The sequence below is a fragment of the Pelobates fuscus genome, chromosome 2 (genome assembly GCF_036172605.1).
Source record: "Pelobates fuscus isolate aPelFus1 chromosome 2, aPelFus1.pri, whole genome shotgun sequence".
NCBI classification, from domain to species: Eukaryota; Metazoa; Chordata; class Amphibia; order Anura; family Pelobatidae; genus Pelobates; species Pelobates fuscus.
Window position 1 is genome coordinate 25,677,622 of NC_086318.1, and position 144,179 is coordinate 25,821,800.

At 43.7% G+C, this 144,179-nt stretch overlaps 2 protein-coding genes across 2 annotated transcripts; one reads left to right on the forward strand and one right to left on the reverse strand.

Annotated features, from left to right (window-relative positions):
* The first annotated feature begins 11,318 nt into the window (after positions 1-11,318).
* LOC134586103 (squalene synthase-like) lies at positions 11,319-53,110 on the forward strand. The gene is made up of 8 exons (XM_063441613.1): positions 11,319-11,417; positions 24,055-24,152; positions 34,183-34,366; positions 37,748-37,876; positions 38,374-38,565; positions 39,983-40,159; positions 40,881-41,033; positions 52,922-53,110. The coding sequence occupies exons 1-8, from the start codon at positions 11,319-11,321 to the stop codon at positions 53,108-53,110; spliced, it is 1,221 nt and encodes a 406-aa protein (XP_063297683.1).
* Positions 53,111-85,949: 32,839 nt separating this feature from the next.
* Positions 85,950-98,123, reverse strand: CTSB (cathepsin B). Its single transcript, XM_063442030.1, has 10 exons — positions 98,016-98,123; positions 94,215-94,356; positions 92,847-92,932; positions 91,968-92,082; positions 91,754-91,872; positions 91,241-91,326; positions 90,538-90,684; positions 89,618-89,734; positions 89,279-89,407; positions 85,950-86,826 (listed from the first exon to the last, which is right to left on the reverse strand). Exons 2-10 carry the CDS (start codon positions 94,338-94,340, stop codon positions 86,750-86,752), a joined length of 1,002 nt encoding a protein of 333 aa, XP_063298100.1. The 5' UTR covers positions 94,341-94,356; positions 98,016-98,123; the 3' UTR covers positions 85,950-86,749.
* Between the last annotated feature and the right edge of the window lie 46,056 nt (positions 98,124-144,179).

A 144,179-nucleotide genomic window follows, 5' to 3' on the forward strand; every position in this document is an offset into this window, starting at 1 on the left:
ATTATGTCACTAATGCTCAAGGCCCCCACCGACATGAAAATGGGGTATAAATGCATATGACTGTATAATAAACTTTGAATTGGTTATAGAACACATCTCTTGTCTTCTTGACTGATTCCCGGGATCCTGTCTATCACAGAGGGTGTGGCTCTAGCAAAATATCCATCTAACTAAGAGAGTTTCGTGTATAGCTGAATTAACCCCAACAGGTTGATCGTAAGTGGGGTTCCGGCGGAGGAAGGATGCTTTGAGGCGTTGCATCGCCCTGTAGTGGAGCGGGCCCGGGAAGATGGCCTGGATGGATGCCGAGAGAAGGCCTACGATTCGAGCTAGGTTGCGTAGGGGAACTGATTGGCATCGGATCGTCTTGCGGATTTCCTTCCGAATTGCTGCGATCTTGGTCGTCAGTAGTCGGAGCGTGCTGGAGACCGAGTCGATTTCGAAACCCAGGAACTGTATGGTTTGGGACGGAGTTGTAGCGGATTTCTGATGGTTTATCGTAAACCCTAGGGATTCTAGGAGTTCCATGGCAAAACGTGTGTGTAGTCTGAGTCTTGACTTGACGGAGCAGAAGATTAGGAGGTCGTCCAGGTATATAATGCAGCGAATTCCTCTTGCGCGCAGATGAGTAACTACCGGCTTCAACAGTTTGGTGAAACACCATGGGGCCGAACTGAGGCCGAAAGGGAGGCAAGTGAATTGCCATGGTTGGTCGTTCCACAGGAAGCGGAGGAAGTATCTGCTGTCGATATGTACCGGTACTGACAGGTAGGCATCCTTGAGATCCAATCTTGTGAACCAGTCGCCGTCTTGTAGGAGGTCCCGTAAAAGGTGGATTCCCTCCATTTTGAAGTGGCGGTAGACCACGTGAGCGTTGAGTGTACGTAGGTTTATGACCGGTCTGAGGTCTCCTGTCTTCTTTTTCACTAAGAAAATGTTGCTGAAGAATCCTCCGGTGTCTGTGGCGGGTTCTATCGCCCCTTTGTTGTAGAGTTCCTGAAGTTCGGCTTGGATGAGCTTTGAGTCCTCTGTCGAACAGTTGATCGGTCGTGGTGGGGACTCTTGGTAAGGTGTACTGACAAAATCTATGATGTATCCCTGTACCGTCTGGAGTATCCAAGCGTCTGACGAAATGGTCGTCCAGTTCTGAAAGAAAAGAGAGAGACGACCTGCATGCAAAGTGGTCATAGGTAGATGATAGCTTACCTGGAGTGAATCGGGATCTGCCACGTCCTCGGGTACTGCGTCCTCTGTCTGAGCCTCTTGAGAAGGTGAAAGGCTGGCGGTATCCCGTTTCTGGGTAGAAGGGTTGCGGTCTTGAGGATCGGGGGCCTGATGGCCAGAAACGGCTGGCAGCACGGCCCCTGTGGCGGCCAGCCCGTCCAAAAACACCCCTAGTGGGGTATTGTCTGAAAACCCTCCTCATTGAGGTCTGGGCTTTACTCAACGAGGTGAAGACGTTGACGTGGCGATTCAATTCCTTTAGGAAAGGGTCTCCAAATAACTTGCCCTGTGCCAGAGGTCCGAGTTCCTTGGTGACCAAATCCACCAACTTCCCGTCTATTCGGAGAAGTGCTGCCTTACGCCTCTCAGATGAGAGGGCCACCTTTGCGTTTCCGAGGAAACAAAAACCGCGTTGAGCCCAGACGCGGATATCATGAGCCCATTCCCTGACCATGTCGGCATCGAATTGGTCTGCCCGTTGGAAAGCATCGTCTGCTAGGTACATGATGCGTGATAGGGGTCCGGAGGTATCTAAGAGTTTGTCTTGGACTCCTTTGAATCCCCTCTCCACCCCGCGGTGGGGGTTGTGACCGCCTCTACTCATGAAAGTAGTGATTACTTGGTCAAATTCAGGTGTCATGGCTACTTGATCTGGTAGGGAAGGGCGGGGGCATTCCGATCTCAGTCGGTTACGAACTACCTTGTCCATGGGTTTACGCATCCATAAGTGCATAAACTTAGCCAGGTGTTCTGGTGGTGTCCAGTCTGTCGAGCGGGGGTGTCTGATGTTACGTGGATCGAAGAGTGACTGGCCCATGGGGTCCAGGATAGCTTCATCCTGAGGCAGGGTGTTGTCCCCTGTCCATTGCCATTCTGCAGCGAGAGAGTCTGAATCCCCTGCATGAAAGGGTTTAGATCTTGAGTCCCAGGCGTCGTCGTCAGAATGGGACGCGTTAGCCTGCCATTCATCCAAGATGGCCATAGTGCCATCGATATCTTCTTCCTCCTCTGAGGATAGAACTTGGGTAGGAGCAGGGGCGACAGATGTTGTCGTTTTGCTCCGCTTGGTGGGTCTTTTGCCTTTGTTCAATTTGTGGTCTTTTTCCCCTTTCCAATGGCGTTTACTACCCCGGGTGTCGTCTTTAGACTGGGTTTCAGAGTCTTCAGACTCAGTGTCTTGGCGTGTGTGGCGTGGTTTGGAGCGTTCTGGTTGAGCGGCCATCATGTGTGATAGGGCCTTTTCCATAGACGCGGCCACTGCTGCATTAACCATGGATTGAAAATCCACTGGGGTAGTTTGTGAGTCTTCCATAATGTTAGGAAAGGACTTGGCACTGGTAAGAGGGCAGTAAGGCAGGGGTCAACGGTAGGAGAGTATCCTACGGTAGTTATGGTACCAGCAGTACCAGATATAACCCCAGCAGGGTAGTATTGGGTTTTTAGTCTGGTCAGCACCCAGTATACAGAGATTACAACAGTAGAGCTCTGATAGGCAGTCTGGGCAGCACCCAGTATACAGAGATTACAATAGCAGAGCTCTGATAGGCAGCCTGGGCAGCACCCAGTATACAGAGGTTACGACAGCAGAGCTCTGATAGGCAGCCTGGGCAGCACCCAGTATACAGAGGTTACAACAGTAGAGCTCTGATAGGCAGCCTGGGCAGCACCCAGTATACAGAGATTACAATAGCAGAGCTCTGATAGGCAGTCTGGGCAGCACCCAGTATACAGAGGTTACAACAGTAGAGCTCTGATAGGCATTCACCTTTATGGGGTTTCACCCCAAGGAGCACAGGGTATTGAGCCCTATAGTGCACATATACCACAGGAGTAACAGAGACTGTCTGTGGGGACCCCTGCCTGGATGAGAGCAATGTGAGTTGATAGCAATCTGAAATAGTAATGGGATATGTATGAGCAACTGGATGTGACAACAGGCGGATTAACATAAACCTGAGCAGAAAAGGATATAAATATATATGCTTACCTTGGAGGATCCGAGTAGATGCAGATCTCAGCAACCGAGTGTGTGTGAGGCTCCAAAATGGCGGCCGCGGGTCTCGCGATTCGCAAGATCCAAGATGGCCGCCGTCACACTGAAAGTGTGGGAAAGTAGATCCGGCCGCCGGCCGGAGCGTTAAAACGCGCGGTTAGGCGGCCGGGAGTGGCGAGGGCTGTGTAGCCAAGGATTCCTTAGTGAAAGGGGACTGAAAAAAACGGCGAAAATGTCCGGAATAAAACGGAAAACCGGGAGGGATATCAGGGAGCCCAGAGTAAGAAGGGCGAAGGTAAATAAAGGAGCCCCAAGCAAATTTGGAAAAATTTAGAAAAAGAGGCAATAAGATATAAGCAAAGTGAGGCAATAAGAAATAAGAGTGAAAACAGAAAATAACAAGGTTAACAAAGTCAAATAAAATCAATAATGAATAAATATGAGGAGCTCAATATTCTGACCTGTCTGCTGATGGAGCAGTAAAGAAAGAGGCGGAGGAGCCTGTTCACTGGGAATACTATACCTCCTACTGTTTTTTGATTGGTTCTTGTTATCACTTTCTTTACTGCTATGGAGTTTTAGTAAAGAGAGATATGCAAAATACGAAGCCTCCTGTCATGTAATAAAATTATCATCTATTTAAGACTTTAATCTTTACTAATATCAGTTATATTTTAGAATACTTTTTTTAATATAACCTCTTTGCTATGTTAATTTTGTTTCAAATTGATGCAGGTCTAAAACCGTTATTTTGTTGTTAAGCCACGCATTTTCTTTTTTAATCCACCTTTTTGCATTTGATGTGCTTAGTAGATAGCTCCCTTATTTGTTGTTCTTAAAAATAGCAATCCTACCTGAAAGATCAAAGTATTAAGAAAAATATGTACACTATAAATGTCAATTTAAAGTTACTTTTAACCATAAGTCTCTAGTAAATCGCACAAAATTATTCAAATAAAAGCATGTATGAATTATTTTATTCTTTACGCTGGTTAACCCACACACTGATATATAAAAACTGATTGTGTTTTACAGTCTTTTTTTTTTTTAAACTGAGAGATCTGTATTGTTGGGCAGAGAATTTAGTTAACATATTTTTTAATAAAGCAATTACATTTAGCTATTCTACAAAAAAGTGTTTAGATTAGAGAATATGTTTAAGCTTGTAGTTCTATTTATTTAAAAAATAAAAAAAAAATATATATATATATATATATATATATATATATATATATTACATTTGCAAAACATAGACCAAAACACCCAGCTCAGTTGGAGATACATTCCATTCAAATATGTTTTTTTATTTTTCAACCATGATTCTGTGTACAGTCAATAACCCCCTTTCAAATTGTAAGAGAATATACAGTAAAAAACAGTGTAACAGGTAAGATACAAATTCATGTTTCTTATAAATCCTGTAAACTACAGAGGAAAATAAAGAGTCAAAACCAGTCCGTGTACACATGATATAACCAGTAACATTGTTATTTTCATATGCAGTTCTTCCATTCATATTCACAGTAAAGTGTCCTCCAATAATGATGTCCCCTTCTTTATAATATTCATTTTCAAATAAATATACTATGTTACGTTAAACGCATGGATTTTTTGGTTTCTGAATGTTAAATGCTCCAACATTGATATACAAGTTGATCAGCCTGAAAATGACTGGATGTTGCTCTGTCAGAGACACACTGTCCTTCTCGGTCCTGTGAAGCTGTGCTCCCTCTCTGTGTATCTGTGTTCAAGGCTCTCTCTATAACAAACTACGGAGTTGTAGCTTATATAATGATTCTTAGTCTATATATATACATTCAGATTTACACAAGTGAATATAATTCCCAAGCATCATAGAAATAAAAATCCATTGCACAAAAGGAACATTTACATATATATTTATTTATTTTTTTACTTTGGTTATTTAAAACGTTTTTCATTTTAAAATTGTGTTCTCAAGGACAGAATCCCAAGATATGTGTTTAGAAGACATTAACCATACAAAGGAGTCAGTTCTGAAAATGTCCAATGTTTATTAAACAGAACAAAGCTTAAAAGGCAAACACTATAACGGGGAGTTCTAGAGGGAGTTTCATTAATTACCAATCAAATATTGATATATATTAACTAACAGCATGGAAAGCAGCAAGCAGCATGGTAAGTTCATGTAACAAATCACAGCTATCAAACTTATCTAGGGGCATGTAAAAGGTGGGGTCTCTAATAAAGGGGGTGTAAAGATAGGGTTGTGTGCAGCGCTAAGTTAAGTGACATCCTTGCAATGTACAAGTTTGTTAATCTTATGAATCTTAACATGTATAGCTTAGAGGAGAAACGAGAAGGGGGAATATGATAGAAACATTTAAATACATAAAGGGAATCGACACAGTAAAGGAGGAGACTATATTTAAAAGAAGAAAAACTACCACAACAAGAGGACATAGTCTTAAATTAGAGGGGCAAAGGTTTAAAAATAATATCAGGAAGTATTACTTTACTGAGAGGGTAGTGGATGCATGGAATAGCCTTCCAGCTGAAGCGGTAGAGGTTAACACAGTAGAGGAGTTTAAGCATGCGTGGGATAGGCATAAGGCTATCCTAGCTATAAGATAAGTATTTAGAAAATCGGGCAGACTAGATGGGCCGAATGGTTCTTATCTGCCGTCACATTCTATGTTTCTATGTAAGCCAGTACGCTTTAGGGGTTCCCTTTAATTATTACTCTTTAATTTTTAATATGTATGAAGTTCCAAAAGGAGAGGAAGAACTATCTCTCCAGCACACCTGTGAGGTCCTGTACACCTACACACAGAGTGGACACGGTTAGTCCAGCTTCCATTAGTTCTTTGTCTATTCCACGAACCAAAGGCAAATATGTAAATCTAGTGTTGCTCCTAATTGCTTCCCAGGATATCGTAGCTGATAGGACTTATTTATATGGAGATTTGACTGTTGTCTTAAGAGCTAGGGATCCAAGACTCAATAGGAAACTATCCATTCCAAACAACTTTTGGCCTTTTGGATTTAGGATAGAGGAGCTGACTCAGTTCAACATAAAGATGGATTGGAGTCAACTGGACACCAAGCTCTTTTGCAGAGACTTTGCAGGCCTCAGGACACTAGTCTGTGCAATTTGTGCCTCAACTTCCTACACAGCCAAACTTTGTCCAAACACTTAAAAGGTTTCTCCCAACCTTTCCATCCCTAGCTCTTCTAACAGACCAGACAAAGTTATTAAGGATAAATTGTGCCATACAATTGTATTCCTGGTTAAATCCCAAATTTGTAACAACTTGAATGGAGGCACCTGTGTGTGGCAGAAATGCCTCTGCCACATGATTTTGCAGGGGCCTGCTGGCCAGCGTCTTGCCTCAGGACTATGGCCCCTGTGATGGTCCTTGGACAATGTACTTTTAAAATGCTCTGTTCGTGCCCTTTGACTGGTTCGGTATATGGGATTCACCGAACAGATGATGCTTATTGGGTTCGGATACCGAATGAACTACTGAACAGCCAGACCACCCAGTGTTGTTGTGTGCTGCTTGTTGACTCTTTTGAGCCCTATTAACACCTTAATTGCAACATTCTAATCGGTCAGCTGGGTGGTCGTCGTTCGTATGTGCAAACACGTGGCGGTGGCCATCTTTAGCCGCGAACACGTACAGCGGTGTTTGGACGTCGAGTGCATGGAACTATAATCGGACACTCGACAGTGCGAACACCACTGGGACTTCCATCTTTTTTTCCCTAACCTCTGCTCTATTTGGATTGTATCCCATAGCTGCTGCTGTTGTGGCTAGGAGCAAATTATGGTCAGGTCATACAACCAGGGGCGTATTAGCCGCGAGGCAAACAAGGCATTTGCCTTGGGCGGCATTTTCCAGGGGGCGGCAAAAAAAGCCGCCCCCAAATGCCCAAGGCAAATGTCTTGTTAGCCTTGCGGCTAACAGACATGCCGGCGGGCTGCTGGGCGATCGGGCGGCACTGCCTGCCTGCCTGCCTGCCTGGTTGGCGGGCGGGCGGGCGGGCGGGCGGGCGGCCGGCGAGGGAGCACTTCCCCTGAGCTGTCTGCTCAGCTCCCTCGCCAGCCGCAGAGTGAGGGTCGGAGGCGGAGCCGGAATATGACGTCATATTCCGGCTCCCAGCCTCACTCTGAGGCGCGCGAGGGAGCTGAGCAGCAGAAGTGCTCCCTCGCCGGCCGGCCGCCCGCCCGCCAGCCAGGCAGGCAGTGCCGCCCGATCGCCCAGCAGCCACTGGACCACCAGGGAAGAAGAGACTAGAGACACCCCCCTCCCCAGCATTCCCAAAGGTAAGGAGGCTGGGGGGGGGGGGGGGTTAATTAAAAAAAACGTGTTAAAAATAAATATAAAAAAAACGTGTTAAAAATAAATATAAAAAAAATGTGTTAAAAATAAATTTAAAAAAAAAATGTGTTAAAAATAAATTTAAAAAAAAAATGTGTTAAAAATAAATTTAAAAAAATGTGTTAATGTGGGTGGGTGTGTGTCTGTGTCTGTTAGTGTGTGTGTCTGTTAGTGTGTGTGTGTGTGTGTGTGTGTGTCTGTTAGTGTGTGTGTGTGTGTCAGTGTGTGTGTCTGTTAGTGTGTGTGTCTGTGTCTGTTAGTGTGTGTGTCTGTAAGTGTGTGTGTGTGTGTCTGACTGTGTGTATGTTAGTGAGTGTGTGTGTCTGTTAGTGTGTGTGTCTGTTAGTGTTTCTGTGTGTGTCTGTGTCTGTTAGTGGTTGTGTCTGTTAGTGTGTGTGTCTGTGTCTGACTGTGTGTGTATGTTAGTGAGTGTGTGTGTCTGCTAGTGAGTGAGTGTGTGTCTGTTAGTGTGTGTCTGTTAGTGAGTGTGTTTGTCTGTTACTGAGTGTGAGTGTTTCTGTTAGTGTGTGTGTGTTTCTGTTAGCTAGTGTATGCGTATCTGTCAGTGAATGTGTGTGTGTGTATTTAGTATGCGGGGCGGGGGGAAAGGTTGGGTGGGGGTGGCGCGGGAGGAGGGGGGTGCGGGGGGAGGGGGGGCGCCTGAGTTTTGTCCTGCCTAGGGCAGCACAAAACCAGGATACACCACTGCATACAACTAAATGTTTTTCATACAACCAGGCTACTTGTCACACAATAAACAAAAGTTGCTCATTGTCACTGACCATAATGAGATTCCTAAGGAGAATAACTTGGCTAACTACTTGTAATCAGTTTTTCTTGCTGTGTATACATGTTCCTGGTATACAAAATGTTGCGGCTCAATTTCAATTTCCTGCATTTTACAAAACTCTCCCTACTGCCTCACGACTACAGCAGCCCCTCTGTTTCAGGACTTGACCATGGATTAAATGACCCTTCAACTCACTGCCGTGAACTAACACAACTGACACTCTCCGATAATACAAGGTGTTCATAGGGCATTCCAATTATTCAACAGGTTTACCATTGAATATTAAATATCCGATACATTTTCTATGGAATCTTTGGTGGCTTTTGCCTCCTTTTGCCACCTTATATTAATACTCTCATACAATACCATAAATATATTACTCACAGGCATACATCATATGCTCAATCTATGACCCAACAAACAAATGTTTTGATCTTCATACCAGATAAAAAACATCCTCAAAGGTATCCAAAAATTGAGCACAACTCATCCACCAAAAAGACTTTCCATTGACTGCCATTGGTTTCAGTCCCTATCTGATTGGTAACACTCTGCTCCATTCAAACCTCATACTAACCAGGTCGTAAAAATTTCATTTTATGGCTTTATTAGACCAACAAAATGTCGCCACGATAAATTCTACTAACACTTATCTTTGTCTTAAACAGTCACGTATTACTATACATCCTGATTTTTACTCCTTACCCCACACAAAAACAAGCCAGATGGGTCAAACAATTGACATACCCTATGCATAACAAATGGTGCCCGGTAAAAATATTTGATAATTATCTACTCTCTCTCACACTGGATTCACTCTGCTCCACAGCTCTGTCACTGGATCAGGGTGCAGCTGGCAGCTCACTCTGGATTCACTCAGCTCCACAGCTAGGCCTCACACACCTTCACTGCAGCAGCATTATTATTATTATCATTATGGTATTTATATAGCGCTATCAAATTCTGCATTGCTTTACAATGGGTGGACGGACAGACATGTAGTTGTAACCAGACAAGTTGGACACACAGGAACAGAGGGGTTGAGGGCCCTGCTCAATGAGCTTACATGCTAGAGGGAGTGGGGTAAATGTCCTTCTCCCCCTGTGTCTCACACTGTTCTGGAGAGTTCAAGCTCAGGGATCCCCCTATTGGCTGAATTGTTCACGTGACCCCTGCCAGCAGGAAAAATGTGAGGGGATCCATATGTAAACAGGTGGTTGACTGCATTATGGCATCAAGAAGGATTTCTTCCCTTTTTTTGTACGTTGGGGGATACACTAAGCTGTGAGTGTCTGGTTTGTTAATTAGAACTAATATTTATTGATTTATTCATTTTGTGTTCTGTTTTTAATTTTGCTGCTGAACAGCTGGGGGAAAAAACAAGCAAACAAAAATATCCAGACAAATGTCATGCCATTTTTTTAATTCCTTATATCTAACAAAAAAATTATTCAATGTATCTGTGACGGTCTGAGCAGGTATCACCATCTTGCATTCCCTTTTTCCATAAAATAATAACGCCAATAATCCACAGGTTCCAATATTGCTAGTGTTGCATAATAACCCACACATGAGCCAAAGCTTAATGCTGGGACAAGACTGGTTTAATGGAAAAACAGGCATCCAATTTATACATCACATAACTCCTCCTCTGAGCCAGCGAGATAATTGAGCTTTGTGAACATACTAAACTCAATTATCTTCTGGTCAGAAAAAGTAAACATTTTCACAATTTGAAGAAATACCCCAAAAGTCACATCTCTGGGTAGCTTGACTCTGTGGGAGCAACATATCCAAATTTCAGCCAAATCCGTTTTGTAGTTCCCGAACGGCACCGCAGAGAGGTCTGCCACGAGGTTGAAGCCGAGAAACAGTTCCAGAGGAAATGTAGCAAGAGCTGGTCTCCGTTCATGAGTTTCTATACGAAAACCGCAAAAGGTGAAATATATCTGGTTCGTGAAGAATGCTCGTTCTCCCAATATAGAAAACTCCCAAACGCCGCTCGTCTAAAGTGCTGGGAAATATAACGTAGCAGAGTTCCATAGAGACCAGTGTTCATGCGAGTGCGTAGCCGAAAACAGTTCCAGGCACTCGACGACCAAGTCCAGCTGCCGCGTTCGGGAGACAAGATGGCCGCCACCCATTGTTCTCACCACGTGTATTCGTATGCACGAAATGGCGGCCACCTAGGAGCATTCAATTAGTCTGCGGTTTTCGTACTGATACATAGTGTTCTACGTTCTAATTAGTCACAGGTGTGGTCTTGGTTTCGGGAAACAAACAAATAAACGAATGTAACCACAAAAGAATGAATGACTGTGGAAAGTTAATAGCAGGGAGTGCAAATAGCCAAACGGTGATGGGGATTCCTTCACAGTATCCCACATGTCTGTGTTTTATAAAAGTGAACCTATTGTAATCATAAAACTGTAAAACGTTTGTGGAATTTAGAATAAAGTAATGTTATTAAATATGAGTTTTATGGAAATTTCTGTATTTTTCCATTCTTCGTAACATGTTTTCACACACAAGATGTAATGTCAAATAAACTGTATTTTGAGAGAACAAAATCTGCTGAAATAAACACAATGTATGTTTTGAAGATATTGTTAAGGATAGGACAGGCACTGAATGGGATAAACGTGCTGCATGTGATTATTCTGTATAAATGATGACAGACTATAACTAGCCAGAAGGCAGATGATAGATGCTTTGCCAGGATGGGAGCAGACAATAAGTGCTAGTGTGTCACCCCATCAACAGGTCCAACAAGTTCCATACTGAGCCTTTCAGTCACTTTATCAAGGTACATGCAGTGCTGGGTGGTGATTGGCTGCAGTGTCTGGGGGGGTGGGTTTTACTGGATAGAGGGTCTATATATACATGGTTACGGCTAAAATTGGTAATTCTCCCATTAGATACGTGATTCCCACTTCCAAAGGCTGCCATGGATATCCTCCGCTCACTGCGACATCCTGAGGAGCTATACAACCTTTTCAGGTTCAAGATGGGTGGCTGCCGGGCAGTGATGCCCAATCCAGACCAGGTTAGTCTGGGTCCCCTAAAAAACAGTGGGGATATGGTGAGTCTGGATCCCCCTACAAAACAGGGGGGGGTAATTCCAGGTCCCTATAAAATAGGGAGGTAGGATGAGTCTTGCTCCCCCTATAAAACATGAACAATGTAGTGAGTGTGAGTTCCCTATAAGACAGGGGGTGATTGAGTGAATCTGGTTCCCCTATAAAGTCTTGGCTAAGTCTTGGTCCCCCTATAAAACAGGGTGATGGGTAAGTCAGGGTCCCCTATACAACAGGGGGAAAGGGCTGTGTCTGGGTCCATCTAAAAAACTGAGGGATGGGGTGAGCCTGGGTCCCCTTTTAAAGGGGGTCTGAGTGTTGGTCCCTTACATAACAGGGGGATGGGGTGAGCCTGGGTCCTCCTATAAAACAAAGTAAATGAGGTGAGTCTGCATCTCCCTATATAACAGGAAGAAATGTGTGAGTCTGGGTCCCCCTCTAAACCAGGGGGATAAGTTGTGTCTGGGTCCTTTAGAAAACAGTATGGAATTGGTCACGTTTGAGCTTGAGTGAATGAGGTGAGTCCAGGTCCCCCTATAAAGTAGGTGTATGGATTGAGTCTACGTCCCTATTTAAAACAGGGGGATGGAGCAAGTCTGGTTCAACCTCATAAAACAGGAAAAAAAGGTCACAGTATAATATAGGGAGAATGTGATGAGTCAGGGTCCTCCTTTAAACAGGGGGAATGTGGTGGGTCTAGGTTCCCTTTTAAAACTGGTGGAATGGGGTGAGTGTGAACCCATCTATTAAACAGGGGCATGGGGTCAGTCTGCATTCCCCTATAAAACAAGGTGGATGTGGGGAGTCTTTGGGTCCTCCCAGCAGGTGTAGTAAAGTGAGTCTGGTTCCCAAGGAACAGGGGGACAATTTTACAGAGCGTATTGTGAGGTTCTGTCTCACAGCACAACTCTAAACTATATAATGCAATTGTTTTACTTTGGTATTATTGTATTCTAGTACAATATTATTCTAAATCTAATTTAGATTTGTAACCGCTGGCGGTTCCCTTATTTACCACTATAATGTCTTAAAGCATAGAACTTAGTAGGGCTAACCATACAGATATCTTAGCCATAATGTTATATAGTTAGTAAGAGATCCTCTATTTAACATATGTAAATAATTGAGAATACAATATAAAATAAGGATTGTCTTGGAAGCCATAGATTTTGTCTTTTAGATATTTATTATATAAAAATATAAATATAGACATATCAAATCCATTATAGCAGAGTTTATAAGATGAAATTAAATGCTTGCAAATACCATTAATAGGTTAACATACCCTTCTGAACATGTCATCATGTCAGCCTCTCAGTCATTTTAAGATGGAGCAGCGTCTGTCTCCAAGTCTCTCCTCTGTTTCTTAACATTTTAAAAGTACACCTATTTATACCTTAAGTGTCGTCATTTTAGAGTCACCATAGTTCATATATGAAAAAGTCCATAACTAAAAGCAAGTGCACACGTCATGGGAAACTCCCGGACCTGGGGAACTTCCATCAACTTGGGACAAGATGGCTTCCCAAAGTCTGAATAGCTTATCTGTTGTTTATACTAAGTCGTAAGTGCACAGTCGTGGGAGATTCCCGGATTTGGGGAAGTTCCATTAACTTGGGGTTACCACAGTATATTGTGTACTGAAAGAGTCGTAGTATAGCCTTGAAGCTTGTTTATGCATTATTGTTATTGTAATACGTCTGGGACAAAATGGCGCAAACATATTATGCACTGAGGTTATTGCTTAAAGAAACATCTATGAAAAACAATATGTTCCATTTCTAACACCTTGTCAGTTTGCAATATCTCTTAAAGACAAAGTACACAGTTTAAGAAATACAACATTTCATTCTAAAACTTGTAATATTTGCATTTGCCCATAACACCCTCTCCATTAAACTGTGGGCATTGTAGAGCATTTCTTCCTTAAATTAGTGAACCAAAGTTCTCCAACAGTCTTTAGGTTTTTTGTGCTCCCAGCATCTTTGATCATTGTTGTAACAGTAAAATATCCGTAGTGTGATCTTTTCCTGTAAAGGTGGTTGATTAAAATGAGCAAAGCTTTTGTCTAGGAAAGAATTGAAAAGAACACAAAGTTCCAGAGTAAGATATTCTTGGATGGATCCGGATACGAATTGTAATCCAAAGTTAAAAGTAGTAATTGTATTTGTAATCCAAAGTCTTTAAAGGTCTGTAGAAGTTTACATTCCTTAGATACATTGCTGGAGGTTGTGTTTGTAGAATACCCGGGTATTTGTTGTAGAGTATAGGTTGTAGAGTCCAGCTTTCCAAATATTTGGCTAGAATTGGTTGCAGATATTGAATCGGCATCATCTGTTATCACCGTGGTGATGGTGTTGGTATTTGTCTTTGTCTTTGCTTTTTTTGTTTAGTTTTTTCATGAAATATCTTTACACCGATTATGATGTGTATAGATTGGATACTCTCCGATATTCTTTTACGGAATAAATTAATTGACAGCATTTCCAAGACATTGTCTTAAGTGACATGGATCCCATTATAGTAAATGTTATGTTGATACAGCAATCGAAGTGGATTCTCAAGAACGCCTCTTTTTGCGGTAATAGAATCTTTGTAACATCTCAGTGATAGACATCTCAATGACATCAGGTGCTGTTGTGCTAAAAATGTTAACAGGTAAAATCTGTGGAAAAATCTTTACATTTGTTGTTATACTTTGTATAATAATGATAGATGAAATAGTAACATAGTTAATCTTTCTAGTGTTTTGTTTTAGAGATAAAACCATTGTATATGATTTAGAGATATAAGGATAATATGAAACAGTATTTACCGCCTTTGTTCACAATGGTATGTAAAATTACATTATCTTTAAATGATAAAAAATACTCTTTTGTTCAAAATGTCTCAATATATTTAGAATAGTTGATAATTGGAAATATGACATTATTCATCTTTCTTTGTCCTGTTAGGGAGAAGACAACTTATTCCATAAGTTATGGTTAGATAATATAATAACTACAGTTATTAGTGGCTTAAAATACCAGAAACACCCAAATATTGAATTTTATTTTTATTTTTTTTACCAAGATCTGACAGCCATTGTGGAAAGTCACGTTCGTAAGATTGGATGCTTAACAATGAGAATCTTAATTTTTTTCAATATATTTACCAGCGGCTGTTGGGTGTAACTTAAGATGATTTGGATTTTTTATTATTTCTAAAAGTGAGTTAAGAAAGCACTTAGATGCAATATTGAAGGTATTTATATTTTAACTCTACCTTTGTATAGGTGGCGTTATGTACCTTTAACCATCACAAACCGAATAACATTTTCTTGGTATTTGAAAAACCGATAAAATATTTAATTACGTGTATTTTAATATATATACATAGAGTGGTATGGATGTTGAATTTATATCTTTGACATCTTTTCACCAGTTTGCAATTGGTGACCTAAATGATCAATTTCCAAAATCATCATGTATATCACCTGGACGGGTTAATCCATAATACTCTTTGATTTCCATTGACTGGCCTTGGCTCTGGCAGAATGAATATTTTTATCATTATAAATAAACTTTATGATAGTTGAAGTAAAGTTTCTGCCTGTCTTTCAGTTAAGTTTTAACTGTTGAAGTACTTCACTTATATTAATTATACCACTCTGCAAACTTATACGGATAACGAGTAGTTTCTGATTTAATAAGAACAGTTCACATTTTCTTCAACTATTGCAGTTGTTATTGTAATCATATGATCTTTAACTATCATGATTCAATTATTCATCTGAATTATTAGCTGTTATGCTCTTATACTTTATCTAATATATTTGTTTGTAGGCCATACTGCAGCTGCATTTGGCATTTTAGCAATAATTTTCAATTGCGTTTCAGATATTCACAAAGTCTATCCACCTTTGTAATTAACACATTATGTGCTTATTTTATACCATTAGTTATAGTATCTGTATTATATTACACGTTGTCACTGACACATTTCTGATACAGGGAAAAAAGTAGCATGATTGCTTTAGTAATTATAATTTTTCTGTCCATGCACCACATTCCTGGAAGTCCGGAATATAGCAAAAATCCTTTGTCGTTTGATTCTATGGAGCCATTTAACGTTTTGATTGGTATAGTTATACCAAAAGAGCAAGGAGTACATCGGTAGATCACATCTGCAACAGAACCATTACAGATTCCTTGTTGTATCAATGTTTCTCTGTGTTTATGTTTACAGGAGTTCCTTGCTTTGCAGGTATGTACATAATATGTAGAGTTTAAGAAAAGCTGCAAATCGGGCTTTAGTACAAGTGTCCCATGATGTCAGGTTTCTGAAAGATTTTGCTGGCCTTTTATATTCCATTCTCTTTGCAGGGCATCTGCTCTTAGTAGGCCTGTGTTGTTATTATTTATTAATTGCATCGCGGTTTCTTTCGTTAATTGATATGTTTCTTCCGAATTCAAATTCATATGCCACCAAATGTCATTGTAAAGTTCATTGTTGCAGAATATTATTCCAGCATGGTTTTCACTCCAGTAGGAAATCTATATTCCTCTTCTTCTGCTCCTTCCTATTAACCACGTTTCCTGAGTTGTAGGCAACAATCTGTGTCTTGTACTGTGAGGCACTTTGATAGTCAATCAGGTTTTCTCAGTACCATGTTCCATCTTGAGAAACAGCTGGGTGTTGACAATTATCAGCCTTTATTTCTTTTTCCGGTCATCTTCTGTCTGGATAATAGCAATGTCCAGAATTAACATAGCACTTCTTTTCAGCATAAGAAGGCTGTTTGCGGTAGTCATTCAATGATAAACTATATTGCATAGTCTTTTCTTACATCACCTTCATAGGTGCATCCAAAGTCTTTCACAAGCATCCGTCCCGTCTTTTTCTGTTTTCAGCATGCTTTGCCATCATCGTTGAGTCCATTATTAGGATTTGTAATAGTCCAATCACATCTTTCTCATGTATAATCAGTTTTTGGAATAATCTCAATAGGTTCCTTGTGAAATACCAGTGTAGGTCACATTAGCAATCATTGCACTGTGAGCGGTGTCTCTCCTTTTGAGATAGTTCTTGGAGGCAGTCCTCACGATCAAAGAACTTGTATAATGTGCAGTCCAAGTCAGTTCAGGTGCTTCCTGCTTGTTAACATAATCCCAATGCAGTTTTTAAAACGACAGCTAGGGTTGATGTTATGATAATGCTGCAGATTGTAAGAAGGAGACACCATAACCAATTTTCTAGCATCCTTTTGCTTCCATCTTTGCATTTCTTTCTTACTGTATAAGATAATTCAGGTTCAGTCTGTTTTCTCCATAATGATGTTGATGATTCATTTTTCATACATTCCATGTTCACTGGAATCTGTCTGTTCATCCTTCTCCTTCACATTTGCAGGTTCAGATGTCAGATCATGATTCAGTCTGTTACGTGGCTATGATTCTAGTGGCTGTGTTCTGGTGGCATTTTTGTCATCCTCTGTTTGTTTTATCTTGTCATCTTTAACAGCATCCATTGTGTCAGTCAGTGGTTCTGTGAACGTCCTGTAAGTATTTAGCAGGTTGTAAAATATCAAAACTTACTGTTCTCGGTTGGCTCTGATTGTTCTCTGTAGTAAAAGTTCTCGGAGTCACCCTCTCCAGGACAAGCTGGCCAACAGTAAGAAAAAGTTGGTGGTGCAAGGTGAGGTGGGCTGAAAAAAAAATGCCCTAAATTTCTCTAATAGAACCAATGGTTCTAAGCTCTCCATGGTGCAGAAATATGATTGTCAGTGAAAAAACGTGTAACATTTCATATGGTGTCTCACCATTTGTATCATCAGGTATGTTGTGAATGCTCATCTGTACCATAGGAATAAATAGATACCACTGTGTGGGGCAAGCAACTGGTAACTTGGTTAATAATCATTTAACCTCAGCATTTTCCCAGACCACAACCCCACTACTTTGGGGGTGGTTGGGGCACTGAAATCCCAAAGTAACCCAAATGTGGTTGCCCAGTTTTAGGTTTCCTTTGCAGTAACTGCAGGACCACCATCCAAATGGATGGCCCTGGGATTATCAAATGCATACTAAGGAAGTGAGACTAGAAAACGTGGTATCAGAGGTGGCACTTCGCACAGGATATATCCAAGTAAACCTGGTACATGCATCAACACATACAAAAACATATTTATAACCATGAGATGTTGGCAAACTTCCAATGTATAGTAATTCAAAAAGTACGTTAGATATTAATATTTCAATAAACAGTACATCAGTAATGTGGCAATAAGCAAATGCTTATGATTACTAAACACATGAATTACAGTATTTCCCATATTGGGCCACCAATATTCCTTTTCAGGAGTCAGAAGTACATTACCTCTCTCTATAAGAGCTTGTCCTAGCCATGAAAAAGCTTTTGGGCAAGTCTATCTTTCCTCTATAGGAAGAACAACCAACATATTACCTTCAATGGTTATTATGTAATTAACCCCTCTAAACGATAGGAGTATTTATGTGGATACCAGGTGGATAAGGTCTGGATATCCTTGCAAGCATAAACTCTGCATCATGACTGAGAGATAGGGTATGCAATGTGATCCAGTGACCACAGACACATTGCATCAAAGTGCCTGTTGACGGCCAACTATATGAGGAGAGGGCCCATGCTTTGTTATAAGCATGTCCATACACGTATTACAATGCCAGGCTTTCAATTTGTTTCCACAAAGCAACATGCAGTTGTGGATATAAACACGCGACGTAGCGTAAGAAAAACTATTTGAACACCAGACTGAGACTCGAGATCAGTGGACCAAAATAGATAAATTAAATCCTATCAATTAATATACTTTCAATATACTTTCTCTAAATTTTCTCTAAAGTTTCTCTAAAACTTTATCCTCTGTATTAACTATGAAATATTAAAGTTAAAACAATAACATTTAAAAGCCAACTTTTAGTGTGCATAGGAATTACAAGGCCGTTCGTAGCGTGAGATAAAGAACAGCTTTTTTAAAATCCGAATAGTCTGTGAACACAAAATGACCTTGCACTGAATATTCACTTGCAGGGGAAAAAAACAAAACCTTTTTTCTTTTCTTTAGTAAATTAATTATTTAATTAAACATAGTTAGAAACTCCCTCAAAGTCCAGATGACTTTGCAAGAAACATGTCGTCTTTAAATACTGGGTAAGTCTATTAAACAGTGAAATAGTATTTTTACCCTGTATATTATGTCACAGCTATAATGTGCAGTATAACAAACTATGTTATAAGTGTTATGCAAACTGTTCATTAAAAGCCAGTGGTCTAGCGGGCCATAGAATATTTATTTATTTATTCTTTAAAGCTCTGACCTCAATCGGTAAAGCAATATTGTAATGGTGTCCATTGCAATCTGCTGTCTTACTTGCTGCTGTCAAAAATTCTGAATATGTTCAGAGATTTCTCGGGCAATAATAAATCCCCAACTTCTCATTTATGCTAAACCTGCCTGTTGTAAACGTATTCTGTATATTTCTTGACATAAGTACTTGTACTTAAATCTGTTTAACAAAACTGTTTATATTGTGGTAAAAATATATATATATTTATTATTATTTATTTATTTTTAACATTGCTTAATTTTTAAAGATACCTGCATATTTAATGAAATATCCTTTATATGTCTTTAAGGCATAAATATCTGCAAATTAAGTTTATATACAAAATGCATGTTCTGGATGTTCCCACAATACCTCTTCTATTATTATATTTTTTATTTTATTTTATTTTATTTTAAGTGTGAAATCTGATTCCTCTTAGGATGAGCACCCATCCTCAGCCCCCCAGTTTCAGAGGCCCCTTTGGAGGTGACCACAGAAAAGTATAGATTCTATAAAATAGATGTGAGGGGGCTTTGGACAGTAAAGTCACTTTAATTATACTTTTCATATAGCAGATATGTGATATGCAATGGGATTTACTATATCAGAGCATTATCACTTTAATTGACACTGCATTATTCTTTATGCATTATGATTTTTCTTTTTTTCTTAATTTTTAATGTCTGTTTAGAATATTGCTGGCTTTGCAATATCACATTAATTTTGCAGTATATATATTCACAATGCTCTTACAACATATTATTAAAATTAGCCTCCTTCAGTATTAGCACTATCTACCACTGGAATTAGTGTAAGATACACCAATATGTCGTGGAACTGAATCCTCATATATGAGATTTGAAACTGTATTTTTATTTCTACACTGTGCCCTAATCTGTATTTATATACACAATTGCGGCAGCATATAGCTTTTAAAGAAGCAATTATTGCACCCATCATGTGTGGTTGACTGTGGACTTTTTTAAAACCTATTCTTTATTTTTATTTTTTTATAAATCCGTTTCTGGCTCTGAGAGAGCAGGCTGCTGAATGCATGTAAATGCTCTTATTACCTGGTCTATGTACATTTATTTATAAACAACATTGGTGTATTTATTTTATTTTATTTTATGAAAACCTAGTTTATGAAATTTACTGAGATACATGTGTCTGATCTGATTACAGTCAGTAGTACAATATCATTGTTCTAATTTCCTTACTGCTAGCACTACAGGTACAGTGGGATAGTACCACTTATTTAAGTAAGCTTTCCCTTTTAAAATTGGTGGACTTTAATCCGTCCGCCATTGCAATAGACTAAAGACTGTACCTGAGTAAGCAAAGTCATTATGTGCAGGAATTGTGCACTTTAAATAGTAGAATACTTATGCTATTCTAGTGAATTGGGCTGGCTGCTTAACACATCATTTAGTATCTTTTGGTCACATTTAAAGCTGTAAATGTATTTAACATTTTATTTAAATAAGCCTTTAATAATTTCAGTTTAAAAGCTATCAGAGATCCTGTATAGTTACAATTTTATTTTGCCCTGATTTATTTTACATATATATTATTTTTAATCATTTTATAAATATTTATTTTTGCAGAGCATTTAGAGAAGCAAAGGGTGTATAACCACCTGTTGCCCTTTTTTTCTAGGAGGGTAGTATAATTTCAACTCTGTTAAGGAAAAAATATGAGCTAGTTATCATATATTATATAAAATATATGCTGCAGTGTACTGCATTGTACTGCACTGAATGTATTTAAAGCCATGTCTTTTCTCTTTATGGCTGTAAGTAATAATGTTGTTCATAATTTGGAATATAAACCAACAACTTCTCAATTCCTTGGAATGTTTACATGTCTCCTATCTCCGCAACCTTGGCTGGAAATTCCAGACTCCAAAAATAGTTATGCTGTTATAATTCCTGATTTTTAATGAACAGCTAGCGTAACTGTATGCTAATATGGAATATGGAAATTATCACTGTTTTATAAAACTTTTCTTATATAGTGGACATTAGAATCCAGAATGCAGTAATGCAATAATTAAAAATCCTGTCTGTCTGTCGCTTATGTGGCATGAATATTTTCATTAAGCCATAATGCAATTTTCTTTGCATTCTTGGAATTAGACTTCAAATTTCATCGCTCTCTGTCTTATCACTTTTCTGTTTACAACATTTTGCATTAATCTTTTTCCTGCGCATGCATACTACGCAGCTACAAAGAGAACATATCCCCCTGCCTGCAATCCACTGTCCTGGAACTAATGGGCCATGCTGTGCTGGTGTATTAGGCATATTAAGAAGTTTACCAACTATGTATATTTGCTCTCTTATGATATTAATTAAGATCCACAATATTTCAGCATTGTATGCTAATTACAATGTACCTGACACCTGAACTTAAAGTGCCTTGTACAAGTTCACATTAAAATCCTCTCTCCATGATGAAGATCTCTCTCTGAGTCTGGGCTACAAATAGCTCATTATATTCTTGATATTTCAAGACTTGTGCCATGACAAAGTATTGTGTCTTCTCTTACGTATAAGAGGTTACCTAGGTATTTATTATTTTATAGTTAAAGCTTCCAAGTACAAGTCCCTTCGTGGTCGCCAACTGTAACCGTTTGCGGTTCCCTTATTTACCACTATAATGTCTTAAAGCATAGAACTTAGTAGGGCTAACCATACAGATATCTTAGCCATAATGTTATATAGTTAGTAAGAGATCCTCTATTTAACATATGTAAATAATTGAGAATACAATATAAAATAAGGATTGTCTTGGAAGCCATAGATTTTGTCTTTTAGATATTTATTATATAAAAATATAAATATAGACATATCAAATCCATTATAGCAGAGTTTATAAGATGAAATTAAATGCTTGCAAATACCATTAATAGGTTAACATACCCTTCTGAACATGTCATCATGTCAGCCTCTCAGTCATTTTAAGATGGAGCAGCGTCTGTCTCCAAGTCTCTCCTCTGTTTCTTAACATTTTAAAAGTACACCTATTTATACCTTAAGTGTCGTCATTTTAGAGTCACCATAGTTCATATATGAAAAAGTCCATAACTAAAAGCAAGTGCACACGTCATGGGAAACTCCCGGACCTGGGGAACTTCCATCAACTTGGGACAAGATGGCTTCCCAAAGTCTGAATAGCTTATCTGTTGTTTATACTAAGTCGTAAGTGCACAGTCGTGGGAGATTCCCGGATTTGGGGAAGTTCCATTAACTTGGGGTTACCACAGTATATTGTGTACTGAAAGAGTCGTAGTATAGCCTTGAAGCTTGTTTATGCATTATTGTTATTGTAATTCGTCTGGGACAAAATGGCGCAAACATATTATGCACTGAGGTTATTGCTTAAAGAAACATCTATGAAAAACAATATGTTCCATTTCTAACACCTTGTCAGTTTGCAATATCTCTTAAAGACAAAGTACACAGTTTAAGAAATACAACATTTCATTCTAAAACTTGTAATATTTGCATTTGCCCATAACAGATTAAATTAAGAAAATTAATGGATGTTGCTGCTTTGGTCTCTGACTAGGCTATATATTTGCATTTGCCCCAAAGGGCCAAATGTAGTCAGCCCTCTCCTTGGTTCCCTCCTGCAGGGGGAGTGGGGCGAGCCGGGGATCCCACCTATTATTCTCAAGGTTCCACTTTTTTCATATTTACCTGTCCTCCTTATATAAAGTTCTCTTTAGGTGCACCATCACCAGTGATCACTTACTGGGATTCACCTCTAAGTGCTCACTGCAATCTTGACAATGTCATTGTTAGTCACTTCTAAATGTCACCCTGATGGTCATTGTATTGACAGATCATTGTTGTTTCCTACAAATGACAGATGTTGGCTCTTTATACATCAGAGGATCTTTCATAGGGTCTGTCAGTCTCTGTTTATTTACCAAAAAATGCCACTATCCATCATTGCTGCTCTTGGTAACTGATACAAAAGGACATAGATACACAGCAGGTGTAGTACACACACATACATACAGACACATACATTCATATACATACATACATACAGACACACATACATACTGACATACATACAGACACATATGAACTGACATGCATACATACACACACACACACATACACATACTGAAATACATACTGACATACATACATACATACACATACATACTGACATACATACAGACACATACGAACTGACATGCATACATACACACACACACACATACACATACTAACATACATACTGACATACATACATACACATACATACTGGCATACATACAGACACATATGAACTGACATGCATACATACACACACACACACACACACATACACATACTAACATACATACTGACATACATACAGACACATACATACTGACATACATACATACATACAGGCACATACATGCTGACACACATACATACATACATACATAATCAGGTTTTTTTCTCCACAAATGGCTGTAAGGAATAAATAAACTTGTCATAGAGTAGTATAGTCAAGAAACAACCAAAATATTGTATATATGAGAAGATATATTCACATCCTACTCACATTTATTAGAGCCTGTAAAAACTTATGAAGTGGTGATGTTTATCCAATTTCCGATCCGGCAGATGACTTCTCTCTAAATATATATAAATGAAAAGGCACCAGATTAAATGTAAGCATAACATTTATTAAACAAAAATATAGAAAGATCTTACATGGAAATATACAGTCTTCAGCTACAGAGTCCTGGTAAAACACAACGTGTTTCCACCTCTCAATGGGTCTTGATCAGGTGTAATAAAGTCTGACCGTTCTATTGGGAATTATATACCCCTCTGAATTACCTCGGAACTATTTACACATGGGATAAGAGCCCTCCCCTCTTTCCCATATATGATACATTCCGGATGTGCTTTCCGCCACCTCTGACACGGCGGACCTTCCGGCCAGGTCCATGGTATATCAATTCCACATAATGCTCACACATACAAACTGGTGGGGCGCTTTACAAACATCTACTAGGATTATTCTCTAAAGTGCCAACTGTGTGAAAGTAAAGCGAATTACAATTTTTGCGCATTCATTGCCTGGTGCACAGAATGACACAGCCCTCAAACTATAACCCCTTCAAAATATAGCATGGCTTTAATCTTGCGCTGCATATGACGGACGGCCCAATGGCACAGAAATTGTTTACTCTTCTGTTCCAGATCAGTATTAAATTTCATTCTGTTTCCCTTTACCGTGACAGAGCCCAATGAGCGAGAGCCTCCAGGCCTGTTATAGGTACCTGAATGAGACCAGTCGGAGCTTTTCTGCTGTGATACAATCTCTGGACGGTGAGCTAAGGTAAAAATATTTATCTTTTAATTTTCCAGCTTTCCCAGGAGTATTAATCAGGATTCATACAGCACTGGGAGGCTGCTACTTGAGGTTGTAGAGCACTGCATTAAGTGTTGGAAACCAACTTTTTTTTTGCTGTAAAATGAATGTAATTTGTTTTTGCCAAGATGACACCTTGGATGCCGTGTGCCCAGGGATGACATTCAGTTCAGTAACAATGAATGTATCTTGTTACACTGTCCTTTACATTGTTTGAAATCACTGATGATGATATATACTTGCATACCACTCATTTCCTTGAATCTTTTGAAACACCTTAGAAGACCTGCTCCCCGCCAAGCCTCACAAAGAACCTTAGCAAAAGAATGACATCACAAGATGATGCAAATAAATACTATTATATAAAATGGAACCTAGTAACATAAAATGCTTTTTCATAATCTGTATCACTGCTCAGTCCTGGTATTCGTAGGGTTAATTCTCATGCTCTCCACGTGTCTGGTCGGGTTGAATTCGGTGAATTCCATAGCTCGTGTTTTGATATTGTTGTCTTGGACATAAGCAGAGCTAAGCCTAGATCAATATGATCTTGACTTTTAGTTCCAGTAAATGGGATGAATAATAACAGTTCCGCATTACTGATTTCAATCATGCTTATTGTTTTATTGCTTTATTATGTAGGGACAGAAGCAGTATAGTTTTTGAAATACAGGTTTAGATTCCTAACACTATAGTGTTCCTTTAAAAGTATTGTTATGTTTTTTTAAATGAAAACTGTCATTCGTGCACAAATGCAATCACTGACATACATACATACATACACACATACTCACAATCAGTGACCCATGCACAGATAAATTCACTGACCCAAGCAAAGTGACACACACACTGACCCATGCAGACCCACGCACACACTGACACAATATATATCCTTTTTAAATCCTTTTTAAATCTGTTGTTTTCTTAATTAATAGTGTTTTTAGAATTTATCCCCTCACTACTGCCCCTTAACAGCTCCTATACTTATCCCCTTCATCAACCACAGCCTCACTACCCCTCTACACCCCATGTACCCCTGATCCATCTACAACTCCTATTACCCCCAGGTAACAACTACAGCCCCACTACAACTCCTATTACCCCAGGGCACCCACAACTACTGCTTGCACCCACTACAACACCTACACCCTGCATCCACCGCAGCCCCTACCCCCTTGTACCCACCACAACCCCTGCACCCACTACATCCCATACCCCCAGACACCCTCTAGATCCCCATACCCCCTGTACCCAATACAGCCCCTTCCACCCTGCACATACTACAGCCAATACCCTCCTTGCCCCCTCTACAGCCCCTAATATCCCATGCCCCCACTACAGCACCTTATACCCACTACAGCCTCTACACCCATTACAGTCCCTACCACTAGGCACCCTCTAGATCCCCATACCCCCTGCACCCACTACAGCCATTACCCCACTTGCCTCTTCTACAGCCCCTATTATTCCATACCCCCACTAAAGCACCCTGCACCCACTACAACTCCTACCCTCAGACGCCCTATAAATGCTCTATACCCCCTGCACCCACTACAGCCCCTGTACTTATTACATCCCCTTCACCCATTACAGCCCCTACCCCCTGCATCCATTACAGCCCCTACCCCCAAGCACCATCTAGATCCCTATACCCCTGCACCTGTATACCATCCCTGCACATACTACAACCAATACCCCCCTTTCCTCCTCTACAGCCCCTATTATCCCATGCTCCCACTACAGCCCCCTATACCTACTACTGCCCCTAACTCCAGGCACCCTCTTAATTCGTATACCCCTTGCACCCACTACAGCCCCTACCAACCTGCACATATTACAGCCAATACCTCCTTGCTACCTGTAAAGCCCCTATTTTCCCATTCCTATACTACATTCCCCTATACCCTCTGCACCCACTACAGCCTCTACCCTCTGCAGCCCATACTCCCTTACCCGTTAAAGTCATTATTAAACCCTTTCCCCCTCTACAGCCCCTCCCTAGACTCCACTACATCACCTACCGCTCTGCACCCAGGCACCCTCTAGATCCCCTATACCCCCTTGCACCCACTACAGCCCCTATTAACCCCTGCACCCACTACAGGTCCTTCCACCAGGCACCCTCTAGATCCCCTGCACCCACTACAGCCCATACCCACTCTACAGTCCCTATTAACCCCAGACCCATATACCCACTACAGCCTTAGTGGTGGTTATTATTATTGTATTAATTCACAATAACCCCTGCATTCAAGCACATTCACTCTCCATACAAATACACCGCTGCATATACAGACTGTGCACACACATGACCCAGCATTCATAAACATATATCCATATGGTCACGTACTCTGACCCTGCACACATACAAATTATTGATTCAATGCATCTCTATGAGGAGATGCTGATTGGCGCAGCATGGCATCTTGCTGCTCATGGGCAATTTCCTTCCAATGCTTTCCTATGGGAAAGTATTGGATTGTCTGAGATCTAATTCGATGAGCTCAGCCAAGGAGAACACCCAGGCTGCACCTTTTTAACGGGGAGAGAGGGGGGGGCTGGGACCTAAACGTCTATTTTTAAACCTATAGTGTCAGGAATACACGTTTCTGTTTTTTGACACTATAGTGTTCCTCGTAACGGTTAACACCTGATTTGTAATTTAAGACGCAAAATTTGGAGGCCTGCATACCCTTTTATACATATTGCCATGCTACGTAAACACACATAAAAATTACTACCCTATTTAAAAAAAAAAAGGAAATTTAACTATACTCTGAAAACTTACAGCAGAGCTCACAGTGAATATGCACACAGAAACATTCATTCACTTTATATGCACATACAATCAAATACACGGTACATCTACACCAACATTTATATTGGTCTACAGGGGGCCCAGGTCCTAATTTTGCCCAGGGGCCCTGACCACTGTCAGTCCGTCCCTGCAGACACATACACTGACACAAATACACACACTGACCCATGCAGACACATACACTGACACAAATACACACACTGACCCATGCAGACACATACACTGACACAAATACACACACTGACCCACAGGGCCGGACTGGGAATAAAAAGCAGCCCTGGAAAAATGTTATACCAGCCCCATCATAAATTGTGCCAGCTGGGACAGATATACAGTTACAATTATTTAACCAACAAGAAGGAGCGCACTCACAGGACTTAAAATAAACAAAAGAGCTGTTTTATTCTAATCAGATGTGCAACATCTTACTTCAACGTTTCATCCTTATAATTTTGAAAGGTCCAGTAATGGGAATGAAACATTGACTGAATGCTGCTGCACGTCTGATTTAAATAAATGGTATTTTGTTTAGTCCTCATTCCTATGAGCGCACTCTTCGTTGTATGTAGTTTGATACCAGGGAATGAAAGACTGAGAGAAAGGCAGGGTTATCCACTAAACTAATATTTCTGTGAATGAAAATTTCAATTGCTAAATAGTCAAGCTGTCACTATACCCAAGTTAAAATTTTGTTTCAAATCCGCTATTTTGGTTTAAATTATGAAATTTAGATTTTCACATTTTAAAATTAAAACTATTAGTAATAACCCTTTGGCAAATGTCAAACCCTTCATACATTATATATATATATGTGTGTGTGTGTGTGTGTGTAATTTCCAAGTGTATTATGCATGAAAATATTATATATTATAAACATAATAATTATTCAAATTATGCTTGCGATTTATATACATACACACACACACATATATATATATAGTGATATAATACCATTTGTGCATATGTATCTATGCAGAATACTTTCACAAATAACATAGATAAAGCAAAGCTATATATATATACACAAACATTGATCCATACTGACACATACATTGATCCATACTGACACTCACACATACATTGATCCATACTGACACTCACACAAACATTAATCCATACATTGACCCATACTGACACTCACACATACATTGATCCATACTGACACTCACACACAGTAATCCATACATTGATCCATACTGACACTCACACATACATTGATCCATACTGACACTCACACAAACATTGATCCATACATTGACCCATACTGACACTCACACATACATTGATCCAAACTGACACTCACACACAGTAATCCATACATTGATCCATACTGACACTCACACATACATTGATCCATACTGACACTCACACATACATTGATCCATACTGACACTCACACAAACATTGATCCATACATTGACCCATACTGACAGTCACACATACATTGATCCATACTGACACTCACACAAACATTGATCCATACATTGACCCATACTGACACTCACACAAACATTGATCCATACTGACACTCACACAAACATTGATCCATACTGACACTCACACATACATTGATCCATACATTGACCCATACTGACACTCACACAAACATTGATCCATACTGACACTCACACATACATTGATCCATACTGACACTCACACATACAGAATTCCATACTGACTCTCACATAATATCTTCAAAAACACCACCCACACACAATTACACACTCAAATATACACACACCCTATGAATCCTGGAAATGAACATTAAATACCTGGGTGCCACATCTCACTGAGCCCACCTTGCTCCGTGCTCACTCAGCTCCTGGCTGAGAAGCAGCCTGCCTGCAGCTCTGTCTGGCCCCACTCCTCTCCCTGCCTGCAGCTCTGTCTGGCCCCACTCCTCTCCCTGCCTGCAGCTCTGTCTGGCCCCACTCCTCTCCCTGCCTGCAGCTCTGTCTGGGCCCCAATCCTCTCCCTGCCTGCAGCTCTGTCTGGCCCCACTCCTCTCCCTGCCTGCAGCTCTGTCTGGCCCCACTCCTCTCCCTGCCTGCAGCTCTGTCTGGCCCCACTCCTCTCCCTGCCTGCCAGCACTTTACACACAGGAAGCAAAAGGCAGAGGACCCGCGTGGGCTGCCCTGCTCTGCCTGATTACCGGGTCACATGCTTCCTGTGTGTGAAGGCTGACAGGCAGGCACAGGACTGCCTCCCTCCCTGCTCCTTATCCTTCGCTCCCGAGCAGCATTGACACTTCACTTTGGAGTGCCTGCTGCTCACTGTGTGTACTGTGTGGGGAGAGGAAGGGCTGCTGCACTGTGCGGCCCCAAGTGCACCGGCCCACCGGGAAATTTCCCGGTATCCCGGTGGGCCAGTCCGGCCCTGCTGACCCATGCAGACACATACACTGACACAAATACACACACTGACCCATGCAGACACATACACTGACACAAATACACACACTGACCCATGCAGACACATACACTGACACAAATACACACACTGACCCATGACAGGATCCTTTTGTGTTTGAAGGTGACAGTCTCTATAGTCTTCCCTGCTTCAATCCCAGGAAACCAACCTTACCAGTAAATCTGTGAACCCTCTGATAACCCTTCAGAAGGATTGTGATGACTAAGCTGCCAGTGTAAGGCATACGGCTATTTTCACCAATCCAGTAATGATAAATGTGGTATTGAAAGGTATTGGAGCTGTGAGATTGTTCTCACTTTGACATGGCTCCTCATCAGCTGTTAAATATCAGGATAGATTCAGGGCCGGACTGGCCCACCGGGATACCGGGAAATTTCCCGGTGGGCCGTCGGCACCTGGGGCCGGGCAGACACCTGGGTCTGCTGGCGGCCGCTGGGGGAGGTCTGCTGGCGGCCGCTGGGGGAGGTCTGCTGGCGGCCGCTGGGGGAGGTCTGCTGGCGGCCGCTGGGGGAGGTCTGCTGGCGGCCGCTGGGGGAGGTCTGCTGGCGGCCGCATGTGAAGCTGTGCTGTGCTGGCTCTGCTCCCAGCGTGCAGCTGAATGAGACCGGGGCCGGAATATGACGTCATATTCCGGCCGCGGTCTCATTCAGCAGCGCGCGAAGGCGGGAGAGCAGAGCCAGCACAGCACAGCTTCACATGCGGCCGCCAGCAGACCTCCCCCAGCGGCCGCCAGCAGACCTCCCCCAGCGGCCGCCAGCAGACCTCCCCCAGCGGCCGCCAGACTCCAGCACAAGTCCCCCAGCGGCCGCCAGCACAGTCAGCAGTCTGCACTGCACGCTCCCCTGGCAGCCAGGTAGGAGTAATGTGTGTTATGTAAGTAATGTGTGTTAATGTGTCTGTCTGTCTGTTTGTCTGTGTCATGGTGTCTGTCTGTATGGTGTGTGTCTGTCTGTCATGGTGTGTGTATGTGTGTCTGTGTCATGGTGTCTGTCTGTATGGTGTGTGTGTGTGTCTGTCTGTATGGTGTGTGTGTGTGTGTGTCTGTCTGTATGGTGTGTGTGTGTGTCTGTCTGTCTGTATGGTGTGTGTGTGTGTGTGTGTCTGTCCGTCATAGTGTGTGTATGGTGTGTGTGTGTGTGTGTGTGTGTGTGTGTCTGCCTGTGTCATGGTGTGTGTGTCTGTCTGTCATGGGATGTGTGTCTGCACGTCATGGGGTGTGTGTCATGGTATATGTGTGTGTGTCGTGGTGTGTGTGTCTGTCTGTATGTTGTGTGCGTGTCTGTCTGTGTCATGGTGTGTGTGTGTCTGCCTGTGTCATGGTGTGTGTGTCTGTCTGTCTGTCATGGGATGTGTGTCTGCCCGTCATGGGGTGTGTGTCAGGGGATGTGTGTGTGTGTCATGGTGTGTGTGTGTCTGTCTGTGTCATGGTGTGTGTGTGTGTCTGTCTGTGTCATGGTGTGTGTGTGGTTCTGTCTGTGTCATGGTGTGTGTGTGTGTCTGTCCGTCATAGTGTGTGTATGGTGTGTGTGTCTGTCTGTATGTTGTGTGTGTGTGTGTGTCTGTCTGTGTCATGGTGTGTGTGTCTGTCTGTCATGGGATGTGTGTCTGGCCGTCATGGGGTGTGTGTCATGGTATATGTGTGTGTGTCATGGTGTGTGTGTCTGTCTGTGTCATGGTGTGTGTGTCATGGTATATGTGTGTTTTAAAAATAGTGTTTTTGCTCACCTTTTTTTCTCCCACGTAGCGTGCGGGTCTCCCCTCGACTGGCCCTGCCTCTATGACTAAGATCATCAAGCTTGATGATCTCAGCCAATCCAATGCTTTGCCATAGGATTGGCTGCAAAACACTACACCAATCAGCATCTCCTCATAGAGATGCATTGAATCAATGTATCTCTATGGGGAACGTTCAGCACCTCCAGAGTGTGGAGGCCCTGAATGTAGGTGCACTGACACAGGAAGCACCTCTAGTGACCGTCTGAGTGACTGTCACTAGCGGTGTCACTTTGAAGCAATGTAAACACTGCCTTTTCTCTGAAAAGTCAGTGTTTACGTTGAAAACCTGTAGAGACATGTTATAGATACCAGTACCACTAGATTAAACTGTGTGTGTGCGTCTATATCAATCATCTGTCATCTGGGGTGGTAAGATATAGCCTTACATATTACATACGGCAATATATGGCGCAATGACTTATGGGGCTGGCATAACATTTTTTTCCAGGGCTGCTTTGTATCCCCAGTCCGGCCCTGGATAGATTGTAATATCACAGAGCACATGCTTTTAAGTGCCTTCTGGAATACAGCTTTGGAATACACGCTGGTATTTCATGTGAATTCGTTTTTCCTCAGGGTGGATAAAATGTTTAGTTGTTAAGGTAAATATCACGTTATCCTATGCAAGGCTTTGTCAGTTTTGTTTGTCGTGCAGATAAATTGGGCCACTGATTTTTTAATTTTCTACTGCCTATAGTGATTGTCTCGGTTTGTTGTGAAATGTATGTAGCTGTAATTACTTACCTTTTACCAATTTCATATCAAAGCAATGGTCTCTCATACTGGGATATCAGCGATACACTGTCAGGAACGGAATAGATCCTCAGCAACTTATAACATAAAGGTCCAGTAGGAGCGATAGAAAGGGGAATTAATGGACTGTAGAGTGGTGGGATTAACATTTAGGGAATTAATAGGAAGTATTAGAATTTACCTAAACTACTGGCCAGATAAACTAATATTGTAAATTGGTAACGTAGCCGGGTCTGGTACACTGAAGGTAACTGTAGCGGACCCCAGGTAACCCTCACGGTTACCTCCGCTAATATCTTCCTTCAGTTGCTCAGGAACCACTTATAGTAATAAGAGACCCATTCCCCCCACCCATCAGTAACTGGACAAGATGCAGCTCTTGAGGTACGACACTGACAATGTTTTATTGGTACAGCTTAATTTTATGCACAGACCCCGCAGGCTGGAGGGGATTGGTTTACCGATAACCATCTCCCGCTCTGGGAGATACCAACAGTGCAGCAAGTACACTTCACATATATTGGGGAAACTTAGCGGGCTCCGTGCTCTGGGAAGGAAAAGGGGCACACATATAAAATATACGTCCCTTGATAGGTCCTAGCTATAATCCCTGTAAATAGCGGGGCTATCGGATGTACAGAGCCCGAGAAATTATCATATAAAATCTGGTGCTCGAGTCTTTGTACATCTCCGCAATTAGTTACACAGCATTGCTTGGTTTAGTCCGGTCAGGGGCCCGTTCATGGAGTCCCGGTGTGAAGACCCCGCAAGGGAAGCATCTCCTTTTGGGATACGAATTCTCCCCCTGGTTGGCGTTCTATACTAACGGGCTGCCACCCTGGGGAGCTCTTATTAATTACTTTCCTTGCAGTTTCGTGCTTTGTGTTGCAGGTGCGAGAGTTCTGATTGATTAGTGTGAATATTTTAATGGGGTACCGGGGTGGTCCTCATTCAGGAGACGAACAGGTTTGTATGAACACTCTCCAACGGGAAACAGGGCACAATACACAAAATGCAAAGAAATACATGGGGAAACACAGAGGAAACACATGATACAAGAGAAAAACAAATGAATAAGCAGTGGGCATGGTACTCAGTGACGGTGGTCCGTCACAGTAACAAAGTCATAATCAAGGCGAGCCGGGTCAATGAGCCAGGAAATCAGGAAGAATAATTAAAAGCACTTACCGTCTGTCTGTGAAATGCATTCTGAGTTAAACAGCATGCATCTGTAGATATAGACGTTTCAAGTTACAATATTATTTGGTAACACGCAATCTTTAATCAGTCTTCCTTCAGTCCTCAACTGACAGAGTGGCTCAATCATCTGGTGTCAGGAAGACTGGGGCAAAGTGCAGCACGAGTCCATGTTTAAATGTGCGGACTCTGCACATGTGTTTTATTTCAGGGCAATTTAAGCTGATACAGCAGCACTCAGTGTATGGGCAGCCCTGATTGGCTGATCTCCTTGTTAACCTGTACTCCTGACAGACATTGTAAGTGAAAGTTTGTATCAGTAGATATTTATTGTTACAGGACTCTGTTTACATTTCTGTACTTTTGTACAACCCGCTGTACCAGTCCATATGGGGGGCTTACAATGAACTCCTCCATTATCCAATCAATTCTTCATATAGCTAAAACTGTAGGAGCTTTGTGAATAACTGCTAGAGAGCAAATACATCTCAAAACGGCTGTTATCTGTAAATAGACATTCTTATAATAAGGATCATATGGTCTGTAATGCTTCACTTACTATCATTAAATCAACTTCTTCTTTCTATTTTCCTTTCCTTACGTTCCTGTACCTTAATGAGTTTACTCCCATACATGCCACTTGCTTTTATTCATATTTATTATCTTTTCTCAATACCTGGGTGCCTCCATTTTGTTCTCGTCTGTCCATGATGTCTGCAGATTGCCTTCTGTGTATTCATTTGACTGATGGATTGTGGGTAATGGGTTGAATATCCCGCACATTTCCAAGCATCAACAAACATCATGCTCTCCATGGCAAAAAAAAAGCAGTCCTTACTTTATCTTATGTATAACTAAAAAAAAAAAAAAAAAATATGGGAAATATCAAAAAGAAATAGAGGGACAGAATTTTCCCAGTTTAAAAGCAAAACCTGGGAAGTCACAGAGATGTTTAATATCCTTAGTCTTGTTATGGGTACAATTTTGCAGTTCATTTAAATGATGCGTTTTTATTCTCCCAAGAAACGCAGCTTGTATTTTCTACCTGGTTATGCGTTCCTTGGACACGGTGGAAGATGATATGACCATCAACTTGGAAACAAAGATCCTCATTTTACAGAATTTACACACCTACCTGTATGACCCCGAGTGGAAATTCACCGAGAGCAAATATAAGGACAGACAGGTGCTGGAGAACTTTCCAATGGTACGGACCTGCGGTGTGTTTAAATATGTCAAGTGACTCGGGATATGCACTGTACCAACATCACTGCAATGGTTAACTGTCTAGTCCTACTTATCCGTATATATGTACAGTATCTCACAAAAGTGAGTACACCCCTCACATTTTTGTAAACATTTTATTATATCTTTTCATGTGACAACACTGAAGAAATCACACTCTGCTACAATGTAAAGTAGTAAGTGTACAGCCTGTATAACAGTGTAAATTTGCTGTCCCCTCAAAATAACTCAACACACAGCCATTAATGTCTAAACCGTTGGCAACAAAAGTAAGTACACCCCTAAGTGGAAATGTCCAAATTGGGCCCAAAGTGTATATTTTGTGTGGCCACCATTATTTTCTAGCACTGCCTCAACCCTCATGGGCATGGAGTTCATTAGAGTTCCACAGGTTGCCACTGGAGTCCTCTTCCACTCCTCCATGACAACATCACGGAACTGGTGGATGTTAGAGGCCTTGTGCTCCCCCACCTGTTATACAGGCTGTACACTTACTACTTTACATTGTAGCAGAGTGTAATTTCTTCAGTGTTGTCACATGAAAAGATATAATAAAATATTTACAAAAATGTGAGGGGTGTACTCACTTTTGTGAGATACTGTATGACAGTTTAGAACTGTGCAAATGTGCAGAAATCATGGGAAAGTAATGGCCAGCACAGATACTCAGAATGATCGTCTCAGATATATGGAAGTGCAGTGTGCATTATTCCCTGCTTTCCCCTGCATATGTCATTGCAGTAAATGTTTTTCAGTTGTGTTTTATAGAGTAAAGGGAGAGGAACAGTCAGTATTGGAAAAGTGGACACAGTAAATGTTTGACCAACAAGGGACTTTTGATGATCTCTATGTCAGTCTGAGGCTTAAAACCTGATTATATTTTTTCTAATTAAATTTATAATAAAGGGTTACTCCAGCCACCATGACCACGTCTGCTTTTTGACATGGTCATGGTGGTAGGAGTCTGGATGTTTCAGCATGAGTAATTCTTAACTGTGTGCTGTTCCGGGCTGCCTAATGTCAATTCTGTGCATAAATTGCGTTTGTTGTCCGCATGCATGGCTGGCGACAGACGTAAATGCTAGTCTTCCCTCCCTCCTCACAATACCATTCTCAATTTATTTATTTATTTACATACCTGCCTTCCCTCCCTTTCCTTCTCCTTCCTTTGCTGGTTCAGAGCATGCGCATAAATTCTGAGCCAGTCAAATCCTCCAGTCAAGGATTCTCTATGGATCTTGGTGTGTCTCCCGTGATCAGATGGGGGTGCGCCAAGCAGCACTGGGAAGCTTTGTCTGATGCTGGATTAAGGTAAGTACAATTTTATTTACAAAAACTCTTTGAATTTTAAATTCACTTTGAATTCTCAATTTAGGAAATAACCCTATGTGCAGGCCCGGACTGGTCATCGAGCATACCGGCAAAAACCCGGTTGGCCTGTCGACCCATACAGGGCCGGCACTATATGAGCGCCAGCCCTGCTGTGTGCCTTCATGGCCGTTGAGGAGATCAAAGATCTCCACCACAAGCAGTTACATGCAATCGGCGGTGGGGAAGGGAGACAGGAGAGAGAGAACCTTGGGGAACTTTAGCCTTCAGCTCACGTGGGTTCCTCTCGTGAGGTTGAAGCATTGCCGCTGTTACAACCCCTCACACACACTGCACCCCTGCACTGATTATATTCCAGACACATACTAAAACCCTTACCCAACTCTGGATAATACACACACACACACACATACTAGAGGATATACACTCTGAATCCTACACACACACACACACTAGATCTTCTATACACACTCTGGGTCCTTCAAACACACACACACACTGCCCCACCTACACACACACTACATTCCTGACATACTTACTCTGGATCCCCTATACATACTAGATTCCTTGGAAGCAAACACTTACTACATTACCTAAACACACATTCTCTACAACCCCTACACACTACATCACTTATACACACACACTACAGCCCATATGCACATACTCGCTACATCCCCTATACACACAATGCCCTCAATACACACACACTCTCACTCTCTACAGCCCTTAGCCACACATATTACACCACAAACACAACACGACTGAAACCGATATACACAGGCTTCAAACACATGCACAATACGCTTTCCTGGCCCTTTTGTCTTCTGGTATCCCACTTATGGAGACACCAGATACAAGTTACAAGCAAACACAGCGCAAGCATGTTATTAAATGTGCTTGCACTGCGCAGAACAAATACAGGGCCTTTCTGATATTGTCTGTTTAACAGGTAAGTCCAAGTATGAATTTAGCCTTTTTCACATCTATTTTTGAAGTTGATCCAAAATATGGCAAAAAAAAAACTCAGTTTGAAGCACTTCCAATTTTGCAACAAACAAGGAAAAATTCCCTTTTGACCCCAGAATGGCAGTGGGATCTCTCCTTGGATCAAGAAGCTTTTATGCCACATATTAAAAATGATTGACACGAGTATTATGTTTTTGTAAGTATTCATACAGTTGCTATTTTAACATCTGTACATCTGATAAAACCACCTCTTCAGACAGAGAATTCCACATTTTTTTGTTCTTACTGTAAAAGATGTTTTCTTTTGTCTGACACTAAATCTCCATACGTTATAGGTCCAAATGAAGAATAAAATTAATAAGGTACAATACATCCTTCCAAGTTTTGTTTTTTTTGGGGGGGAGGGGGGTGTTGGGCTCCCCCACATTTGTGTAAGTTTCTATCTTCTCACAGCCTCTGGTACATAAAGGCATAAAGTCCATTTGTCAGTCTCCCTTCCACTTTGTAGCGGAGTGCTAGTCTCCCAAAATGGCTGCCGCCACGTGTTCGTTCATACAAGCAACGACCACCCAGCCATTCGTCAATTAAGCTGCGGTTAACCACAGTTTCTGGGAGGTTAACCAGCAGCACACTCCACATGCAGGGTGGTCGGTCATTCGTTAGTTTGTTCGCTTATTGTACAAAACTGTGAGAACCATTTCAGGGAATGAATTTTAACGAATGGCCCAGTGAAACGGGGAAACATAGGTAACAAGGCCAGGGTACTAAGTCTTGCATAGTTAGGGTTACTTTCTCACACAGGGGGTCAAGGAGAGGGGAAAACAAAGAAGATAAAAATGTACAAAGATGGAGATCTGGTTACATTAGATGTTTTCAGAGGTCTTAATTATTAAAATGAACTGAGGATGAAATGTAATGAAAAACAGAAATAAATATTAATATCGATTAAGAACAATTTACGCCAAATGATTTACTGTAAATCACCCTCTCTGTAAAATGGACCTGTGTTAAAGACTGTGCTGGATGTATTTTTTTCCATTTTCAGATCTCGTTGGAGTTTCGTAACTTAGTCACGGTTTACCAAGAGATCATTGTGGATATTTCCCATAAGATGGGAGTAGGTTTGGCAGAGTTTTTGGAAAAGGAAGTAGAGTCTCTAAAGGACTGGGAACAGGTAAGGGAATGTATATGCAGCCATTTACTACCTTATTCCTTGCATAATAATATATTCCATGGTTATTACACATACACTGATTTATTCTGGTGTCTGTTATATTTAATGACCATAAAAACACTGTTCTTTAAGTCGACTTGTCATCCGCCTTCGAGTACACAGATTGTGGTGATGAAATCATACATACTTAGCAGAGGATCACTTCCTCCTCCACCAAGATGGATATCCGCTTTGGATGGCTGTGAACATAGTTGCAATGCCTCTGACATCCCACGGTCCTTTGCATGTGGTCTTATGCTAGGGATTGTAGGTTGAAGTAGTCATCACTAAGGGTCAGATGGCCATTTCTGTAGTTTTTTACCTCTAGCTATTATGCCAAAAATGTAATTTGCATATGCATTTTAAATCTATGTACTTGCTAGTAACTTGACCAGCATAATGTAGTTTTATTTTTATTGTATGAAAAGCTAAGTATTCTTAATATTTTAACTCTTCAGTACTGCCACTATGCTGGTGGTTTGGTGGGAATTGCCTTGTCTCGTCTTTTCTCTGCATCAGAACTGGAAGATCCTATAGTTGGCCAGGACACACAGCTTGCAAATTCCATGACAATCTTCCTGCAGAAAACAAACATCATCCGTGACTATCTGGAAGACCAACTCAATGGCCAAAGGTTCTGGCCAAGAGAGGTCAGTGTTCTGCTGTGGCAGATCCACGAATGGAAAGCCACTGCAGTCTGCAGAATCGGGTTCTCTTTATTAAATAAAAAATAAATACAAACTTAGCATGGTGACAATGGGGAGAAAAACAGCAATGAAATGTCTTACACATTTTGGGCCCTCAAGCAGTTCCTCAGTGGTTTCTATGCAGCTAACTGCAGTCACGCAATATGATCTGATGGGACTTCCACACTATGAACAGAGCTATCAGATACATAACAAAATAACAAGGTGTCAGTGCTCAGAAAAAGATTCATTTTGGAAATATTGCATTTGTTGTCTGAGCACATCCCACAGTTGCTCAAATTGGACTGAGATCTTTGGAATTTGGAGCCTAATGCAACACCTTGAACTCGTTGTCATGTTATTCATACTATTCCTGAACAATTTTTGCAGTGTGGCAAGGTGCATTATCCTGCTGAAAGAGGCCATTGCCATTAGGGAACACCATTGCAATGAAGGGGTGTAGGTAGCAAGTGAAAAGTCAGTTCTCGAATTTCATGTAATGGAAGCAGGAAGAATGGGCAAGCAAAAAAGATCTGAGTGACTTTGACAAGCTCAAAATAGTGATGGCTATACAACTGGATCTAGAGCATCTCCAAAACAGGAGACAGAAGATCTACTGTAGCTCGAATTGCTAATAGAAAGGTGTCAGAACACATAGTGCATTGCAGTTTGCAGACAGGTCAGAGTGCCTAGGATAACTCCTGTCCACTGCCAAAAGCTTCTTCAATAGGGACATGAGCATCAGAACTGGGCCATGGAGCAATGGAAGAAGGTTAATTGGTTGGATGAATTGCTTTTTCTTTTAGATCAGGTGGATGGCTGTTGCATGTGCGTTGTTTACCTGGGGAAGAAATGACAGCTTGATGTACTGTGGGAAGAAGGCAGGTTGGTGAAGGCAGTGTTATGCTCAGGGCAATGTACTGCTGGGAAACCTTGGGTCCTGGCACTCATGTGGATGTTACTTTGACACTCCATGTACTTAGAAATTGTCACAGACCACGTACACTCCTTCATGGCAATGGTGTTCCGTCAGTGACCTCTTTTAGCAGGATAACGCACCCTGACACTGCAAAAAATGTTCAGGAATGGTTTTAAGAACCATAGGCCTCCAGTGTTGCCTTGGCCTTCAAATTCCCCAGATATTAATTTGATTGAGTATCTGTGGGATGTGCTGGAAAAACAAATCCGATCCATGGAGGCACCTCGTCCATGCCTTGACATATCAGAGCTGTTTGGGCAGTATGAAAGAGACCCACACTATAGGCAGGTGTTTTTAATGTTGTGGATGATCAGTGTATAATGCATCATTGTACTGATAAGTTATTACATTAAATCTTTGCCTCTGGAAAGATGAACACCAACAGTCTTTCCTTTACATCAGGTGTGGAGTAAGTACGGGAAGAAGCTCTCCGATTTGGCAAAGCCAGAAAACATTGTGCCAGCCTTGCAGTGTCTGAACGAACTCATTACCAATGCCTTGCAGCACGTTCCAGATGTGTTAACTTACCTGTCCCGTCTTAAGAGCCAGAGCATTTTCAAATTCTATGCCAGCTCTCTGGTGAGTCAGTAAAATCACACAGGGGCTGCAGGCATATGGTAATTGCCTCCACTTCCATAGACTGGGTATGGCTCAAAGGATCTTGTCAAGTGACCAATGGTAAACCATTGCTAACTCGACTAGAGCAGGATTGTGATTGCTGAAACTTTGAGTAATTAATGTGGGTTATTGGGCCCTTTTTACTGATAATGCTAAACATGCTATTGAAAAGAATCGTAAAACTGAAAATGTTATCATTTCAACATAGTTACCGTCTTGCCAGCAGCGTTAACTGGACAATAAATATCTGATATTAGGTTGTAATTTACCTAAATGTTTCAGGTTTTAAAAAGTGAACACAAACTGTTGCATTCAGTCTGTTTTGCGTGTGACCCTACTGATAATGGGAATGACCTCTTGTGCATTATGATGCACAGAAAGCAGCCATTGTGCATGCTGAGTGTAATGAGAATTTTAGTCTACTGCAGTTTAACCCCTTAAGGACCAAATTTCTGGAATAAAAGGGAATCATGACGTGTCAGGCACGTCATGTGTCCTTAAGGGGTTAAGAAAGATAGGAAGTCAGCCTTTGGTCTGCTGCAGTCTCAAAGTACGCCTCTTGTTAGCAGGTCCTAGCCTACAGCAGCCCTCCAGTAACTGCAATTATCTGACTTACCCGGTCAATAAACACCAGTGTTACATACAACCCTTCTCTAACCCTTCTTCCTAACCTCCACCTTAGGTAATGGCCATAGCTACCCTAGCTGCATGCTACAACAACCAGCAGGTGTTTAAAGGAGTTGTGAAAATCCGCAAGGGCCAGGCAGTGACTCTGATGATGAATACCATAAACATAGAAGCTGTGAAGGCCGCCATTTTCCAGTATGCAGAAGAGGTATGGGCATCTGCTTGTACCCTTTATATGTTCCTGAACAGCATGGACAGTGTTATAGATCTGATTTCCAAAAAAAAAAAAACAATCTCTTACTAGATGACATGGTTTTATGCCTTCAATTTGGCTGCCATGCATAATGGGATTGGATGGTGCATTGTGGGTATGCATGTGTGCTCTCTCCTTCTGCAATATGAAAACTGTAAACAAAGAAACTTCCAATCTGTTTTGATCAATAATCCTGGTAACATTTTTAAAGTGCACAATTGTCACTTGTTGTGTGTAAGGAACATCTGTTCTTACTGTTCTTACTGCTATGTCAAGCTAAATACAAAAACAGTTTCTCTAACAAAAAATAACACTCCCTGCCCTCCGCCCTCACCCCCATCCCCCTACTCCCAAAATGAAAAAGAACCTTATCAATGTTCCAGCACCAAGGTCATGTTATCCCTCACCCCAATCCCTCTCTTCTGATGCCACTCCTTCAATGCTTGACAGGGAAGGATGTCAGGGAGTTCGAGCTGAAGGGAGGACATGGGTGGCACGGGGGGTGAGGGGTGGCATAAAATGTCCAATATGCGCAGAACTGAGCTCTCTGCTTTTTGGCAAAGATCAAGTGTAGTAACTCACTTGTGTTTTGTCCACCTTGCTGGCTTAGGCTACCTATAGCTATGGGGGAGGATCGAACCTGAGCAATCTTTTGGGTGAGACCAAGAGTAGCATCAACAAGAAAGATTGATGTTTTGAAGACAGGCTCAGGTACCGAGTGTAGTGGTGTTGTGGAGACATTCTCAGGCACAGAGTGGAGTGGTATTATGGAGACAGGCTTGGAGACTATGGTGAGGCCTAATAGAATGCAGTTGTTGTTGGGGGATTCTATCTAAGAGGTGTGGAGCTGGACAATAGTGGTCTTGTGAGATGTCTTCCTGGAGCTACTGCTCACAGACATATTTGTAATATTGTTAAGCGAGCAACGCAGGAAATTGAATTGGATGTACTTGTCCATCTAGGGACAAATGACTTGGCTTGCAATGAAGTTTTTTGTGTTTCTTCCAATGATATACGGCAGGTTGCTTCCACACTGTCGTTTTCTGAAGTTCTGCCTGTGCATAAAACTCAGAACGACAGGCGGATGCGTATTAGGGACTTTAACTTGTGGCTTGGTGAATGGTGTCGGGAGCAAGGATTTGACTTCATTTCTCATGGTAGCTCTGTTTGGAATGGAAATAAACTGTACAAAAAAGATGGTTTGCATCTATCTCAAAAGGGAACAAATGTTCTCATTGAGCAGTTCAGAAGCTTTGCTATGATGTATTTAAACTAGGAAGGGGGGAAGGGGAAGGGAATCATGAATCCAATTGCCCCCAAAACAAGAACAGAAGAAGGTGCTTGTAGCAAGTGTGTTAAAAAATGATAAGCTTAGAGTCATGTCTACAAATGCTCGCAGTGTAAGGAATAAAATCCATGAACTTGTGGCAATAATGACAAGCGATAAAGTAGATTTAGTCGCTGTTACTGAGACATGGTATAATGAGAAAAATGACTGGGGCATAGCAATACCAGGGTACTCTTTATATAGAAAAGACAAGGATAGCATAAAATCTAGCCTAATAAAAGTTATTGAGGCGAACATAGAGTCCGTTTGGGTTACGTTCGAATTTGGTAATCTCACAGTAACTTGTGTAGCTGTCATTTATAGGCCCCAGGACAAATAGAAGAGTTAGATAATCTACTAGTTGTGGAAATACCTAAAATGACAATGAAGGGGGAAGTTATCATAATGGGTGACTTTAATCTTCCTTATGTGAACTGAAAAACCAAAATAGCTGCTTGTGCCAGGAGCACACACATTCTAAACACCCTACTGGTATTGTCTCTAAAAGAAGTCATTGAGGAGCCAACTTGTAAAGAGGCCATACTTGATTTAGTGTTAACAAATGGAGATTTGGTATCAGATATTACTGTAGGTAAAAGTTTAGGATCCAGTGATCATCAGTCAGTGTGGTTTAATATAAGAACAGTGACCTATAAGACTGGAGCAATTTAAATGGAGTCCAAGAGAAATTGGATTATTTAAAAGTTGCACTGCTGAAGGCAACAGAAGATTGCATTAGGCTTGTCAGTAAAAGCAAAACATTTAGGAAACCACTGTGGTCAAAATAGTAAAAAACAAAAAGTTAGCATTTAGTAATTATAAAAAAAAACAACCAAAGTGAGGAAGATAGACAGATTTATAAGATTAGGCAGAAAAAGGCTAAGCAAGTTATAAGAGCTTCCATATCACACACAGAAGAGAAAATATCACAGTCAGTAAAAAAAGGGACAAAATATTTTTTAGATACAAAAATGAAAAAAAAGGAAAGTAAAACAAGGATTAGTTATATTAAAAACAAAAGAAGGAAGGTATGTAGAAGAGGATAAAGGTCTAGCTGACTGCCTCACCAGCAGTATGGAACTATAATCGGCTACTCGACCTCGCGAACACCGCTGGACTTCCATGCCGTTCGTATAAAAATATCCATTCGTCAAAATAGAGCGGCAATCAGTAAAACAAACTCCACAAGCTTCCCATACCCAATTAACCAATACCTTCATGTATCTGTTTGACAGTTAATTCACAGGAACTCTCAAAAGAAGACCGGTAAAAGCATACAACTGCCTGGAACTGGTTTGGGGCTCGCGCCTCGTGGCTGACCAGTCCATACCTTCATTCGAATAGCTTTTCTATTCTAACGAATGGATCTAAACAGTATGTCATCACCCCAGAGGCATACAGATGGAAATTCCTGGAGCTCAAAAAGCAAGAAAAAGATTTGCATGCAGAATGGGCTCACCGCTTACACAGAGCTGCCATGGGATGGGTACAGGCTACACAAGCCACTACCCTGGAGGACCTGCTACAACTGGTCCTACTAGAACAATTCTTCAAGGGGCTGGCACCAGATGTGCAAGATTGGGTAAGGGACCGAAAACCCCTTACCCTACACGACACAGCCAAACTAGCCGACGAGCACTACGACGCAAGGCGATACCAGCGTCCACCTCCCTGCTTATTCTCCAGACCTGCAGCACCTCTTCCAGCTCCTGCGGCTTCGACTTTGCCACGACCAGGAGAGGCACCTCATCAATACCGTCAAGATATCCACCCGACCTGGCATACGGTGCCACACATGCAAGCAGTTGGGCCATGTGCAACGGGACTGCCCATGGAACCGAAAACCGCCATCAAAAAAGGAATTCCTGGCCATGGTGTGGGCCCTTAAAAAGCTACAGCCGTATTTGTATGGACAACCCTTTTCATTACTCACAGATCACAACCCGTTGGTGTGGCTAAATAGGGTATCCGGAGACAATGCCAGGCTGCTTCGCTGGAGTTTAGCGTTGCAGCCCTTTGACTTTACTATCCACTACCACCCTGGAAAGCAAAACAGCAATGCCAATGGGTTATCCAGATAAACTGAATTTGAAAAGTGATCTGTGGGTACTCCTCCGGACATCCCCAAGCCGATCCGTTGAGATCAGACTGTGTATGCCGGCTTGTGGTTCTGGGGGAGCATTATGGCAAAACTAGCCACTTCATTATCTAAAAGACGGGGTCTGTTTGTCTATTTTCCCTTCCCACGAACAGGATTAGGATATATTGTTCGTAAAACTAATAAAATACCGAATGGGAGACCACACAAGGGAGTCGTGTGTCTCAAATGAACAACTAGCAACATTGGGAAACCGCGGAACTCTAATGATTTAATGGGTGGCCACCGTTCGTATAACCGAACACGTGGTGGCGGTCATATTTGCTCGTGAACGCCCAGCGGTGTTTGGTTGTCGAGTGCATGGAACTACAATCGGCTACTCGACCTCGCGAACACCGCTTCCATGCCGTTGGTATAAAAATATCCATTCATCGAAATAGAGCGCCATTCGGTAAAACAAACCCTACAAACTTTCCATACCCAATTAACCAATACCTTCATGTATCTGTTTGACGGTTAATTCACAGGAACTCCCGAAAGAAGACCGGTAAAAGCATACAACTGCCTGGAACTGTTTTGTGGCTTGCGCCTCGTGGCTGACCGGTCCATAACTTCATTCAAATGACTTTTCTATTCTAACGAACGGATCTGAGCGGTATTTCGCCAGATTGTGCACTCAGATCCCAGCCATTCAATGAAGGGAAGTTCCGATGCATATTTCTTGAGTTATTTATTTTTGTGTTATATTGTATACTTTTCTGTACGGAGAGATAATGTAACTAAAGGTGTACTCTTACGCAATTATCTCTCCAGTACAGAAAAGCATGATGGGAGATATTATTGTCTACTAAGTTTTCCACAGAGTCCACCAGGGGAAAACCCCTGGAATGTCATTAAGGGAACCCCTTGCATGGGGATTTGTATAAAACCGGCTGTGGTGCAATAAAAGTTGACTCCCAAACTGTGTGTCGTCCAGATCTTGAGAAAAAGGGATTGTACTTATCACACTACTTGCCAGCGGAGATATCGTGGATAATACCTCTACTGCGCTACAGTAACGTATACCGGACCTTAGAATGGCCGGAATAACGTATAAGCACAAGGGTAGTCAAAGTCAGGCCGAGGTCAAGGAGTACAGAAATCAGGACAAGCGAGTAAGCCAAAGCCGGGTCAAGGAGTATAGAAAACAGAATAGTCACAAACAAAGCCAAGGTCAAAGTTAGAATAGAAATCACTGAATACAGAATAGCACTATTGGGACCAAAAATTAACCACAACAGGGCAAGGAACCTAACTCATGAAATCCCTTTATACTGTGGCTATAGCTGGTTAGGATGATAGCCACGCCCCCAAAATGTCATAATTCGGATGTTTTGGTGGTCTGTGACGTCATTTGCGTCATTATGTCGACGCACCTAAGCATAAAAAGGGGCGGGGCTACCGCGACCGGCACGAAAATGGCTGGAGCAGGATAGGGGAGAGCTGAAGAGGACCTGCAGCAACATGAGAAAGGTGAGTAACCTGGGAAACAAACCTGGAAGGAACCCTGACAGGTTGGTTGTCTGCATGTCAGATAAAAGTATAAAAATAAATAATAATAACTTCTAAAAATATATGGCAAAAAGGCAGGTAGTGAGGTAGCCAAAATACTTTATTTTAACAACAGCATAAAAACCGCTTAGGGCTTTCTCACGTGTTTTTTTTTACCATTTGAGAAAGCCCTAAGGGGAGAAACGCGTTGTGGTTTTTATGCTCTGCCTAAGAAGGTTTGCTTATCAGATTCTATATATATATTTTGTTAAAGGCTTGGATGCTTTTTTGCATAAACAGAATATCAAGGATATAATTGATATATATGTAAACAAGGGTGTTGATCCAAGAAAAGATGTGATCCCCATTATGGAGTCAAGAAGGAATTGTTTCTCCTTTTTATGGCATAATTGGAAATGGCCTTTTTCTGAAGCATAAAAATGGGCTTCATGGTTGAACTTGATGGACTTTAGTCTTTTTTCAACCTAAACAACTATGTAACTCTGTAAGATACATACACGTACTGTGATGTAATTCCAGTAAAATAAAAGTTTAACAGGCTAAGATTGCCACAAGGCATATGTATGTACATGTGTTTGTAGTATCAGTTAGTTAGTTACACGTAGCTAAGATACTGTCATCACTGTATGAGCACGTGCAGGAATGTAGGAACTGGAATTACGCGTCCCTCTCCTTTGTTTCAGATGAGCCACGTGATTAGACCGGATGGATGAGTTTAGACTCTATTCATTGAATAGGTTAAGGGTATGTGTGGGCGTAGTTAATTGTGGGAGGAGCTACAGTGCTATATAAGGAATGTACTCTATGTATTCTATGTTTTTGGTGACATTAGTCCCTCTGAGTCCCGATCGGTGAACCGAATAAAGAATCTCTTCCTTCCTGAAGAAACCTGTGTCCATCTCTCTGTGCTTGGCTTCCGTCAGTTTCTCCGGTATCAGTACACACATATAACCACACTGACACAAGCACAGAAACTGACACACAGATCCGCACTCTCACACTGACAAATACACACATAGATACACACACATAATTCTTATATTTTTAGCCAGCCTCCTCTTAATACATCATTTATATGCAGGAAGGTGGTTTTCCTGGGGTCCTGCTGCTGGCTGAAGTTGATTGGAGTGTGGGGCTGGCTTTAGATGGCTCTCTCCTTGTTCTACCCTGCTGTCTGTGCTTCCTCTCTGCCTCCCATGCTGTACTTTATATGTATCTGGGAGGAAGTGACAGGCTCTTACTTCCTTTCCAACATCTATGATATTACAGGCCATTGTCTGTTACATTGCCTGTTTAGCAATACCCATCGGGTGTTGTTAAGTGTATGGGCCACTCGATTGGACCCCAAGCGTGTGGGCCCTTGTGTGACAGGGTTCTCACCGAGACATCCAGACTTGAACCTGGGAACTTTGCAGTCCTGGGCCTGCATGCTCCCAACTCAGGTAAGATCCTGACATTATGTAACTGCACAGGTGGGAGTTCTTCCGCTGGTAGTAGGTACTCTTGCGGTGGAAGGAAACCCTAGCTTTGGCAGTCACTCCAGTTTACGCATCACCAATGCCTCAGTCTTAACCACGCCCAGCATGCTCAGAACAGAAAAAAAGATTGCAGCCAATGCAACAATAGCTACTTAAAACCACAGCAGTTTTGTTTATTTTCAAGCTATTCCAGTACTGTTCATCCTGGCTTGTCTGCAGCACTGGGGGCTGGACTTTGACAATTGCTGTGCTTCACCTGACGCCAATCAGACATCAGCAGGATATATAAACACAGCCTCGCCCTTTATCAAGTCTTTGATCCTGTTGTGTGTGTTACATTCCTGTGTTCCAGTCTATTGAATCTCAACTCTATATTGACCCCGGCTTCTGACATCATTTTTTTTTACCTCTGGCATCACTTGACTTAGGCTACTCTTGTTGATGCTGACCTCTGGCATCCTTTAACTTCGGATATCCCTTGACTATCCTGCTGTTTGTGTCCTTGCCTGTACTGCGACTTGGAACTTTATCCTGCACAGCCCCTGTGCACAGATTCACAGTTAAGGTGGTTTATTATCTGGTCATCTTGGACTGAGTCTATTTGCAAGGGTGAGCAATAGTGATGTCGCGAACATAACATTTTCGGTTCGCGAACGGCGAACGCGAACTTCCACAAATGTTCGCGAACGGGCAAACCGGGCGAACCGCCATAGACTTCAATGGGCAGGCGAATTTTAAAACTCACAGGGACTCTTTCTGTCCACAATAGTGATGGAAAAGTTGTTTCAAAGGGACTAACACCTGGACTGTGGCATGCCGGAGGGGGATCCATGGCATAACTCCCATGGAAAATTACATACCGTATATACTCGAGTATAAGCCGAGTTTTTTAGCACATTTTTTGTGCTAAAAAAACCCAACTCGGCTTATACTCGAGTCAATAGTCTGTATTATGGCAATTTGTATTGCCATAATACAGACTGGGGCTGTGGGGGCTGCAGAGAGCGTTACTTACCTGTCCTGCAGCTCCTGTCAGCTCTCTCCTCCTCCGCGCCGTCAGTTCAGCACCTCGGTCAGCTCCCAGTGTAAATCTCGCGAGAGCCGCGGCTCTCGCGAGACTTACAGTGGGAGCTGACAGAGGGAGCTGCACGGACGGCGCGGAGGAGGAGAGAGCTGACAGGAGCTGCAGGACAGGTAAGTACAGCTCTGCCAGCCCCCCTCTCCCCCCACTGAACTACCAATGCTGGACCACCAGGGAAGGAGAGCCATGTATCAAGCAGGGAGGGTGGACGAAAAAAAATAATTAGTAATAATCAAAAATAATAATTAAATAATAATACAATAATAATAATAATTCAATTAAATAAATAAAAATAATAAATAATAATAAAAAAAAATTAAAATAATAAAAAAAATAATAAAAAATTGCCCACCCCCCACCAAGGCTCTGCAACACACACACACACTGCATTCATACACACACACTGCACTCATACACACACACACACTGCATTCATACACACACACTGCACTCATACACACACACTGCACTCATACACACACACACTGCACTCATACACACACACTGCACTCATACACTCACACTGCATTCATATACACACGCTGCACTCATACACACGCTGCACTCAGACACACGCTGCACTCAGACACACGCTGCACTCAGACACACGCTGCACTCAGACACACGCTGCACTCATACACACACGCTGCACTCATACACATGCTGCACTCATACACACACGCTGCACTCATACACACACGCTGCACTCATACACACACGCTGCACTCATACACACACGCTGCACTCATACACTCACACTGCATTCATACACTCACACTGCATTCATACACTCACACTGCATTCATACACTCACACTGCACTCATACACACGCTGCACTCATACACACGCTGCACTCATACACACGCTGCATTCATACACTCACACTGCATTCATACACTCACACTGCATTCATACACACACACTGCATTCATTATACACACACTGCATTCATTATACACACACTGTAAATAAATATTCAATTAATATATTTTTTTCTAATTTTATTTAGAAATTTACCAGTAGCTGCTGCATTTCTCACCCTAGTCTTATACTCGAGTCAATAAGTTTTCCCAGTTTTTTTGGGTAAAATTAGGGGCATCGGCTTATATTCGGGTCGGCTTATACTCGAGTATATACGGTAGTTGATGCAGAGTCTGGTTTTAATCCATAAAGGGCATAAATTACCTAACATTCCTAAATTGTTTGGAATAGCCTGCTTTAAAACATCAGGTATGATGTTGTATCGATCAGGTAGTGTAAGGGTTACGCCCGCTTCACAGTGACAGACCAAACTCCCCGTTTAACGCACCGCAAACAACCACAAACAGTCCATTTGCACAACCGCAAACTCCCCATTTGCACAAGGTTGGATACCAAGCAAGCCATGTCCCGTTCCTTGTCCTCACTGATGTTATTGAAGGTCTCTTCCTCCACCCAGCCACGTACAACACAAGGGTCCCCGAAAGGATATAACAAGCCCCCTGGGACGCCTGCTGTGTTTGGTCTTCCACCTCCTCAAAGCCACCTTCCTCCTCTGACTCCTCTTCTTCAGACTCCTCTCTCTGCGTTATTATAAGGTGTGTTAAGTAGTACTATTTCTATCAGTTTAATCCCTGTTACGTCCCCTATCAGGGAACGTATATATAAGGCATCGATTTTAGGAAGCGGGAGATGGAAAAACATGCTTGGTCGGTCCTCCTACTTGAAATTTGGGGCACTACGCGTGCAATCTAATGTGCCACCAGATAGGAGTGGTGTGTTAAGTAGTACTATTCCTATCAGTTTAATTCCTGTTACGTCCCCTATCAGGGAACGTGTATATAAGGCATCGATTTTAGGAAGCGGGAGATGGAAAAACATGCTTGGTCGGTCCTCCTACTTCAATTTCCTTCCTACTTCAAATTTGGGGCACTGCGCGTGCAATCTAATGTGCCACCAGATAGGAGTGGTGTGTTAAGTAGTACTATTCCTATCAGTTTAATCCCTGTTACGTCCCCTATCAGGGGACGTGTATATAAGGTATCGATTTTAGGAAGCGGGAGATGTAAAAAGATGCTTGGTCGGTCCTCCTACTTCAAATTTGGGGCACTGCGCGTGCAATCTAATGTGCCACCAGATAGGAGTGGTGTGTTAAGTAGTCCCCCTCATCAGACCTTTTTTAGTCGAATGTATCGCCCACTGTCAGTCCCTTCGGGATCCATCCCTCATTCATCTTAATAAAGGTGAGGTAATCTAGACTTTTTTGACCTAGGCGACTTCTCTTCTCAGTGACAATACCTCCTGCTGCACTGAAGGTCCTTTCTGACAGGACACTTGAAGCGGGGCAGGCCAGAAGTTCTATCGCAAATTGGGATAGCTCAGGCCACAGGTCCAGCCTGCACACCCAGTAGTCAAGGGGTTCATCGCTCCTCAGAGTGTCGATATCTGCAGTTAAGGCAAGGTAGTCTGCTACCTGTCGGTCGAGTCGTTCTCTGAGGGTGGACCCCGACGGGCTGTGGCAATGCGTAGGACTTAAAAAGCTCCACATGTCCTCCATAAACAACACGTCTGTAAAGCGTCCTGTCCTTGCCGGCGTGGTCGTGGGAGGAGGAGGATTACTTTCACCTCTTCCCCTGTTAGATTCCCGTTGTGCTGTGACATCACCCTTATACGCTGTGTAAAGCATACTTTTTAATTGATTTTGTAACTGCTGCATCCTTTCCGACTTGCCGTAATCCGGTAACATTTCAGGCACTTTCTGCTTATACCGGGGGTCTAGTTGCGTGGACACCCAGTACAGGTAGTTCTCCTTCAGCCTTTTTATACGAGGGTCCTTCAACAGGCACGACAGCATGAAAGACCCCATTTGCACAAGGTTGGATGCCGAGCTACTTATGTCCTTTTCCTCGTCCTCAGTGATCTCTCTGAAGGTATGTTCTTCCCCCCAGCCACGTACAACACCACGGGTACCAGATAAGTGACAACGAGCACCCTGGGATGCCTGTTGTGGTTGGTCTTCCTCCTCCTCCTCAAAGCCACATTCCTCCTCTGACTCCTCTTCCTCACAATCCTCTTCCAGCGTTGCCGCAGGTCCAGCAAGCGATGCTGATAAGGCTATTTCTGGTGGTGACGGTGACCACAATTCTTCCTCTTCACGCTCATCTACGGCCTGATCCAGCACTCTTCGCAGGGCACGCTCCAGGAAGAAAACAAATGGTATGATGTCGCTGATGGTGCCTTTGGTGCGACTGACTAGGTTTGTCACCTCCTCAAAAGGACGCATGAGCCTACAGGCATTGCGCATGAGCGTCCAGTAACGTGGCAAAAAAATTCCCAGCTCCGCAGAGGCTGTCCTAGCACCCCGGTCATACAAATACTCGTTAACGGCTTTTTCTTGTTGGAGTAGGCGGTCGAACATTAGGAGTGTTGAATTCCAACGTGTCGGGCTGTCGCAAATCAAGCGCCTCACTGGCATGCTGTTTCGCCGCTGGATATCGGAAAAGTGCGCCATGGCCGTGTAGGAACGCCTGAAATGGCCACACACCTTCCTGGCCTGCTTAAGGACGTCCTGTAAGCCTGGGTACTTATGCACAAAGCGTTGTACGATCAGATTACACACATGTGCCATGCACGGCACATGTGTCAACTTGCCCAAATGCAATGCCGCCAACAAATTTCTTCCGTTGTCACAAACCACTTTGCCGATCTCCAGTTGGTGCAGAGTCAGCCACTGATCCACCTGTGCGTTCAGGGCGGACAGGAGTGCTGGTCTGGTGTGACTCTCTGCTTTCAGGCAAGTCAACCCCAAGACGGCGTGACACTGCCATATCCGGGATGTGGAACAGTACCTGGGGAGCTGGGGGGTGCCGTTGATGTGGAGCAAGACGCAGCAGCAGAAGAGGACTCAGCCGAGGAGGTTATGGAAGACAAAAAATATAAGTCAAATACTTAAACAGTGGTACTAACCACAATTTACTTAACCCTATCCTGGCAGAAACATGAGCCTCTGAAACCCCCAACGTTTCAGCACCTCCTGTCTGCCTTTCAATCTCTTTTTGTATTACATGTATATTGTTTTGGGCACGTGAGGGAGTGCTGTAGAGTATTGGCACCTAGTTATTGTTTATATTGTTTCTCCATACAGCAATGCTATAGTATTAATTTTTAGTATTCACATAATATACAAATACTGTATATAGTTCTGTATTCACACAATTTGGAGGGAGGGGGATTTTCACTTAGTGAACCTACCTAATTTTACAGTTTGTGTGTATTTAAGGTGACTAAGCTAATACTTTAACAACCTTTTGTTCCTGTCTTTTCTGTAGATCCGTCAGAAAATCCCGCCTGGAGACCCCTCATTAGAAGAGACCCAGCAGACAGTTCTTTCCATCCAGAACCTGTGCGTTCCCCATGGTTCCTCAGGGCTGAGTAACCGTTTATCCAGCATTTATTTACTCTATGGTATGATTTTGGCAGTATTTGGCTACCAGTACCTGAGCCATGTGTGGGTCTGAAGACGGTCACACAGGCTGGTAGATATATCACGTATTCTGTGACTTCGTTCCCTTTAAACTTTGCATTCCAGGTCTGTCTCATTCCGTATCAGTCTGCGCACTTGGATAAGGTTGCCACCTTTCTTGGAAAAAATTACCCCCTTGCTAATTTGCATTATGAATTATATGTGTGTGACATCACAGCATATGACATAAATATCTGTAAATCTCAAGGAGTGCAATAAGTGTCTAAAAATAGATTTGGAAAGGGGAAAATGCTGTAAATCACAAAAAAAAAGTAAACTACTTACACTCAATGGACCCAGCAGCCGGCTGTCTGTGTCACATCTCTGTCTACATAATCAACAATATATATACCACACGCCCCATTGCCACCTATAAACGCTCCCTCACCAAACATCTGCTTAATGCAGCCAAGTCTCTCATCCCACTTAAATGGCGCTCGACGGAGTCGCCGACAGTGGAACAGTGGATGACCAGGGTAGAAGATATATATAGTATGGAATCCCTTACGGCATCGCTACACGGAACAGGAGACAAATGCGCCATCACGTGGCTCCCCTGGTGTACCTTCATGGCCCAGAGGCAGAACATGGCCGCAGGGACGGCTACCGCCTAGACGTCAAGATCTGGGGAGACACCGTATTTTTCTTCCTCTTTTTCCTCCTTTCCCCCCCCCCCCTCCTTTTTTTTTTTTTTTTTTTTAAATTTATTTATTTTATTTTTTTTCTTCCCTCCTCTGTGGCCCCGCTCACCCACCCCGCTTCCCAGTCCCCCCCCCCCCCCCCACGATTGGAGGGATGGGAGCCCGGTGGAGCCGAGATGGAGATATGGAGCGAGAGGGGAGCTCATGACCTGAGCAGACGTGAAAATGTGATCCGTGCGGTGGGGACAGGGTGCACCCGGTGGGGACACCTGGGATGGACGACTGGGACGAGCGACAGTAACTTATCGGGTAATCGCCCTGGACCTAACACGCACATAGCCCTGTAGTGACACGCACCAGGGGACGGCCTTGACACGTCCCAGTCGTCACCCACATACACCTGACACCGCTCCTCACCTGTGGCACGCTCGGGCCGTGGCGAGATCTCTCATCATGGGTGCACTCTTGCCGGAACGGTCGGAGGAGCGGCATCCCCTCCCCCCCTCCCCCCCAAGAGGGGGGGGGGAGGGGAGGGGTTAGATCACGGGGAAGAACACTAGTCCTACACACAAGCTGCTCACTAATCACCTGAACGCAAAATCTACCCCTGCACACACGGCCTCGGTCACTACCACACATGAACGCATTACTCCACAGGGATGGCACTTTCTATGGAAGGGAGAGGGGGCATGGAGGGGGAGGGAGCTGAGGGGGGGAGTGGATAGGGGAGGGGAGTGGGAGGGAGAGGGGAGAGGTGGGGGTGGGAGGAGAGGGGAAGGAAAGACACTAACATAGGAGAACATAAAAGAAAAAAGAAAGAACCTAGGATAACGAACAGCTAAATAATCCCTCAACCGAGAGATCGGCCGAACTCAATATTAAGACATAGTACTGCGTTTTAGCTCCACATGTTTATTGCATTATATGATCTATGAGAGACTGGGGTTGATATGCAATGTACTAGACTACACCTGCTATGTATAATCTGTACTGTATCCCAATCTTCTTTCTGTACCCCATGCGATTCTGTACATCAATAAAAAATGATTGACAAAAAAAAAAAAAACAACAATATATATAAATACACTTGGGGTTTAGTCACTGAACACCAAATTGTAATGAATTACAATCAGAATTGTAGTGTCGGTTCAAATAGCCAAGCTGTGCCTATTCTAAATTGGAGAATTGTATCCAATCATAGAAACATAGAATGTGACGGCAGATAAGAACCATTCGGCCCATCTAGTCTGCCCAGTTTTCTAAATACTTCCATTAGTCCCTGGCATTATCTTATAGTTAGGATAGCCTTATGCCTATCCCACGCATGCTTAAACTCCTTTACTGTGTTAACCTCTACCACTTCAGCTGGAAGGCTATTCCATGCATCCACTACCCTCTCAGTAAAGTAATACTTCCTGATATTATTTTTAAACCTTTGTCCCTCTAATTTTAGACTATGTCCTCTTGTTGTTGTAGTTTTTCTTCTTTTAAATATAGTCTCATCCTTTACTGTGTTGATTCCCTTTATGTATTTAAATGTTTCTATCATATCCCCCCGTCTCGTCTTTCCACCAAGCTATACATGTTAAGATCCTTTAACCTTTCCTGGTAAGTTTTATCCTGCAATCCATTAACCAGTTTAGTAGCCCTTCTTTGAACTCTCTCTAAGGTATCAATATCCTTCTGAAGATATGGTCTCCAGTACTGTGTACAGTACTCCAAGTGAGGTCTCACCAGTGTTCTGTAAAATGGCATGAGCACTTCCCTCTTTCTACTGCTAATACCTCTCCCTATACAACCAAGCATTCTGCTAGCATTTCCTGCTGCTCTATTACATTGTCTGCCTACCTTTATGTCCTCAGAAATAATCACCCCTAAATCCCTTTCCTCAGATGTTGAGGTTAGGACTCTATCAAATATTCTGTACTCTGCCCTTGGGTTTTTATGTCCAAGATGCATTATCTTGCACTTATCCACATTAAATGTCAGTTGCCACAACTCTGACCATTTTTCTAGTTTACCTAAATCATTTGCCATTTGGCTTATCCCTCCTGGAACATCAACCCTGTTACATATCTTAGTATCATCCGCAAAAAGACACCTTACCATCAAGACCTTCTGCAATATCACTAATAAAAATATTAAAGAGAATGGGTCCAAGTACAGATCCCTGAGGTACCCCACTGGTGACAAGCCCAAGCTTCGAATATACTCCATTGACTACAACCCTCTGTTGCCTGTCACTCAGCCACTGCCTTACCCATTCAACAATATTGGAATCCAAACTCAAAGATTGCAGTTTATTGGTAAGCCTTCTATGTGCAACAGTGTCAAATCAATTATTTTTGTCTATAATTTTAATTTAATATTTCAATTCACTACATTTCATGCACATCTAATAAATAAACCTCTGTAGTTTATTCTCTAAACTAAATAGTCTACTGTAGAGAATTGGAAACCAAACTACAAAGTTAAGGCCAAAGTTGTCGATTTGGAAAAATTCTCCAGTTCTGCTATAGTTCCATTAAGATTATTTATGGCTTGAGTTTTGTCATTTTTTGTTTATGCTGCTATGTTGGGGCACATTTTATAAGACACACTACAGACACATAAAGCAATTCAGCTTACCGAAGTGCTTTATGTGACTGGATTATGTCATTTAAAAATAAAGTTTATAAAAATGCAGATTTCAAGCAAAATCTGCACTTTTACCACAGAAACTTGGAAACATAGAATCTGATGGCAGATAAGAACCATTCGGCCCATCTACTCTGCCCAATTTTGTAATTTTCTAAATACTCTCACAAGGGCCTGTGCAAGGCTTTTTTGGGTACACAGGCAAAGATGATTTTGGCGCTCCTCCCCCCCAAAAAAGCATCTTCACCTGTGTGCCTCTTAACCCCCCTTTTGTGTCTTATTCCCTCTTTCAAATGTATTACCCCCTTTAGTGTATCTTATGCCCTATTTTTCCACATTGTGTGTCTTACACCCTTGTGTATCTTTTACAACCCCCCCTTTGTGTGTCTTACTCCCCCCAGCCCCTTTGTGTGTCTCCTTCTTTCCCATTCCCTATGTGTCTTTTACTTTCCCTAGCTCCTTTGTGTGTTTCTCTTTCAACACAGCCAGTCTGTCTCCCCTCAGGCCCTCTGTGTCTCCTTTTCCTCTTCTCCAGCCCATGTGTGTCTTTCTACCCCCTCATGTCCCTTTGTGTGTCTTTCTCCTCACTCAGGCCCCACTGTGTGCCACTCTCCCCTCCATGTCCATAAGTGTTGCTCTCCCCTTCCTATCCGTTAGTTTCCTCTCCCCTCCCCTTCCTGTCCCTTAGTGTTCCTCTCACCTCCCTTCCTTGTCCCTTAGTGTTCATCTCCGCTCCCTCCCTGTCCCTTAGTGTTCCTCTCCCCTCCCCTTCCTGTCCCTTAGTGTTCATCTCCGCTCCCTCCCTGTCCCTTAGTGTTCCTCTCCCCTCCCCTTCCTGTCCCTTAGTGTTCCTCTCACCTCCCTTCCTTGTCCTTTAGTGTTCATCTCCGCTCCCTCCCCTGTCCCTTAGTGTTCCTCTCCCCTCCATGTCCATTAGTGTTCCTCTCCCCTCCCCTTCCTGTCCCTTAGTGTTCCTCTCACCTCCATGTCCCTTAGTGTTCCTCTCCCCTTCCTTCCTTGTCCCTTAGTGTTCCTCTCACCTCCCTCCCTTAATGTTCCTCCCCCCCACCTTATTTGTCCTCTTCACTGTAACTCTCCCCTCCCCTACATGTCCCTTTGTGTTCTTCTCCCCCCTCGCCTTTCCCTGTCTCTTAGTGGTCCCTCTCCCCATAGTGTTCCTCCCACCATCTCTTAGTGTTCCTCACCACTCCCTCCCCCCCCCCCCGCCCCCCCCATGGCAGGACCAATATTTTTTAGTTACAGCGGACGTAAGTTCGCTATATACTATCATAGCCCACGCAAAAGGCTGTGAGGCAACTAAATATTTTTTAACCAAATCTAAACTATATAAACAAGAACAGATGGATTTTATCATTGAGGGTATTTTATTGATCTTAACAAACAACTATTTATGGTTTAATTAGGAATTTTATCTTCAAATCTGTGGCACGGCGATGGGGACCCGGTTCACACCCAGTTATGCCAATTTATTTATGACAGATTGGGAACAGAGATTCTTTCACCAAGGGCATGACTGGGTGGGTAACCTGGTCACCTATCACCGTTACATAGATGATCTGTTTTTTATTTGGACTGGTCCAGAAGAACACCTCAGAGATTTTTTAAGTTATCTAAATCATAACGATTGGGGTATAACCCTCACAGCTAATTTCAGCCAAACCTTGGTTGATTTTCTGGACCTCAATATATTTATAGATAACAATCAGATATGTACAAAAACACATTTTAAGCCGTAGACGTAAATTGTTTTTATCCAATCTTCAAGCTGCCACTACCACCCTTGGTTAAATGGCATTCCTTGCTCTCAATTCCTCAGGGTAAAAAGAAATTGCACAAAAGAAGAGCACTTCATAGAACAGGCATCCAAACTTCAATGATAAGGGATACAATGAGGCAAGCATCAAATCCAGTTTGAGTCAAATTTTAAGTGTGGAAAGAAAGGACCTTTTAAAATATAAGAACAAAGATATAACTAAGGAAAATGAAGATGTACCAATTTTAAGTGACTTTAATCAAAAAAGTCATCTTTTAAAAAAAATTGTGCATAAACATTGGCCGATATTAAGACAGGACCCCACATTACACAATATCTTACCAGAAAAAAAACAAAAATGATCTTTAGGGGAGCACCAAGTTTAAAACAAAAATGAGTAAATAACCACATTAAAAAGAAACCTTGCAAGACTTTTTTAAATAACAGTACAGTTTTTTTCGGGTGTAAGAACACCAATAACACAAAAAGAATAAATTACATGCCATACTAAAAATGTTATATATTTATTAATATGCCCATGCGGACTCGCTTATGTGGGCTGCACAAAGAGAGCTCTCCACATAAGAGTGGAAGAAATTACTAGGAACATTAGAAAAGCATTTGATGGACACAGCGTATCTACACATTGTAAAACATACCACAACTGTGACCCAAGTGGCTTACATTTCATGGGCATTCAGAGAATTACTGGCAATTGGAGGGGAGAAGATGTGGCAAGAAAACTAGGCAGGGCCGAAATGGAATGGATTTCTAATCTAAACTCACTACAACCAGGGGGCCTCAATGCAGACTTCAAGTTATCACTTTCTATGAAACCTATACTATTTTTAAATTCCATTTTATAAATTCCTTTTATGAAAAAAAAATATTCTATAAAACCTCAATCGATGTAATACAGGAATATTAATTATCTATACTTGCCAATATTAACAACCAGCCTGATATTTTATCCATCTCTTTTTTTTATTTTATTTTTTTTGTGTGTGTCTTCCCTTCTCTTTCCCTTTTCCAAAATGGACGTTTTGAACCTCCCTGAGGGGAAGATCCATACACATCATTACAAAACCACCCGGAAGTGACCTCACTTCCAGCTGAACTATTCCATACATCATAGTAAGGGTAATTTGCCCATAGATCACAATGATTGGAGTACAATTATCACATGACCGGAACAGACTAATTGAGCACAGATATTCAATTTTTTAAAATGTAATTAAAATGTTTTAAATTTATAGTTGTATGAATATTTATTCAATCTATGTGCATACATGAATATGGATTATTATCTACACTTGGCATTATTAACAACCATATATTACATAGACAAGGAGCACAACCCCATGAGTATATGAAAAAAAGTTTATTACATGGGTCAAAATAATAGGCTCTCATACACAGTATCAATGCATAGAAAGGACAGTAAATGCCCAATACAATGTAATAGCAATAGATTCTTGAGTAGCATATAAGCAGACTACATAATACAGGCTCCCTTGATAAAGGCATTCTGCCGAAACGTTGGGGGTCCATTGGTTGACTCTTGTCCTTCTTCTCACTAGGTCTGGTATATTGTTATGTTTGTGGTTACTTTTGTGTGATTTATTTCTTTTTTGTGGGGTTTTCTGAACTTGGTATCTCATATAACCATTTAGTACTCGTATATGTAATTATTTATGTATTATGTAGTCTGCTTATATGCTACTCAAGAATCTATTGCTATTACATTGTATTGGGCCTTTACTGTCCTTTCTATGCATTGATATTGTGTATGAGAGCCTATTATTTTGACCCATGTAATGAACTTTTTTTCATATACTCATGGGGTTGTGCTTCTTGTCTATGTAATATATGTAATTCTTTTGGCCTTTTTGGAATACGGCCTTATACGAGTGAGCACCCAAGATTAGTTGTTATTTACTGTTCTTTATTTAGCTTATTAGAGTGTGCCTACCTGTTTTAATTGTGATTATTATTAACAACCAGCCTGATATTTTACCCATACCTTTTTTTTTTTTTTTTGTGTTTTCCCTTCTCTTTCCCTTTTCTAAAATGGACGTTTTGAACCTCCCTGAGGGGAAGATCCATACATGCCATCAGAAACCCCCCGGAAGTGACCTCACTTCCAGCGGAACAACTCCATTCAACACAGTAAGGGCAATTTGCCCACAGATCACAATGATTGGAGGACATTCATCACATGACCGGAATAGACTAATTGAGCACAGATATTTAAATGGAATCCTGGACCTGGAAGACATCACAGCCAACTGAAGAAGCTTTCACAGCGAAACGCGTTTTGGCATACAAGGACTGTACTACCATAGACTGATAAGTTCCTTTTTATTTAGCTTTTATGTATTTTTACTCACCTTTGATTTTATATTAATAAATAGTGGATTTTAGTACTATTTGGTAGTCTCTCCGACTCCAGGTTCCAGATTGGGGAGTGGCATAGGGGCTGTGGTGGGTACATAGGGGCTTAGGAAGATCCTGGGGTGAGTGTAGGGAGGAATGGTGGCTGAGATGAGTTCACGGGAACGGAGGTGGGTGCAAGGGGAGATGTGGTGTGTGGAGGAGGAGCTGAGGTGGGTACAAAGAGGGGCTGAGGAGTCCTCTTTTATGAAGTGATTTTAACTTATTATAAGCACAGACATACTGCTTGCCTTGAGATTCCTGTTTATCCAAGAAAGTGGGGTGCTACCTATAACAGCACAGCTGCGTTATTATAGAGCCTTACCCTCAGGCTCTGAAGATTGTGAGTGTGTCTACCTTTATTTATTTTGCATCTAGTATATTGCAAATACCATCTGCACTAGATTTGTTTTATGTTTTTTCTCTTTTATGTATCACTCCACATTGAGATTTATATTACCATACAGAGGGGTAAGCTAATATCTGCCTGTCTATTATTCAGCGCTCCACCCACTTATTATAGGGTTTATCCTGTTAATAATGTTTCTCTATGTATTTATGGTGAGGGAAGAAAGGTATCCCCTCACGGGTGTTTAAGAGCAGCTATTCACACGTTGATTTTGAAGCGCTATTTACTGTTTACACTGAGCTCACTTGTGAGTCACTTCTGTTAAATATCAACTGACACTACATGGGAATCCCACTTCTGCCATCAAGTTTGTGGGGCTTCTATTCTCAACCCGTTGAGACTTAATTGAGACGTAACCTTTGCTGAAGCTATTCTCCTTATTCAGATTTCATTGAACCACACCCTCAAGTGTTTGAGAAACAATAACTCAGACAGATACCAAGGTACGTTGGATCACTGCTTCAATTTATTACGTGTAAGCATACAGTTTATATATGCTAATGACTTATGCTTTCAACAGAAAGTTAAAAAAAACTTATTAACAATAAGAGTATACTCACAAAACTAAAGTTACATTATAATAGGTACATGACAATAACATGTTTACATTTTCCAGAGAAACGTTACTATAGAAATATTTAAAAAGAGTTTTAGTTTAATTTTACTTGGAAAGATAGCACAGAATGTTAACCCTTTCACGGACCATAATAAAATGTGCTGTTCATGCCTATGGCCTGCGGCCTGCTTTTGGCAAGTCAGTTACGATACAAATGGGTAATAACTCCAGCAGCAAGTGACTGACTACCAGAATGTTACCTTATGATTACACAACCTGGACTGGGATTAGTGATGGGTGGTAACGAGTTAGTGCCATGGGGCATTCTAATATCAGAACAATGAGACCTCTGTTGCTACATAGTGTTTCGAAACTCTCAGATTATAGTGTGAGTTCAGTTTGTATCCATCAGGGAGTGCAGTCAGTATGTGTCAGTGAGCATCTGTCTGATCCGGTCAGTAAAAGCATTGTGTGTGCCAGTAAGAGAGTATGGGGAATATAGTGAAAGTATAGTGTGACCCACACGCAGGGCCGGATTAAGAGCCCAGTGGGCCTGGTGCTGATAATTATGATGGGCCTAATTACAAAATCTTATTGACCAAAAACACTAAAACAGTCCTACCTCCTAAGCGTCATGTATCTGATGGAGATGATGCTGTAGGGAAACTCATAGGATGCAGCTATGAGAAAACACATACTTTGCTAATCTCATGCTTTCATCTTTCAAGTAAACCCATACCCCCTAACAGCAGTGTCCAGTAAAGCAAGAAGTCTATGGATGTGGTAAAAGGGTAGGCTACGGACACAAATCACATAACCAGAACGGCCGAAAGGGCGAACATACACAAAAAGGGGGAATGTCTGTTTCCCTATGTCTCCCAGTACCTTAGTGTTTGTGTCCTCATGTCTCCCAGTGTCCCCATGTCACTAGGGGACATTGAGAGACATTGGGACACTGGAAGACATGGGGACACAGATACTAGGGAACACTGGGAGACCTGGGAAATCTGAGACTCTTGGGGACACTGGGTGACAGACACGAGGGAACACGGGGAGACATGGGGCACTGAGACACTGTGATATATAGGGGACACTGGAGACTTGATAAAAACCTGGGTGCAGGTCAAAATGTTGCGGTGTCCAATAAACCTGCTTAAAGCTATCACAGTGAGTGCCTGAGATTTTTTTCTTTTATACTAGGGGACACAGAGACACTACGGGCACAGAGACACTACGGGCACAGAGAAACTATGGGCACTGAGAGACATGGGGCACTGAGACACTGATACATAGGGGACACTGATACATAGGGGACATTGGAGACTTGATAAAGACCTGGGTACAGGTCGAAACGTTGCGGTGTCCAATAAACCTGTCTAAATCTATCACAGTGAGTGCCTGAGATTTTTTCTTTTATACTAGGGGACACTGAGACACTAGGAGACATGGGGACACAGAGACATTGGGAGACTAGGGGACTTTGGGAGTCTAGGGAACACTGAGACACTAGGGACACTGGCACACTACAGACACTGAGAGACACCAGGGACACATGGGGATACTGAGATACTAGGGACACTGGCTGGGAGACATGGGGACACTGCCATGTCTCCGATGTCTCAAAGTCGCCCAGTGTCCCCATGTCTCCATGTGTCTCCATGCCTCTCAGTGTCCCCATGTCGCCAAGTGTCCCCTAGTGTTTGTATCCCCATGTCTCCCAGTGTCCCTTAGAGTCTGTGTCCTCATGTCTCCCAGTGTCCTGATGTCACTAGGACACTAGGGGACACTTAGAGACATGGGGACACTGGGAGACATGGGGCCACTGTGTCCCTAGTGTCTCAGGGTCATGGGCGTCCGAATAGGGGGGGTAAAGGGGGGTACTTGGACACCCCCCCCCGGATTTTTCAGTTTGTGCTGCAGGTAAGTGAGGGATGGGGGGTGGGGGAGACCGCATAGAGGAAGGTAAAGTAGAAGGAGCAGAAAGGTTCTGCAAGGGGCAGGAGGGGTCAGCAAGTAATAGAAAGGGGCAGCAAGAAGCAGGAAGGGGTCAAAAGGTTTGCAAGGAGCAGGAGGGTAAAGTAGAAGGAGCAGCAAGGAGCAGGAGGGGTCAGCAAGGAGCAGGAGGGGTCAGCAAGGAGCAGGAGGGGTCTGCAAGGAGCAAGAGGGGTCAGCAAGGAGTAGGAAGAGGCCGCAAGGAGTAGGAAGAGGCAGCAAGGAGTAGGAAGAGGCAGCAAGGAGTAGGAAGAGGCAGCAAGGAGCAGGAAGGGGCAGCAAGGAGCAGGAAGGGGCAGCAAGGAGTAGGAAGGGGCAGCAAGGAGTAGGAAGAGGCAGCAAGGAGTAGGAAGAGGGAGCAGGAAGGGTCTGCAAGGAGCAGGAAGGGTCTGCAAGGAGCAGGAAGGGGCAGCATGGAGTAGGAAGGGGCAGCATGGAGTAGGAAGGGGCAGCATGGAGTAGGAAGGGGCAGCATGGAGTAGGAAGGGGCAGCATGGAGCAGGAAGAGGCAGCAAGGAGCAGGAAGAGGCAGCAAGGAGCAGGAGGGGTCAGCAAGGAGTAGAAAGGGTCTGCAAGGGGCAGGAGGGGTCAGCAAGGAGTAGGAAGGGGCAGCAAGGAGAAAGAAGGGGCATAAAGGAGAAAGAAGGGGCAGAAAGGAGTAGGAAGGGTCTGCAAAAAGCAGGAAGGGTCTGCAAGGAGCAGGAAGGGGCAGCAAGGAGCAGGAAGGGGCAGGAAGAATCAGAAGGAACAGAAAGGATCAGCAAGGGGCTGCAAGAAGCTGGAAGGGGCAGAAAGAAGCAAGAAGGGCAGTAAGAAGCAGGAAGGGTCTGCAAGAAGCAGGAAGGGCCATCAAGGAGCAGGAAGAGCCATCAAGGAGCAGAACGGGATCAGAAAGAGAAAGGAGCAGAAGGGCGCAAAATAAGCAGAAAGTCGCAGAAAGGTGAAGGAGCCTCAGAAGACAAAGAAGACTGTGTCAAATGAAGGAGAAGAAAATTAAATTGGAGCACTTCATTCTGGACACCACATCATAAGGCGTTGGTACCTGGGCCTGGCAGGGAAACTTTGGACCTTCTCATCTCCCCAGGTAAAAACAAACAATATCAGTGTTAATGTGTTCACTTTTATTTACTGAGTGTCAGGAAACACAGAGGGCTGCTGGGTAGGGGTGCCGCTGATTGGCTAGATGGGTCAGCTAGCACTCTAAGCCAATCAGTAGCTCCCCATTCATAAAAACGTAAAATTTTTATGAATCGGGAACTAGCGATTGGCTTAGAGTGTCAGCTGACCACTCTAGCCAATCAGCGGCACCCATGCCCAACGTCAATCTGCACTTCCTGACACTCTGTTTCACAAATCGAATACCATTGAGCGACCTGGAGATCTGGAGCTGAAGGAAGCCTTTGGGGGTAAACCATTTGAGAGCGGTTTCACCCCTTCAAAGAAAGAGCACCCAGGGGCCTCCTTGCACACAGCATTTTCATTTAGATAAAGTTGTTATGGTGACCAGAATGTTCCTGTAATTTGATGAAAGGAACACTATAGTGTCAGGAATACAAACATATATTCCTGACACCATAGTTGTGAAAACGCTATTCATCCTTGCTTTATGTAAAAATGACTATGCTCCTTCCCTTTCATGACACTGTCAAAATGGGGCCAAGCATGGATGTCATTACAATTTTGCCCCCTCCCCCCCCCCCCCCCACCCCCAGAAAAATTCGTGCGGACGTCCATGCTCAGGATCCCCATGTTCCCCAGTGTCCCAATGTCTCAGCGTCCCCATGTCTCGGAGCTGCTGTCTGGACTCTCTGTGCAGAGCTGCTCCCCCGTGGATCAGTGAGTAGAGAGAGGCAGGGAGAGAGATGCCGTAACTTCTTATCACTGCCTCTCTCCACACAAACAGCGACCCCTACTGGCCGGCACTGGTATTGCAGAATAATCTATGTTTATACTGAGACAGACATTTGTATTGCCGGTATTACTGCAATACCGGCACCGGCTAGGCAGCCTCAAATACCTGAGAAATACTTCTGAGAAATACCTGGCAACCCTAAGAAATACATGAGAAATACCTGGCAACCCAAAGAGTAGTGTGTAAAAAAAAAAAAAATGTTAAATTTTTTTTTTTTTTTTATTTTTTTTTAAACCAATGGGCCTATTCCATGGGCCTGGGCCTGGAGCTGCAGCTCCATCAGCCCCTATGTTAATCCGGCCCTGCCCACACGTCTTACCCTCAGTATACGTGCCTGTCAGTGTGAGTACCTGTTAATGGGAGTGCAGGTTCCACGTCAGTGTGCACAAGTTGTATGTCAGTGTGAATAAAGTGTGCACAAGTTGTATGATGTTGGGAATGCAAAGTGCACAGATTCTGTGTCAGTGTGAATGCAGTGTGTGTAGGTTGTGTCAGTGTGAATGCAGTGTGTAGCTGCCAATATTAGTTAGTGAGTGAGCAGGCTGCACTCCTTCTATTTGTGGTAGAGAAAAAATTTTAAGTCTATTCACACCTAACTGAAATTATGCTAAGAGGCATTGTTGGTTTGTCCCAGTCTTCTCACCCTGTCAAGATCCTGCTTTAACGTCCCAAATATAACCAACCTACCAATACAACATACACATATATGAGCTGGAAGCTGCCAGGGTTTCATTATGTCATTTATTCTACTGTCTCAGTAAAAATCAGAAATTCTCCAGCTTGGCTATATTGACATAAAGTTAGAACTCCAGTTTCTAATTTTCTATAATCCCTACAGTTCTCAGTTTAGTGGAATAAAGCTTTATTTCACAGCAGGTTTTTTAAAAACATATCCTGCAAGCTTACCATCTATTTTCAGTCCTGCTATTGGCTGTTCGATTTTTTATTTTTTTTTATGAATAGCAAGAGACATCTTCAGGCACAAAAATAAATCTATGCTGGTCACCTTGCAAGAATAGACAGGAAACATGTGTGTTCAACGCGTGGTCTAAAGAGGAACTGTGTCTTCCTCAATTTTAGAAAAAATCTAACAAACTTATAAGTTGTGCCATTTGCTTAAGTTTTAACTATGAGCGGTGCTTGAGAATATGTAAACTGTATTCACCTGCTAACATCCTGGGGCGGCAGAGTCACAGCGGTCATACATCCCAGAGCTCTCATATTCTGATTTTGCCTTGTAGTGTAATCCACACGTGGACCCATGCTCACTGTGCCGAAAGGAGCAACAGCCAGGGGCGGACTGGCCACTCACAGGGCCCTCGGGCAGTGGGTGATCAAGGGCCCCCCGTCCTGGTACAAGGTTTCTTGGTCCCCTACTACTCTTCTCCCCCTTCTTTCTGCTGCTTTCACACATATATTATGTGTAGGCTGGCCAGCACACAGCATAGCTGTGTGAGAGCCAGACAGCCCTGACTCCCACACCCGTGGAGCCCCCAAAAAGGGCTAGATTTACTTTTAAGTGGTTAGTCCAACCAGAAACAGTTTACTTTTAAGTGGTTAGTCCAACCAGAAACAGTTTTTTAATAAACACTGTATTTAGATGGAGTAACCCTTGCTGACGTTCCTCCCCAGCAATTAAAATAAAGCAAATTTAATGACACACTTCCACTGATTTTGCTGAGGACATCACAGGCAGCGTGTCCCCACATGTGCAACCATACAAGTAGCCACATGTGTCCGGAGTCTACTTGTGGGGTTGCGTGTGTGGGGATGTGATACCGGAGAAACTGACGGAAGCCAAGCACAGAGAGATGGACACAGGTTTCTTCAGGAAGGAAGAGATTCTTTATTGGATCACCGATCGGGACTCAGAGGGACTAGCGTCACCAAAATACAGCAAAGTCTGAGTACTGAATACATAGAGTACATTCCTTATATAGCACTGTAGCTCCTCCCACAATTAACTACACCCACACATACCCTTAACCTATTTAATGAATAGAGTCTAAACTCATCCATCCGGTCTAACCACGTGGCTCATCTGATACAAAGGAGAGGGACGCGTAATTCCAGTTCTTACATTCCTGCACCTGGTCAGTACAGTGATGACAGTATCTTAGCTACGTGTAATTAACCAACTGATACTACAAACACATATACATACATATGCCTTGTGGCAATCTTAGCCTGCTAAACTTGTATTTTACTGGAATTACATCACATTCCCCCCTTTGATGCCTCTGATATTTCACAATTACTTGAGGCATCACTTAACCTTGGTTTGCTTACACCGCAAGTTACCTTGAACCAAACCAGACTTATCTTATGATGTGAATCTTTTCAACACTCATCTTCCTGCATAGTTTCTCCCTGATCTAAAGCCTTATACTTATATATGGCCATTATCTGTGCAGCAGCCTTCCTCTCTGCTATAGTTCCTATCAGGCTTTGCACAGACCTAACTACTAAGGGTATAAGACACGGTAGGAGTAGACACAACAGTAAAATCAGTAGGACTCCACCTACCACTGCCTTAAGCCCTCCAAACCACTCATACCAGCTACCAAACCAACTACTTGGATTATACCCTTTCCATACCTGAGTAGGCACATGCGCTAGTTTAATCATATGGCTAGTAAGCTCAGCTATTGCTTGCCCTTCGTCATCTATTTGAAGACAGCAATTGCTCAGGTTAAACTTCCCACATACACCTCCCTCTACTGCCAAAAGGTAATCCAAGGCTAATCTATTCTGGTAGACTGCGGTCCTCATCCTGGTGTTATGCTTCGCTAGAAGATTGAGCGCTTGTGATGTCTCATTAGTGATAATCTCAACCACCGCCTGTAATCTTATAATACGGTTGAGCATATAAATAGGGGTTCTATAACCAAAGGTACCATCCTCAGCCCACGTGGCTGGCCCATAGTAATCTATAATACGCTGGGGAGGCCATTCATCATCTTCCCAGGCGCCTATCTCTATGGGTCCCCTTTTCTTCCTATGATTCACATCATACACTTTAACACCTAAAGTCTCACCTGTTTCAATCGGTAACAAGAAGAAGGATGGTTTGAGCATACCTAACACACATGCCCCTTCCCAGTCCTGTGGCAACTCCGAATAGGCTTTCTTACCACAGATCCAGTACAAATTTGCTGGGGCTCTCCAGGTAGATGTGATGGATAGATCAAACCACACATCCTTTAAATTGGCATATCTAGCAAACGGGTTAGATGGTTCTGAGACATTTGAAGCCGACCACCAAGTTGTATTCTTTGTATCATCATCATAAGCTTTTTGCCCTAGACAAGTTAATTCTCCTACAGAAGTATTATACATCATTCCTTTCCTTGCTATGCAAACATAACCTATGATGGAGGTCTTTAATCTCCACTCAGATTTACCTCTAACACTCATATGATAATCGGCTTGTGTAGATATTAATTGGTCAACTGCCTCAGAACCGGACATTACCTCCTTTGCTTCCCAAGGCCATTGGTCTCCCATGTTAGTACCTCCACACACATAGCAGTTGGTAACATTAAGACTACCGGCAATACTTTCAGCTAAATCGATGAACAGGTTTTTAGCATTATGGGGGATCTTATTATCTATACTCATCTCTTCGTAAAAGGAATGGTATACTTGATGAGTCTGGGAGGATACCGTATCAGTCTCTATTCCTATAAACAATAATGTCCCAGGATCTAAACCCGTCCCGTATATTTGAAACCCAAATAAATTTCCATACTTATCTAAGAACTTGTCGGGGTTATTAATGAGTATATGGACTGGGTTGCATTCCATAGACTTACAGTATGGATTGGTAGGCAACTTAGTAACAATCATGTCTTTGTCTACTGTCTGTCCCCAAGTTGCCCACCCCACACAAGACCAATATGGGCAAAAGTTATAATCTCTATTTGGGCATCTAGGACTTACATATTTATTTTTGCTACTGGGACAAATATATTTATCGTTAGACCCATACGTCCTCTCCCATCTAAGATCCCCACATACATTCCACGGCTTTCTACCACTCGATATCGCTTTACACGCATCAAATAGCAGAACACCCGAAGAATGTACGGATTCTAACACCGTTTTATTAATTAGGGTCCCCTGAGGATCTCCATTCCTGAGAGTCAACCAAATTGTACGAGGCTGATACTCCGGACTGAAGCACTTAGGTTCTCCTACTCTTAAATGGCACACACTATAATCTATATTTAAGTATCTACATCTCGATACATCTCCTTTACATTCGTATTGTGAATGCCAAATTAGGGTTTGGGAAATATGGTTACCTGTTCTCGTAGTCTTAATGCATACCTCACAGCTAGGAGTGTCGGTACCTCTACCTTCCTGAATATAAAAACACATATAAATAAACACTATCAAAAGCACATCTTTCGCCGTCATCCTCAGTCTTCGTCCGTGCGATGGCGCCTCAGCTTCCAGGATGTGAGGGGCTGCAGGGAATGGAGTTCTGCTCATCTTCACAGGTGTCCCTTCGAGACTTTCCTGGCTTATACACTATGTGATGGTAAGCGGACAGGCTTTATTATGGCCTTCTCACTCACACCTGTAACAATAAAATTTGTAATCCACAATAATTCCTCGTTACTCCGACTGAGTAGTGCGTTTTAACCGGATCTTGCAGGGATTCTCTGGATCTGCTGTAACTTGCCAAGAATCGACTGCTGCTGGTTTAACCCTGGAGTGATGTATCCACGGAGTCACTTCTGCTACTTTTATTGCTGTAGGGGTAGACAAGAGAACAACATCAGGACCTCTCCACTTGGGCCCTAACGGTACAGTATTCCACTCTTTAATCCACACTTGGTCTCCTGGATGGTAACTATGAACAGGGGGATAAATATTCACAGGTAATCTATCTTGTACCCATTTCTGTACCTCCTCCATAGTTTTACCCAACTCTACAACCTGCTGCCGAGTAATTCCTTCTCCCAACTGACTCAAGTCCCCCCTTAAGTTACCAAGTACGGGAGGTGGTCGCCCATACATGATTTCAAAAGGAGAGAGGCCCATCCTTCTGGTAGGGGTACTGCGGATTCGCAATAAAGCTATGGGTAAGAGAACGTTCCACTTAAGTTGGGTTTCCTGACACATTTTAGCCAACTGGTTCTTTATAGTTCTATTCATTCTCTCTACCTTACCAGAACTCTGGGGTCTATATGCAGTATGAAGCCTCCACTTTATACCAAGCATATGAGTCAGTTGTTGTAGGCACTGGTGAACAAAAGCTGGACCATTGTCCGATCCTATAGAACAGGGTAGTCCATATCGGGGTATTATTTCTCGTAGCAGGAATCTCACAACTTCTCCTGCTTTCTCTGTACGAGTAGGACATGCTTCTACCCAGCCTGAATAGGTGCACACAATTACCAGCAGGTAACGATGTCCACCCGACTTAGGCATCACTGTAAAGTCTATTTGTAGATCGGACATGGGGAGTCCCCCCATAAACTGGACTCCTGGTGGCTTTACTGGTCCTTGTCTTGCATTATTCTTAGCACACGTTACACATCTGCGTACAATGGCCTGAGTCAAGTTGGACAATCTTGGTATGTAGAAATGTTTTCTAAGAGATTCTTCAGTACTGTCTCTCCCAGAATGTGTCCCGTTGTGATAATTTTGGACAATTTCTACCGCTAGCGATGCTGGTATAACTATTCTTCCATCTTCTAGCTGATACCACTTGTTCTCCAGATACTTTCCCGGTTCAGTCTTTAACCACTCCTCTTCTTGAGCTGTATAAACTGGAGTCCATTGGGACAGTGGAGTTGGTATAAGAGCAGCTATATGCCCCACATACTCCTGTCTTCCTGATTCAGCAGCACGCTTAGCTGCACTATCTGCCATCCGATTTCCCTTGGTTACATCACCATCACCTCTCAGATGTGCTCGACAATGAATAATACCGACTTCTTTCGGCTCCCACACTGCTTCCAATAGTTGTAGGATTTCAGCTGCGTACTTGATTTCTTTGCCTTCTGAATTCAGTAGTCCTCTTTTTTTATACAAAGCTCCGTGGGCATGAGTGGTTAAAAACGCATACTTAGAGTCCGTATAGATATTTACTCTTAAACCTTCAGCCAATTGTAACGCTCGTGTTAGTGCTATTAATTCTGCCTTTTGTGCTGATGTTCCTTTCGCCAGTGGCCGAGCTTCTATCACCTTGTCTATTGTTGTCACTGCATATCCTGCATAGCGGATCCCTTCTTTCACATAACTACTGCCGTCGGTGTAATATTGAACATCGGGGTTCTGGATGGGAAAATCACGAAGATCTGGTCTACTTGAGAATACTTCATCCATTACTTCCAAACAATCATGTTGACTTTCAGTAGGTTGTGGCAAAAGGGTAGCTGGATTTAAGGTGTTTACAGTCTCTAAATGCACTCTTGGGTTTTCACACAACATTGCTTGATACTTGGTCATACGGCTATTACTAAACCAATGATTTCCTTTGTAATCCAACAACGTCTGTACTGCATGTGGGACTCGTACATAAAGTTCTTGACCCAGAGTGAGTTTATCGGCTTCAGCTACTAGCAGGGCGGCTGCAGCTACGGCTCTTAGACAAGGTGGAAGTCCGCTGGCCACTGCATCCAGTTGCTTAGACATGTAGGCAACAGGTCTTTGCCATGATCCCAAGTACTGTGTCAATACTCCCACAGCCATTCTTCTTTGCTCGTGTACATATAAGTAGAATGGTCGTGTGTGATCAGGTAGACCTAATGCTGGGGCACTCATCAAAGCCTTCTTCACATCTTCAAATGCCGTTTGCTGTTCTTGGGTCCATAAGAAGGGGTCGTGCTCTGTACCTTTGATAGCTGCGTACAGAGGTTTTGCTAGTATCGCATAACTGGGAATCCATATCCTACAGAAGCCTGCTGCCCCCAAGAATTCTCGCACTTGTCTTCTATTCTTGGGTATTGGTATTTGGCAGACAGCTTCTTTTCTCTCTGGCCCCATAATTCTTTGACCTTCAGAGATATGGAATCCTAGATACTTGACAGTTGGCAAACACAACTGAGCCTTCTTTCTAGACACCTTGTATCCTGCCTTCCAGAGAATGTGTAGTAGATCGTGCGTTGCTTGCTGACAGATTTCTTTTGTAACTGCTGCTATCAACAAGTCATCTACATATTGTAACAATACACACTCTCCTGGGATGGACTCGAAATCCAATAGATCTTGACTTAGGGCTGAACCAAATAGGGTAGGTGAATTTTTAAACCCTTGGGGCAGTCTTGTCCAAGTCATTTGGCGTTTTGAGCCCGTTACAGCGTTCTCCCATTGGAAAGCAAAAATACATTGACTTTCTGCGGCAATTCGGAGGCAAAAGAAGGCATCTTTGAGATCTAAGACTGTGAAGTAAGTAGCCCCGCCCGGAATTAAAGCAAGCAGGTTATATGGATTGGGTACAACTGGATGTATGCTAACAACCGCATCATTGACTGCTCTTAAGTCCTGCACAGGTCGATACTCATCTGTGCCGGGCTTTTGAACAGGCAGCAATGGGGTGTTCCAGGGGGAAGTACAGAATTTTAGGATACCATACCGTATGAACTTATCCAGATAGGATTGGATGTTCTTCTTAGCCTTCTGCGGAATGTGATATTGTCTTAGGCTCACTGGATAAACCCCATGTTTCAGTTCAATTTTTATTGGTGGAATATTGCGGGCCAGTCCTGGTGGGTTGTTCTCTGCCCAAACTCCTGGTATGTTAAACAATGTCTCATCACTCCTAGGGTTTTGGCTAGTCAACACTGTATAAAGTCGCCACTCTTCTTCCTTTGGTACGGATAAAGTCATAATACCTGAAGGTCCATTAAACTTTAAAGATGTTGTTCCATCTGGTAGGAACGTAATCTGTGCTTGTAATTTGGATAGCATATCACGTCCCAGCAATTGGACTGGACATTCAGGCATATAAAGGAATTGGTGTTTTACTACGTGGCCTCCCAATGTACAGAGTCGACTTTTAAGAACCGGTCTTTCAGCACTTCTTCCAGTTGCTCCTATCACAGTAATAGTCCTTCCAGATGGAGGAGCAACTAGATTAGTCACCACTGAATGTTCAGCACCAGTGTCGATCATGAACGCACTCCTTTTCCCCCCTATTGATACATCGACCATAGGCTCCGCTCGACCAAGGGGGATGGAGCCCGGTCGGTATCAATAGTCCTCCATGACCGTGTCAGCCAATCCTACAAAGTCCCTACCTTCTCTATCGCGAGACCTTTGCGCTGCTGGAATATACCTATCTTCCCTAACACTTCCTCTGTTCCCATTACTCCCTCTATACCCATTACTCCCTCCGGGGCCTCCTCTACCTCTCGCTCTGCCTCTAAAGTTTCCGTAGCCTGCCCTGGGTTGGTCTCTCTCGTACTGCTCTCTTTGCGGACATTCGTTCCTCCAATGCCCTTCTTCCTTGCAATACGCACACTGATCCCTACTCAAAGGCTCCCTACTCCATCTATTATTGCCTCTATCTGGGCCCCGTTTATCTACGCCTGCGATCGCTACCGCTAGCATATCAGCCTTTTTACGCATCTTGCGCTCCTCCTCTTTCTTGCTTTCTGTTTCCCTATTCATATAGACCTTATTAGCTACCTCCATTAGTTGGGAGATTGACATACCTGCAAACCCTTCTAGCTTTTGTAGCTTGCGCTTAATATCTCCGTAAGCTTGGCTGACAAAGGCGGAGTTAACCATTCGGGAATTGTCTGCGTCTTCCGGATTAAAGGGGGTGTACAAGCGGTACGCCTCCAATAATCGGTCATAAAAGACACTGGGCGCTTCATCGCTTTTCTGGATCACCTCAACTGTCTTCGACATGTTAATGGCTTTCTTTCCTCCGGCTTTCATGCCAGCAATTATAGCGTCTCTATAGGCTCTGAGTTGAACCATATCAGCACCATTTACGTTCCAATCGGGATCAGTGTTGGGATAATGTGTTGCGGCCCATGCTGCTGGGTTAGCTTGGTTCAAAGCACGGGCTCTATCCTCTAATGCTTTAATGGCTGCTTGATTTATTCTTGTCCTTTCCTCATTGTTAAATAAAGTCATTAGTAACTGCTGGCAATCAGCCCATGTCGGATTATGCGTCTGTACTATTGAGGTGAACAGATCAGTCATGGCTTGTGGTTTCTCAGTATACGAGGAATTATGGGTCTTCCAGTTTAAAAGGTCGGTAGTGGTGAAAGGGACATATACGAAGACAGGGTCAGCGTGTGCCATTTGACCTGCGGCATCGATATAAGCTGACCCGGGATTTAAGCGAAGAGGCATCTGATAGTGCTTTAATTGTTGGGCACCAGTCAACTGTCGGGTTTGGATGGGGCTACGTAGGGAAGCGTCAGTCATGGGTTCCGGTCGGGGAGATATAGGGTATGGGGATGTGGGAGGTTGGTTTTGGGAAAAGGTAGTGAATAGAACACTTCGGGCCGAGCTAGATGAAGCTTGACCGGAAGTCTGAAGTGGCGCCAAATCAGGATATTCGTTTCTAATGGGGGTGGGTTCTGGTTCCGGAAGGGGAGATTTAGTACGAGGGGGGGTGGATCCTGTACTGGAGGAGGAAGCGGAAGTGGATGGGGGTAGTGAGGGAAGGGTTACAGGACTTCCTGCGTTTGCGTCACTTCCTCTTACCGGAAAGTAAGGGGGCGGCAAAGGGATCTCGGACTCAGGGGGCGTGTCCAAAATGGGCCTAACACCAGCCCTAGTGGACGAACAAGTCCTAGCTACCATGAGGCGACACTGTTCCTCGTGGCATGTCCGGAGCCATTTTGGCGAGTCATTTACGGCCTGTCTCCAACAATCAATATAAGGAAACTGGCCGTAAAGTTCAGGCCTACCTGATACAGCCACGTGTAAGCGCTGTACCAGAGTTGGATCCAAACTGCCACGTGGCGGCCATGCCGCAACCAAAGTAGGCCACTCCCTAGTGCACAAAGTGACCAAACGTACAGGAGACATCTTTACCCCAAAATCACAAATTTTAAATCCCTTTTTAAAATTCTTAACCATACATCCTAAGGGATCCGGAATCGTTGACTGCGACGCACCCATATTTAACAGTGGAACGTCGTCGACAACGAATACTATACACGCGTACTATTCAACAGTCACACCCGTTTCCTCTGGCAACAGCACCACGTGGTACGGTTACCAAGTGAAACGTACACAATAACAATAAACACTCAGGGAATTCCCATACACACACAGCTGCTACACCAGTCACTATATAATCAATATTATGCCCTTTGGCGTAACTACACAGTCACCCACGCTATAATTCTCTATATACGAATTACCCGTCTATAACACACCCAGTAACATCGTCTTTTACAAATAGCGGTTACAGTACGGTTAGCATAGGTCAAAGCACAAGTTAAGGTCACAATACAATTATTAGTGGTTATGGTGTTAAACATGCAATGGACGACAATGATTAGTACTTATTATACAGTGTCAGTAAATATACAGGGTTATGGTACCGTGCACTATAATACAGCAACACACTATTAACACTCTCGCTAGACGGCTGAGCTCGCGCTATCTAACAAGATATACACTTTACTAAACAATCGTTAACACATTTACAATTCCCAACTAAACTATTGGCCAGTACCTTGAATGGACTACCTAAAACTATATACACCCGTTTTGGTTAGCCACACTGCCCAATCACCACATATATAGCGAGCTAGAGAACCGAATTTACACAGACGCCTCTTAGTCGCACTATACAACGAGCTAGAGAACCGAATTTACACAGGCGCCTCTTAGTCGTACTATCAAAAGTCTAGTGGGTTCCAAATTTACACGCCTTCCCACTTAGCCCAGATAGGATGAGAACTAGCGAACCGAATTTACACAGGCGCCGCTTAGTCTCCCGGTCCCTCCGACCTAGCGAACGTAATATACACCCTAGAACGCTAGTCTAGACAAGACACCGGTGTCCGGCTAGGGCTATCTTACACCAGGACCCCGCCTGACTAACCAAATCAAACGGTCTGACTAAAGAGCGTTCGATCGAGCGGTGCGCCTTCGCTCCTTCCCTCCGACAGAGGGGGCAGATACAGATTCAAAAACCCCTTTGGGCCTACCGCACAATCGGTATACCCCTAGCGGGTCCTGCCGTCTAAAACAGCAGTTATCTTACCTCCTCGTTCCTGAACCTGAGTTCACACTCATCGACGGGGACACCCCAGCACTTCTTACGTAGAGGCCGATGATCTCCTGGACAACAGACCAGTGGCGCCGAGACGAAGGGAGGTCCACGCAGAAGTTCAGGGGTGCAGCCGTAGAGAACGTGGGCAAAGATAGACCGTCTCACGCCTCTGCCTCTCAGCTACCGTTGAACGATGAGCTTCCCGGCCAATGCACCAAATGATACCGGAGAAACTGACGGAAGCCAAGCACAGAGAGATGGACACAGGTTTCTTCAGGAAGGAAGAGATTCTTTATTGGATCACCGATCGGGACTCAGAGGGACTAGCGTCACCAAAATACAGCAAAGTCTGAGTACTGAATACATAGAGTACATTCCTTATATAGCACTGTAGCTCCTCCCACAATTAACTACACCCACACATACCCTTAACCTATTTAATGAATAGAGTCTAAACTCATCCATCCGGTCTAACCACGTGGCTCATCTGATACAAAGGAGAGGGACGCGTAATTCCAGTTCTTACATTCCTGCACCTGGTCAGTACAGTGATGACAGTATCTTAGCTACGTGTAATTAACCAACTGATACTACAAACACATATACATACATATGCCTTGTGGCAATCTTAGCCTGCTAAACTTGTATTTTACTGGAATTACATCACAGATGCTGCTTGTGATGTTGTGTGCCTTTATGTCAAAGTGTTGTGAATTAATCGTTACTCTTGTTTTACCTATTGTACAGCGCTGCAGAATATGTTGGCGCTATATAAGTGATTGTAATAATTGTGTGTATGGAAGCTGTGTGCAGTATTGCAGTAGTGGGTATGCTGTTTGTGATGTGTATCTGTAGGGAGGCTGCATGTGGGATTGTGTCTATACAGCGAGGCTCCTTGTGGGTGTTTGTGTGTGTTAATGGGGCTATTTGCAGTGCAGTATGTGAGTGGACAGGGCTGGTTGTGTTGCAGTGTGTGTGGGATAGAATCTGTAGTAGGCATCTGGTGTTTACTGGGGCTGTAGTGTGTGCGTGTTTGGATAATAGGGGCTCTACTGTGTATAAGTAGTATAGTGGCTGTAGTGTGTGCATAGGGGGTAGATGCTGAAGTAGGTGCAGGAAGGCACGGGGGCTGATGTTTGATCCGCGCACAATACGCCACCCAAGGTCGTCGGAGTGGGGTCTCCTGGACCATCTGGCCCAATTCATTCATTTTTGGCTACGACAGCCAATGGAAAGAGAAGTACGCGCAAGACTAAAGGCCGAATGTCCGAGACCCATACTTCCGGACAAGATTGCTCATACCCCAGAATTTGACGCAACGGTAGTCTTGTTCATGTCAAGAGCAGGCCGTGACCCACGCAAAGGCATCGAGAAGGGCCTCAAAGCGTCACAAGATAAACTTTTAGACATGCTAGGCCCACTAGCAAAGATGTTATACTTGGCCGATGACGCCCTCACTGGGGGTAGTACTTTAGACGCCCATGCAATCCGGGAATGGGCTCAACGGGCAATCTGCATGTTGGGCAATACCAATGCAGCCCTATGTACAGAAAGACGCAAGGCCGCCCTGCTCAAAATGGACTCCAAACTGCTGGAGCTGGGAAAAAAGGAGCTGGGCCCACAAGCCAACGGCCAATTGTTTGGGGAACCCTTCATTGGCGAATTGAAGAAGCACGTGAACCTCTTTACCACTTTGAGCAAAGCTCAAACTTCAATCAAACAAGTTTTCCGTAAACCCACAATATACAGGGGAGTTTTCGGCAGGGTTGGTCGCCAACAGGGCCGAGCAACCAGCCGCTTCTGGCCGACAGGCCCCAGAACCCACACGCAAGCCTTCTTCCCATCAAGACCACCGTTCACTAGAGGCACCTTCCGTCCCAGAGGGGCACGTACCCGCGGCCGCGGACGCATTAACTCAGGTGAGCACTCAAACACTGATACATTGCCATTCTCACTTAACTGCTGGCAGACTGTCTCTCTTTTCACAGAATTGGGAAAAGATTTCTTCAGACGCCTGGATCCTAAGAACGATCAGAGGCTACGAGATAGATTTTACGGACACGCCATCCCAAACACGCCATCCACAACCAATAAGAACATCAGCGGAACACACCAAGCTCATAGACGAAGAGATTCAAGTCTTATTCCTCAAAGGAGCGGTCGAATTCGCTCCGGACGACGCGGGATTCATCAGCAACATGTTTGTGGTCCAGAAAAAGACGGGAGACTACCGACCCGTCATCAACCTACGAGACCTCAATGCATTCGTAGCCTACAGACACTTCAAAATGGAAGGCATCCATCTCCTCAGGGATCTTCTACTGGATCACTACTGGTTCACCCGCTTGGATTTAAAAGACGCCTATCTGTCAGTCCCGATGGCCCAGTCCAGCCGGCCATTCCTTCGTTTCCACTGGAGAGGTCGCACATGTCAATTCACATGTCTCCCGTTCGGACTCAGTTCCGCTCCTTGGTGCTTCACAAAACTACTCAAGCCGGCAGTGGCGCATTTACGAACATTGGGTACTCGATGTCTAATTTACCTAGACGACATTCTGATATTCTGCGAGAGCGAATCCAGACTTCAATCTCAAACGAAATCCGTAGTGCACTTTCTGGAATCTTTAGCCTTCATAGTGAACAAAGAGAAGTCGTCACTTTCCCTGTCAAGAACTATCCAATTTCTCGGATTCGAGATAGACTCAGTGTCATGCACGCTGCGCCTTCCCAAGTCAAAGATCGCGAACATTCGGAAGGAGATACGGCGTTTTCTACGAAGAGACACGGTCCCTCTGAGGCTCCTGGCCAGAATAGTAGGTCTGCTGTCATCCTCCATACAAGCGATCTTCCCGGGACCCCTTCACTACCGGGCCATGCAGAGGTTGAAAGCTCTCCATCTCAGACGAGGACACTCGTACGATCAAGAAATCGAATTGACTGCGGAGGTACGGACGGAACTCCGATGGTGGCTCCTACACATGGAAGCTTGGGACGGCAGAGCCATCTTCGGTCCGAAAACAGATTTTGTTGTGGAATCGGACGCCAGCCTATGGGGTTGGGGAGCCAACTGCGCGCACGCATCCACGGGGGGACCATGGTCGGAAGAAGAAAAACAACTTCACATCAACTGCCTGGAACTGATAGCCGGTTCCTTCGCTATCCGCAGCCTGGCCAAGAACATGTCCGATTGTTGCATACTTCTACGTATGGACAACATATCGGCAGTTCAGTACGTGAACCACCTGGGGGGAGCCAGGTCACGGGCCTTGACAGAAGCTACCAAGGACATATATCGTTTCTGTCTTCCACGCAACATAACGCTCAGAGCAGAGTATTTACCGGGTCTCAACAATCTGACAGCGGACTGGTTTTCACGTCACTGGCGGGACAACAGCGATTGGCGACTGAATTCAACGATCTTCGACATGGTGAGAACACTCAGGGGACCGCTCCACATAGACCTTTTCGCATCACGCACGAATGCACAACTGCCAAGGTATTACAGCTGGCTACCGGATCCGCAGAGTGAAGCGGTAGACGCGTTCCTACAACACTGGCCATCGGTAGGAGCTTACGCCTTCCCACCTTTTTCGATGCTGGCAAGGGTACTACACAAAATAAGGATGTCCAGAACATCGTTGATACTAGTAACACCACTGTGGAGAAGCCAAGCGTGGTTGCCGGACCTACTAGCATTATCACAGGACCATCCACTGGTACTTCCAACCTTTCCAACGATTCTCATGAACCCGGGTTCGGAACCTCATCCATTAATAATGCAGGACCGTCTAGAATTAGTAGTCTGGACTCTTTCAGGGGATCCTGGGCAGTCCCAGACCTATCGCAAACAACTAAAGACCTCCTATGGGACTCATGGGCACCGGGTACAAGACGAAGCTACATGGCAGCATGGAATGTATGGGACCGCTGGTGTTTGGGACGGTGTCTTGATCCCTTTACAGCACCTGTCTCAGCCATATTAAATTTCCTTTCATATCTCTTCTCCAACGGAAAATCATACCGATCTATTAATGTTACTCGCTCCGCTATCTCAGCAGCGCACATCCCTATCAATGGTACCCCAGTGGGACAAGACGCATTAGTGTGCAGACTGTTACGGGGCATAAAATTAGCCAGACCACCAGCTCCGAAATATCAAAGTCTATGGGATGTAGACGTGGTTATTCGCTTCATTAGGGACTGGCCTGATAACACGGCCCTGTCACTCAGACAATTGACAGCCAAGCTCACTTTGTTGTTATGTTTAGTATCATTTCGTCGGGTTTCGGATGTTCGGGCATTCGACGTAGATGGGTTCTCTATAACCCCCGTCGGTGTGTTGTTTTTGATTTCACGCAGGACTAAGACGGATTCCAAATCCGTGTCCTACCCCTTTTTTCCGACGGTTCCTCGTCTTTGTGTCGTCGATACACTGCTTAGGTATGTTGAGGTCACAGCGCCTCTGCGGACTTCGGGATCTGGACAATTATTAATTTCATACACCAAACCTCACAAACCAGTTACTACAACTACACTAGCCAGGTGGATAAGATGGTTACTATCATTAGCAGGAATTGACACTAGTTTTGGGGCCCATTCAGTCAGGGGGGCAGTGGCATCTAGGGCCTTTTTGACGGGAGCCTCTGCAGATTGGACATGGGAAAATACCTTCAGGGTATTTTACTTTCGCCAATCATCACACGCGTCCTTTGCGTTTTTACCACAGCGTTAAAGGGACACTCCAGGCACCCAGACCACTTCGGCTCATTGGAGTGGTCTGGGTGCCAACTCCCACTACCCTTAACCCTGCAAGTGTAATTATTGCAGTTTTTTTTAAACTGCAATAATTACCTTGCAGGGTTAAGTCCTCCCCTAGTGGCTGTCTATTAGACAGCCACTAGAGGGACTTCCTGCTTCATAGCACAGGTTTTCTGTGCTAGAGCGTCGCTGGACGTCCTCACGCTGTGTGAGGACCTCCAGCGTCGCTCTATTCCCCATAGGGAAGCATTGAAATTCATTTTCAATGCTTTCCTATGGGGTGCGCTAATGCGCATGCGCGGCATTGCCGGGCATGCGCATTAGGTCTCCTCGGCCGGTGGGCGAGATCAGTCTCGCCCACCGGCCGACGTAAGTAGAAGGAGGAGCGGCGGGGGAGGAGGAAGCAGCGACGTGGGACCTGTCGCTGCCCCTGGTAAGTCACTGAAGGGATTTTCACCCCTTCAGCAACTGGGGATTGGGGGGTGGGAGGGAGAGGGACCCTCCAGTGCCAGGAAAACGCATCGTTTTCCTGGCACTGGAGTTTCCCTTTAAAAATGCAAAATAGGAAGCCTCCTGTCATGTAATAAAATTGTAGACTATGCTAACGTAGTGTACAGATAATCTTAATTTTAATAATGACAGGAGGCGAGTATTTTCCCTCCACTCTTTCTCCCGCCCTATACTCTTGGGTGGTTGTTAGGGTGTCCACTGGTAAGATTTACTCGAGGGACACATACTGTAGAATGACGGTAAAAACGAAACCAAAGGACACTTCACATGACGATAGCATACCGACACAACACTCTCAGGTTATAATTGTATCACACGATAGACTCAGATTACATTATTCAACAATAAATGTTTACAGTATTTCATATGGACAGCTTAAAGAAGATGTGGTGTATGGACAACAGTTGTTTTCCACAACCTTTCACTTGTTTCTATGTTTTTTTTTTCAGCCTGACATCACATGGTAGAAAGAAAAATCGGTTACACAGTTATCCTACAAGTTTTATGGTTCAAGTTTCTTCAATACATCATTGGAAGTTTTCTCCGGGCATGGATACATCAAAGAAAGAGGAAATGGAGAGCCTGTCAGGGACTGATATACTAGATGCTGGACTCTGATTGGTTAAAACTTTTTCTTTTGATTGATTGACTTGTGCTGCTGGAGGCATAAAGTAAATAAAGTTTATGCAAAATACTCGCCTCCTGTCATTATTAAAATTAAGATTATCTGTACACTACGTTAGCATAATCTACAATTTACAGAGTGATATGTTGCAGGGGCCCTGCAACATATCACTGTAATATGGCAGAAATCATGCTTTTCTGGCTGAGGAGATCTCTGATCTCCCCAGCCATAACATGGCTGTGCTGCCGGGCCCCTGACTGCCTCGGGCCCTCGGTCCAGGACCGATCTGCCCGAGTGGTCAGTCTGCCCCTGGCAACAGCTATTTCTCGCAGTCGAGGCCCAGAGAAGTTTGCCCAGGGTTGCTGTAGCTCTCGTGCAGAGGGAGCTTGCCAGCATTTAGGATCATTTCAATAAATTGGAGCACAAAATATTAGACCACTGCCCACATATATAACCTCTTACATGCAGCTAAATCATTACACAACAGTGACGAAAGGTGATCCTATTTACTTAAGTGCCCAAACAAAATGTGATTCCATTATGGGTAAAACCAAATCATGACCAGTGGTATTGTGGTAGAACCAAATCATGATCATGATTTGGTTTTACACACAATGGTATCACATTTTGTTTCGGCACGTATTAAGTAGATAAGGATCACCTTTCGTCACTGTTTTGTAATGATTTAGCTGTATGTAAGAGGTTATATATGTGGGCAATGGTCTAATATTTTGCGCTCCAATTTTTGTTATTGAACGGTCTTTTGAGTCTTATCAGAATTTCATGGTTGGTTGCGGCCACTACTAAATGCCATGTATAGATCCATTTTTGTGCCATCTTATTTTTACATAGATATATGGCATTTAGGATCAGACAGCCCTTATGGGTGGCATCAGGTAAAACGCTCTCTCTGTAATGCAACAATTGAGGGAAAACCATTTTGGAGACCTGAGTAGAGTTTTAAACTTACCTTAACTGCGCTATTCAACCCAGTAAAGAGAAGGAGGGGGAGATTGTGTGTGTGTATATGTATATATATATATATTTTTTTTTTTTTTATTTTTTTTTTTTTTAACAGGGTAAGTAGTGATTTAATTATTTCATAGCCTCCAGGCCAACATTCAGCAGCTGCTCACCATTTAGTAGACATGACCCCCACTTGCATCCCAGGAGGTGGGGCATAAGGAAGGTTGTACACCTCCCTTTAGTTAGATGGGGTACATATTGACCACCTTAAAATTTTTATATTACAGTGGTGGCTGGCTGCCACATAACTTCGCCCTCATACCACTCTGAATGTAAATCCTACAGAATGCATTTGGTCCAGGTTATCTTTAAAAACCCTGTAGTTGTCAATGTGCAGATCCTATATAGCGCATTTAATGTCCACTTTAATATCTGCGCCTTTGTTTTCAAATGTATATACTCGAGTATAAGCCAAGTTTTTCAGCACATTTTTTGTGCTGAAAAACCCCAACTCGGCTTATACTCGAGTCAATGTCTGTATTATGGCAATTTACATTGCCATAATACAGACAGGGGGCTGTGGGGGCTGCAGAGCATTTACTTACCTCTCCTGCAGCTCCGGTCAGCTCCCTCCTCCTCCGCGCCGGTCCGTTCAGCACCTCTGTCAGCTCCCAGTGTAAGTCTCGCGAGATCATAGTGCGGGTCTCGCGAGACACAGTGTGAGCTGACAGATGCTGACCGGAACCGGCGCGGAGGAGGGAGCTGCAGGAGAGGCAAGTAAACTCTGCCAGCCGCCCCCCCTCCTACACAGTGCCCATCCACTGGACCACCAGGGAGTGAGCCCCCCTCCCTGCCATGCATCAAGCAGGGAGGGGGGATGAAAAAAACAAACCTTTAAATAAAATTAAAATATTTTAATAAGAAAAAAATGAAAAAAAAAATGCCCACCACGGCTCTGCAACACACACACTGCATTCATTAATTATATACACACATTAAATTAATATAATATTTTTAGGATCTAATTTTATTTAGAAATTTACCAGTAGCTGCTGCATTTCCCACCCTAGTCAATACGTTTTCCCAGTTTTTTGGGGTAAAATTAGGGGCCTCTGCTTATATTCGGGTCGGCTTATACTAGAGTATATACGGTAGATAAATTGTGCAGATACAAGTTGATTTGTCTTCAGTAAACATGAGAATCCAGTTCGAGATAAACTGACTTTCCCAGTATGTGGCTTTTTTGCCCCTCTACTACATGACAAATTGTAGTGAATTAGAAAAATTCATATATTTTGGCAATAAATGAAGTCAGCTATTTACAGCTTGCAGATCCAGCCTAGTCCAAAGATGGCACTGTTTTCCCACAGGATCCACATTAACCTTTTTAAATGAGTTGCAAGGCCTGTGTGATTCTCTACTAGATTTAAAGGGGCAATAGACACCAGTTTCATCTCATTGAAATGGTCTGGGTACGCTGTCCCTGTCGCTTAGCCCTGCAATTTAAAACACTGCAATTTTAAATGTAGACTGCCTCTAGTGGCTCTTATCAAAGAGACACTGGAGGCTCAGATTTTGACTCCAAGACAATGCTTTTCTATGGGGAAGGCAGAATGAGTGTGGCACATGTGCATTAGGCCCCCCGTTGGATTACTTTGAAGGCAGAGCTGGGGCATGTGATGGTGCACCAGTGTTTATAGTACAGATTTGTATTCCTAGCACTATCCCTTTAATTACCATTTTTCTGAATATTAAATAGCAACACTAGTCACCATAATTTCACTCCACATTTAACCAATTTACTAAACGAAGTGATGAGACAACTGAAGGTTATAGCGCTGCCCATGACAAAGCTATACCACAGCCACATTCATGTGTAGAGAGGGCCAAATTGTGTTCATAGCTCTATTAAAAGCTTTATGAACGAAAATTAAGGCAAGGTAGTGCACAAGTCATTTCACCTACAACAGACTGATAAATTCATTCATTCATTCACTTGCATGTAGATCAGTAGAAATGGTATTAGTCATGTTAATCCTGGACAGATTGATTCATTCAGGCATAAATTAACAGGAATTGTTTGCCACAGGAGCAAAGAATTCGTGCAACATTCTACTGCACACTTGTTCTGGGTGTGGAAGGTTGTACTTTATATCCCATAAACCTTGCAAAGCAGAACATTTAAGTTGTACAGTGATGCCGCTGAAAATGGGGACCAGGGCTTGCAGAGGTCGCAGCCCCTGTCGAGCATAAATGTTCTCCTAGTGTCAACCGCTAGTGTTTAATAGCAACATTTACATTTAGCAGGGTCCCTTTATGAAGATTTAAGTTCCTTCTGAATTATGTGTCTGTACTGGCAGACCTGGAGCTAGTAGATTTTTCTTGAGTCTATGGAGAAATTACAAAATCAAACAATTCTAAGAAGATTATTTTTATTGGCAAATAAACTAAAACAAAAATGTAATATCCTAAAAACAGATGGCTGACATCCTTCAGTTTATATCATAACCCATTACATTATGCATGATTACAAGGTTAGGCAGCCATTTGCATGCCATCTTTAGTCATTAAAACAAAGCCTTGAGAAGCGGAGGCAAATTGAGGGTTTGGTAAAGATGAAGGTAAAATTTCAGCAACCACTTTACTTCGGATCCTCCATCCTGAATCCTAGCATGATGACGAATAGGTCAGTTGGTTGAATAGTCCACTTGGCATTTGAAGGCAATATTTTACATATAAAACAGGTAACAGAACCAGCACAAATTAAACAAAAATACAAAATCAAGAACATCCCTTGCAGCAGCATGTAATCCTTAATCCCTCCTTAAATGGTTATAAAAAATAAAATCAAGACGAATCACTAAAAACACATCATTTAGATCCACGACAGTCGATTCTCTGAATTTGTTACACTGTCTCGTAAGGAAGGATAGTACGGGCAACTACAAGCGCAGAGAAATGGTCACGTGGGGTTCTCGTAGTTTAGATCTTTCGACTTGGTGAGGAGTTAAGCTCGTTCCTTCTAGCATATTCTGATTGAGGACCTTTGACATGATCTTCAGGACATAAAATAAAGGAATAGCTATGTGCGCAGCAGAGTAAAATCCTAATTAAATTTGTATTAAAAAGTAAATTTGTTTCTCTAAAACCAAAAAAAAAAAAAAAAAATGTCTTTTAGCAAGTGTACAGTCAGCCAACACTAGGAAGGCAGTGGTTTAGTTTTTGGGAACTCCAGCAACAATATCAGCCTCGATGCCACAGTGGTTCTCTCCACGCAAAATCTTGAAGTAGCCTACAAATAAGAAAGATATATTTAGGAGTCAGGAAGGGACATGGAATGATTTTGCACAGAATTGAGTTGTAGTACCTTTCTACATATAAATGAGTGAGATGCCCTGATGGGCAGGTTCATAACATGGAATTGAAGTACTGCAATGCTACCATAACCTGCATTATATTTATCAGCAAGATAAAAATCTGACACCAGCTGTGTGGGTACTTAGAAATGACTGTCCCTCATTTCAGAAAGAGGTTTTTGATTTTTTTTCATAAAAATAAGTCCTGCGAGTAAGAATTTAATTAAAATTTACACAAAGAAAAAGGTATATTATATGGTCTCAGGTGAAGCTTCTGCTTCCACTTCCAACCATATACCATCAGCTGATGTAACCTTCCATTTGACGCCCATGACATCCTAAAATTAAATTTTTCTTCATTTTTGTTACTTTTTTCAAGCCCTCCTGGTCTGTCCCCAGCACAGAATGCCAGGAATACTCCAGTCAGCAGTCTGTGCTGGAACAGTGTGCGGTTCCAGCTTTCCTATAGTACAGCTCATTGAGAAGCGAGGAAGCCAGGCACGCACTGACTGTCCACCTGTCACTTCCGTTCGCTTTGTAGAGATCATAAAAGAGGAAAAAATAAAATAAATCTCTGTTTCTGACAGGGGGGGTGCTTCTACATGCCATTTTATATTGAAAGCAGATCTCTTGTAAACCTTTCAAACAAGATTAAATAACAGACACCAAACACAAGGCACTTCAGCAAGTTGAAATGCTTAGTTTTGGAGTGGCCCTTTAAAGTGCAAACGTGGGATCTTCTTTAAGCTTCTGTTTTGTATTCTGGCAGAAGTGTGAGCGTATGACTGACAGGTCTCCAGACAGATTGAGAGAAGGCAGCGCTGAAGAGAGATTGCATGATGTCAACTACACTGCCGCCCCCAATCCCAATATGGGGGAGGGGAGGGGGGATGATAAAGGAGGAGATTTTCTTACTTACCTGAACCTGTCCCTCACAGTCATCTTATTCAGCTGCCAGGAGCAGACACCACTGCTGTACTCACATGCAGCAGTCACTGGTGACCGTTTGGGATTGACACAATGTCAGTAGCTCTGCCCAGTGTCAAATGTAGTCAAAATACAGAGACAAAGTAGTCCCTACTTTGGCTCAGTATATCTGATCAGAAATGGAACTTCAGTGAATTCTAACAGTATTTCATAAAGATGCGATCTTTATAAAATAATCCTAGTTCAGCTTTGATTCCCACACACAATGTCAGGATTAAGTAGTTTAAGGAGGTTCTGGAAACTTTAGTTTGGTTTTGTTTTTCTCAAGAGTATTATGAGTATTGCGTAATTTCAAACTAACAACACCTTCAATAAGTGACACTAGAATGTTCACAATGGATTTATCCAGCCCAGTGTTACAATGGTTTGATTTCCCTGAGTTCTAAAGAGTGCCTGCTGCCACAGCTCACTGGAGAATCCACAATTTGTTCCACTGAACTATGAGAAGGCTGTGCTCCGTGACTGACAGCGGCAGCTTAACGCTCTCAGCCAATTAGTGTAGTCCTGTACTGAACCAGCTTAGCTCATTGGAGACATTTGGCAGTAGAGCTCCCTTCCCCGTTAGACTTTAACCCAGTCTCCATTCCTTCAAAACAATTATTGAAGACTCACTTCAGCAGGAAAGTGCAGCAATTAAACGGTTAACAGCTTTTCATGCCCACACACCAACTACCCTGAAACTGTCAAAAATAACAGACTAAGCCCTCAGTGAGGGCTATTCTTGCAACCTACTTTTCTACCCTACCCTTATCTTGTGTCACTATACTGCACTCCCTCTGTTCCTGTGTATCCAACTCGTCTGGTTACAATTATGTGTGTTAGTCCACCCAATGTACAGCATTATGGAACATCCTGCTGGCATAATAATATATTTAATATTTGTAAGTAATAAAAGCTATATTTAATATTGGTCAGTAATAAAAGCTGGATGCAACAAGGGCACCCAGTTAGCCTAGGAAGTGGTCAAACAATTCCAAGATGGTTTGAGAAATTACAATGGGAAGGCACCAGGGCAATTCTGGAACCATAACCACTGCTGAGTTGTACTGGCTACAGCACTTTGAGTGCTCACTTAAACATTTAGAGGCATTCACATAGAAGAGTCAAGTAATGGAATAAAAACCAACTTGGTGTCACAGGTCCCAAATCAAGAGCTACAGTTTCCAGAAATCAAGAAAATCCACAAGGAAACCGGTTAAGTCAAAACAGACGTTTCCATTTGGTTTCCAGTTTAGTGAATAACTTCCATCATGGATTTAGTTGGAGGAAATGCTAGATTTCCAGTTAGCAGTACTCTTGCTTTCTTGTATCCCTAACGAAAGGCAACATCTCAAGGTGTAATGAATTACCAGTAACATTACCAAAGGAAGTTCCTTAGACTCGTGTTGAGAAGTTACGTACCATTATCACCCCAGTCTGAGTTCCAGGAGTTTGCACACAGCCAGTATGGGGTACCATTCTCTACACCCCAGCCCAGCATCTTAATAGCATGGCCTCCAAGTACTTGTCCTTCCACATGGCGATAGACACCTACAAGAATAGAGATTAAATTATAAATGTGCAAGAAGTAAACATGTCCAACAGACAAGGCTAATTTCAGTGCCAATACACCAATATCACCAGGTCATTCTATAGAATCTAAAACACACGTGTTTATATAGCAAACTGCATCTAATGCAGTAAGCCATAGCTTTTTGGGGTATAGGAGCTACTTCAGATAGAAATAACAGTCTGACTTACCTGACTTGTAATTTGGGAAATCTGAATAGACCACAAAGTCTGCCTCCACCGGTCCGTTCTTGTAGATTTCTGCCATGATTTCTTGCTGATCTTTTGGGACATGGTAGGAGCTTCCGCCTACAGAACATAGTTGAGGATTAGTTACATTGTTCACTTGTGACCAACAGTGTAAAGCAAAAGCTTCGAGTGAATAGATGAGATGTGAAAGGTTTAATCAGAAAGAGTATTGCACAGTCAGTCATACACAATGCCTTGAAACAGGCAGGCAAACTACAACTCCCATCATGCAGTGCTCTATCAAAGGAGAGAGTTTCAGCTCAAGAAAAGCAAGCCATGTAACATCCATTGGAGTAACCCTTTAACCCCTTAAGGACCAAACTTCTGGAATAAAAGGGAATCATGACATGTCACACATGTCATGTGTCCTTGAGGGGTTAACCACCATAGTGAATTTGTGGTCATGGTGGTAGGAGTATTTGCAGAACTTCTGTTTGAAGCTCTGCACATAGTTAGCTTCTCTATTGCAGAGCAAGTGGAAACAAGGGTATCCCCTCCCTCCATGTTGTGAGCCCTCCGTATAATACGGTTTGTTCTGCTTAAAGTTTTATTCCCCCACTCCCCAGCTCAGATTGTGTACATGCACATGGAGCCATTAGAAGCCTGTGATTGGATAACAGCTTCACATGGCAATGGATTACAGGCAAGCGTAAAACAAAAAAGTTTTCAAGTTTTACTAGAAAGCACAAGGGGGCTAATTAGAGGTGCCCATTAGGGCGTTTAAAAAAAAAAAACCACAAAAAAATAAATCAACCTTTAAAAAAATTAAAGTGAATTTGACAGATTTAGACATTAGTAGCTGGCAAGAGCTTGGCAGGGTTTACAAGAGAGGTACAAAGCCCCAAGTCAAGAGAAAAACTCACCAAAGTGTTTATCGGTCGAGTAGGCAGGAGTGTAGCCAGATTCACATGCTTTCACACACTTTGGAGTGTCACCCTCCTCCCCTTTGCAAGCCGGACGGGAGCCATTGACATGATGCTCACAGGGTGGAATGGAGTATGGCCTGCAACCTGTAAAAAATAAAGTTTTAGATTGAGAATGGACCTACTTCACCCGGCACGCTCTATACAGCAATAAAATTGTTAGAAATTAAGACTGGATTGTACATTTATTCATGGCACATCCATGTGCTCCCGACACCATGCCATAATTCCCTAGGCTTGCATGCCAAGACATTATGAAACAGAACAGACTAGGTAACATCACCCACCATATCAAAGAGGTAAAAACTAGTATATTTGGAGCAGTTCATCTGAACCAAACTTATATCCATCCGGAATTAACATGTGGAGCCTTGTTAAATTAAACTCCACAGGAAAAATTCAGGACAGACCAAGTCATTCAGGTTTGGATTAAAAAATGATTTTTTTATGAACCACTCCAAATGAAGTTGTCCTAGTATAAATAAAACAGTTTTCATTACCTGATCACACTTTATAGCACATATTTATACACAACATGGAGAGCAAAAAAAAAAAAAAAAAACGACAATACTAGGGGCCACATCATATTAAGCAAATCTATAGATAAGGGCAGTGATAGGTGGCTCCTGCATATTTGACTTACCCACATGTGAGTCATACAATCCACCAGAGACCAGGCCTTTCTCAACCCAGTAATCCCAGGCTGATCCAGGGTATCCTCCATTGCAGCTAAATAAAAAAAAAAAAAAAAAAAAAAAAAAATCAGATATATACCAAATGTCACAAAAAAAAAAAAAAAAAAATACATCAAAACTTTCCACCAGCTGGCCACAAAACGAAAAAATAGCCTACAAATGACCAATAACTTTGGACAGGTTTATAAGCAAGGAAAAATAAGTATTTTGTGGTTATTAGTCATTGCCGGAGGACTGATGAACCCATGACAAGTAACAAGTACTTCTAGGGCCTAAATATTATTGTGGTGTTAAGCTAGGAAATCCTGACTTCTTGAAAGGTTCAGGCTAGACAAGTTTTACAAAACTCAAAAAGTAGAAACACTACTCCTAGAAAAATAACCAAAATAATATGTAGATTTTTACACTTATGACATGCTTTACATAGCATGTAAGCTCACAGAAATACAAAAGTAACATACCCCATTCCACACTGTGAGCCACAACAAGAGAGCAGGTCTTCAGCAGAAACCTCCACGTTTACTTTTCCATTAGAGTGGACACAAGTACGATCAGAAATTGCCTCCACTGCACCGAACGCCTAAATATTCACAAAACAGAAAGTTAGGCAAAGTCACAAAGTTCAATGCTTTGGATTTACATATATTTACTGCTGCAGTTAAACCATCTACATACCCAGCATGATCCACAGGAACCTTGGTCCCGAATTTCTTTGATAGTTGGACAGTTTGGCCAAGCTTCCCGAGAGTCAAAGTTTTCAGGCAGGTCCATTTGTCCAGCAAATGAATACCTAAAAATAAATATACATTTTCAGGAATGACAACTTCAAAACAATAAAAAGTCAAGGTTCCATATTGGTGCCTCTTAAATACCAGACATAAATGAAGGGTAAACAAAGCAGACGACAAGCACGTGTAATGAATCCAGAATGGAATATAGCATGTCAAATCTGAAGAATACAACAAGACATTGTTTGCATAAGCAAGGATGTGTTAGCGGTTCTGTATGATGTGGTGCAATTGTTAAGAAGTTAATAGGGGATTGGACAGAATTAGGCAGTTGTAGGGAAGAGCTACATTTTGGGGGTGAAATCCAGCAGTGACAAGTTTGTATGGTTTTTAATCTGGTTTATTTTATTTAATACAGGAAGTTAGTCATGTTTTTTGTGCACGTCTTTTCGGTTTGTATAATAGTGATTAACCTGGACAAAGTGAAGTTGCCAAGACAGGTGACATTAAACACAGGCATCCCACCACCAAAATCAAGTTCATTGTTTTTGAGATGGTGTGCTGTATATTAGATCCTAAAAGGAAAATGTGGATAGAGCATCAGTTCATACACCTGATAAATGTAGCATCTGCAGCCAACACCGTAATGAAGTGTCATAGCTCCATAAAAGTCACTGTTCAATCCATTTGTAGGGGAGAATGCATAACAGGGCATTTCAAGAGGACCGACCATAAAATTAAACAATGTGGAAATCCGTATAAACAAGTTCGAAGAGTGTTAATGTACAATGATGGAGAGTCACTGATTTACACTCAAAGATCTTACCTGGTTGGTGGTTTAGGTCCTCCTAATATGGTTCCACAAAGTCTCTTAACATGGTCCAGGTCTGAGGTTCTGAAGTTATGTCCAGCCTGTGGGAAAAGGCATATCATGAGCACGCACTAGCAGACTACTCTACAAGTCTTGTACCAAATCAGTTACAGAAATTTAATTGAAGTAGGTTTACCCAATGCCTGTATGGTGTGCATACGTTATCCTGTATTGAGGCATGACTGAGCTTTCTGGACACTTCTAATACAAGTCAAGCACACATTGCACTCAGGAGAGCTTTAATAGCCACTTAGACGTACGGAATGCAACTATTGAGAGAGCCCCACTTTACAAAACATACATCATTCCAGGAAGGCATGCTACAGGGACAAGAGTGGTGGCTACACCAGAGAGAGCAAGCACGCTTTACCATTGTAGAGAATTCAGTTCTCATTTTTCACAGGTAAAAGCATATATCATTTAATTCTGCGTCAGTCTGACAAATGCCACTTTCTAAGATTAGAGCGATAAGGATTATTTACAGCTTAGCAAGTCAGAATGATGCATAAAAAAAAAAAAAAAAAACACTGGAGTATTAACTCAAGTGTAACTTTCAGGAAATGAAAGGGAATCCAAAATGTTCACATTATAGGCTAAAATTGTGAAATTCTCAGATGGCCTGTTATCAGTCTTGCCCTTATGTTGATGCACGCTTTAGTGAATAATCTTTTATTTTGTTACCTGACTGAGGAAAAGGTTATGCCACATCACAAATCACATTTAGCAAAGTGAGAAAGTGGACGGGAGTGCTTTTGAGTGCGGCTTAGAGGTGTAGCTGTTTAATTTTAGTTATTTTTACAAATTAGAGAAGTCCTAAGAGCATATGAAATGTCATGTCAACAAAAGAACAACAACATTTCAGGTTTACCCTGGTCAATTTTGACCAAGTTTTGCAAGCAGCATCTAGACAACACATGCGCAATTCTGGTCAAGCCCTTTCCCACAGGAGAGGGCCAAGCCGCAAACCAGCACTGCCAATACCTATACATAGTTTGGCTTACTAAACATGGAACCGGACTATGGGTTAACTGATGGCTTGAGGACCATGAACAAGTTACCATACCATGGCTGCCAACACAAGTATGTTTCTACACAAATACAAACTGAATAGAAGTTAATTTAAAGAAATTTTACACAATAGCATTTTGTTACATATTGTGACTTCAAACAACTGACTGCCAACGTGATCTGACCGGAGCTTTTTTTGTCTTCACACTTCCTGGTCTCATGAACAGTCTTTCACTTCCATATTTTGAGGTAAGATCTCACATGCTGATTTACTCTTTGGACTGTATAAAGTTACTGTAAGCGATATTAACTTACCGTCCACGTAGTGTTTAGTTTGTTGATGTAGTTTATCGTATCAGGGGATAAAGGTTCAAGGAAGGGGACATTGCGACAGCTGGCGATGGTGGCCAGCATGCACAGAAGAACCACAGGCCGCCACATTGTTGTGCAAATCCCGCTAAAATAAATAAATAAAAATGATGGTTAAATACATTTCATTTCACTTATATAGACAGGTTATTTACGGTAACCTGACAAGTCATGTCCTCCTAAAATGTATATTAAACATTTATAAAACCCAATACAATTTGATCCTGGCACAGCCAAGCATGCGTTACATTGGAAGAAGACCAAGACTTTTTTATTTTATCTTTTCATTTCTCTTCTCTGCATGTTAATTCTATGCCGACTATCAGGTTAAAGGACTGAGCATAAACCCTTGACTGAAATAGTGCTATCCTAGAAGTGGACTCCTCCATCTTTACTCCAACTACAATGTTGTGGATTTCTGCATTTTTTTCCCCTATATCACACAGATGTTAAGTATAGGAAGAAAAACCATTAAAAATCCTGATCAGTGGAGATTCACCTTTTAACATTCAAGCAGAAAATAATCAATTTGAATCTTAAAACCCACAAAAAAAAAAGTTGCAGAATTACACAGTAAAGGAGCCAGAAGCTTTAGATAGATTGCAATACAGCCATCACTTCACATGTGAACATTTAAAGAAACTATTCATGAAAAACATCTCAAAGTAGTTGTTTGACAGCAAAACATTGTTAAAGAAGTGTTAGAATAACCTTTTAAATTGCCCTTAGTAAGTCACTTAATTTCTCAGAACATCCCTGCCCACATCCTGAGGAACACTCCTCCACACAAAAAAAATTTAATGGACTAAAAGGGTATTTTTCTATTTTAAGTGTTGGGATGTAAGCTATAAACATAATCTGCAAGATTTACAAATTTGCCTTCAGAATACAAGAATATCAGCTGACTTGAATGCAGTTTCCTTTACATGTAAATTGCATCAGTAAAAATTTAGGAACTGAAAAAATGCTGAGAAAGTTCGGTCCCTTAAAATAATTCTATTCATTTAACAATGTTCCTACAAACCTTGGTAAGTGTTTCAGCAAAAATAAATAGCATGAGTGCCTGTATAATGTTAAAAAGCAGGGGGGAGGGGGTGTATATTATAGAACTCCAGTTACTTTCGGGATGAAAGTCCATCAAGTTTTTGAATTTAATTATATGTAACATCTATGTTGATTATTTAGGTTTCACATTATCTTTTCACATCCTCAATGCAATATCTTTGAGAGTGACCCGCTGTGAAACTAATCCCTGAGAGTGTGTACTATGCTCGCAGCGTGACCACTACCTGACTAAACAGAAACTAAAACCATTGTATAACATCTTGATACAGTAACAGCAGAGTATATTTTGCCAAAAGGGTGTGGACCTGAGGTCTGGTTTGTCAGGAACCATAATTTGCATCTTAATGTAAAAGCTAGGTTGTTTTGTGACCTAGAAAAGAAATTGATTTCACCTTTGTTAGAGTGACTGCCAAAAACTCAATCACAAATTAGGAGTTTGTAAATAGTGTGAAAACTAAAGAGTTTACCACCTCTATGAAAAAGATTTAGTCAAAATTGGACAATGAGCACTACAAGTAGTATGGAACCATTCCCATGCTGCTGTAGCCAAAACAGACTATTGTTAAGACAGACTGTCCACATTGCTGCAGAGTAAACATGATCTGCAAATGGAACCCCAATTATTACCCTGATGATAGGCTGAAGTAGCTAAATAAAGTGGTCTTGCAATTTAAGTAACTCACTAGTAGTTTAAGGGCTTTAATAGCACAAGGCCCAGAAAAGCAGCATGCAAGATCTCAGGATAAGATATGCCACTATCTTAAACAAAAGCTATCCCTTCAAAAACCATGTCCTTCAAAGTGAGATAAGAACCACCTCCCCCTCTTATCCAAAACCAAACAGGGCTTTTCATGAGTCATCTGCACATGTCCACACAAATCCCCTGCACCACTAGGTCTGAAAAGCTGAAAAAACATAAAACCTCTACCATATAAACTCCCCCACTGCCTTCAACCTTTCCAGGTTGAGCACCAAGATAGCAGCTCTGGAGAAAAGGATAAGAAGAAACGAAGAAAAAAAGGGGGGGGAGGGGGAGACTAGTGGGGGTGAGGGTCCTACTGAGCAGTGTATATATGGCACCAAACATGGGCAAATGGTCAACAATTACACACAGTGAAACAACACTCAGTCCTAACATATCAGAATGCAATGGGTTTTTAATCCCTCTTAATTACTTATACCATGGGTCCCAATGACCACCCATTCCAAGGTGGGGTAATGTTTCTGGACCAATTAAAAGAAAAAAAAATGTAAATAAAATACTGCCATGAAAATACTTTATCTATACAGTAAGCACTTTGATTTACATTCCATATTATATGTACATGCAATATAATGTTCAACTAGGTCATAAGATCAACTATAACCCACTTTATATATTGATTGCACTACAAGCCTGGCATATGACCCACTCCACAGACATTGCACATACAGGGGGCCTGGGGCCTCCAGGGACCAGCTCTCACACCCCTATACAGGGGGCCTGGGGCCTCCAGGGACCAGCTCTCACACCCCTATACAGGGGGCCTGGCGCCTCCAGGGACCAGCTCTCACACCCCTATACAGGAGGATCAGATCAAGCCACCACATGTTATAGTAAACATAAGGATCACGTGATCAGATCCCATGAGGGCAGCACCAGCACACAGAGCTGGCTTCAATGACGCACTTCCGGGAGCGCCATTGTAAACAGTGCATCACCCTGGCCACGTGATCTCGGTGCCAGGCCAGTGCTCGCCATCTTTACCCAGGGCCAAAGGTCACCCACCGCTCCCGGAAACCGGCTGCGGTAGGGGGGGAGAAAATAGCTCAGTGGGTGAGGGCAAGGAGTCAGGGAAACGGAAAACAACAAATGACAGCTGATTCAATAAATCCCAACATATTAGCTCCCCATAGAACAAACCCCTAACATAAATACCAACTAAACATGCCCCCTCCAAAATAAAACACATGGACCCCCAACATAAACAGACAGTAACAACTAAACATGCCCCTCTCCCCAATAAAGCACGCGGACCCCCACCAACTAAACATGCCCCGCCTCCCCACACTAAAAACACATGGACCCCAACATAAACAGTAACATGTTGACCACTACACAACAGTAAAAACTGAACATGTAACCCCCCTCCTCCCCCCATATAAAACAAAAACTGAACATGTAACCCCCCCAATATAACACATTAACCAAACATATACCCTCTCCCCCTCCCCCCCCCCATATAAAACAAAAACTGAACATGTAACCCCCCATATATAACACATTAACAACCAAACATGTACCCTCACCCCCCTCCTTACACATCTCTGCCCCTGTTATAAACCACCCAACTCCTGCCCCTTTAATACTGGGAACAGTATCCTCTAACACCAAGTGTAATTAGTGAGCGGGCAATAAAGGGTGTGAAATGATCACTGGAATATAAAGTGCCCAGAATTAGCAGTTCCAGCGGCTAAAGAGTCATCTCTGGCACATATTGGGTTAATCCCCCGCCTGGATACATGTAACCAGACATACACACCCAGAATAGGGCGATAAGAACGTGGGTTTCACAAAGCAGAGGATACATTGTGTCTGCACTGCAGCAGCTGATCAGTAACAATGAAACCATACAATAACAGCAGAATTCTCTTTACAATAACATATAGGGGTCGGAGAGCAATGTCTAGCAGTGATCTTACCTTGGGTGGCTGCTCTTACAAAAGAAAGGAAGGGATGATCATGAAAAACACAGCATAGGAGCTTATATAAACTGCAGCTAGTTCTGGATCCGCCCTGCTCACAGCACCTCCTGACTCAGTCACATGACTAGCAAGCTGTACAACTGGATGGGCAACTTCTGGCCAATCTGGCTTCCACTCACATCCCCCAAAATGATGAGCTTTGCATTACAATGCAGCTGGCTGTGCAATAGTCACAACAACACAGTTATTCATTACAAAGTTTGAATTGCACTTAACCCAAGGTTAGTTTCACAGTTTTAGCCAAATTTAAAACATAGGTTTCTTGGAGAAATTTGATCAAATCTGCTATTTAGAACTAAAATGTACAAAATTCACTTAGAATTCCCAATAATTGGTACTTTACAGAGTTATTCATAAACCCCCAAAGTTTAACAAGTTAAATCGCAATGGCAAAAATAGCCAAGAAATATGTATGGAGATCAGATATTTTTGTCTCAGTTTTTCCTTTTGGAATTTAATCCACGAAAATTCAGAGTTTGGTGAATAACCCTGTAAATCAGCAAGACATGGTCTGTAAATCAGCAAGACACGGTCATGGTATGCGCAGAGTAGCACAGTTTTATTGCTTTTTTAATTTATTTATGCTGCCCTATAGAATGTACTATACATGATCATTCAGTACATTTTATCAGACGTGATTCTTTTTTTCAACCAGTTGTTGATTTGGCCACATATTGTACAACACTGAGAGATATACTACTGCCTGATAAAAAATAATAATATAAAGTCAGAAATATTCCAGAGAGAAACAAGCTTCTGTGATTATTTAAAGTCTAACCTATCAGGGCAGGTTCCTTTTATTTTATTTTTTTAATTCTTTATTTAGAAGAGACCTGATACAATGACCATTTTTTCGTGGTCAGTTAAAGGACCACTATTGTCACCCAGACCACTTCAGCGAACAATGAAGTGGTCTGGGTGCCAGGTCCCCCAGATTTTAACCCTTCAGATTTAAACATAGCAGTTTCAGAGAAACTGCTATGTTTACATTGCAGGGTTAATTCAGCCTCTATTGGCTGTCTACCTGACAGCCGCTAGAGGCGCTTCTGCGACGCTGAATGCGAAAATCGCATTCAGTGTGCAGAACGTACATAGGAAAGCATTGAGACGTTGGAGGGGGAGGAGAGGTTACCAGCGCTGAGGGAGCCCGGCGTTGGATTAAAGTAAGTAGCTGAAGGAGTTTTAACCCCCTTCAGCACAGCGGGAGGGGGGCCCTGAAGGTGGGGGGGACCTAAGGGTTATATAGTGCCAGCAGGGCCGGATTAAGAGCCCAGTGGGCCTGGTGCTGACAATTATGATGGGGCCTAATTATAGAATCTTATCGACAAAAAACACTAAAACAGTCATACCTCTCAAGCGTCATGTATCTGATGGAGATGGTGCTGGAGGGAAACTCAAAGGATGCAGCTATAAGAAAACACATACTCGGGGGGCGGAGCCTGACTGCAGGAGCGGACGGTCGCATGCTACCCGAGCTCTGGGCCCAAGACCGGGAAATCGCCTGACTACCCAGCCAAAACTAACTGTGTACCACCCCACTCACCTACTGGGCACTCGTAAACAGCTCGGGGACACAGTGCGTGCGGTAAAATCCGCTGACGGTCAGCAACTCCACGATGACGCAACCATGCGGCCTACGGGAGGCCAAGGCAGGGGGAGACGGCCGCTCTCCTTGCACTCCGGCCGACTGTGGAGCCCGTAATTGCTCCCCTCCCCCCATGGACCAGAGGGGGTTATCCTGGTCCACCATAAGGCGCAGAAATACTCACCCGTCCTAGCCGGAGAAGCCCTGCAGAGTTACACTTCCACGCGGGGGAAGCCAAGATGGCCGCCGAACCAAGGCCCATCTCACTCCAAACCCCCAAAACGAGGGCTACCCGGGGAGGACGGCATCGTCAAAGCCTTTGATGCATTCTGGGCTAAATATAGAGAACTGACCCAACAGAAAGAGGTACAGTGTGCCATGACAAAACCAACCCAAAGCAACTTACGGACTTACAAGAAGTTAAGCCAGACAGGCCTTAAACAAGTCACACAGAGGCTGGATGGCAAGCGGAGGCAACACAGCCAGCAGGGAGCCACTCGGAGCCTAACCTGGTCTCACTCACTGGACCAACCTCAGCCCACCACTCCTTATAGCACCCTGAGAAATACACCTAAAGCTCAGAGGCCTATCACCAAGCATGCAAGCCGCAGCGCAACGCCACGAGACCACCTGGCCGGTCAGCCGTCTACCCAAATACTCACCACGAGACTCAGGAAAAACGCCATGGAGGAACAGACACAAGAAGCAATTTAAGCCTACACCTCATCACAATGGCCCTCTCGTGCGTTGCAGATCACGCCAAAACAGTCCAGCCAAGCACATCGGGCCCCAATGTAGCCCTCCGGCCCAAGTGGCCTGCTACTCTAGCCGTGGCTGGCACAAGACCAGCGACAGGCACACCCAAGACTCTGTTACGGGACAATCCTCCTGTTCGCGGACCCCCCTGCGTACCAGCCTGAGCACTTGGCCTGGAGGGTGGGATCCTGGCGGGGATGCTGTGGATGGCAGAGAAGGACCCTACCCGACAAGAGGAATAGGCTGATGGGCCCGCACTCCGTGCCCGCCGCCAGGCTACCACACACACATCCGAACTCAGCACACTGTCTGCAACACATATGGAACTTTACTAACCACTTAACCTGAACAGCAGACTTAACACAGTATAATATATGATAAGCTCCTAATCTAATTAAGCACCAACTTATGTTTTCCCTCTTTGTTAATGCCTCTGATTTTTATTACACCCAACCATGATGTAGTGTGTACGCTCCATACCACACATACCACACTTTAGACGACGCATGCTTTCACCAACCAGCACCTCCGCTGTCAGCTTGGGCGACACTAATCTTAGCATGCCTAGTTTGATCAGACACCCAAACTCATTATTTAGTTGAGTTTCATGTTCCTTTGGTCACTTGTACTTCTCTTTTAGTGTCACTCTTACACTCTCATTGCATGTAGCAGTCCCATGACAAGGATAATGACACTAGCTTGTTTAAATACTAGTTATCAAGCGCTGTTTTATTTTATTTTTGTTTATTTTCTTTTTCTTTCTTCTTCATGATATATCCTATGTGCTAGCATTGTTTAGCAATTTAAAGCATAATAGCTAACTGTATCCTACTGCTAATCGATGCATGCTTAATGCCTACTCATAATGCGTTACTCTACTCATACAAAATACGTGTAACGGATTTGTTCACTAATAGCACTAAAGCGATGTTACTAACGTTTAGATATCAAAAGCATAGTCACCGCATTGATTTAACTTGAATTAACTACCTAGCTACCTACACAAGCGACCGTCTCTACTGGTTATTATTATATTATAAAATGTGCCTGTTCATCTTGTGCCCCGCATGTTGAGCGTGGGATATGTTGGAGGACTGCTTTTGGGGCACCTCTTACCTGCCTGTGATATATATGTGCACAACAAAAATAAAGAATTAAAAAAAAAAAAAAAAAAAAAAAAAAAAACACATACTCTATGCTAATCTCTTTATCTAATGCATGCTTTCATCTTTCAAGTAAATCCATACCCCCTAACAGCAGTGTCCAGTGAAGCAGGAAGTCAATGGGCGAGGTAAAAGGGTGGGCTACTGACACGAATCACGTGACCAGAACTGCCAAAAAGGGAGCATGTCTGCCCAAAGAATTGCAAGGCCAGCCTGGCATCAGTGTCCCTATGTATCACAGTGTCAGTGTCCCCATGTCGCCCAGTCCCCTAGTCTCCCAGTGTCTGTGTCCCCATGTCTCAGTGTGTCCAGTGTCAATAGGATATTAGGGGACACTCAGAGCCATGGGGACACGGACACTTGGGGACACTGGGAGACATGGAGGCATTTGTGAATACGGACATGGGGACACTGGGAGACATGGGGACACAGAGACATTTGGGGACACTGGGAGGACATAGGAACACAGACACTGGGAGACTAGGGGACACTGGGAGACATGGGAACACAGACACTAGGGACACTGGCTGGGAGGCATGGGGACACAGACACTTGGGGACACTGGGAGACATGGGTGCACTTATGGACATAGATATGGGAACACAGACATTTGGGGACCAGGGCCGTCTTTAATATTGATTGGACCCTGGGCAAAGCATTTGCTTGGGCCCCCTGGACCCTATATACCCTCCCCAGGTGTGCAATCACGTTATCACCCTTAATACAGTGGCAACCTAAAGTAGAGAGGCGTAAGAATATTTTTTTGGGCCTCCCTATTGCAAGGATGTTTAAAAGGTAGATCCCCATCTGTCGTACAACTCCAGCAATGCCTTGACAGCTGGGGCTCTACCATTTACCCATGTTTGCAGGTTTGTATTTAACACTAAGCAGTTTTTGTATGTTTCAATGTAAACAGGTTTTTGTATGGAATATGTTTGTATGTGGTGTTGGTGTTTGAGTGTAAGCATGTATTTATGTCTAGTGTTGGTTTTTGAATGCAGGGGTGTGTATACATATAATGTTGGTGTTTAACACAGACGTGTATTTGTATGTAGTGCTGAAGCTTGAATGCAGGGGTGTGTTTGTGTGTAGTGTTAGCGTGTGGATCATAGGCGTGCGCACGGGGTGTGCCTGGTGTGCCTGGGCACACTCTAATCCCCGCGGCACGCCTATGTATTGAGACCGGCATGGGAGATCTCAGGATCTCCCCTGCCGGCTCATGCAGAGCCGGCGCTATCCGAGCGCCGGCTCTGCTCTCAGCCTCCCCTCACCGGCTCACAGGCATGGAGGGAGACAGGAGAGGACCCGGGGAGCTATTGCCAGCAGCTCCACCGGTTCCTCTCACGAGATCTGAGCGTTGCCGCGGCAACGCTCAGATCTCGCGTGAGTGAACTCTAGCCCTGCGGGGCTAGAGTTCACTCTCCACTGGACCACCAGGGATGGATGGCGGCAGCAGCAGCAGGATCCCCCCTCCCAGGCATAAGGTAAGAAGGGAGGGGGGATAACTGATCTGCCCCCACCTCCACTGGACCACCAGGGAAGGCAGAAAGGAAGGATCCCCCTCCCTACATGAAGTAAGAAGGGAGGGGGGATATTAAGTAATGTACCCCCACTTCCACCCCCCACAATCACCCACACACACACATACACAGCACCTACACACATACAGCACCCACACACAGCACCCACACACATACACAGCACCCACAGACATACAGCACCCACAGACATACACAGCACCCACATACAGCACCCACAGACATACAGCACCCACACACATACACAGCACCAACACACATACAGCACCCACACACATACACAGCGCCCACAGACATACACAGCACCCACACACAGCACCCACACACAGCACCCACAGACATACAGCACCCACACACATACAGCACACACACACATACAGCACACACACACATACAGCCCACACACACATACAGCACACACACACATACAGCACACACAGACATACACAGCACATACACACATACAGCACCCACACACATACACAGCACCAACACACATACAGCACCCACACACAGCACCCACACACAGCACCCACAGACATACACAGCACCCACAGACATACACAGCACCCACACACAGCACCCACAGACATACAGCACCCATACACATACACAGCACCAACACACATTCAGCACCCACAGACATACACAGCACCTACACACATACAGCACACACACACATACAGCACACACACACATACAGCACCCGCAGACATACACAGCACATACACACATACAGCACCTACAGACATACACAGCACCCACACACATACACATCACCCACACAACACCAACACACATACACAGCACCAACACACATACAGCACCCACACACACATACAGCACCCACACACACAGCACCCTCACAAACACACAGCACTCTCACACACATTACACAAACAGCACACTAACAGTACCCTCACAAACACAAACAGGACCCTAACAAACACACACAGCACACTACCAGTACCCTCACACACAAACATCACCCTCACACACAGTACATTTACAGCACCCTCACAAGTGCACACACACACACAAACAGCACCCTGACACACAGTACATTCACAGCACCCTCACAAGCACTCACACACAAACACCCACATAGTACACTACCAGCACCCTCACACACACATCACACTAACAGCACCCTCACACAGCACACACACACAGCTTTGTGTCTGTATATATGTGTATATATATATATACACATATATACATACATACATACACACACACACACACACACACACACATATATATATATATATATATATATATATATATATATATACGCCGCGTGTGCTTGTGCTTTAGGGTGCACACCCTAATGCAATAGGCTGCGCACGCCTATGGTGTGGATGTTGAGATGTATGCACATATACACACACAAACACACAAGTAGATATACACACACTGACACATAGATACACAACCTGACACAAATTCAGATACACAGACACACATACTAATAACATAACATACAGATACAGCGAAACACACAAAGACAACATACAGATACACACTGACACACATACAGACACTCCGATACACATCCTGACATACACAAAGATTCAAACACTGACACACATGCAGTTACACAGACACACATATACACACCTGACACACTGGCAGATACACAGATACACACACAGACTTCATACAGATACACACACAATGACAACATATATATACACACACAGATATACAGACACATAGAGACAGACATACTTACACAGACACAAAAACTGACAGACAGGTGGTTCCGGCTCTAGCCAAGATGGCCGCGTGAAGAGTGAGCTCCGCTCCACCGGACCCCAAATAGCTACATAAGCACACATCCACTAACTTCATGGGGCGCACAAAACGCCCGGAGCACCCCCAAACCCCTAAGAATCCACAACAGAGACCGCTGGACGGCTTCTTACAGCCGCAATCCGGATCGAGCGGAGGCTCCCCAAGTCCCAAGATGGCGGCGCCCACTACATCAGCGCCGGACGCGGAGGTACCAGCCCTGAGCCGCATTGAGGCCTCCCTACAAGACCTAAAGGAGTCAGTAGTTACAAAAGCTGACCTCCAGGCCATTATCGCCACAATTCAGGACACCATGCGGTCCGAATTAGCGGAGATGCGCAACGACCTCACCGCGCAGGCAGGCCGCATTACAGTGGTGGAGGAAGCGAGTGAGGCCCTTACAGCCAGGGCGACGGCCACAGACACCGCGGTAGCACGTCAGGGCGAGATGCTGCTCTCTCTACGCCGACAGATGGAGGATATTGACAATAGGGGAAGAAGGTGCAACATACGAGTCCGCGGGGTGCCTGAGGCTGAGGGACCAGAGGATGCAGTGGCTACACTTACTGACCTCTTTGGCTCTCTCCTGCAACCATCTCCGCCGGCAGAAATTAAGTTTGAAAGGGCACATAGAGCCTTGCGACCCCGCTCAGCAGAGGAGGGCCCGCGTGATCTGATTTGCTGCCTACACTCGTTCCCGATAAAAAATGCTATAATGTTGAAGGCCAGGGAACGGCAGACCTGGCCCTTCCGGGGGTCCCAGGTCTCTCTTTATAATGACTTCTCCCCAATGACGCTTGAAGCCAGGAGGGCCTTACGACCTGTCACTACGATATTGAGAGACCGTAACATACCTTATAAATGGGGATTCCCCTTCTCCCTGCAAGTCAGACATCAAAACCGTTGGCTCTCGCTTAAGTGGCCTGAAGAGGTACCGCGCTTCATGGAAGAATTGGGCCTTCCCTCACCGCCGGTTCCGGACTGGATCCTTGGCTCTTTGAATCCGCCGCCAAGGCCGCAGAGGGGACCTAGACATCGGGGCGGGAGAGCACTCACTGCTCCACATGTGGGAGGCCGCAGAGACCCGTTGTCCCCAGAGGAGTGACACCGTTTGCCAACCTGGACCCATGCACCGCCTGATACAACCCCGGGACGGCTTTCCGTACTGCACCCTCAACGCCTCATACTCCCCCCTTAACCAACTACGATGCGCCCCTAAGCTGTTGCCAGATGGCTGATGATGCCTCCCAGAGTCTACAGGAAACAGGTTTGACTTATGACTCAGTTTCAGGTACCTTGTACTTTGGGCTTAATAAGAAGGGAAATGGGCTTTGGGTGGGGGGGAATAGGGCACACAGTATGGGGGGGGAACCAGGTCCTGCCTCTGACACGGGCGAAGGTACCATGGAGATAGTGACACTATCCTGTATGTATCTCCAACCGCTAACTCCTTACAAGTTGAAACGGGTTCGCCTTGCCTTGGGGTGGGGGGAAGGGGGGCATTGCGGGATGTTCACACTTGTTGCCGTGTGGTTGGCACCTCTCGTAGGTTTCACCCGGGTGTGGGCTGCCTGGATTCGTATGTTCAATTGTTGCGGGGAACTACTCTTCTACGGGGACATATAGGGGACTGCTGGTTCCTTCTTGATTGGCTTTGGGAGGGGGGATGGGGGGAAATGTGAATTGTGTTTCATGCTTTTACCATACGTTGTGATGTTTTATTGATTTTATGCATGCACCTCATTTTGGGCCCGTATTCACGTACATTGTTAATCAGCATTGCGCGGAAGGTTATGCAGGCCTGAGGCTCCCCCCCATAGCATTTCTAGCGCCCCCCCCTTCCCCTCCTCCCCGACTGATGGAACACATGCGAGGTGCGCAGCCATACCCCGGGCCTACTGGCTCATGACAGCGTGTGCAGAGTTTATACTTACCCGTGGTTACTTGGTGTGGTTCCCCCTCCCTGGTAGGGGGAGCACTTGCATGGTTCGCCACCCGCTACATCCTAGGCCCACTGGCTCACATCAGTGGGTGCAGCATTTACCCTTAACCCTAATCACTTGACGCAATTGAGACCTGAACATCTCCCCCCCACCCACCCCCCCCCCCTTCTGGTGATACGCCTGCGATTGCTGCCGCCCGGGGACGCCTCTGACGCAATGGTTCTAGGGGGCTAGAGGGACACGGGTACTATGGGGATCCTCATATTGGGTCATGGGGGGCACTGTATATATATTCATGATGTTTGATGTTGTTGACGGCTCGCTCCAATTATGACATGCAATGTTCCCATGTTGTTACTGTTTGCTCAAAGCTCAAACTAGGGGGTGTGGTGGAGTGGATGTCCTCGTACTTGACCCATCGACTCTCTGACACCTCGCTTGGCTGGGGCTTTACCCACGCTCTCTATAACCTATACTCGCGCAAGTCACTTGGTGACCGGACGGAAGGAACTTGGACTCCTGGGCTGGTCCCGGAGCTAACTTCAGCCGCAACCGGTTACCGCGCGAGACTTTTCTTCAACCTGTTAAGGGAACCCTAACTTGGGACGCTCACTGGTTTCTGGGAAATTACCTGCATACAGTCACACGACTAGCTACGCATACACAAGATACTGTTAGCCTGACCCTCCTGTACTGACTCCGGCTCGCCGGCAACCGACTACTGCTATCGCCCTTTTTCCCCCCTCTACCCTCGCCCTCCCTACACACACCCTCCCCCCCCTTTCCCCACCTTCTCCCTTCTTGCTGCTCGGCTTCTGGCCCGCGCGCCGGGTGCGCGGTCGCCCTTGGCCTCCCGGCGTCTTGGGGTTGCCACCCGGTCCTCCTTCGTTTGGGAGTCCTGCCGACACGTATAGGGCAATATGGCATTCCAGAGTGCACCTCTGAGGTTCCTCACCCAGAATTGCAGGGGACTCAACATCCCGGAAAGGCGAACGCACCTGCTACGGGAAATGAGGAAGAAACACATCTCAATTGCCTTGCTACAAGAAACGCATTTCAAGGAAGGTTCGGCACCTGGACTGCGAAGTAGACACTACCCTGTTAACTACTTTTGCAACCACCCTACAGCTCACAAATCTGGTGTAGCCATATTAATTGCGACGGAACTGGATTTTAAAGAGCTGGAACGTTCTCAGGACTCACAGGGGAGATATCTCTTCCTCAAAGGCACCATAGCGGATAAGATTTATACAATAGCGAATATTTACGTCCCCAACAAAAGGCAATCATCATTTATCCGCAATGTCTTACTCCAACTGGAGGACTTCACGGATGGGATATTGGTGATGGGAGGGGACTTCAACGCCCCACTCGATCCGACCCTGGACTCCTCCACGGGTCATAGCTGCATACCACAACGCAACATTAGGTCAATAAGGCAGTCGCTCGACTCTTTACGATTAGTGGACTGCTAGAGGGCCCTTCATCCCTCAACAAAGGATTATACCTATTACTCCGCACTCCATAATCGTTACTCACGTATAGATTATATCTTTATCGCGAGGGAAGGCCTCTCCCATCTCCGCGGGGCCGACATTGGAACGACCACCTGGTCAGATCACGGCGCAGTCGGGATTGAGCTAAACTCACCTCTTTACAGACCGAAGAAATGGACCTGGAGGCTCAACCCGTCTCTACTACTGGACCCGGGCGTTAGAACGCAAATCCAACAAGAACTGGAACAATACTTCAGAGAAAACAACACCCCAGACTCTTCCCCTATTACCATCTGGGAGGCTCACAAGAGTGTAATTCGGGGCACGCTCATTCGCATCGCGTCCCAGAAGCGCAAGGCCCTCATGCAAGACATGGTCGAAGTTTATACTGCTATCTCTACCTTGGAACGCCAACATAAACGCTCCCAACTCAACGCTACGTATGGCGAATTGATGGAGCAGAGGAGGAAGCTGAAAGACCTTATCCTTAAAAGACATCTTAGCTCGGTTCAACGTACCAAGGGTTTCTACTACACGCACGCCAACAAAGGGGGCAAATATCTGGCGCGACTACTGAAAGGCCCCCAGCCCCAACAACAAATCCATAAGATCCGGCTGACTTCGGGAGAAGTCTCCCAGTTCCCGCAGACAATTGCGGAAGAGTTCCGATTGTACTACGAACGCCTATATAACCTCTATGGTCATAATGGAACCCCTACAGTCCCGAGTGCACACAACTCGTCACGGGACTATTTGACCGAAACAATCACCAAAGTGATAGACCTAGATTCTGCCGCACTTTTGGATGCCCCGATATCCATAGAAGAACTGTCCGCGGCCCTTAAGGCCTCCAAAACGGGCAAGGCCCCCGGACCGGACGGTTTCCCCACGGGATATTACAAGAGCTTTACTAACACATTGTTGCCCTGGCTTTCTAAGGCAGTCAATGCGGTTGGTGAAGGAGGATCCCTGGGGACGGAATCCTTGGCTGCCACCATCACAGTCTTACTGAAACCGGGGAAAGACCCCCTACAATGTGGTAGCTACAGGCCGATCTCCTTACTAAATATCGATGCCAAGCTGTTCACGAAGGTCATAGCCACCCGTCTTAAACATCTGCTTCCGGACCTTATACATCCTGACCAGACGGGCTTTATTCCAGGTAGGGAGGCTCGAGATAGCACATTGAGACTTTTCTCCATCCAGCACCACGCTAGAAAATTGGGGACACAGCTGCTCCTGTTATCTACCGATGCCGAAAAGGCATTCGATCGTGTCAACTGGACGTATATGCTAGAGACCCTCCGATTGCAAGGCTGTGGGCAGAGACTTCTTGCGTGGATATCCGCGCTATACAGCAGTCCACGGGCGTCTGTGCGGGTGAACGGGGCCACAACCGGGGATTTCGCAATCAGCAACGGAACCCGACAAGGATGCCCGCTCTCGCCCTTACTGTTCGCCCCTTTTACAAGCGATTCGCAACAATCCAGACATCCACGGTTATGATTGGAAGGGGACACAACATAAAGTGGCAGCATACGCGGATGATCTTCTTTTCTTTGTCCGCAGCCCTAGGATCACGCTACCGTGCCTACTCAAGGAATTCGATAGATTCGGGCAAATCTCCGGATTTAAGCTCAATGTTTCGAAATGCGAGGTCTTGAACATCACGCTCCCCTCAGAGGAATTCCACTCATTGGAAACAGAGTTCGCATTTCATTGGTGTCATGACAAAATGAAGTATCTGGGGGTCTGGGTGTCAGAGGACCCGAATAACATGTACCAACACAACTTCGCACCCTTATTAAAGACCATACTTTCGGACCTCATCAAGTGGGCACACCCACACATCACATGGCACGGCAGAGTCGCGGTAATCAAGATGAACATTCTTCCGCGGATTCTGTACCTAATGCAGACCATACCTCTTGCTCTACCGCTGGTCTTCTTTTCTACCCTGAAGACGGCAGTGCTCAAGTATGTCTGGAGAGGCGGTCGATCTCGGATCCGACACAAAATCATCTGTCGACCTAGAACCCAGGGTGGGTTGGCATTGCCCGACTTCAAGAAATACTACCAGGCCGCGATAATGCAACGCGTCCTAGACTGGCATGTAACACCCTCCACCAAGCAATGGGTGGCACTTGATAAAGGTCTTATAGGCCCGACATTGGAGGAACACATATGGGGCTCCCCGGGGCGATCACCGATCCGCCACCTGGTCGAGGGACTGATCTTCCAGACTCTGGTGGGATGGAGATCTGTGAGACAGTTGGATCACATATCCCCATCCCCGAGCCCGATGCTCCCGATCTCGCATAATGAGGCCATAGGTGGGGGACTACCCCCTGTAGCCTGGCCCTTGCAGGACATAGGGACGTATATACCTATCCACAGAGCTCTCGAGGGCGGGAGGCTGCGGACCTTGCCTTCGATGCTGGGCGACAGACCACGAACGCCTCTCATCTGCTTCCGATACTTCCAATTACAGCACTTCTACGAAACACTACCTCATAAAGACAAGCTGCACAGACCCCTCACATGGTTCGAGAACCTCTGCGACCAGGGCACGGCTGTGGAGCATGCTATATCGGTCCTATATACACACCTCCAGACCAGTCAAGTGACGGCGCCACAGACGTTCAAGAGACAATGGGAAGAACAACTTAGAACATCACGGTACAACAATGGGAAACAGCATTATTATGGCAGCATAAGAGCTCCATGAGTTCTTATTACCAAGAGATGAATTATAAACTCATCTCCCATTGGTATAGGACGCCGACCTTATTGCACCGCATATTCCCCTCCATACCTTCTGTGTGCTGGAGATGTCAGGAGGCGAGCGGAACGGTGCTACACATCTGGTGGGACTGCACGGCTATAACCCCGTACTGGGAGATGATCAGGGAAACAATTGTACAGATCCTGGGGGACGTCCCGGACTGGTCAGCGGAACTCGTCCTACTGCATATCACGTCGTCCTCTATTTCATCGTACAAGAAATCGATTTTGCGGCACTTACTCAATGCCGCTAAAGCCAACGTTCCAGCTCACTGGAAAAAACCTGATACACCTTCCAAATCCGAATGGATTCTTAGGGTGGAGGAGATCCAAAGTGCTGAAGCAGCCTACTCTGTCCTAACTGGCAGGGAAACGAAGCATACGGAGATGTGGACACCGTGGTTCATGTATATTTCTCGATGCCGTGGAGCCGGGGGCGCTCCGGGGGGCGCGATGGGTGCGCGGGCCGTGCCGAGTTAGGCAGAGGGAGCAATACCCTTTCTGTCCCATTCATACTCTCCCCCCTTACCCCCTTCTCTACCCATGTCGGTGGCCGGGGTTCCGGACTCAGACCGGAGGAGTGTTTTAGACACTCACTGTGAGATAATGACTACTCACTTCAATCTTGATACGCGATGAGGAGACCCGAGATACACACACGAAAACAACACGATATAGCAAGCGCTCACGGACTGAACTACCTGTCTATCAGATTTGATGATTAACTATCTTATGACGGGATGATACCCACCGAAATGTGGATTACAGATGTGACACACTCCCGACACAATTCCTGCTTATGCACCGATAGCACACACAACACGCAACACAACTCACTTCCCTTATGAAACCTGAGATAGTGAACTTCCTCACGCCCCCCCCCCCCTTTTTTTCTTTTTTCAAGCTCATTGACATGGCCTACTGGCCTGATCCAGAGCTGGGATGGAGGGGACCGTCGATGTGTCATATACGAGGCCTTTATTAGTTATAGGTCCCGTCTCCCAAGTTAACACGGGGCCTGAGGTCTTCACCACGGCACATGAAGCCACTCTTAATACATCAGGGTTTTTTTGCCCTGGTATCGACACCGCTAGCCAGTTAATTTTCAGATACATCACTCTCAAAACTGAGTGTAAAGGTGAGCAAACAGTACAATAGATTTTTATAATGTGTATTGTACGTAATGGAGAGTTCGATCCCGGACATTACCTGTTCGTACATGAGACATATCACCCCAGAATTTAGTATATAAAGTGTTTTACTGGCGAGATTACTTCCGCTTATATCTTTTCACATGTTGAAATTACGCTTATGAAGGACCAGGTTCAATCATCGTATGATATTTTATTGTTTAGACCGCTATTGATTAACTAGTGAATGTTCATTGCCGTTATCTACCTGCTCTACTTTGTTGTCTCATTTGCAATGTTGGACCTGCGAGTCCTATCAGTTTGACATGTCGTCTATGCTAATCCTTCAATAAAAAGATTTTCAAAAAAAAACTGACAGACATACTGACACATACATTGACAGGCATACTGACCCACATACTGACACACACACTGACAGACATACTGACACACAATCTGACACTGACATGCATACTAACAGACATACTGACACACACTGACAAGCATACTGACACATACACTGACAGGAATACTGACACACACACACACACTGACAGACATACTGACACACACACTGACAGGCATACTGACAGACACACTGACAGGCATACTGACACACATACTGACACAAATACTGACACACATCCTGACACACACACTGACAGACATCCTGACAGACACACTGACAGACATACTGACACACACACTGACACATACACTGACACACACACTGACAGGCATACTGACACATACACTGACACACACTGACAGACATAATGACACACTGACAGACATACTGACACACACTGACAGACACACTGACACATACACTGACACACACTGACACACACTGACAGACATACTGACAGACACACTGACACATACACTGACACACACACTGACAGGCATACTGACACACTGACAGGCATACTGACACACACACTGACAGACATACTGACACACACACTGACACACACACTGACACACACACTGACAGACATACTGACACAAACACTGACAGGAATACTGACACACACACACACTGACACATACACTGACAGACATACTGACACACACACTGACAGGCATACTGACACACACACTGACATACATACTGACAGACACACTGACAGGCATACTGACACACATACTGACACAAATACTGACACACTGACACACACACTGACAGACATACTGACACACACACTGACACATACACTGACACATACACTGACACACACACTGACACACACTGACAGACATACTGACAGACATACTGACAGACACACTGACACACACACTGACAGACATACTGACACATACACTGACAGGAATACTGACACACACACACACTGACACATACACTGACAGACATACTGACACACACACTGACAGGCATACTGACACACACACTGACATACATACTGACAGACACACTGACAGGCATACTGACACACATACTGACACAAATACTGACACACTGACACACACACTGACAGACATACTGACACACACACTGACACATACACTGACACACACACTGACACACACTGACAGACATACTGACAGACATACTGACAGACACACTGACACACACACTGACAGGCATACTCACACACACACTGACAGACATACTGACACACACACTGACACACACACTGACAGACATACTGACACACTGACTGACACACTGACAGACATACTGACACACACTGACAGACACACACTGACACACACACACACACACACTGACACATACACTGACAGACATACTGACACACACACTGAAAGGCATACTGACACACACACTGACATACATACTGACAGACACACTGACAGGCATACTGACACACATACTGACACAAATACTGACACACTGACACACACACTGACAGGCATACTGACACACACACTGACAGACATACTGACACACTGACAGACATACTGACACACACTGACAGACACACTGACACACATACTGACACATACACTGACACACACACTGACACACACTGACAGACACACACTGACACACACTGACAGACACACACTGACACATACACTGACATACACACTGACACACACACTGACAGGCATACTGACACACACACTGACAGACATACTGACACACACACTGACACACACACTGACAGACATACTGACACACACTGACAGACACACTGACACATACACTGACATACACACTGACATACACACTGACACACACACTGACACACACACTGACAGACACACTGACAGACACACTGACACACACACCGACAGGCATACTGACACACACACTGACAGGCATACTGACACACACACTGACACACACACACACAAAATTTACACTATAAAACCCACCCCCCAGTTTTCTACCTTAGAGGGTGGCTGAAGCTGCTGGGAGTTGGGGTCTGGCTAGCTCGGCCCAGACCCCCTCTGCTCTGCCTCTTCCTCCTCCCGCGCGGCTCCTCTCTTTATGGGAGGAAGTGACGCGCAGACGTCACTTCCTCCCAGCCGGCTGCCGAAAAGCAAGAGGGCCCGGTCGCGCTCTTAAAGCGCCAGAGCACAAGACCGGGCCCCTGCTGACAGAAGCCCACCGGGTGGCCCTTAGTGCATGGGCCTCCCGGTGGGCCTCCTTAGTGTGTGGCTGCACTGGCGGGTGGGAGAAATGCTTGAGGCAAGCGGGGCCCACGGTGCAGCTGCTTTGTTTGCCCCGCGGTAAAGACGGCCCTGTTGGGGACACAAACACTGGCAGATTAGGGGACACTGGGAGCCATGGGGACACTGGCTGGGAGACATCGAGACACTGTGTCCCTTGTGTCTCCATGTCCCAATGTGTCTCCCTATGTCTCACATAGTGTCCCCTAGTGTCTGTGTCCCCATGTGTCCCCTAGTGTCTCAGGGTCCCCATGTCTCCCTGCTGCCCTTCCCCCCCATCCTTCACATACCTGAGCTGTAGTCTGTCTCTGCAGGCTGGGTGCTCCTGTCTGGGCTCTCTGTGCTGTGTAGCTGCTCCCCCGCGGATCAGTGAGTAGAGAGAGGCAGAGAGATGCTGTAACTTCCTATCCCTGCCTCTCTCCATACACAGTGGCCCCTACTGGCCGGTGCTGGTATTGCAGAGTAATCTCCGTTTATACTGAGAAAAATATTTGCATTTGTATTGCCGGTATTACTGCAATACCGTCACGGGCAGGCAGCCTCAAATACTGGCTGTGCCTTAAAATACCAGTCAGGTGGAAAACCTAAGAGTAGAAGAGTAGTGTGTAAAAAGTAAAAATTGGCCTATTCCATGGGCCTGGGCCTGGGCCTGGGCCTGGAGCTGCAGCTCCATCAGCCCCTATGTTAATCCGGCCCTGAGTGTCAGGAAAACGAGTTTGTTTTCCTGACACTATAGTGATCCTTTAACTCAACCATTAAAAAAGTTCCTCTCAGTTTTCATTATGACGCCCTGCTTAGGGTGAACCTCAACATTCAGCCATCTAGGTGCAAAAAGTCTCCCAGCTGCAAAGGTTAATCATATGAAATAGTTTTTGAGCATGTCTTGAGAGACCTTGAATAGGGAAAGAAGTAGAAATGACCAATGATTAAAATCAAAAGGTCTCTAGAAATACTTTTAATACTAGACATCTGATTCCCCTCCAGACCCCATGAATCTTTAGACAGTCCCACCACATATTGAGGTACGTGCTTCTATGACCACACAGGCATCACTTTAGCTTTTAAACTCTTCTTGAATGGATAACATACTGATTATGTATTGGTACTAAGGAACTTTTAGCTCTGTCTCACATTTTTGTCAAATGGTTTTGAACAGTTTTTAAAAAAAAAACAGTACTGTACTGTCGGCGTACATTTAATCTTGTAATTTGTTTTCCTGACTCTGTTTGAATTCAGTTCTCAAAGTATTTATTTTCTCTAGCTATTTACATTTTTTATAATGCCATCAGATGCTGCTTAAAGTAATCCGTTATCATATAACAAGCACTACAAACAAATCACAAACATTTGAAAATGGGAAAATCAGGAGAGAATTATTTTAAATGAATTAACATGTACTTCTGACACTATAGTTGTGAAAGTGATGTTTAGGTTCCCCGCCCACGTGTCAGAGGCATGAAAGGTGAGTTTGCTCACCTTATTTTTAGTGCCACGTCAATCTGGTCGTGGCTGGCCACGCTCCACCTCCATGTCAGAGATCATCAAATTTCATGATCGCAGCTTATCCAATCCAAACCATCGGGAGGATATTGCGCATGCGCGGCAAGAAAGCTGCACCAATCAGCATCTCCTCATAGAGATGCATTCAATCATTACAGCTCTATGAGGAAAGTTTAGCGCCTCCATGCAGTGTGTGGAGACGCTCAGAGTCAGTGCTGCACATAGTGCAACACTGACCCAGGAAGTACCTCTAGCGGCCGTCTGAGTGACTGCCACTAGAGGTGTTACTAGGCAGTAATGTAAACACTGCCTTTTCTCAGATTACTGGTAAGTTAACCCTTCATTTACAGGAAAGGAAAAACACTCCAGTGTTATAAATGAATGCATTCACTAAAGTGTGACTCGTCATGAATTCAAAGTAAATTTCAAACCTAGGCAACAGACAAACTGGAAGAATTCGCCAAGTCAGCTATGACTAAAAATAACACGAGGCTAGACTTAAACTGAAATAACTGATATGGAATCAAATGATTAGTGGTTTCATTCCTGTTTATCTAACATATTACTTAAAGTTTTAGATATAGAATTTGCCTGTTTGCATGATATGATCAGAGATTATCTATATAGGAGAGGATAAACATATTACATTGGTCACATTGTGTGGCAACCACAAGTTAAAGCATATTAGTAAAAAGCAGAAATGTAGGTATACTATACATTTTAAGTAGATCTGTCACTTTAGGGGTCTTATGAAAAGACTCAAAAGCATGTTTTAAGTCAGACAGAGTTCAAAGTAAATTTTAAATGTAAGGCTAGAGTAGCTGTATGGAAAAGTTACGTAGACATTTTTCCCCCCAGTTTGAGTATTTTTACTTTACGCTTCAAATCCAATTTGAATTTACCGTGAATTTAGTGAATAACCCTGTGAGTCATTGAAGAAGACTCCACCGGTTAATCCCAGATGGATCAATTAGTTTGAGTGTGGATTAAAAGGATATGATTCAAACTAACCGCCTAACACAGATTTACATGCAAGCCTAATATATATTACTTCCATAAAATGGCAGCACTTCAGACAACGTCTTTCTACCTGATGACGACTAGATGCAAACTTTATTAATGCGGTTTGACTACTTGCCGTGTTAGGACTTCATTCAGGGCTCTCCTGGCACCGTAATGACTACAGCGAACTGAAGTGGTTATGGTGCCTGGAGTGTTCCTTTAATGATCATTGTGATATCTAATAACACTGTTTAAAAAAAAACAAAAAAAAACACGTGAATTATACTGCAAGGTTTTTAAACAGCTAGAACGGAACTCCTGCGAGTCACAGAGCTAGCGTGCATATATTAAACGTCACGGTGGTAAAAATGGAGAGATGTAGTCAGCAATTAACCTTATCAGCAGTTTGGTTATGAATAGTCATTTGCAATACAATTATGCAAAATTGAGTCACTTCCCTTTTTTAAGCAGTTTTGTATAGGAAAGCAATATAGCACACAGCGAACCACAAACACATTTAAAGATAGAGCACAATTACCATAACGAGAGAATGGCTTTAATGTACTGATTTATAAACCAGGGAGGTTTCTTTTTAATCACATAGTGCATAAGATACTTATCAGAGATACGAGATACTTGAAACAAAAAAAACTAAATGAATTAATTGTCCCTTTATGAAATAGCTCTGCTCTGCTAACACTGTTTGACTTATACTGTTATTAAATACCTGTTTAGAATCTGCTCGCTCTTTCGTAATAAATATCCCCCTGCTCATCATGAGAGCACAGTGCATGAACCTCACTGTGTGAGGCTAGTGGATCTAATATAACTAAATGAGACACTGCGTTGGAGAGTTCACAGCCATATCAGTATAGTGGAGGAATGTTCTATACACAGAGGGCCACACTCAGCCCACTATCTATAATTACTGGGTGCCATTCATTAGGGGTTATAGGATGGGGTTCAGTTGTGAGGGTTGGCTTGTAGTGAAGTCACCCACTGACTATTTGATGTAGAGAAGTAAATTGAACATTGAACACTATGTAGTCAAAATGTACCAAATAAGCAGTAAAGGGATTGCATGCAAAACAGTTGCACGTGTACTTGCATTTTATTGCTATTTAGGAAGTGCTTAACATTAAAGAGAGAATGTATATATATATATATATATATATATATATATATATATATATATATATATATATATATATAAGATCCAGGAGTTCCTTGCACACTAGCCAAATGGTTCAAAGTGCTGGCTGGGTGCCAAAAGCCAGGGTCAGTAGCAATAGTAACGCAATGGATAGGCTTGCGATCACGGTCTTTTGTAGTTAGATCTTCTCATCCTGAAGAAAGTCCCAAACGAGGACTGGAACGTCGATGATGCTTTTAATGGATCTTCAATAAAACTTTACCTTTTTAACTACAATAGATCGTGAGTGCAAGCCTCTCCATTGCTTTACGATATATACCTGTCATGGTTGATTATGTATTTCTTACCTGTTCTATGTTGTATTTTGTATATATTGTGTATTAATATTGTTTTTTTTATTTTATTGTACCCTATTGTATCAATGCAATGTTTTGTGGACTCAGGACGTACTTGAAAATGAGAGAAATCTCAATGTTTCCTTCCTGGTTAACTCTGTAAACAAAACTTTTCCCTTCCTTCAGACTGGTAATATTTTCAGCTGCAGTGAGGTGAAATCTGGGTGCCTATTGTGTTCCTATTTAATTAATGAGTTGACGGGTGTCATTAAAGCGGTGTAATTTTTATAGATTTCTTAAATGACTGTAGGCTAGTACAAAGTGTTATAGAATAAGCAAAAACTTTGTAAGAACTGCAAAATTCTAGAATACACCTGTAGCCAGAAGAGAGGATGGGTGGAGGTCACTGTCAGACCGAAAGGGTTCTGATGGGTTATACTTGCTAATTTGACTGTAGATAAGTACTAGAATTAGAAAATGTATCCTACATGATACACAGAGACAGTTCAAAGTATTGGCAAAGGGGAGAGGTGTGAGAAGAACAGGAGAATAATATACTCTAAGGGTTAAACTGAGCACATGTATGACCAATGTAGTTGGTTGCGAGTGACAGGTGAAATTTATCTTTACATCCTGCACTACAAAAGAGACGTGGATATAGATACCTGCTTTTCCAGAGTTTTTCTAATTTGGAATATTCCTTCAAAGATATCAAGCCTGACAGAAATCTAAAATCCACAAATGTCTAAAGTTATGGTTCCCCAACTGAAAAATAAATTAGGCAAAATATCCCTCCCCGTGCAATTATTGGTATTGTAATGTGCGATTGTAATATAGAGTGTGATTGTAATATTACATTGTGTTAATGTGCTCTCCAAGAAACACCTGAATAATAGAAATATCTCAATGTATTTTTCTGGTAACATACTTTACAAATAATTTGTTTACTCGTCACTGGTACATTCCCTGAGTGCTGGCATAGAGTCATGGTGTGCCTGTTAAAAGCAAATGAGAGTAGCAGAAGGAGAACAAAGGTTTGCCACCCAAAAGTCCAACCAGCCACATAGAAGGCCTTAAGGGATAATAATAATAATAATGACTGAGTGTGCATAGTATTTCCACCACATTGGTGGCTTTATCATTCAGAATAAATCCCACATGTAAGAATTCAGTATGAAAAATGGGAATATAAGTCAATTATCTTTAAAAATATATATATATTTATGTAAAGTACAAGGCGTGGAATATGCAACTTTACTTTCTTTGGAATTTACAATTATTTGTGCCTGTACAATTACAAAATATGTAAAAATGACACTCCAAGCACCATAACTACAGTATGCTATAGTGGTTGTAGTTCCCGGAGTGCCCTGACACCTTGTAGCAGACTCCTTTCCCTTATGTTTGGTTGTCTTTACTCCCTTGTTCGTCTCCTGAAAGACTTGTGTGGTCCCGTGTTATGCCCCATATTAAAAATATCTGTAAGTTTCTGTATTTGAGAGATAATTGAGTTATACTAATTGGAGCTCGATTATCTGTCAAACACAGAGGCTCTTGGGAAAGAAAACCTTGTATTCCTGACTTGGAAACCCCATGCTAGGGGCAATGCATATAAGCTGTGTGTGGTAGAAATAAAATCAGTTGTACTCCCAGAACTGTGTGTCGTCCAGTTGCTGGGGAGGAGATGGGCTATTTACTTGGTATTTTCTTGTTCCTGATTCTATTCTTGGTGATCCAGTGGAGGAAAGTCCCTGCCAGGACTAGGGCTCCGCTACACACCCCTCCCCCCATTGTCAGGAGTCAAACTGTTTTAGAACAATTTGACTTCTTACGTGGCTTCACTCCCACCTCCACTACTGCTCAGTGAGAGCTGGAAATTTCTGCTTTGGAGCTTCCATAAGTTCTTCTGAGATAAGTCCTTCACTGCAGTGCCAGCTCATTGACTGAGAGTGTCAGCTAAGGCTGGAGGTGGTAGTAGGGCCACTGCAGAAGGCGGTGGTCTCCACTACAGGTACTATTTGCCAAGGTTCCTCTGGCTGTCACTGAAAAGATCCCTATAGCATCAGGAATACAAACATGTATTCCTAACGCAATAATTTTCTACTAACTAGCTGACCTCACCCTCACCCCAAATCAAAGAAATAAGGCTTACTTACCATTCTTCCCCTGATGTATCAGTCTCTATGTGGTTGCCCCACCACTCCAGCTAAGGTGAGCAATCCTAAATATATCAACCAATACAATGTTATCCATAGGGAAGCATTGGTGCTAGTGTGTATGTGCGGCAAAACACAGTGCTCCACCAATAAGCATCTCCTCATAGAGATTCATTGAGTCAATGCATCTTTATGCAGAATGTGGAGAGACGCTGAACGTCAGTTCTATACTCTTTGCAGGACCAAACCCAGATGGCTGTCCTAGGCACAACCACTAGAGGTGGACTTAGGCAGCAATGTAAACACTGCCTTTTCTCAGAAAAGGCAGCACTTACACTGCCGAGCCTGCAAGGACAGGATATATGTACAGAACGGTAACTTAAATGGTCATTGAAGGAGGAAGGTGACTGGCTGCGGGTTCTTCACCTGGGACAACAAGGAAGGTTCTACTCTTCTTCTTCTTTCTACTCTCCAATAGTTGCATTAAGAGAAAACATAATATTTAGTTAATTAGCTAATTAGTTTATACAGTATGTATATGCTGCATTGTTAATGGTCCCACTCAGTCCATGCACCACGTAAAGGGGAGGTGATCCTATGTAGTAGTTCCTCTATGTAGTGCATGATACAGAGTACTGGGCCTTCCACCAGTATTCCAGTAACACTGGCATAGGCATAGCCATCTTTTATTTCACCTCCTTTCTGTGAAATTGTAAGAAATTACAAATCAGTGTTTACAAGGAAACTGTGCTGATTTGGGTTCACAGACAGCATTAATGGTGAATCCAATTTACCTATAGAAACATTGTGGATGTTGAATGAGAGAGCCTCCCATGTACAGTGAGCAGTAGGGGTGTCCCTTTAAAGAAATAGATAAATAAGCAGGAACTAATTCTGAGCCAATCACGTGCATGCTGGGAAAAGATTGTACTCTAAATGGAAGAGACAAAAATAAAAATACAAACGCTTCTTTAAAATGTCTTCAAACTGCTGAATCATTTTAATAAATATTAACACAACGTACTGCCTGATTCTAGACGTTTGTAAAACAATTATTTTCTCCCCAGCAGCCGTGTTTATGAAGCATGAAATATAAGCAAGGTTCTACCTGGACATTAGCTGTGCCGAGAAGCCATTACCGTCTGACAAACTGTCAGTACAACTTAGTCACTTGTTTAGAGCTTTGTTTTAGCAGATAACAGAACGGGATTTATTCATATTGCTGGCTAACAATTAAATGACTCTTCTTATCGGTAACTGTGTGTTGTTTTTTCAATCCGTGTTATATATTCTAATACACTGGAACAAAGAGAATTGTGTACCCTTATTTGGGTTTTTAATGCTAAATTCACCAATTCACTGCAAATCCTTTCAATTCAAGGGTTAGATAAGAACAGAATAAAGTCCATTCGTCTGTTGTTTTCTAAAAGACTCAGTTAAAGGGATACTTTTGTAACTGATTGTAGTGTTAGTAGTGCAAGCAATCAGTGCAAAAACCCACATCTCTCCTTGCACCAGGGGTACTCAGGGCCGGATTAAGAGCATAGTGGGCCTGGTGCTGACAATTATGATGGGCCTAATTACGTAATCTTATCAACCAAAAACACTAAAACAGTCATATCTCCCAAGCGTCATGTATCTGATGGAGATGGTGCTGGAGGTAAACAAACACATACTCTATGCTAATTTCTCTCTAATTTATGCTTTCATCTTTCAAGTAAATCCATAACCCCTAACAGCAGTGTCCAGTGAAGCAGGAAGTCAATGGGCGGGGTAAAAGGGTGTGCCACTGGCGCGAATCACGTGACAAGATCCAAAAAGGGAGCATGTTTGTCCAAAGAATTGGAAGGTCAGTCTGGCATGAATTCATGTCAGGCTGCCTACCAATCCTGCAGGCTGTCCAACTAAGGGTATACTATGCAGGCAGCACATTGAGCTTGACATAAATCTGTCTAATGATGTGCTCACTCCATGCTTTCTAAGGACTGCCCCCTAGCACTCGCTGGTCCACTTGTCTCCTTACCTTTTTACTAGCAGGCAGAAGTTCCTGGTATATAGTCTGAGACAGAGAGAAGGTGTATGTAGTGAGTGTAGAAGAAAGGGGACATGCCACAGTGTTAGAGAGACCAAAGTCTGCATTACCTAAACTAATTTTAATGTCAGCCAGTCCACACAAGTTTTGTTCCCATACATCGCTCTTAAGCTTCCAAACTTAAAGGGACACTATAGTCACCAGAACAACTACAGCTTATTGTATTTGTTCGGGTAAGTAGAATCATTCCATTCAAGATTTTTTGCAGTAAACACTGTCTTTTCAGAGAAAATAACTCCACTGGCCGCTCCTTAGATGGCTGCTAGAGGTGCTTCCTGGGGCAGTACTGCCTAGTGTGCAGCACTGCCATTCAGTGTCTCCACCCTCTGCATGCAGACACTGAACTTTCCTCATAGAGATGCATTGATTCAATTTATCTTTATGAGGAGATGTTGATTGGCTAGGGCTATGTTGGACTTGTGCTGGCTCTGCCCCTGATCTGCCTAGTTGACAGTCTCAGCCAATCCTATGGGGAAGTATTGTAATTTGCTCAGACCACCACTTCTGAGCCAGCAGCTGCAAACTTGAATACAAGTAATATTTTACTATATTTAGGGAGGCAAGAAGGGACCAGGGTGGTGGTTTTAACATAATAGGGTCAGAAATACATGATTGTGTTCCTGACCCTATAGTGCTCCTTTAACCCCTTAAGGACACATGACATGTGTGACATGTCATGATTCCCTTTTATTCCAGAAGTTTGGTCCTTAAGGGGTTAAGCAAGAGTATGTGAAGAGTAGTTAAGGTTGCCACCTTTCTTGGAAAAAAATACCAGCCTTAATCATTTGTATAATTAATTAGTTATGCGTGACATCACATGATGTAAATCACAAGGAGTGAAATCCAGTAAAATCACCAACAAACTACTCACAGTTTGATTCTGCTGTATAGATGGATTGCTCCCAGTGTCTCCCTGTCTCCCAGTGTCTCAGTCTTGCAAGTCACCCAGTGTCTCAGTGTCTCTATGTATCACAGTGTCAGTGTCCCCATGTTGCCCAGTCCCCTAGTCTCCCAGTGTCTGTGTCCCCATTTCTCCCAGTGTCCCAATGTCTCAGTGTATCCCCATGTCACTAGGATACTGGGGACACTGAGAGACATGGGGACACTGAGAGACCCGGGGACACTGGGAGACATGGGGACACAGATATTTAGGAAAACTGGGAGAAACGGGGACACTCAGACACTAGGGACACAGACACTGGGAGACATGGGGACACTGAAACATTTGGGGACACTAAGACATGGGAACACAGACACTGGGAGACTAGGGGACACTGGTTGGGAGACAGACACTTGGGAACACTGGGAGACATGGGGACAGTTGTGGACATAGACATGGGGACACTGGGACATATAGGGACACTGGGAGACATGGGGACACTGAAACATTTGGGGACACTAAGACACTAGGGACACTAGGGGACACTGGGAGACTAGGGGACACTGGCTGGGAGACAGACACTTGGGGAGACATGGGGACATAGACATGGGGACACTGGAACATATAGGGACACTAGGTACACTGAGACATGGGACACAGACACTGAGAGACTTGGGGACACTGAGACAATATGGACACTGGCTGGGGGACATGGGAACATAGTGTATCCGTGTCCCAATGTCTCCCAATGTCACTATGTCTCACAGCATCCCCATGTGTCTCAGCATCCCCATGTGTCCCAGTGTCCCCATGTTTTCCAGTGTCCTCAAGTGTCTCAGTGTCCCCAGGTCTCCCAGTGTCTGTGTCCCCATGTGTCCTAGTGTCTCAGTGTCCCCTAGTGTCTCAGTGTCCCCATGTGTCCCCTAGGGTCTCAGTTTCCCCATGTTTTTCAGTGTCCCCAAGTGCCTCAGTGTTCCCAGGTCTCCCAGTGTCTGTGTCCTAGTGTCTCAGTGTCCCCTAGTGTCTGTGTCCCCATGTGTCCCCTAGTGTCTGTGTCCCCTAGTGTCTCAGTGTCCCCATATGTCCCCATATGTCCCCTAATGTCTCAGTGTCCCCTAGTGTCTCAGTGTCCCCATGTGTCTCAGTGTCCCCATATGTCCCTGCTGCCTTTCCCCCCATTCCTCACTTACCTGAGCTGTAGAGCTGCTGTCTGGACTGTCTGGACCACGGATCAGTAAGTAGTAGAGAGAGGCAGGGATATGCTTTAACTTCCTATCCCTGCCTCTCTCCACACACAGTGACCCCTACTGGCCGGTGCTGGTATTGCAGAGTAATCTCCATTTATTCTGAGAAAATTACCTGTATTTGTATTGCCGGTATTACTGCAATACCAGCACGGCCAGGCAGCCTCAAGTACCGGCTGTGCCAGTAAAAAAACAGTCAGCTCCATCAGCCCCTATGTTAATCCGGCCCTGGGGGTACTACTAGGTTCCATAAACATCTGGGGCTTTAACCAGAAAAAAAAAGTGATGATCCATTACACTAAAGACAGACAACTTTCACCACTCCAGATGTTGTGGAACCCATCTCCGATAATTCTTTTACAGCCATAAGGGGAGATGTAGTAAACAATATATAGAGTGCTTAAAGGGACACTCCAGGCACCCAGACCACTTCTGCTCATTGGAGTGGTCTGGGTGCCAACTCCCACTACTCTTAACCCTGCAAGTGTAATTATTGCAGTTTTTCATAAACTGAAATAATTACCTTGCAGGGTTAACTCCACCTCTAGTGGCTGTCTACTAGACAGCCACTAGAGGTCACTTCCTGGTCCATAGCACAGGAAACCTGTGCTAGAGCGTTGCTGGACGTCCTCACGCTGTGTGAGGACCTCCAGCGTCGCTCAAAACCCAATAGGAAAGCATTGAAATGATTTTCAATGCTTTCCTATGGGGAGACGTAATGCGCATGCGCGGCATTGCCGCGCATGCGCATTAGGTCTCCTCGGCCGGTGGGCGGGATCAGTCTCGCCCACCGGCCGACGCAATGGACAGGAGGAGCGCCGCGTAGGAGGAGACAGCGGCGAGGGACATCGCCGCTGCCTCAGGTAAGTGACTGAAGGGGTTTTCACCCCTTCAGTAACCGGGGATTGGGGGGTGGGAGGGAGAGGGACCCTCCAGTGCCAGGAAAACGGATCGTTTTCCTGGCACTGGAGTTTCCCTTTAACTAATAGAGATAAGGTAATGGCATATCCCAGCTTTTTTATGTTGTGACCCCTCCTCTTAACCCATGGACAGCATGCTGATGCTAGTGTCATAAATTTCAATGATAGCAAAGCCCCCCCAGCAACATCTATGCTTGTCACCCAAATCACAGCTCCTAGCCTGCCAGCCCAATGGTGCAGACTTTTCACTTCCACATTAAACATTTAATTGCATCCAACAATAGTGGGGAGCCTATGGGAAATGTATACATGAATTTCCTTTTACAAAACTCAGACCCCCTGCTGAATCTGCAAGGTGTGACATCTAATCTGAATGCAACCTCCATGAGAATAGCCTGCACAGAATGACAAAGAATTTACTGTGCATGTCAATGAGCCCCCATCACAACCAGAGACAAAAGGCAGGTGTTATCAATGTCATTAGCATTGTCCAATCTCACTCATCTCAAAGGCCTGCACAAATCCTGTCTCTAAGCACCACCGGCTATTTTAATTTGCAAGAGAAAAGTTTGAGGTTGCTGTTTAATACCCCCGTTTGCTATTAACCTGGGGGGCAATTGCCCGCCTTACTAGCCCTTCCATGCCAACCATGGAGTCAGTGATAGGCTGAGAGCTTTGGCTGTGGTTTACAGTCTATTATTAAGGATTATGCGAAAGTTGCACTTTTACCAGTACCCGCAGACAGGGTGAGAACTGGGCACACCATTCAACAAAAAATAAACAAAAAATGGATTTATGGCACCAAAAGATTCAAAGAGCTGCAGTGGTTATACTGCGCAAAGTGTCTGTTTGTACACATAAAACAATACACTAGGACGGTCAACTGTTACATTCAAGTATCTCATTGATAATAAAAAACACCAGCCTGACATTGTTATATTGAAATAATAATCTTATTGATGAAAAGACAATCTAAGTGACTAAGCATGCCAACCTGGTAATGTGGTGGAATCTCGGTAAAAATAAATTTAGTAGGCCGAGATTACCACGTGGCATGTGTACGTGCATATGCTGACGTATCGATCAGTTGGTTGCACGTGGCAAGATACGATCAGTAGTGTACGGAGCATGTGCAAGAATACAGGATATAGTATTCCCCTCCTCCATTGTGCTGGACAAGCCATGCGGTCAAACAGGAAGTTAATTCTTATTTGTGTTGATTGGTCAAGAGAATGTGCGGGTGGAGCTTAATATGGGAGGAGTTATGTGCCTATATAAGGAGCCTGCACTATTGTCCGGGGCTCAGAATTTGCTGTATTTTGGTGACATTAGTCCCTCTGAGTCCCGATCGGTGATCCAATAAAGAATCTCTTCCTTCCTGAAGAAACCTGTGTCCATCTCTCTGTGCTTGGCTTCCGTCAGTTTCTCCGGTATCATTTGGTGCATTGGCCGGGAAGCTCATCGTTCAACGGTAGCTGAGAGGCAGAGGCGTGAGACGGTCTATCTTTGCCCACGTTCTCTACGGCTGCACCCCTGAACTTCTGCGTGGACCTCCCTTCGTCTCGGCGCCACTGGTCTGTTGTCCAGGAGATCATCGGCCTCTACGTGAGAAGTGCTGGGGTGTCCCCGTCGATGAGTGTGAACTCAGGTTCAGGAACGAGGAGGTAAGACAACTGCTGTTTTAGACGGCAGGACCCACTAGGGGTATACCGATTGTGCGGTAGGCCCAAAGGGGTTTGAATCTGTGTATCTGCCCCCTCTGTCGGAGGGAAGGAGCGAAGGCGCAACGCTCGATCGAACGCTCTTTAGTCAGACCGTTTGATTTTGTTAGTCAGGCGGGGTCCTGGTGTAAATAGCCCTAGCCGGACACCGGTGTCTTGTCTAGACTAGCGTTCTAGGGTGTATATTACGTTCGCTAGGTCGGAGGGACCGGGAGACTAAGCGGCGCCTGTGTAAATTCGGTTCGCTAGCTCTCAACCTATCTGGGCTAAGTGGGAAGGCGTGTAAATTTGGAACCCACTAGACTTTTGATAGTGCGACTAAGAGGCGCCTGTGTAAATTCGGTTCTCTAGCTCGATTTATGTGGTGATTGGGCAGTGTGGCTAACCAAAACGGGTGTATATAGTTTTAGGTAGTCCATCAAGGTACTGGCCAATAGTTTAGTTGGGAATTGTAAATGTGATAAAGATTGTTTAGTAAAGTGTATATCTTGTTAGATAGCGCGAGCTCAGCCGTCTAGCGAGAGTGTTAATAGTGTGTTGCTGTATTATAGTGCACGGTACCATAACCCTGTATATTTACTGACACTGTATATAAGTACTAATCATTGTCGTCTATTGCATGTTTTAACACCATAACCACTAATAATTGTATTGTGACCCTAACTTGTGCTTTGACCTATGCTAACCGTACTGTAACCGCTATTTGTAAAAGACGATGTTACTGGGGTGTGTTATAGACGGGTAATTCATATATAGAGAATTATAGCGTGGGTGACTGTATAGTTACGCCAAAGGGCATAATATTGATTATCTAGTGACTGGTGTAACAGCTGTGTGTGTACGGGAATTCCCTGAGTGTTTATTGTGTTATTGTATACGTTTCACTTGGTAACCGTACCACGTGGTGCTGTTGCCAGAGGAAACGGGTGTGACTGTTGAATAGTACGCGTGTATAGTATTCGTTGTCGACGACGTTCCATTGTTAAGTATGGGTGCGTCGCAGTCAACGATTCCGGATCCCTTAGGTTGTATGGTGAAGAATTTTAAAAAGGGATTCAAAACTTGTGATTTTGGGGTTAAAATGTCTCCTGTACGTTTGGTCACTTTGTGTACTAGGGAGTGGCCTACTTTGGTTGCGGCATGGCCGCCACGTGGCAGTTTGGATCCAACTCTGGTACAGCGCTTACACGTGGCTGTATCAGGTAGGCCTGAACTTTACGGCCAGTTTCCTTATATTGATTGTTGGAGACAGGCCGTAAATGACTCGCCAAAATGGCTTCAGACATGCCACGAGGAGCAGTGTCGCCTCATGGTAGCTAGGACTTGTTTGTCCACTAGGACTGGTGTTAGGCCCATTTTGGACACGCCCCCTGAGTCCGAGATCCCTTTGCCGCCCCCTTACTTTTCGTTAAGAGGAAGTGACGCAAATGCAGGAAGTCCTGCAACCCTCCCCTCATTACCCCCATCCACTTCCGCTTCCTCCTCCAGTACAGAATCCACCCCCTCTCGTACTAAATCTCCCCTTCCGGAATCAGAATCAACCCCCATTAAATCCGAATATCCTGATTTGGCGCCACTTCAGACTTCCGGTCAAGCTTCATCTAGCTCGACTCGAAGTGTTTTATTTACAACCTTTTCCCAAAACCAAGTTCCCACATCCCCATACCCTATTTCTCCCCGACTGGAACCTATGACTGACGCCCCTCCACGTAGCCCCATACAGACCCGACAACTGACCGGTACCCAACAATTAAAGCACTATCAGATGCCTCTTCGCCTGAATCCTGGGTCAGCCTATATTGATGCCGCAGGCCAAATGGCACATGCTGACCCAGTCTTTGTATATGTCCCATTCACTACAACCGATCTTTTAAACTGGAAGACCCACAATTCCTCGTATACTGAGAAACCACAAGCTATGACTGATCTGTTCACCTCAATAGTACAGACGCATAACCCGACATGGGCTGATTGCCAGCAGTTATTAATGACTTTGTTTAATAATGAGGAAAGGACAAGAATTAATCAAGCAGCCATTAAAGCACTAGAGGATAGAGCCCGTACTTTGAATCAAGCTAATCCAGCAGCATTTGCCGCAACACATTACCCCAACACCGATCCCGATTGGAACGTAAATGGTGCTGATATGGTCCAACTCAGAGCCTATAGAGACGCTATAATTGCTGGCATGAAAGCCGGAGGAAAGAAAGCTATTAATATGTCGAAGACAGTTGAGATGATTCAGAAAAGCGATGAAGCGCCCAGTGTCTTTTATGACCGATTATTGGAGGCATACCGCTTGTATACCCCCTTTAATCCGGAAGACGCAGATAATTCCCGAATGGTGAACTCCGCCTTTGTCAGCCAAGCTTACGGAGATATTAAGCGCAAGCTACAAAAGTTAGAAGGGTTTGCAGGTATGTCAATCACCCAACTAATGGAGGTAGCGAATAAGGTGTATATGAATAGGGAAACAGAAAGTAAGAAAGAGGAAGAGCGCAAGATGCGTAAAAAGGCTGATATGCTAGCGGTAGCGATCGCAGGCGTAGATAGACGGGGCCCAGATAGAGGCGATAGTAGATGGAATAGGGAGCCTTTGAGTAGGAATCAGTGTGCTGTGCAAGGAAGAAGGGCATTGGAGGAACGAATGTCCACAAAGAGAGCAGTACGAGAGAGACCAACCCAGGGCAGGTTACGGAAACTTTAGAGGCAGAGCGAGAGGTAGAGGAGGCCCCGGAGGGAGTAATGGTAATAGAGGGAGTAATGGGAATAGAGGAAGTGTTAGGGAAGACAGGTATATTCCAGCAGCGCAAAGGTCCCGCGATAGAGAAGGTAGGGACTTTGTAGGATTGGCTGACACGGTCATGGAGGACTATTGATACCGACCGGGCTCCATCCCCCTTGGTCGAGCGGAGCCTATGGTCGATGTATCAATAGGGGGAAAAAGGAGTGCGTTCATGATCGACACTGGTGCTGAACATTCAGTGGTGACTAATCTAGTTGCTCCTCCATCTGGAAGGACTATTACTGTGGTAGGAGCAACTGGAAGAAGTGCTGAAAAACCGGTTCTTAAAAGTCGACTCTGTACATTGGGAGGCCACGTAGTAAAACATCAATTCCTTTATATGCCTGAATGTCCAGTCCAATTGCTGGGACGTGATATGCTATCTAAGTTACAAGCGCAGATTACGTTCCTACCAAATGGAACAACATCCTTAAAGTTTAATGGACCTTCAGGTATTATGACATTATCCGTACCAAACGAAGAAGAGTGGCGACTTTATACAGCGTTGACTAGCCAAAACCCTAGGAGTGATGAGTCATTATTCAACATACCAGGAGTTTGGGTAGAGAACAACCCACCAGGACTGGCCCGCAATATTCCACCTATTAAAATCGAACTAAAACTTGGGGTTTATCCAGTGAGCCTAAGACAATACCACATCCCGCAGAAGGCTAAGAAGAACATACAATCTTATCTGGATAAGTTCATACGGTATGGTATCCTAAAATTCTGTACTTCCCCCTGGAACACCCCATTGCTGCCTGTTCAAAAGCCCGGTACAGATGAGTATCGACCTGTGCAGGAGAGCAGTCAATGATGCGGTTGTTAGTATACATCCAGTCGTGCCCAATCCATATAACCTGCTTGCTTTAATTCCGGGCGGGGCTACTTACTTTACAGTCTTAGATCTCAAAGATGCCTTCTTTTGCCTCCGAATTGCCGCAGAAAGTCAATGTATCTTCGCTTTCCAATGGGAAAACGCTGTAACGGGCTCAAAACGCCAAATGACCTGGACAAGACTGCCCCAAGGGTTTAAAAATTCACCTACCCTATTCGGTTCAGCTCTAAGTCAAGATCTACTGGATTTCGAGTCTATCCCAGGAGAGTGTGTATTGTTACAATATGTAGATGACTTGTTGGTAGCAGCAGTTACAAAAGAAATCTGTCAGCAAGCAACGCACGATCTACTACACATTCTCTGGAAGGCAGGATACAAGGTGTCTAGAAAGAAGGCTCAGTTGTGTTTGCCAACTGTCAAATATCTGGGATTCCATATCTCTGAAGGTCAAAGAATTATGGGGCCAGAGAGAAAAGAAGCTGTGTGCCAAATACCGATACCCAAGAATAGAAGACAAGTGCGAGAATTCTTGGGGGCAGCAGGCTTCTGTAGGATATGGATTCCCAGCTACGCGATACTGGCAAAACCTCTGTATGCAGCTATCAAAGGTACAGAGCACGACCCCTTCTTATGGACTCAAGAACAGCAAACGGCATTTGAAGATGTGAAGAAGGCTTTGATGAGTGCCCCAGCATTAGGTCTACCTGATCACACACGACCATTCTACCTGTATGTACATGAGCAAAGAAGAATGGCTGTGGGAGTATTGACACAGTACTTGGGATCATGGCAAAGACCTGTTGCCTACATGTCTAAGCAATTGGATGCAGTGGCCAGCGGACTTCCACCTTGTCTAAGAGCCGTAGCTGCAGCTGCCCTGCTAGTAGCTGAAGCCGATAAACTCACTCTGGGTCAAGAACTTTATGTACGAGTCCCACATGCAGTACAGACGTTGTTGGATTACAAAGGAAATCATTGGTTTAGTAACAGCCGTATGACCAAGTATCAAGCAATGTTGTGTGAAAACCCAAGAGTGCATTTAGAGACTGTAAACACCTTAAATCCAGCTACCCTTTTGCCACAACCTACTGAAAGTCAACATGATTGTTTGGAAGTAATGGATGAAGTATTTTCAAGTAGACCAGATCTTCGTGATTTTCCCATCCAGAACCCCGATGTTCAATATTACACCGACGGCAGTAGTTATGTGAAAGAAGGGATCCGCTATGCAGGATATGCAGTAACAACAATAGACAAGGTGATAGAAGCTCGGCCACTGGCGAAAGGAACATCAGCACAAAAGGCAGAATTGATAGCACTGACACGAGCGTTACAATTGGCTGAAGGTTTAAGAGTGAACATCTACACGGACTCCAAGTATGCGTTTTTAACCACTCATGCCCACGGAGCTTTGTATAAAGAAAGAGGACTATTGAATTCAGAAGGCAAAGAAATCAAGTATGCAGCTGAAATCCTACAACTATTGGAAGCAGTGTGGGAGCCGAAAGAAGTCGGTATCATACATTGTCGAGCGCATCTGAGAGGAGATGGTGATGTAACCAAGGGAAATCGGATGGCAGATAGTGCAGCTAAGCGTGCCGCTGAATCGGGAAGACAGGAGTATGTGGGGCATATAGCTGCTCTAATACCAACTCCACTGTCTCAATGGACTCCAGTTTATACAGCTCAAGAAGAGGAGTGGTTAAAGACTGAACCAGGAAAGTATTTGGAGAACAAGTGGTATCAGCTAGAAGATGGAAGAATAGTCATACCAGCATCACTAGCGGTAGAAATTGTCCAAAATTATCACAACGGGACACATTCTGGGAGAGACAGCACAGAAGAATCTCTCAGAAAACATTTCTACATACCAAGATTGTCCAACTTGACTCAGGCCATTGTACGCAGATGTGTAACGTGTGCTAAAAATAATGCAAGACAAGGACCAGTAAAGCCACCAGGAGTCCAGTTTATGGGGGGACTCCCCATGTCCGATCTGCAAATAGACTTTACAGTGATGCCTAAATCAGGTGGACATCGTTACCTGTTGGTAATTGTGTGCACCTATTCAGGCTGGGTAGAAGCAGGTCCTACTCGTACAGAGAAAGCAGGAGAAGTTGTGAGATTCCTGTTACGAGAAATAATACCCCGATATGGACTACCCTGTTCTATAGGATCGGACAATGGTCCAGCTTTTGTTCACCAGTGCCTACAACAACTGACTCATATGCTTGGTATAAAGTGGAGGCTTCATACAGCATATAGACCCCAGAGTTCTGGTAAGGTAGAGAGAATGAATAGAACTATTAAGAACCAGTTGGCTAAAATGTGTCAGGAAACCCAACTTAAGTGGAACGTTCTCTTACCGATAGCTCTATTGCGAATCCGCAGTACCCCTACCAGAAGGATGGGCCTCTCTCCTTTTGAAATCATGTATGGGCGACCACCTCCCGTACTTGGTAACTTAAGGGGGGACTTGAGTCAGTTGGGAGAAGGAATTACCCGGCAGCAGGTTGTAGAGTTGGGTAAGACTATGGAGGAGGTACAGAAATGGGTACAAGATAGATTACCTGTGAATATTTATCCCCCTGTTCATAGTTATCATCCAGGAGATCAAGTGTGGATTAAAGAGTGGAATAATGTACCGTTAGGGCCCAAGTGGAGAGGTCCTTATGTTGTTCTTTTGTCTACCCCTACAGCAATAAAAGTAGCCGAAGTGACTCCGTGGATACATCACTCCAGGGTTAAACCAGCAGCAGTCGATTCTTGGCAAGTTACAGCAGATCCAGAGAATCCCTGCAAGATCCGGTTAAAACGCACGACTCAGTCGGAGTAACGAGGAACTATTGTGGATTACAAATTTTATTATTTTTGGGATTTGGTGCGTGAGTGAGAAGGCCATAATAAAGCCTGTCCGCCCACCGACGTATAGTTTATAAGCCAGGGAAAGTCTCGAAGGGACTCCTGTGAAGACGAGCAGAACTCCATTCCCTGCAGCCCTTACATCCTGGAAGCTGAGGTGCCTTCGCACGGACGAAGACTGAGGATGACGGCGAAAGATGTGTTTTTGATAGTGTTTATTTATGTGTGTTTTTATATTCAGGAAGGTAGAGGTACCGACACTCCTGGCTGTGAGGTATGCATTAAGACTACGAGAACAGGTTACCATATTTCCCAAACCCTAATTTGGCATTCACAATACGAGTGTAAAGGAGATGTATCGAGATGTAGATACCTAAATATAGACTATAGTGTGTGCCATTTAGGAGTAGGAGAACCTAAGTGCTTCAGTCCGGAGTATAAACCTCGTACAATTTGGTTGACTCTCAGGAATGGAGATCCTCAGGGGACCCTAATTAATAAGACAGTGTTAGAATCCGTACATTCTTCGGGTGTTCTGCTATTTGATGCATGTAAGGCGATATCAAGTGGTAGAAAGCCGTGGAATGTATGTGGGGATCTTAGATGGGAGAGGACGTATGGGTCTAATGATAAATATATTTGTCCCAGTAGTAAAAATAAATATGTGAGTCCTAGATGCCCAAATAAAGACTATAACTTTTGCCCATATTGGTCTTGTGTGGGGTGGGCGACTTGGGGACAGACAGTAGACAAAGACATGATAGTGACTAAGTTGCCTACCAGCCCATATTGTAAGTCTATGGAATGCAACCCAGTCCATATACTTATAAATAACCCCGATAAGTTCTTAGACAAATATGGCAATTTATTTGGATTTCAGATATACGGGACGGGTTTAGATCCTGGGACAATATTGTTTATAGGGATAGAGACTGATACGGTATCCTCCCAGACTCATCAAGTATACCATTCCTTTTATGAAGAGATGAGTATAGATAATACGATCCCCCATAATGCTAAAAACCTGTTCATTGACTTAGCTGAAAGTATTGCCGGTAGTCTTAATGTTACCAACTGCTATGTGTGTGGAGGTACTAACATGGGAGACCAATGGCCTTGGGAAGCAAAGGAGGTAATGTCCGGTTCTGAGGCAGTTGACCAATTAATATCTACACAAGCCGATTATCATATGAGTGTTAGAGGTAAATCTGAGTGGAGATTAAAGACCTCCATCATAGGTTATGTTTGCATAGCAAGGAAAGGAATAATGTATAATACTTCTGTAGGAGAATTAACTTGTCTAGGGCAAAAAGCTTATGATGATGATACAAAGAATACAACTTGGTGGTCGGCTTCAAATGTCTCAGAACCATCTAACCCGTTTGCTAGATACGCCAATTTAAAGGATGTGTGGTTTGATTTATCCATCACATCTACCTGGAGAGCCCCAGCAAATTTGTACTGGATCTGTGGTAAGAAAGCCTATTCGGAGTTGCCACAGGACTGGGAAGGGGCATGTGTGTTGGGTATGCTCAAACCATCCTTCTTCTTGTTACCTATTGAAACAGGTGAGACTTTAGGTGTTAAAGTGTATGATGTGAATCATAGGAAGAAAAGGGGACCCATAGAGATAGGCGCCTGGGAAGATGATGAATGGCCTCCCCAGCGTATCATAGATTATTATGGGCCAGCCACGTGGGCAGAAGATGGTACCTTTGGTTATAGAACCCCTATTTATATGCTCAACCGCATTATAAGATTACAGGCGGTGGTTGAGATTATCACTAACGAGACATCACAAGCGCTCAATCTTCTAGCTAAGCATAATACCAGGATGAGGACAGCAGTCTACCAAAATAGATTAGCCTTGGATTACCTTTTGGCAGTAGAGGGAGGTGTATGTGGGAAGTTTAACCTGAGCAATTGCTGTCTTCAAATAGATGACGAAGGACAAGCAATAGCTGAGCTTACTAGCCATATGGTTAAACTAGCGCATGTGCCTACTCAGGTATGGAAAGGGTATAATCCAAGTAGTTGGTTTGGTAGCTGGTATGAGTGGTTTGGAGGGCTTAAGGCAGTGGTAGGTGGAGTCCTACTGATTTTAATGTTGTGTCTACTCCTACCGTGTCTTATACCCTTAGTAGTTAGGTCTGTGCAAAGCCTGATAGAAAATATAGCAGAAAGGAAGGCTGCAGCACAAATAATGGCCATATATAAATATGAGGCTCTAGATCAGGGAGAACCAATGCAGGAAGATGAGTGTTGAAGATTCACATCATAAGATAAGTCTGGTCTGGTTCAAGGTAACTTGCGGTGTAAGCAAACTAAGGTTAAGTGATGCCTCAAGTAATTGTAAAATATCAAGAGGCATCAAAGGGGGGAATGTGGTGGAATCTCGGTAAAAATAAATTTAGTAGGCCGAGATTACCACGTGGCATGTGTACGTGCATATGCTGACGTATCGATCAGTTGGTTGCACGTGGCAAGATACGATCAGTAGTGTACGGAGCATGTGCAAGAATACAGGATATAGTATTCCCCTCCTCCATTGTGCTGGACAAGCCATGCGGTCAAACAGGAAGTTAATTCTTATTTGTGTTGATTGGTCAAGAGAATGTGCGGGTGGAGCTTAATATGGGAGGAGTTATGTGCCTATATAAGGAGCCTGCACTATTGTCCGGGGCTCAGAATTTGCTGTATTTTGGTGACATTAGTCCCTCTGAGTCCCGATCGGTGATCCAATAAAGAATCTCTTCCTTCCTGAAGAAACCTGTGTCCATCTCTCTGTGCTTGGCTTCCGTCAGTTTCTCCGGTATCAGTAATACATTCAAGTAATCTGATAATACCGCAGACTTTTATAAGTTATACGACCATAAACCACTGGTAGTACGGGCACAAAGGGTGTAAGCATGTATGGTGGTGTAGAGACAAACCACCCCCCACCACCCACAGGGAGTGGGTGGTGGGGGGTCATTTGTTTATTTGGTCATTTGTTTATTTATTTCAGTTTTTTTCCTTAAATTTTAAGTTCCTTTTGAAGTCTCACTTTAGTGAATGACCCATGTTAGTGTATACTAAATGAAGATCCATTTTAAAAAACGAGGGCCTCATATGTTATGTGAAGGACGGCTGGACACCTTCATTTGTCATGTAGTAATAAATACTAAACTAGTACTTTATTTTTTAGAGAAATGCAACAAATAAAAGATCACTATAGGGTCAGGAACACAAAACTGTATTCCTGACCCTATAGTGTTAGAATCACAATTTAGCCCAGTGCCCCCTTATTACAGGGATCATTCCTCTGTGATCTGTTTCCTATTGGCTCGTCACAGGTGGAAGACGGTCTATCAAAACTCTCAGGTCACTGTCTGCTTTTAAAACCAGGTAAGAAAATCTGATTAAATGAAAGTGGTAGAAGGGTAACTATTGTTTTCATGAGGGATAGAAACATAGAATGTGACGGCAGATAAGAACCATTCGGCCCATCTAGTCTGCCCAATTTTCTAAATACTTTCATTAGTCCCTGGCCTTATCTTATAGTTAGGATAGCCTTATGCCTATCCCACGCATGCTTAAACTCCTTTACTGTGTTAACCTCTACCACTTCAGCTGGAAGGCTATTCCATGCATCCACTACCCTCTCAGTAAAGTAATACTTCCTGATAATATTTTTAAACAGTTGCTCCTCTAATTTAAGACTATGTCCTCTTGTTCTGGTAGTTTTTCTTCTTTTAAATATAGTCTCCTCCTTTACTGTGTTGATTCCCTTTATGTATTTAAATGTTTCTATCATATCCCCCCTGTCTCATCTTTCCTCCAAGCTATACATGTTAAGATCCTTTAACCTTTCCTGGTAAGTTTTATCCTGCAATCCATGAACCAGTTTAGTAACCCTTCTCTGAACTCTCTCTAAGGTATAAATATCCTTCTGAAGATACGGTCTCCAGTACTGTGTACAATACTCCAAGTGAGGTCTCACCAGTGTTCTGTACAATGGCATGAGCACTTCCCTCTTTCTACTGCTAATACCTCTCCCAATACAACCAAGCATTCTGCAAGCATTTCCTGCTGCTCTATTACATTGTCTGCCTACCTTTAAGTCATCAGTAATAATCACCCCTAAATCCCTTTCCTCAGATGTTGAGGTTAGGACTCAAATATTCTGTACTCTGCCCTTGGGTTTTTACGTCCAAGATGCATTATCTTGCACTTCTCCACTTTAAATGTCAGTTGCCACAACTCTGACCATTTTTTAGTTTACCTAAATCATTTGCCATTTGGCTTATCCCTCCTGGAACATCGACCCCTGTTACATATCTTAGTATCATCAGCAAAAAGACATACCTTACCATCAAGACCTTCTGCAATATCACTAATAAAAATATTAAAGAGAATGGGTGCAAGTACAGATCCCTGAGGTACCCCACTGGTGACAAGCCCAAGCTTCGAATATACTCCATTGACTACAACCCTCTGTTGCCTGTCACTTAGCCACTGCCTTACCCATTCAACAATATTGGAATCCAAACTTAAAGATTGCAGTTTATTGATAAGCCTTCTATGTGCAACAGTGTCAAAAGCCTTACTGAAATCTAAGTAAGCAATGTCAACTGCACCCCCCTGATCTATAATTTTAGTTACCCAATCAAAAAATTCAATAAGATTAGTTTGGCATGATCTCCCTGAAGTAAACCCATGTTGTCTGTGATCTTGAAATCCATGTGTTTTTAGATGTTCAACAATCCTATCCTTTAACATTGTTTCCATCACTTTCCCCATTACTGAAGTAAGGCTTACTGGCCTATAGTTGCCCGACTCCTCCCTATTACCTTTTTTGTGAATGGGCACAACATTCGCTAACTTCCAATCTTCTGGGACTACTCCTGTTAACAACGATTGGTTAAATAAATTTGTTAATGGTTTTGCTGGTACACCACTAAGCTCTTTTAATAGCTTTGGGTGTATTCCATCAGGTCCCATTGACTTATTTTTCTTTACTTTTGACAGTTGAAATAGAACCTCTTCCTCTGTAAACTCACGTGTAATAAATTACTTATTTGTCCTTTTTCTTAACTGAGGTCCCTTTCCTTCATTTTCATCTGTAAATACCGAACAAAAATATTCATGCATGAATATTTTTATGCTTATAAAAATGCATACTCAGGGACTCAAATTATTCAAATGTGAATACAACTACAAAATATATTTAATTCACTCCCACTCTGACATTCATTTATTCTACATTGACCCTAATTACGAATATGGCAATGTAATCATGTAAAACGGGGGAGACTTTGTTCACTTGGAAAAATAAACCCTCAATGTTTTCACATATTTTATTTGATTATATATTTACCTTAAAATGTTGCAAACAAAGTCATGGGACCTTTCTTCAGACGCAGATACTATTTATTCACATTAGGCTGGCTGTGTGCCATCTCCTTACTTCCCATGCCCTTCCTGTCTGCCCAGACCCTACCAGCTAAGTCAGCTGTAAACACATACAGATATATCAGACGTACACAGATATTCCAGATTCATACAGATATAGCAGACGTACACAAATATACCAGACGCACACAGATATAGCAGAGGTACACAGACATACCAGACACATACAGGTATATCAGACAGACACAGACATACCAGACGCATACATATATAGCAAATTTACACAGACATACCAGATGCATACAGATATAGCAGATGTACACAGATAAACCAGATGCATACATGTATAGCAGACGTACACAGACATACCAGACGCATACAGATATAGCAGACGTACACAGACATACCAGACGCATACAGGCACGTAGCTGGTTGACAGTGGGGCGAGGAAGCGGGGGTGGGGGGGGGAGGAAAGGGCTAGCTAGTCTTGATTTTGTGCAACCTAGCAAATTTGCCCATTCGAGTGAAGGTGTATTAGAGGCAGCTGTTCCTTCTAACAGATGAGGGAACAGCCCCTCTAGTACGGGTGGGCATGAAAATGTAAGGAAGGCTAGACAGGTTGTGGTGGTAGGGGACTCTATCATTAGGAGAGCAGATAGGGCAATCTGCCACTCTGATCGGCTCAACCGGACAGTTTGCTGTCTCCCAGTTGCTTGGGTCGGCATGTTGCTAAAAGAATGGATGGATCATTGGGAGGGGCTAGGGATGACCCAGCGGCCATGGTCCATGTTGGTACCAATGACAAAATAAGAGGAAGATGGAAGGTCCTAAAGAATGATTTCAAGGAATTAGGTAGCGGACCTCCAAGGTATTACCTGTGGAGGTGGAAATGCAGCGGGAGATTAAAGAGGTCAATAAGTGGCTGAAGTCTTGGTGCAGGAAGGAGGGTTTTGTTTTTTTAGAGCACTGGGCCGACTTTGCGCTTGGGTACAACGGAAGAGGGTCTGCAGTGCTGGGGAATTGGATGACTAGAAGGTTGGAGGAGATTTTAAACTAGTAGCGGGGGGGGGAGGGTCATAGCAATCTACAAAATGGAGATAGGATAAAAAGAAGATGGGCTTTAGCTCAGTATAACGGGGGTAGAGACGGGGGGAGGGGCAAGCTCAGAATAGAGAAGGTATGTCATGTTGATAATTCACAAAAAGTACAAGTGACTCATGATACTAAATGTATGCTTACTAATGCAAGGAGCCTAAATAACAAAATGGGGGAACTAGAGGCAATAGCATACACTAAACAATATGACAAAACATAGGCATAACAGAAACATGGTGGCACATGACTGGGCAGTTAACTTAAATTGGGAAAACACTATTTAGGAAGGACAGAAAAAACAAGAAGGGTGGTGGGGTATGTTTGTATGTCAACCATGAGTTAAAGCCCAATCTTAAGCAAGTGGAATGTGATGAGGAAGATGTGGAAGCTTTATGGATAAACATCTGCTTGGGGCAAAAGAACGGAAATCAACTATTGGTTGGGAGATGTTATAAACCACCTAATGTTAATATTGATGAGGAACATTTTAATTACCTGGACATAAATTGGGACAGAGGGACTAGTAGTTCAGCAAAGGGAAATAGGTTTTTGAACTTGTTAAATGACACCTTTATGTCACACCTTGTACAAGCACCAACTAGAAAGGACGCTTGTCTGGACCTGGTTCTAACAAACAACGTTGATCTTTTGACCAACATTCAAGCAGGTGAGCACTTGGGAAATAGTGCTCACAATATAGTGTCCTTTGAAATAAACTCAAAAAAACTAAAGCACATGGGGTATACTAAAACATCTAATTTTAGAAAGGCCAATTTCTATAAGTAAAGGGCAACTTTACAATATGTTGACTGGCATAAACTCTTTAGTGAAAAGAACACTGAGGATAAATGGATCATCTTCCAACAATTATTAGAAAGGTACATTTCTCAGTAATTGGGTAATAAATATAAAAGAAACAAATTAAAACCAATGTGGCTTAGTAGAGATGTTAAACAAGAGATTAAAAACAAAAAATGGCATTTAAATCGGACAAATCAGAGGCATCCTATATAAGATATAACGAAGCCAAAATGCTTGCAAAAAGGCAATTAGATTCACTAAACTTCAAAATGAAAAAATGATAGCCAAACAGGGCCGGACTGGCCCACCGGGATACGGGGAAATTTCCCGGTGGGCCGCGGCACCTGGGGCTTATCTGACAGCCCTAATCAGAGATCAGGCTGAGGCTCCTATAATCCCGGCTGGCATGTGGGAGCCAGGCGGCCGGCACAGCTCACACATGGCCGGTCGGAATTATAAAAAAAAAAAAAAAACAACAGAAAAGATTATTGCGGAGGGGGCGGGGCTTAGCGTGCAGCGGGGCAGGGCTTAGCATGTGGCGGGGCGGAGCTTAGCGTTTGGCAGGGACCCTGGTAACTGCAGCATGGGAAGCAGGATGGAGTTCCTGCTTCCCCAACAACCAGACCCCAGGAGCTCCAAGGGATGTGGAGGTAAGAAGCAGGTCAGTGTGTGACTGTGTGTGTGTATGTGTGACTGTCTGCCTGTGTGTGTGACTGTGTGTGTGTATGTGTGACTGTCTGCCTGTGTGTGTGTGACTGTTTGCCTGTGTGTGACTGTGTGTGTGTGTGACTGTCTGCCTGTGTGTGTGACTGTGTGTGTGACTGTCTGCCTGTATGTTGTGTGTGACTGTCTGCCCCTGTGTGTGTGACTGTGTGTGTGACTGTCTGCCTGTGTGTGACTGTCTGCCTGTGTGTGCGTGTCTGTCTGTCTGTGTGTGTGGTTGTCTGTGTGTGGCTGTTGGCCTGTCTCTGTGTGTGTGGATGTCTTTGGGTGTGTGCATCTGCTAGTGATTGAGCGAACTTCTGTGTGTGTGTGTGTGCGCGCATCTGCTAGTGAGTGAGCTTCTGTGTGTTCATCTGCTAGTGAGGGAGCTTCTGTGTGTGTGCGCCTGCTAGTGAGTTTGTGTGTGTGCCTGCTTGTGAGTTTGTGTGTGTGTGCCTGCTAGTGAGTGAGCTTGTATGTGTGTCAGTGAGCCTGTGTGTGGTGAGTATGTGTGTACAGTGAGCTTGTCTGTAGTAAGCATGTGTGTGATCGTGAGCTTGTCTGTAGTGACCATATGTGTGTCAATGAGCTTGTCTGTAGTGAGCATGTGTGTGTCAGTGAGCTTGTCTGTAGTGAATCTGTGTGTTAGTGAGCTCTTCTGTAGGGAGCATGTGTGTGTCAATGGGCTTGTCTGTAGGGAGAGTGTGTGCGCATCAGTGAGCTTGTCTGTAGTGAGCATGTGTGTGTGCCAGTGAGCTTGTCTGTAGTAAGCTTGTGTGTGTATCAGTTTGTCTGTACTAAATTTGTGTGTGTGCCAGTAACCTTGCCTGTGCATGTAATTGAGATTGTCTGTCAATGAGCCTATTTGTGTGCATCAGTAAGATTGTCTGTGTCTGTAGGTGAGTATGCTTTACTGTATAATTTAATTACCCTGAAAGGACTAATATTTTGAATTAGAAGAAGAAATGTATCAATAATATATATATATATATATATATATATATATATATATGTGTGTATATATATATATATATATATATATAGTGAAAGAAACGGCAGCACTCATGGTCTTCACTTAAAATGTCCTTTTATTTGCAAGATTAAAACATGGATCAACGTTTCAGTCCCTAAGTGGGACTTTCTTTAGGATCAATATCATATCATATCATATTGATCCTGAAGAAAGTCCCACTTAGGGACTGAAACGTTGATCCATGTTTTAATCTTGCAAATAAGAGAAGATTTTAAGTGAAGACCGTGAGTGCTGCTGTTTCTTTCACAATCTGGATAACAAAGTCCCAAGCTTAAGCACCCGGCAAGTATATACCACTGGAGCCTGTGTGCAAGGATTTTCCCAGTATTTTTATATATATATATATATATATATATATATGTTATATATAATGTGTGTGTGTGTGTGTGTGCGTGTGTATCTATATATATATATATATATACCCTATATAGCACAATGACTTATGGGGCTGGCATAGGTTTCTTTCCAGGGCTGCTTCGTATCCCTAGTCCGGCCCTGTAGCCAAAGAGAGCAAAACCAACCCCAAAGCAATAGTAAAGCATAGAAGCAATGCTTTCCTATGGAGAGAACGTAATGCCCTCACAGCACACGGCACGCATGCGCATTAGCCCCCCTGTCGGGTGTCGGGTGAGTACTAGACATGTCCAATTCGTTTTGGGCTGAATATGAATTCGGCCGAATTTCGGGCTATTCGGGCATTCGGGTACTTCCGAATGTCCAAATAGCCGAAGTGCCGAA

Excerpts from the sequence above, each read along its gene's own strand:
- CTSB (XM_063442030.1), bottom strand. The coding sequence starts at position 94,340 with ATGTGGCGGCCTGTGGTTCTTCTGTGCATGCTGGCCACCATCGCCAGC. Across the intron at positions 91,327-91,753 it reads GGCTCACAGTGTGGAATGGG|CTGCAATGGAGGATACCCTG; the intron begins GTATGTTACTTT and ends TTTTTTATTTAG. Across the intron at positions 90,685-91,240 it reads ATTGTATGACTCACATGTGG|GTTGCAGGCCATACTCCATT; the intron begins GTAAGTCAAATA and ends TATTTTTTACAG.
- LOC134586103 (XM_063441613.1), top strand. The coding sequence starts at position 11,319 with ATGGATATCCTCCGCTCACTGCGACATCCTGAGGAGCTATACAACCTT. Across the intron at positions 11,418-24,054 it reads TGATGCCCAATCCAGACCAG|AGCCCAATGAGCGAGAGCCT; the intron begins GTTAGTCTGGGT and ends TTACCGTGACAG. Across the intron at positions 40,160-40,880 it reads AATTCTATGCCAGCTCTCTG|GTAATGGCCATAGCTACCCT; the intron begins GTGAGTCAGTAA and ends CCTCCACCTTAG.